Consider the following 144,179-nt stretch of genomic DNA (forward strand, 5'->3'; position numbering starts at 1 on the left):
CTGTTTTCTTCATCTGTACATAAGTCATGCCATAGGAACATCTGCTGGTTCTTTTTTCTTCTTCCCATTGACTTCAGTTTTGCATTTTTATGTTGTGGTTTTGTTTCCATATGAGGGTCAAAGTCAGCTTGCTTATTCAAAGGACAAGGGGAGACAATGTCACAGCACTACAGTTGTGCTGGGTTTCACTCCTGTTTACACAAGCAACCTGGAAGTCAGTAGCTCTTCCCCGTGCTGTCCCTCTTGCCCTTGCCACAATGCCCTGTCTTGGGCTGAAAATGTTTTTGTCCTCTACACTTAAAAAACTCCTTAGGTCCCTGTGCTGAGGTGGATGTAGGGAAGTCTGTCCCTGTATTGGGACTTTGCAACACAGTCTCTGTGCTCTGAAAATTAGGGCTGTCAGGTTTACTCCTCAGGGTGCATCTATGACCCACTGCACGATAGCAAATTTTACTTAGAATCTCATCAGCCAGTTAAATCTGATGTGAATCTCATGACAGAAAGCTGGAGAGATATTTTGAATCCTATGAGATATTTAATAATTGCTAGGATTTTGCCTATACTCTTTGTCTTTCTTGCTGTTCTGAATGGGAAAAAAAATATTATGATTTGAATACTACTGAAGTGGTGTGCTTGTGTGCATTTCAAAGGAAATAAACTGGCAAAAGTGGGGACAAAAAAAAAAAAAAAAAAAAAAAAAAAAAAAAAAAAAAAGGGGGGGGGGGGGGGGGGAATAAAAAAAAAGAGCAAACATGAGTAACAGCAGCTTAGTTTCTGGTCCCAACAGACTTAACTAGCAGAAGGGGAAGATCTGGGGCTGGCTAGCACAGAAACATTGCTGAATGTAAACACTACAAGGCATCTCAGTGCTTTTATCCTACGGAGCCTGAAAGTATTCATAATTTGTGACTCTACAGTCAGGAGCAGTCTTGCAAGCAAGGAGTGTTTATTGTGGATTTTCAGTACAGAGAAAACTACAGCCAAACTGACCAGAAAGACTGGAATTTCATCTATCTCTCTCCCCTCCCCCTCTCTGCTTTCTCTCTGTCGCTCACTCATTGGATTTCTTTCTCTGCCAGCCTTTTAAAACAGAAATTACTGGGTCAGTGACATACATTTTTCCTCTTTTTCTAGTATGATCTCATGTTCAGCCTCCAGCAGAAACACTGCTACCTGTAAGTATCTTATTCAAGTTTGTTGTACAAATGCTGTGGTGTTTGTGGTTATAGTAGTGCTTAACAGATTGCAGAGTTCAGTTTGTTGCTGAATGTTGCAGCAGAGCAGCCAGACAGTAATTTTTGAGCTCGAGATGGATGAAAGCTCAGTTCTAACTTGGAGGAAAGCAGGCACTGGGTTTTGCCAGTGGTTCAGTAGAAGTTAACTTGAAAGTCTGGATTCCAAACAGCTTACTTTATTCTAATCAAGTTGATATAAATTTCTCAACTATGCTGGGTTTTTTCATCAGATATAATAAAAATTAATTAAATAAAATTTATTTGCTTAGAGTTGTCTTATTAATGAGACACTAGAAGAAATGTGATAAAAAGCACTGAAATATATGCTAAAAACTTTTGATACTAGCAAGTCATTAAAAAGGTTATATTTCATTTAGTTGGGATAACTTATTTTTAAAATACATATTTTAAAATTGTGCACTTATTTTGCAATAGGTTTCTGTCAGCATTTTTACATTTTCATGTTCATTCAGACAGCTGATTCAACTGAACTAGGCTTATTAGAGGTTTATTAGTCATATGCATGCATTAGAGGTTTATTAGTCATATGCATACATAAAAGTTTATGTCGTCCCTTAACACATGTGTGCTTACAAAGGTTTTACATTTCCTGCTGATTTCTACGTATTTGTCTGGAATCATCACCTTTTAAAAATAAGTTGCTTTTACTGTGTTTTGCTGAGATTTTCCAACAAATTCTGCAGATAATTATACATTGTTTCTTCAAATGGCTATTAAAAGGGGATTTTTCAAGTTACATATTTTCTAGTCAGAGAATTCTATTAGTCATAATCTCAGCTAACTCAGGATTGCATGCTACTTTAGGCAAAATGCATCTCTGCTGTTGGCATGGGTCCAAGGTGTAACTACTTACAGGGTGTTATCTGCCATTCCTTAGCTCAGCAAATACCTTGCCAAATACTTAGCTTCTTGGTGACCTTCGATTCTTGTTTATAGTGCATGGAACAAAACCATTAGATAGCAAATAGTCCAAGGGGTACGTGTCCAAGCACCCAACAGCAAACAGTCCAAGTGCACATTCTGAAATGACAATCCCATGATTTAATAGCTCATAAGCTTGCCATTGCCTTGGGCTAGATTTTAATTGCAGTAATAATATTCATCTTATTTCGTAGAAATCATGGAAAGCCCTTACTTGTTTTCTTTAAATCTGTCCTCAAAAAATTTTGTATGTTCTTTCTGTTTCTTGCAAACTTTTTCTGGTATTCATTAAAACAAATCAATCCAACTTCCAACCCACAACAATCATTCTCCATTATCCCCTTCCAGGTTTGCAAAAGATTAGGGCAATTTTGAGCCATCTGCTCAAGGAAACATTCCAGGTAACCAGAGATTTTGTCACACACAGAGAAACTCTTGAAGTCTCATCCAAATCCCAATGAAGGCTTTGGGTGTCATTGAGACACGGGTCAAAGTCACTTGTGATTGCAGTTATTTTAGTTAAATTTTAGTTATTAAAGCTGAGACTTGCTGGTGCTGTTTCAAATTCTACTTTCAGTTGTTTTATGTTGGTAGATGGCTACCTAAATAATTTGTATTAATCTTTTACTTACATCAGTGTAGCTGTGCTCACAGGCAGACTCACTAGTTGTTATGTTTGTAATTAACCATTGCATCATTTCTCACATGTGCATCAGCAGCCCTGAGGGAAAACCAGTTCTGGCACTTGGAGGCAATTTTTAACAGAAACCATGCTCTGCATTGTCCCTGGTTTGGTGTGTCCCTCTGTCAGCTCTACAGACTCACATTCACTGCCTCTTCAGAGGCCCCTTCTCCCTCTCCCTCTGCCTTCCCCCAGGCTCATCTGCTGAGTGGGCAGGAGTTGCCAGCAGAGGAGTAGCTCCTTGGAGCTCCCCTTGCCAAGTGTGCCTTGTTCAATGCCTTGGGCTCATCTTTGGGATTTATCTTCTAGTTTTCCAAATCTCAGAGCCAGCTTGGCCAATTGCCTCTAATTATGGGAAAGGAGATCTCCTTGCTTGTTGCCACATTTTTTTATACCAGTATGGCTTTATATTGGATCTCAGGGGAATTATTGGACAGGTGGCAGAGTATAACGCTGTGCTTTGCAAAAATACACCAGGTTATTAATTTAGATCTTAGCAGTCAGATGGCTCTGCCTTTTCAGCTTAGAGTCAGCACATGATTTAGGGTGAAAACGACCTCTGCAGGTAACTGTGCCTACCTGTTTTTCCAGGAAAAGCTAGTTTCACGGCAAATTTGGCTTCAAAGTCACGTCAAGCAACTCGGGCCTTGATTAGTTGTCTATTATATAAACTTTGCTATTTTAGTGGGTTTGTATGTCTCTTCCTTGTGCTCCAGGCACTATTCTGTTAGAAGTCCAAAAATAAGCAATAAGGCTTCTCTTCTTCAGGCTGAACAAATCCAGCTGTGTCGGCCCCTCCTCATAAATCATAAGCTCTATCCCCACTGAGGAATAACAACTAGTTATATGATGTGTCATGGAACTCACATGATTGTTTTGCTTCTGGGACCAAAGCTGGTAGCTTTCTGTGAGCTTGTACTCACACAGTGCACCTGGAGTTGTTCAGTTGTTTCTGTTGTTTTGGCATATAGACAGACCCTTAGAAAGTTGATGAGAAAACAGATTAATTTCCTTCTCCGTTTTTTGTGAATACCATTATTTCATTAGGCCACTAAGTACATCTGAAATATTTTGGTGCATTTGGAATGAAACAGTCCCTTAGTTGTATGTCCATTCTGCAGACACAGGAGATGTAGAAATGAGTAGCAGAGGAGAATCAGGTTCAGCTGTGATATTAAGGGCAGAGAAGTAAGGAGATTGTAAGGAAGTTCAAAGCAGCCACAAAATGTGACAGTGGCATCACTAGCAGTTGTATATCTGCTGAAGAGCAGAACACTGTCAATCAGCATAAATACCATGTAGCACACACATGATTTCATTGAAGCAATGACCTTCTTCACAGATAGGGAGGATGTTAACACCTTGGCACTCACCCCAAAACGTTCTCATTTTTATTGTCATTATGTGCTGAAAGAATCTCTTGCCATTCATCTTGCTATGATTGTGTAAGTAATTGAGAAAGTGAGGTTGTACTTCCCAAGATCTTCACTTGGTTACCTCAGGAGACAGTCCTACAGCATCCAGGTAGAGGCCAGTAGCTGCAACATATGGGGCAAATACATAATGATACAGGAGCTCTATCTGCACCTTAAAGTAGTCAAAGCAAGACCGTAATACACAGTGAAAACAGGACCAAATTTGTAGCAGAGAATGTCTCATACATCCACCGTGAAATTGATCAAAATGCTTCTGATTCCTCTCGTACACTTTCTGTTCTGTTTTTGATGCAGGAAAGGGCAGCATAGAAACCACTGCCTGCACCCAAGGTTTACAGCTGTGTTCCATGCTGGGATTTATGGGGCAGGCACCAGAAACAGGCGTAGCAGAGCCAAGATGCAGATGTCTCTGCATGAGTGTCATTTTCAAACTGGTGATGAACCTATCTCTCAACTTTGGCATCGTTTTATGATAGCTATCCTCACTGGAGTGGAGAAAGTCAAAACTATCCAGGCTTTAATTTTAAAATTTCTTACTAAGTGCCATGTAAGAAAATGCCTGTGATTAAAGCTATTTTGCACCATATTTCCACGCCTCAGCCTGCTATTATGGAGCAGAGAGTTAGTGGCATTCTCATGAAATGTAAACCACCAGGTCTATGCGTCAGAGTCATTAACTGCCCCTTAGCACTGCCAGGTCCTAGTCTGAAACTAAAATTTCTGATTATTTTCTTATCTGAATTTTCTACCATGAATTTCATTCCTTTTCCACTGGCTAGAATTCTACATTTTCTCTCAGATTTTCTTCATACTGGTATGGTTTCAATATTTTAAACCAAAATGGAAAGACTTTCAGATAAATACGTAGAAAACTAGAGTAAAAATTTGCATTCCAGACTACATAGTCAACATCATCTTACTTTACATGTATGTGAGACTCATTATCTTTAATCTTAAACATGTGATGAAGTGAGTGGATCTGTCTGGTTTAACTTTTGGAAGTGAATAATTTTACAGAATTTCTGAACTGCCAGTTGTTTTTCAGTGAAGTTTAAGTCTGGGTGAATACATGCATTCAGTTACAGGCTGTTCAGAAAACCATTTTGCCAGAAACAGTGGTGTGAACACTTACCTATTAACAACAACATAGAAAATAAAGACATACAAGGATTTGATTTTTAATTCACTTTCAGAAAACTTCACTGTTGGTTGTAAGGTTGTTGCAAATAATTAGAGCATTAAAAATTTACAAAAACTAAAGGACTGTTGACAATTTACTGTCTTGGAATTCTTATGATCTTCTCAAATTTAATTAAATCAATATCACTTCCTATTCTTTGGGCTGTAACTTCAGTTACTTTGGAGGATTGTAGAAATTAGACTTTTAAAAGGATTTCAATAGTGCCTGTTTAATTCCAGAAAAAAAATTTATTTTCTTATGAGGTTATAAACATGAAAGATGAAGATTCACTGTATTAGGTGCATGAGAATTTATTTTCTATATTATCTTGTCTTCTTTATTTCTGTTGAATTTTTCTCAGACTTTGGGGTTGTCTGCTATTTTCCAACCATGTGTGCACTGAATGGTATTGAAATGAACTGCATTTATTAGAAATGGTGGAAAGTATTTTATATGTGTTGTTTTGTTTTTATCCCTATGCCTAATGCCTTATAGCAATTTTCTTTCTCTTGTTTTTTTTCAGGATTAACAAACCTTGAAAACACGTTCATCATTTTGTCAGGCTTGACCAATGAATTTTATAAAAACTTAAGGATATTTCCAAAATATCTGCCCAATAACTGCCCAAATTTCAGTCAAGGAGAACTTATTAATAGAAAACATGCCATACATTTTTTATCTGTGACTAATAATGCCTTCATTACATGGTGAAAATCTGCTAGTGGAGGAAGAAGACTCCTTTTGTTAAGAAATTTTTTCACTGGTGAAACCAGCTGGCACCCCTTTATAATATGAAGCCCTTTGAGAAAGGCTGGCTGTTTCTACTGCTGCCTCTCGTGTTAAGAGTTGTGTGCTCCTCCTTTATTAGTGTGAACCTTGGGGTGAAAGTGATGAAAGGACAGTCTGTCTTCCTGTCAAAAGAAGACCTCAACTTTTCCATCCCCAGAGAGAAAGATGTCTGCAAAGTAGAAGTGATCAACGAGCCAATAACACAGAGGGTTGGGAAACTTACTCCACAGGTATTTGAGTTTTGCTGCCTTGAGTGTTAGTGTGTGCAGGTCTGGGAGAAAAAAAAGGAGCTGCTTGATTGATTTTTATTCTTCTTTTGGGTAGTGACTAAAAGGCATGAAACTGAATGGTGTGTGAGACTCAACCTTTTGCTTAAGTAGACAGCTGGCAGAGAACTGCAACCCTGAAATCCAAAAGCTGAGCTCAGTAGCACAAGTGCACAGAAGTGAGTCTGGTCAGTCTCCTTTCACAAGTGAAGAATGGGTATTTCAAAACTTCCAGTTAGAAGATATCCTCCAGTCTCTCAGCTGTTTATTTTTCTCCCAGAAGGGTAACCAGTGCCCCTTGAATAATGCATAGCCCACTAGAGCATTTTGAGTTTTAGTCACAGAGCCACTACTTAAGGACCAATTAAGAAAAAAATAATCACATACAATAAGCACATTGTGTGCAGCATTGTTTGTTCTGCTCTGCAACAGCCAAATTGTTAGCAGATGGCAAATACATTAAAACTCCCCTGTTTTCTGTTCAAATGTTGAGCTTGTAGGAATAATGAAATATATTTCACATATTACCATTCTGCTACTCCTCTGCTTTACAATTTGCCCACATGAGTTATAGCAGGAAGGAGCTGAACACATTTGTCATGAAGATGTAATGTTATAGATGGAAGACAAATAGTTTTAATGGTTCATAACCAAGCAGGCTTTGGTGTTTGAAAAATTCTCGTTTGTGCCACAGCATACATTTTTGTGTGCTTGTGTATGAATATAGTTTTTAACCTCCTTTCCAGGGTTTTTAGTGGCTTCTGTGAAGATAGACGAAGGAGCACCAATCTCAATAGATTTTTCAAAACTTCTGGCTTGGTCATCTGTATTATTTTTGCAAACAACTGACAAGTACTTCAGCTGAATCAGCACTCCTAAGGAGTGGAGGCATACCAGGGAAAACGGGAGGTGATGGGCAGGACAATGTCTGATCTTCTCTAGAGACTGGCCTTAAGTAGTGTAGGGCATCTGCTGAAACCACCTTGTTTGCTTGTTTACTGCCAGCCCAGGGACGCTGACCACAGTACCCCACCTCTACTTCTTCAGTATAGGTTGGTCCCTGACTCATACAAACATAGAATTATTAAGGCTGGAAAGACCTCGAAGAACATTGAGTCCAGCCATTAACCCAGCACTGCCAGGTGCACTACAAACCATGTCCCTAAGACCTACCTATATATAATTTTTGAATGTTTCCAGGCATGGTGATTCCACCATTACCTTGGGGAACCTGTTTTAATACCTGACCAACCTTTCAAAAAGGAAATTTTTCATAATATACCAGCTAAAGGAGAGGAGGGAAAGAAGGACTTACATGTGAAACCTATGGTGAACCTCTTCTGTAGGCAATCTGTCTGGCTGAGGAGTAACTTTGCTTTTAATTTCTGCCTCAGCTTTTATGTGCAGTAGGACCCAAGTGTTTTTTGTCCTGTGTAACCCAACATGTTTCAAGCACATAGGTAGAGATCCTTTTCAAGAGATCCCAGGAAATGTGCATTCACTGCACCTTATTTTCCAAAAGACCTCCCCTGTCCCAGCCCCCCATCTGTTAAGCCCCTGTTCTTTCATTGCCCTGAACGTCTGCCCAGGGAGTTGAGTGTGGAAGTTGCAGGCATGCATGCAGAGGGAAGAGCTCTGCTGAGCAAGAGGCACCAGGCTGGACAAAGACTGTGCCTGCCAGTGGTGCCTGAGCTTTCACCATTCCTGAAAAAACGGTGCCAGAGTCCAGATCTCCTTGTGGCACTCATGATCTTTCTTACAGGAAACTCTGCAGTCAGACAATGTCTCTGGTATGGTCTGGTTTGCATCCATCAAATTGAGTAATGTTCTAGGAATGTAAGACAATTTAATTATAAATTGTAATTGAAAAGCAGTTGAAGTGGAAAAATCCAAAGCTCAACAGTAATTAGGAAAATATTTAGATTTCCTTTGTCTTACCCAGTGAATTTATAGACAATTAAAGTTCCTGTTCATACAAAAGGAAAACATATCAGGAAACATAAACCAGATGTTTCTTTTTGCAAAGCAGATTGTGTCTCAATACACATATAAACTGGTTGTCAATCAGTGGTAACAAATCTTTGTGGAAAGGTTCTAAATTTTCCAATCTTTTTTTACCAATTAAGATTTGGAACTTAATGATGTCTTAAAAATAAGGACATTAATTCTTTGATATAATTGGACCCAGTGAGATGCATCTCAGGGTCCTTAGGGAACTGGTTGATGCAGCTGTGAAGCCACATTCCACAATATTTGAAAAGTCATGGCAGTCAGGTGAGGATGGGCATGGTACCCGTCCTTTAAAAGGGTAGATCTTTCCTGGGAATTATTGACCTGTCAGCCTCTGCTCTGTGCCTAGGAAAATCATGGAACAGATCCTGCCAGAAGCTGTGCTAAGGCACACAGAGGACAAGGAGTTGATTCAGACAGCCAGCATGGCTTCAGCAAGGGCAGCCGGCATGGCTTTGCCGCCTGACCAACCCATTGGCTTTCTGTGATGCAGTGACTCCATCAGCGGGCTCATCAAGGGAAGGGCTCTTTTATCTGGACTTCTATAAAACCTTTGGCCTTGTCCCTCACAACACCCTTGTGTAACCAAAATCCAACTGACTTTGAGGGCTCTACACTGATTTACATCAGTAAAGAATCTTACTTGCAGTGTACAACATTAAGCTTCTGAAGCTACAATATGAATGGCTTTTGTATATAATATACTTTTTTTTTCTTTAAAATAGCATATAACATAACAGCTTAATTTTATTTTCCGTTTTTGTAGACTATCACATAAGACTATTCAATTTATTGCTTAAACATCATGTTCCTTTATGTTAGTTTTTACTAAGAAAGAAAGGACATTAAGTAAGAAAAAGATATATTTTTTGATTTTGTTTGAAAAAAAAGCAGAGAACATATTTCTATGGCATTTGAAAATAATGCATAACAGAACAGCCACAACATAGTCAAAACTTTAATCATATGAGAGTAATTTTGTTTTCCACATATTATTCTTGTCCTTGCTTTCTAAGCAGTCCCAACAAATAAACCCAAGCATACTTTTCATAACATCACAGATTATTCCATGAGGTTAATCCATGTATATATGTCTGAAAATCAACTACCTCACCACTTAAAAAAACCAAACACAAACAACCAAAAAAAAAAAAAAAAGAAAAGACTTTGTACAGTGCACATCTTGATGAAAGTTAAAAGCAGGCAATAAATTAATTTTAATATTGCTTGGAATATAGAAAAATTATCATGTTGCTTGAGCACCTGAAAATTACTTGAGTGGAAGTAGACCCTTCCACTAATAATGAAAGCTGAGAAACTCTAACTATTCTTCCATTACAGAAGTATGTAAGTTCTATTCTGTGTAATGGTTGAAAAGAAACAAAGCTCAATAATTCTTAAATCCTTTAATGTAAATTCACAAGGGGGTAATGAGGTACTTCAGTTAAAATGTATTAACAATTAATTTAGAATTAAATGATTACATAAATTTTACACTGAAAGTCAGAGCATCCAAAGTTTTTTTATATGAGCTACACTTTCAGTCAAAATTTTAGAATCTTATAAAATCCCTCAGGCGTTTCACCATCATCTAAAGTAGTTGGGGAAATGAAGACAATTCATGCAAGACATTCTATTTTCATGATTTTGTCATATTTTAAACAATTACTGTCATTAAGAAATTACGTCTTCTTTTTTGAAAAAAAGTGGCTAGTAAGTCAGCCATATACATATATTAACTGCTATTAGTTATGGCCTCATTATGTCTGTTAGTGAGTTTTGAACAGATTTAATTTCATTCTGTGGAAGTCCGTATAACCATTTGTGAATACCGCCCCTCAAAAAATGCAATGAAAACTACATTTAGATTCACAGTGAAATGCTTATGAAATGCAGTGATTTTGGTTTCTTGCTGGCTGGAATATGCCTTTTCCCTCTGTAGATATGAAATATGAGCATCTTCCATCCTCTGTGGACTGTAGGGATTCCCTGTTATCACAAGGTTAACAGTCTACCAATGCTAGGAGCTTTCAGCTGGTGTTTCGCTAAAGAAACAATACTGCACGGGAATTACAAATTGCCAGTCTTGCCAATTACAGTATTTGAGAACATGGAAATTGTATTCCTCAGAATTTTCCAAAGAATGGGTGTGTCAAAGCAATCTTTTTTCTATTTGTGTTAGGCATGTTTCCTCATTGCCTTGCTTTAACAAACCAACCAACCATTAAATAAATCAATCTGCCTGAAAGAAGTGTCTGTCTTAGATGGTTAGACTGTGGCCAGACAGACTCACAAATTTTGCCTGTATCAGGTATGTCGTAAGAATTAGTCTATTTTGAATTAGCTGGTAGGAAAACATGGGTATCTGCTTGCTTTTGTGCTGTGGATTACACTGATTTTGGGGCTGGATATTTGTATGGCACAGAGATGATGTCTGATATAGAAAAGAGCTACTGGTACAAAATCAGTATCACAAAAACTGGGAACAATCCTAAATTAGCGAAGTTTCTAACAGAAATTTCACTGGTTTCACTGGGTCATAGTTTTGTGGTATAGTTGTAGTGGAAATAAAGCAAGATTTACTATATAATCAACTATTGTCATAAGCAACTTTAAAAGTCAATGAATCTCAAGTTATAATGCTGGACCTGCTGGCTTTTCAGCACCACTGCAGTTGTATGTACTGCTGGGTGTATCTACACCCTTAACTCCGCAGGCTGCACTGGTAAAGAAGATGAGGTCAAATTATTTGTTGTGCTGGGAGGGACTTGGCAGCCTGAAACAATCACCTACGACCTTTGCCCTTCTGATTGTGGAGCACAAGCAGCTCCATGTTAAGTGGTTTCTCTGACTCTCACTGGGAGATTACAGTACAGGTGAATACCTGTTCATAAAAATGAACTACATATTAAACTTTTTCTCAGTCTGATGTATTCCAGGCACTCAGAGAGAAATGGAACAGGGGTTGTGAAGTTAACATCTTTGGCAGTGTGATGCCAGTCTATTCTTTCTCCTTTGTAGGTTTTTGACTGTCACTTCCTTCCTAATGAAGTCAAATATACCCACAATGGATGTCCGATTTTAGATGAAGACATGGTGATGCTTAGGCTGTACAGGTAAGCAGCAGATCACACTTCAGCAGCTCATTTTTTACAGTTAAGGCATGTTCTGCTGTACATGTTGTAACTACTTAGATCCAGTAGCTGCATCATTAGCCAACAAGTGACCATCTGTTTACAGAAACATTTCTCACCGTGTATTGCAGATACGCTCATTTAATGTGTATTATGTATTGCTGGCTTATTACACAAAGCCAGTGATTTTTCATTATGCTATGGAAAGTGGCAATAGCACTTTCAGAGTACTGCAGGTTCTCTGATGTCCTGCTGATAGGGACAGACACTCTCATACACACATGAGAGTAACCTCTTCCTTCACACACACACCCTTATAAATAGGGGGATTTGAGCAGTAGGATCTGGGTTGTGGTGATTCAAGACTTGAGCACACAAGAGAGAAATCAGTTCAAGTAATTCTGTTTTGAAGATGAGAACAATGCCCAAATCACAAAGCAACAGAAGATGGCATGAAGCGTACTAATTTTCTTCTGTCACTTGCAGGTTTACAGAAACGGAAACGTTTGTAGAAACATTCACCCTTCATGTGCAGTTACTTGAGCCAGACTGTAACATCATAAAAATGCGCTCCCATGCTTTGGAAGTCCCTGAATACTATGGTCTGTCTAGGGTGATTGACAAGAATGTCCTCACCTTTGATTATGACAGGAAGATAAACCTGGATTGCACCATTTCCGTAATCTCTTCGGAAACTCACCTGCCTGCTCATGGCCAGCTTATCACCGGGAAAGTGCAGCAAGGGCAGTTTCATGGAGATCAGCCATGGAGCTTCTTCCCTGGCACTAGTATGACGTGCTTTTGTTGTTTGCATTAGCACCTTCAAAGAGACGCAGCAGATTAAGTCTGGAGCAGTGGGTTGTTTCAGACATGCTGTGTAACGGTGGGTCGTGTGAAGTTTAATGAACAGCTTGAGCTACTGTGGGCATGAAAGGGACATGAAGTTTTTGTGAGGCACCATGCAGCTCACAAATCTGGGTCAGTAATTCCTTGACTGGAATCTGTTTCTGGCCCATAGATATGTGGACCAATGTGACAGCTTTGTGTGTGCCAAGACTCCGTAGAAACAGCACAGGTGGTTGCTGGAGGCAGCACCTAACCAAAATACCAAGGTAGGGTGGTGTTGGAAGACATCTGATGAAAACAAAATCCTGTAGGAGAAATTAAGGAAAAGAGCCCTACTTCTCATCACACTGTCTCTCTCAGAGTTACTTTATCTACATGGGCAGCTTCCCCATGGTGGTTTCTGCTCTGGTAACTTTCACTGTTGCTTTTGGGTTACAGAGCACAGCTTGGGCCAACGGTGCAGAAATGGGAGCTGTACACTGGGACTAGGACACATTAAAAACAAAAAGATGAGTTGTGAAGAATTTCTGAGGATGGGAATTCAGTATCGACACCTTGACCCCCCCTCGCCTGACACTGATTATATTCCTGTGAGGTTGGATCTCTCAGACAGCAGAAGCAAAACTCTGCACAAGGTAGGTTCTTATGCAAGTTTATAATGTCTGATTGTCATCCTGTGGTTTTTGTCATTGTTGTTTCCTTTTTTAATAATTTTTTTGCTCCTTGTAACATTTGAAGAGAGATAGGGAGCCTTCAAATTTTTTCAGTTCTTAGAAATTTGCCAGTTAAGCTAATGAAAGGCATTATTTCCATGCCTCTATGATTAGACCATTATGGCTACAGAGAAACACCTCTGATTGATTACTGCCAGACATAAGTAGTTTATCCTGAGAGAAAAATTTATTCTGGCATAATTCCACAATTTTTATATAGCATGATCTGCACTGACTTCAGCATACACAGTAATTATAAGTTAAGAGCTCTGTGGACATATTCAGTTAATAATAATTAATAGCTTGTGCATGTTTCTGTCAGATAAAATTATTCATTAAACTCACATCAAATTAAGTAAGTCATTTCAGCCCCAAATTAAGGACACAAATAAGACTAGTGAACCTGAAAGTCATATTCGTGATGTCTCAATATTTACTCTAGTCATTTTCCAATTAAAATATTTCAATTTTTCTTTTCAAAATAATTATTGCTTTAACATGTACCCTGATTTGCTGTGTGAAGCTAGAAGAAATTTGATTTATTTTTTCACTTTACTTTGCTTTTTCAGTTGTGTCATTTTTTTCCTGTTGTAGACGGAGTATGCATGGCTCCCTGTTCACATTAGAGGTGCTGTTCCCAACCAAATACCCAAAGCTGCCCCAATGGCAAAATTCATCCTGGAAGTAGATCAATTTATTTTAACCCCTATTACAACCACAACCATTGATGCTGAAGACAATGAAACTCCAAAGTCTCTGCTTATATTCAACATTACCAAGCCACCTCCACAAGGCTTTATCACTCACCTCTCTGACCACACAAAACCTATTGGCTCCTTCACGTGGAAGGATCTCAGTGATATGCTCATTGCTTATCAGCCTCCAAATAACAGCCACACAGAGAGGAGGAATTATGAGGTAACAGTGGGATGTGTGAACATTTGCTGGTTTTCACCTCCTTAAGATTAAGTAAAATGGAAATAAGTGTAATCCTATGTAATGTATATTTTTCAGGGAAAAATGTTTTTAAAGCCATATGCAATACAGGAGCAGAGGCAAAACCTTTTACTGCTTTCTCCTATGACACATCATCTTAACTAACAAAAAATAGATGTTTATTGCTCACTCCATAAGAATTTCTTTGTACTGAGAACCTTTTATCCCCTCTAACTGAGAAATACCTAGACAGGTGTTTTTTTTTTTTTAGTAAGAGGAATAGTGAAATAACAGTGCTTGTAAATCTACTCAAAAGTCTTTGGAAAGATCAATGGTACCTTTTCCACACAGCCTTTATCCCTGCATGATGTTACTGTTCTCTGTGACCTGTGCAGAGGTGACATATTTAAAGTCATGAAAGATAGACCAGTTAAGGGCCAGGGTTGCTCTTAGGCCTTACAGCCTACCTGCTGTGATAATGGTGGTTTAGGGATAACAAAAAGGGCTTCCCAACAGTTCCTGCTGGGAGTAGTAAAAGCAAGTCACTAACACAGAGAGCATGATGCAAATGATGAATAAGATCAGGCTTCTGTCTGCAGGTTCTTGAGTAAGTTATGAAATAACTGTCTGATAAGTTACTTAAGGTATTATCCAATCAAAGCAAAATAGTTGGTACTAAAGTAATAAAACTGAATAAACAGGAAATCAGAGCAAGGTAAGCTGAGGAAATGGTTACCTGGAAAGCAGAACAACAGCAACAGTAACTGGCAATTGATGATGACTTATCTCAATTTTTTTTTTTCTTGGCTGTCACAGGAAGCTCCTTTCTCTGTTTCCTTAAAGTGAGGACCAGACATCCTTCCAAAACATCTGCTCCTTAAGTGTCTCATCTCTGTTCTGCTTTCAGCATTGTCTGATTGCAAGTTCAAGAACTTGACAGTTCTGGAGTCTGAAAACAAGAGTTTGATTTTTTTTTTAAATTTTATTTTTTCTGTACTAGCACATATGTTTTCTGTCATATCTATTTCTGGTCCTACACATCTTAAAAGAGCAGGAAATGTCTCCTCCACTTTTTATTACTACTAGTTAAAAAAGCTCCATGTTAATTGATGATTTAACTGTACCCCAAATAAAATTAAAATTGCAGACACTACACACTAAGTTTCACAGAATTCTCTGCAAAGAGCAAAGAAGGCAGATACTCAGTGTTGTGCAGAACTTCTGTGGCTCTTTTTAGAAGCTAAATCAAGTTTTGTTTATTAACATATTATCAGACACCTGTAAGACCTCTCAGGAGAGAATGCACTATATGTGTTTTGGAGTACATTTGGTTTCCAGTTTTCAATAATTTGTTTTCACAACAGGTGGAGTTTGAGGTGCATGACTTCTACTTTGAGAGGAGTTTACCAATCACTGTGCATCTTTCTATCAGAACAACAGATACAAATGCCCCTCGAGTTTCGTGGAATACAGGTGAGATCTCTTACGCTAAGTTAATTTTGTTTCAGAATTAATAACATTTTGACACACATATTTGACAAAGCTCTAAAAATCAGATTTACACCTGAAGTCTAAGGATCATTAAACTGAAAGAGCAGAAATCTATTTTCCCCTATATCCATCCTAGAGGGCACATGTGACAACAAGTTGAAAAAGATCTAATGTCTTAACTGGAATGAAAAATAAAGAAAAAATGGAGTTACAGGAAAACTGTGATTTATTTATACAGCATTTTCTTGAAGAATGAACTGTACTTAGAAAAAGTATTAATATTAAGGGCAAGTATATGAGGGAATAGGAAGAGTGGGGTAGCATGTGGGAAAGACTGAGGCTTGCTGACATTGTTTAAAGTGGAAGTGTGCAAAAATTAACAACTAGGGAAAAGGGCATGATATACCACCAGCATTTAAAGCCTGGAAACCTTGCATGGTTAGGTCTAATTCAAACATATTTATAATGCCTGCACTGGAAAGGGAACAGAGTCTCTCATCTAGAGTGCATTGATATTTAATCATCAAAAAGAATATATATAAGATCAAACATGTCTAGAAATTAACACCAGGGAAAGTGCAGTTTTCCAGCAGTAGAAAAGGAAAGGAGTTGAGAAAAAGGTACGTCATGTCTTCTGGAGAAACCTCACCTGAAATTACTATCAAATTAAGAAGGAACACCGTCCTCTGTCAGGAAGATCAACATATGTTTTTAACTGCAAACTCACTAAAAAATCTAAATGCCAGTTTCAGACATTGTGAGATTTCAGGTGCAATGCTCCTGTCACTGCAAGTGTCCAGAAATACGCCTCATTAGATTATCAGATAATTAGAAACCAGATGTCAAGGAAATTTCCTGCCTTACCTTTCAGACACCCCTCTCTGTGAGCCACAATTGCACTATCCAAGACTTTCACTGGTGGGACTGAAGCCATTCACAGCAGGTGGCTCCAGTGACCTGATGGATGTCCTGCTTGACTTCCTACACTCACCACACACACACAAACAGAAAACTTTCTGTTACTGGCTTAGTCTGGGTTTCCCATATCAGAATCCTAGCTGTCTGTTTCCTTTATGTGGTTTAACTGTGGTCCAGCAGCACAAAATTAGCTCNNNGGGGGGGGGGAACGACCCTGCGACCCTGAACAAAGGAATCCCTGACTTTTATAACCCCACAATCTGTGTGTACTTGTTCCAGTGGTGATATTTGTTCTTTGTTGTAGTCTCTGGGTGACCAGCCGCACCCCGTGTCCTCTTTTAGACAAAGGGTCTGTGCCCATTGATGGTCCTTTGCCTGGGGCTCCAGATATTTCCCCCCACCCAGGACACAATGTGCAACTTGCATATGAAGCTACCTGCACTAGGTGCATTCTGCAACATCAGAATTGGTATTTCTCTGAAAATGATTCCTTAAAGACAATGAAAAAATTCAAGTATACCAGAAGTTATTATCAGACTTTTAGATGGCCTTAGAATCACAGCATTATAGAAGCATTAAGGTTGAAAAGAACCTCCAAAATGATCTTCATCTGAATATCACCATGCCCACTAAACTATATCATGAAGTGCCTTGTCTTCTTGTTTTTTGAACACTTACAGTGATGGTGACTCCACTGCTGTCCTGGGGAGCTTGTTGCAAAGCTAAATTACTCTTTCAGTGTAGAAATTTTTCCTAATTTCTAAACCTCCACTAGAATTGCTTTCACACATAGGTGGGCAGATAGAATTAAATATTCTTGATTTTTCCCCTGGTTGGAAACACATTTAGAAGCGTTAGATGCTGACAGTGACGTAACCCTCTGCTTTTTGCAGGCCTCAACCTCCTAGAGGGACAATCCCGACCCATCACATGGCAGCACTTCCAAATTGTAGACAATGATGACATCCAGAATGTTCGCTTGGTCACAGTTGATGGCTTACAGCATGGGCGGCTGTCAGTGAGAGGTAGGTAATCTCAACTGCAGAGGCTGGAAAAATCTCCTCTATGAAAAAACAACAGCTCTGCTCCCTCTGCTGACCACCTTCCCCTGCTACAACCAGGCTAGGCATGGGTATTAAAACAGGAATGTTAAAAAAATTCAGTATTTAAGCCTTTACTTTCCTAATCTATGTTTACACTCCAAAGGCAAAATTTTAAAGAAATCAGCTATGCTTTCATTGAGAAACATGATTTGGAAGAAACACAGTCAATACATTTTCTGTTCTTACATTTTTGCTTGCAGATGTTAAAGAACGCCAAGTGATTTTATTTTGTTGGCAAATACAGACAACATTTGGATATAGTTGTAAATGGCAGCTTTAAGGTTTATTTCAAAAAGTTGAAATTAAATTAGACTTCTAACTCATTAGCCTTCTGCATTATCAATATTACTAGTTTTGCTCTCCAGCATATCGGTCATCACAGTGCTTGGGAAAAAGGTTACGTAATGGAAACCACTCTGCTCTTGGCAGGGTGGAAACATGTTGCCACTATCAATGCTGAGTGTTTTTGATAGTATAATGTGTTCATGTAAAATGCATAACCTAAAGACATAAAAAAATTATTTAAAGAAAAAGAAAGGTGGTGTTTTGAATATAGCAGACATAGAAACTATTCAGAAGTAAACTTAACTCCAGGAAACTACTGACAAGCAGTCCAGTGTCTGCAAGATCATCCTCCTGCAAAGCTACAGACAGGAACTGTGTGTTGTCAGCAGTGCTAAGTGGGTTCAGCCCCAGAGATAGTATTCGGGAGACTGTGCAGCCTGTCAGGGCCCATCTCCTGGTGGCAGTCCTGCCCTTGCTACTGCATTTGAGGGTTTCTCAGGCTACCATGCACCAGCCAGAGGTGGGAATTTTATCTCCAGTGACAACACCTTATTCTCTTTTGTCTCTTCTCATGCCAAAGAAAACATCACCACAATTTCTGGCAATTGTCTTTTTTTTTGTAAAACCTTAGAGGAATGTTTGGCTTCTTTTCTTGGCGAGAAGGAAGAGATCATGGGGAGATCATGCTTTTTAGCGCCACTTGCAGTTCTTGAATCCTTTAGCTTGCCTTAATATTTGTCTGTATGCATAACATTTCTAGTGAAGCAGAGGTACAAAACTGTCTTATTACAGACCATAACCACAATATACCAAAATCTTTACATCATTATATTTTACTTGAAATAAAATCCTGATCTTTAATTACAAATATGTATTTTTTTGATATATTCTTTGATGCTTAAAATGCCTGTAAAATGCTCTGAAAGGAAAGTAGAGGTTGAAATTAAAGTGAAAACAATCACAGTTAAAATTCCTTGATGTTTCCAGTTACCTTTAGTGACATTTGGAGGATTTTCTCTGCTGTCACAGTTACAAATTTTGCATTCTTATTAACTATTCCAAGTCCTACAAACATTTTTTTTGTTATGCGAAGTTACATTTGATTTTTCTAGTTAGCAATCTGTTGCTCATCTCTCTCCCTCAATAATCTTCATATTAGTGGAAAGATACTTTTCTGGGCTGAACCACACATTTTTAATGTGTTTTCTTGCACTGATTTGACAGGAGGTAAAGGATTCATGTTCACCGTCTCTGACATTCAGGCCGGAGTTGTCTGCTACCATCATGATGACAGTGATTCTACCAAGGACTTTGTGGTATTTAGAATTTTTGATGGCTCCCAAAGTATTCGCCACAAGTTTCCAATAAATATTCTCCCTAAAGATGATAGCCCTCCGTTTCTGATCAGCAATGTGGTCATTGAAGTTCATGAGGGACAGACAATCCTGATTCAGCGCTCCATGCTTCATGCTTCGGACATGGATTCCAGTGATGACTACATACTATTCAATATTACCAAGCCATCACAAGCTGGAGAAGTCTTGAAGAAACCAGAACCAAACTTGATAGGTAATGAAGCACATCCATTAAAGTACACTTTTCTTTGTCCCCTCCTATTAAAAATACAGTAAATGTTCCAGTCAGACACCTTATTTTGGCTCAGGACAAATAATGGCAAATTTGGACTTATTTCACTGTAGTGTAAAACCCCATCACTAATTAATGTTGATCTCTGCACTAGCATAACTGTCCCTGTGTACACAATTTATCCTGTAATTTTTTAGTTTTGAGTCAATTTTCCTGCAGTTCTTTACTCTGGAAAAAGTATTGGGCTAATCAGGGGTTAGTTTACAGGCAAGGATCTGTGACAAACTCAGAGATAAGACATGATCCTAATTATGCTAAATGATGAGAAAACTCCTCTTCCATGCAAAAAGCTAGAAATTCCTGTGCTAGGCTGTAGAAGCTGCTAGTCCTGCAAATTCTCTACTGACTTTTGAACAGGGCGTTCAGCCTCTTTGCTTCATTTTTTTGAATGATCTTTAAGTGACACAGAAAAGAAGTTGATGGTGATCTTCAGAGAATGTGGAAGACAATGAGAGAACATTTCAAAGGACTTTCTCCAGTTAGGGTGAAAAAGAGGACATTATACTTCCCCAGTTACTTGGACAGCTAATGCATAACTTTAATGTAGTATTAAAATCATGGAGTGTTCAATAGAAGATGACTTCTTCATTTCAACAGGGTATTCTGTCAAGAGTTTTCTTCAGAAGGATCTATTCAATGGAATGATTTATTATCATCATTTGGGAGGAGAAGTATTTGAAGATTCCCTTGAGTTTGTGCTATGTGATAGCCATGACCCTCCAAATCTCTCAGAGCCACAGGTATGGAATGGAAGCATCTTTGCAGTCTCCTGAATATTTTTCTTCAAATGGCTGATATCTTTACAAGTTCTGACTGGCTTTCAAATAAAATTGGTATAGATTTTTTCTGATAACAGTGATTACCACAAACTGTGTTCTTCAGGGCTATTTCTTGTTCTTGCTTTCAATGGGGTAATTCTCTCCCTGAATAGAGTCAAGTTCATAGAAAAGACTTCTTCCTATACTATAAAACAAAATGTTGAAAACAAATCCTATTTGGGGACAGTACAAGCAAATTAAACGACCCTCCTGAAGTCATCTGAGAATAGACTAATTTTTTCACGCAAGAGCCCAACATACTGAATTGAAATTTGCATTTAAGTTAAAGGGAAACCTCTAAGATTCAAAAGCTTTGCTTTTAACTGTTATATACCTCCATTAATCATGTGCTGATGATATGGCATGACTGCCACATCCTGTATCTCACAGTCCAGTGATCCACCTCTATGTGCTTCTTGGTAAACAGCTAATTGGAATACTCTCTTACTGAGAGCAATGGCTGATGATTCTACTGTCTCCCCATTTGCAGGTGATGATGGTTCACATTATCCCTGTGGATGATCAGCTACCCAGAGAAGCTGCAGGAGTGACCCGTCACCTGGTTGTTAAGGAGACTGAGATTTCTTACCTAACCAAGAAACATCTCCACTTCATAGATGTGGAAGAGCAAGACCGGGAGCTCACATACACCATAACAACTTCCCCATTTTTCTCTTGCACCCATGGGTAGGTGCAACCTGACACACCTTTCAGATGGGACAGGGGAATAACCCATATAAGAGCAGCAGCCTCAGTGGCAGGCAGTAACAAACTTGTGGCTCAAGTTCTTCCTCTGTTTGTTGAAAGTGCAGATGACAATAGTCGGATGCAGCTCTCCTGTTGATGATTAAGGGTAAGCTAGAGCCTGAAGCAATAGAGTAATACACAGAGTAATAAAAAATAGGTAATTCATAACTGAGCAAGAAATAAGAAGTAAGTCTTGTGAAATATTTTCTTTCCTTTTGTTTGATATGAATTTTACACTGACTTTTGGGATCCTGTACAGCCTCAAGCACAAGTCATAACACCTCTTCTAACTGTTAGAATGGGGCTGACCTGTGCCTGCCTTAGACTGAGACCAGGAGGTGCTGCAGCTTTTTTAAGAATATGTATCAGACACTCCCGATTTTGGACTAGGAAGATGTGGAGCAGGAAACAAGCAAAACACGCTGTGGGAGCAAGGGAAGTATGGAATGAATGGATGCAATAGCAGTTTATATCATTGGTGCTGTAATCTCATTAGAACATCAGCAACAATTTGCTAAACAATAAGTTTTAAACACAGAAATGGCATGCTTTAAACTCAAGATTAACGCTTTCAATTTTGACCTCAAGCAGCAAAGGATCATTATGTAGCTGGGGGAGAAGGATGTTTTCCTCATCAGTCAAATAGCCACATGGTTATCCAGTTTTCTGGTTACTGCTTTTGGAAAGCTGGGTTGCTGGAAACGGATTAATTTCAGAGTTTATAAGATGCATGAAACTAGAAATAATTAATTTTTCCACTTAAATATAAATGCAGGTGTGCAAGTAATAATAATACTGTGATGGACTATACTTGCAGGTGGTGTAAATAGTATCTGGGGTGTGTAGAGACACACTTGCAGTAATTCCAAAGCTTGCTTATGAGGTGATTTTTCATGATCATCCTGAAAAGTAATTATTTTCATCAGTTTTTTGTGGTAATATTAAAATGGATAACAAGGATGGAAGAAAGGAAAATGTTTTTCCTTTCAATGCAGTTGGAATTGTGAAGCTAATTTGAAAGGCAAGATTGAGTTACATGGCTATTTTTCTTGCTCTTTGGGATTGCTAGCCAAAATGTGACACATGTTTTTGTGCAGCTACTCAGATGCTGGGAAGCTGTTTATGGTGGACACCATCCCCAAACTGGTCAAGGATCCTACTGCTCTTGCACTGCGGTCATTTACTCAGGTTTGTTATGTTACCTGATACCATAATGAGTTCTAAACAATTTTCAAATGTTACATGTGTACATTTGACAGGAAAACAAGAGGTGAAAACTGAGGAGCAGTACTATCTCAATCTCTGCTTAAGAAGCTCAAAATTCTGCTGTTCCAATACTAGATTTTAAAACAAATTTCTATTATGTTTCAGTTTTGCAATATATAAACACAAATGTCTTAAAACCGGTAGGGGCTACAGCTGCTTGAGTAGGCTGAATTTGGCTCCACATGATGAAAGAGGAATGAAAAACTATGCAAAATGTGGAAATGAGATATTGAACAGCTTCTTGCTTCATCTCAGTGGCTTCATCAGTAGATACCAGTAGTACAGGACAGAACAGGCTGGAACAGACTTTTTCAGGATTTTGTAATTCAGTTTTCATGCTTTTGTAGCTTGACAAATAAGTATTGCTGAAGTGTGCTGTTTTATATCCTGCTGTATGGTTAAAGTTGCATAATGATCATTGCAGAACCATAATGAGAGCTCTGACCCTAAAGACCCTAAACCGTGTGCCTAATGTGGGTATCTGGACACAAGATTTTGATGTTCCTATCACTGTCCTGTCCTCACCATGAAACACAGGGCATGCATTTATTATTCATACTAATGAGGGCAAATTCAGCTGCTATGGGAGATGTTAGCTTTCATGAATTTTCAATTTTAAAGTCACAGTTAGAAAAGGTCCTTGGACCAGCATTTTGAAAGGGATCCATAAAGAAGCCCAGGCCATCACCTCTGCTATCATTTCTAAACCATATCTATATTTTTTGCTACATGTTTCAGTACTTGAACCTGTACTCACCTAATTTGTATCTAAAGATGCCTTTAATCAAGGTATGGCTAGTAGCTAAAGTGTACATGCAAAATCTCTAAAATTTATTTTGATGGCTGGATGACACCTAAACAGGGGATGATAAAGATCCCTAATGTCATGGATTACGAATACCATCATCATCTTCTCTTACATGCACCCTTCTTCTCTTTTTGTAGCATGCTGTGAACTATATGAAAGTTGCTTACATGCCACCCTTGCAGGACATCGGACCCGAACCTCAGCAAGTCCAGTTTATTTTTTCTGTCAGTAACCAGCATGGAGGCACTTTGTATGGGATCTGCTTCAATATTACAATTCTTCCTGTGGACAATCAAGCCCCAGAGGTAGGGTGGTGGGTAGAGTAGGAAAGTGAGAGGGAAGGACTTGGAAATTGTTTTGGGTAGAAACAAAATGCAGAGAAATGTTCTGATTCTACTGAGATAAAAATGAATTTTCCATGGGATCAGGGTTTCAGAGCCTTGCATACAGCTTGCATTGGGATAGAAGTACCTGGCAAGTACTTCTCTGGTGAAGTCTGGCGAGTGCGCAATGTCATTCTTTGTGCTAAGCTGAGGACTACCTTTTGCATCTATATATTGGTACAAAAACATATATGTTGCATCTTGGTTAGCAAAACTGCATCCCTATATTTTGTGTTGCTTATTGCCTAAGGAGGTCAGAAGCCTCCAGAAATGCGATGAGAACTAGGATGCACACATTATAGCCCACTGTTGGTAATTTCCTTAGCTTTTCCTAACACAGCAGAAAAGAGATATCCTTTGGCATATTTTTTTTAATGTGTCACACATCCTTATAGCACAGCAAATGCATAACCCTGTTTGGTGTGTGTTTAGAGGTGCAGCAGCACAAGAAAGCTCACCATTTCTCCTCCCTGCAGGTTTTTACAACCCATTTGAGAGTGCGAGAGGGCGGCATGAGCCCTGTTACAGAGGGACACATTCTCATCTCTGATTCAGACACGAAACGAGAGCATCTCTTCCTGCTCCTGCAGAAGCAGCCGCAGCATGGGGTAGTGGAGCTGGATAACATTCCCATGAATGGAGGTGACAGGCTTTCCTGTGAGGACCTGCGTACCCTGGCAGTCAGGTTAGAAGAGTGGCGGCTGTCTTCTTTGGTAGCTGAGGCTCTCAGCTGAATGAGCTAAAGCCTGAAGTGGTGCAGGGCTCACCATAGCAATGTTCACCATAGCTCTGGCAGAGCTGCTCCAGGACAAGATTGCTGGCTGAATCTTGGGACTGCAATGTCACCATGAAATGAGCCGTTGAGTGGCCAGGAAATGAGAGTCAGCATGCCTGCTGTAAATAGATTTCTCTGTAAAAGTGCTGCTCCATGCAGGCGAGGAGACAAATTCTGTATTCAGCCATGCAGTTCCTGTGAAGAAGACAATGGCGCCAGCTTTTTTCTTTCAAAAAAAGTTGGATGTTTATTAAGCTCCGTTCATTTACAATAAAACTTTTGTTAACATTAATTAATGTAGAGAAGAAAATTTTGCTTCTTTATTTGTGGCAAGAACAAGACACATCACAAGCATGCAGAGTTAGAGCTCCCTGGCTCTATTTCCATCTGTTAGAAAGTAGGCACTTACCACCATGTTTGGTAAATACCTCACAAGCAGCCAGGACATAGATGACAAATTCTTAGGGAAACCTTTTTCTGACTGATGAATGGTTCACTTTGGGAGTTTTCTTCTTGTAAGAGACCCCAAAAACCCTTTGGAGAAACTCTGATTCAGAATCAGCAGCGTTAGGTGTACACCCTTACACAGGGAGCAGCTTTTTGTACCGGGAGGGATATCACATTGTAAGGCATGACCAGAAAGCATGGATTCTTTTTACCTGTGAAAAATTTGTGCAGCTGTGTAATCTTTTTTCCACAGATATCGTCATGACGGCTCTGAGACTCTCACTGACGATGTTTTCTTTGCAGCCACAGATGGCATCCATTTTGTAGAGTTCATCCTGCAGGTCAAGGTCAGTGTGTTGCGTGTTTCTGAGAGCAATTGTCAGTATGGAGGCAAATGGTTCAAAGTTTGACTTATGAAAGTCCTTGCATTACCTTGGAAACTGGAAGATAATGGATATATTAGGCTTCCATTTCAACCCTAGTTTTCTGGTTCATGTGGCTAATTTAAGAGGAGATTTGACTTGCACTTTGTACTAAACTATAATTATCTAGTTTGGTTTACTAATGCCTTTTATTCTTAATTCAACTGGTTCCTTTTACTTGTAGAGAAATCTCAGTGTACTCTGACAGTGGCATCAAACTGTTAGTTTGAGCTGCAAAGCAGTGTACTGAAACAACTGGCTTCAACTGAAATGAACAGCAAAAAAAGCTTAAATTATTTTTCTGATTAGGTGTTGCCTGTGAATGATGAGCTACCTGTTATGCAAACAGGCCTTGTTCCCGTTCTCCACTGCCTGGAGGGTGAAGAAGTAGTCCTCTCCTCGGAGTACATTTATGCCACAGATGTGGACAGCGATGACATGGAACTGATGTTCATGCTGGCCCACCAGCCCTACCACGGGGTGGTGAGGAAAGCTGGCATTGCCGTGGATCGTTTCTCCCAAGCTGATGTCATTGCTGGTTTAGTCACATACAAGCACACTAGTAAGTGAGCAAATGACAGAATTAGAATGAAAGATGGTCAGACAAGTATTAGTAAAAAAAAATCTTACCCTGAATCCATGGATTTGCAGAATTCCAGCAGGAGCTTCTTAGAAACCATGTGTTGTGACTAGGGAAAAAAATAAACTGGCTTTAAAAAAGAGTTGTCTGATAGACAACTACCAAATATTTTAATGTGTTCTCCAAATCCCTGCTTGAACTGAAAACTACATTTGAACAAGTATATGGAAGCACCATAATCCAGGAGGAGCTCTTTCACTGTTGCTGGCAAAATATCTTGGGCTTTTTTGGCAAAAGTATTATTAAGTACAAACTAGAGTATTTTGATTTGTTTTGTGACAGTAAAAAACCCTATTTTTACTTCTTGCTTGCCTCTCCAGTCTAGAAGGCTATCTACTTTGGACAGCTCATAGTCTTTCCATACCACAAGATAAAGGAAGTTCTGACTTTCCTAGTGAGAAAAGAAATGTTTAAAAGGCTTTATTTTGTGGTTTTATTGTTAGTACCTTTTTAAAAAAAAAAAAAAAATTACTGGCAGAAATCAAGGGTTGGTTAACTCTCTTTCCTACTTAAATTTATCCTTTCATTGGGATAAAAGAGGTTCTCTTCTACATCTCTGAATAACAGCTTTAGTGGTTTTTTCCTCCCTAAACATTCTGGTTTTCTGTTTAATTATTCTGTAATTCCGTGTTAGCATGGAGAATAGATGTGATATTTTCAAGCTTGGCACTGTCTAAAATGAACAGCTGGTGTTTGAAAAGGAAGTACTTAATTGTGGCCACCAACAGCAAATTTTTCTTCAGTGTTCTAAAGATACCACAAACTTGGTAAAACATTGTATTTCAATGACAATATTTTGCAGGGGCAAGGAAGTTTTATTTCAAGGGTGTACCACTTGTGGTTTTCATCTCCAAATTTCTAACATTAAATGTGCTGTCAGTAGGTATCACAAGAGAAGTCTGGGAGTCACTTTCCTTTCCAGGCTCCTTATTAATGGTATCTTGCAGCAATGCAAGACACAGCTGCCAGAAGTGCTGACAGCTGGAATACTCTGAGCCCACAGATGCTTCTTGCAAGGGGTGGCAGTTCCCCGTCCTGTATTAGCTCACATTTTAAATGTGATTGCATATAGGCATAATATACAGCACCGTAATAAAGTACAGCAATGAAGTACAGCCCTTGTTATAGTCCATTTTGTAAGGATAAGAAGCATATAGGAATACATGCATTACTTGCTATATTAAAAAGTTTTCTTTTGAAAGAACATGGATATTACCATTTGTCATAGAGGAACACATATATAAAATAAATATTTTCCTAAGTTCCTTGAGAAGGAGTGCAGAAAAAACACTTTTCCCCACAATATAAATTTTGTACATACATTAGTGCACAAAGAACAGATCTTGAGGACTATTAGCTGTTTTATTACAATGTAACATAATATCATAACATTACAATTATAACATTATAATTATTATAATAATACTAAGACTCTTTTTACACCGTCTTATTATATCATAGAAGTGAGCTGGTTAAAATTAATTATGAACAACAAACCAAATCTCTAACCAAGCAGCATCCCACCAGTCAGAATTCCAGTAATTTTACTGCTGCTTTCTTTTTCTTCTGACTTGATATAGAAGATTGTCCTTGCAGGATAAAAATTAGTCTTCATCAAATTTTGGTAAATAATTTCTTCTAAATATTTTTTCCCAGGTGGTGAGATTGGCCTGACTCCTTGCATTGAGACCTTAACTTTGATTGTCTCTGATGGTGAGGCTGGCCTAGATGTGAAAGACTGCTGTTACGAGGGACCTCCTTCTCCTCCAGTTTCACGTGATGATCCATTTCCTGTCTATGACCTCAACGTCACTGTACTTCCAGTGGACAACCAGCCTCCATCAATTGTAACCGGTGAAAGTTTCCTCTCACTATAGCAGTACAAAATGGGCTACCCAGTACTGTAATGGCTAAAGACTCAGAGTGGCTTTTTTTGTTATTTGATTTTTAGCATTAGAAATAGTTAGTTGAGATCGATCAGCATACCAAAGTTTTGTATCACAATTTTCGTCAATTTTATTTTCATTTGCTTGTGCAATGCAAACACCCAATCCAGCTCCCAGTGCAAGTATGAGCTTGCTGCTCTTCAGCTGCATGTTTAAAGCATGCAGTTAGAGATGAGAGTGCTCAGATCTGCTCCCCACCATGTCCACATGCTGATTGCTGCATAGGTAAGCTATGTCTAGGTAAAAGTGATCTATACCTTGTCCCTGAACTGAACTCATGGCCCAACAGGCATCAGGTTTATACAGGGCAAAAGCATAAACATAGATATTTATTTACCTTTGTGTGTAGAGCATAAAACAGAAACTTGGGCCTTACATGAAGGGACAGAATCATTATATTTAATTATTTTAGCAAATAAAGATAAAACCTACACATTAATAGTTGTGAAGCCACATTTTCACAAGTACTCTTCAGAATCTAAGAAATTTGGTTAAAATGGAAATAGCGTTCATAATGTACATGTAGTCCAACTGCAGCCCGTTATGTCTCATTTCCATCAATATCCTGGGCTTTTTAGCATGGTCTGTGGTATACATATTAAAAGAATGTTTTCTATATGCTTGTGTCTTTCAATGTAATTTGTTTGTAAGTATCAGGAATATGTTGTGTATCTCAGAGAATATTTAAGCATATGTATGAGTAGTTTCGTAATTTGCAGGCACTCACACAAGTAATGTTCTGGAAATGAAGCATTGTCCCAGCAGGGAAATTAAGCAGTGATGCATGAAAAATTGTTCATTATGAGCAATTCTTAACAGCTCTCATGTAATTAATGCTCTGACAAACAGAGGTAACAACTGTTTTTGAGCAGTATATAAACCTTAGCTAATAACTTAACCAGTAAAATAATTTCATGATCCCCTTCTTCTCTACTCCTGTGATGGCAAAAGCAGAGATGTCGGTGAAAGCAGAGAAGAAACATTAAAACAAAACCCCTCAGTAATTCAGTATTTATTGTATTTCCTCTCTTCGTTATTATTTCCATTCTTATTAACAAAAACAACAGTAAAATCTGCTTATGACCAATAATGCTTAACATGTTTTTTGTGCACAGGTGCAAGCTTTGTGGTGGAGGAGGGCTCCTCAGCAGCCCTTACTACCAAACATTTGTTTGCCACTGACCCGGACACCACTGCAGATGACTTAGAATTTGTGTTGGTTTCTCCTCCCCAGTTTGGTTTCATTGAAAACATACTGCCTTCTCCTGGGTTTGAGAAGAGCAACATCGGAATAAGCATAGGTAAGTCTTAACAATTTAGGATAATCAAGCAGATTAGATCTGGAGGGCTTGTGGAAAGTTCTGCAGTGGGCGCTGGTGGTGCAGCTGCAGGTGTGGCCATTAATTCGGGCTTATTAAGGAACGCAGGTGCTGACAAATGAAGAGCAGTGGGACTTTGTGGAGGAGTTCGAAGGGAGACTGGAGCAATGCAAATGTGAGGAATTGGCCCTTGAAGCAAACCAGGCAATCCTTGTTTTATGCATCCAGCTGATATCTATTAGAAGTCACGATACTTGATATTAATCCGCTCTCCCTGCCTTCCTCTTCAGTCCCCCATGAAAGGCTCCAGTGTCCCTTCACCTACACATCTATCAATTAAATGCAGTAGCCTGGGTCCCACATTAGTTTCCAAGGCAAAGTTACAAAGTGATAGAGGTGGTGTTTGACTTAGATGGTGACTTCCTTTGTCCACTTTCAAACTGTAAGGCAGTTTCACCCTCAGCAGAACAGACTGCGACATGCTTTGTAATGACACCAGCTTTTACCAGCATCTTCAGCTGGAAACCTGGAATCACTGAGTCTTTTTAAGTTCTCATTTTTGTGGTCTGTCAGTCAAAGTGTAATTAGAATAATATAATCACAGAATCGTTTAGCTTGGAAAAAGCATCAAGTCCAGCAATTAACCTAGCACTACCAAGGAATCTTGGACCTCAGATATTTTCCTATCTGTTATTTGATCTGGTTTTATGTGGCCTCAGTTTTACAGTCTGAACTGAAAAGTGAGAAGCTTCAGAGTCCCACCTGAAGCAAATGCAGTAACGTGGGCAATATAACTCTTACAGTCAAAAAATGACAAAGAAATTAAAATATTCAAGTCATTTATTCTTTGAAAAAAGACAGTTTCAATTTTTAAAATGATGGATAAGACTAGAAGGCATGAAAGTATTGTGCTAACTCATTTTCTCTTTAAAATCTGTAGGTTCATTTCAGCTGAAGCACCTGAAAGCCATGAATATAAACTATGTTCAAGCCAGACACGTGCAAATGGAGCCAACAGAAGACAAATTTGTACTTTATGTCACTGATGGGCTGCATCGCTCAGCAGAGACTCCATTTTTTGTGTTAATCAGCCCAACCAATGATGAAGTTCCAGAACTCATAGCCAGGAATATTACCGTAAGGCAATAAGCAAAATACCTGTAATAGAACAACTTTAACCAGAAACCACTCTTTAATATAAATAAGAACATTGTCCTGATACCTGTTCCTCTGCATACTTCCCTTTGTGTAGTTCAGCCAACTTCAGGAAACAGGACAGTGAAATCCCATGTAAACCTAAAAGACAGAACTTCAGTGGGATAAGAGCAGTGTGTAGCTCATGGAAATTTGCATTTAAATAAAAAGAAGGGATCAAATCTTTAAACAAATGTGTGATCTAGAAAGCAGAGAGATCTTTAGTCTTCTTCTGCATTCCTAAGAGCTTTCACATTTTTGATAGAGTATTTTTTTTAATATTTCTGGCATAGCTTCTCTCCTCTCTGTAGATTGTTTTTAACATAAATAACTCCATGACCAGAGTGTAATCTTACTCTTACTGTAAAGTAAAAAGTGGATGTATAAATTTATATGTATCCACATTTTTAGATACTTTATATATTGAAAGGCTTTCTCCTTTGTGCATTTCTGAGCAAAAGAAATTCAGCATTGATTTGGCATTGACTTAATTTGCTATTAATTTGGGCAAACATGAACTCCTTATCGCAACTTCTCTCTTCATCACTGTAACCACTTACTTCTTCTGTCTCTTAAACTGGTTGAAATCAGTAGCTGGTTAAAAAGCTACTGGGTAAGGGGTGGACAAATCAAGAGGTACACTTGTACACAAAAATACTCATGAAACATGCTAGAATTCTATTACTTCTTTTTGTGTAAAAGAATCGGATGTTTTTTCTTTCACGTTCAGGTTCAAGAAGGGGAGATGAAAGAGCTGGACCTGTCTGTTATCAATGCAGTTGATCTGGATGTGCCTCAAGACCCTCTGGTATTTGGGGTTGTGCAGAGACCCTCGTACGGGTTCCTTATTAATGGTGTTCATGGCAGTGATGTTCTACGCTATAAAGAGTTAATTAACCATGGTCTTCACAGCCATGGGTTGCTTGTTCATGGCTTTTCAATGGAGCTACTGAGGAATGGTAGGTGCAGCATTCTTCTTACAATGGTCTTTCATTATTTTGATGAGGCAAGTGGCACACCAAAGAAATCTTCATCATTTTTTATTCACTTGCCTTATGTTTATTTTCAAGACAATGTTTAGCAATGGAAGTTGTCCTATTTAATGCTATTCTTATCTATTGATTTTAGGAACTGTCTATAAAATCACCCTGAGAGACCTCTGTATCAAAAAGGGTAGTAATATGAGTAGGAAAATCATCTGTCCTGAAAATAAATAAAGGGAATAATGTGACATAATGTAACATCATCAAATAGATTTGCAAATGTTTTGCAGCACCTAGAATAGAGAACAACAAGACTGATTTTAAAACACTTTAACTGATCATGGGGTTAAGTATTTCTTCAAACGATCACAAAATTGTAAAACATTTTAGGTTGCAAGGGGCCTTTATGGGTCAACTAGTCCACCTCCCCTGTCATGGGCAGGCACAACTTGCACTGGACCAAGTTGCCTAAAGTCGCATTCAACCTGACCTTGAATGCTTGCAGTGTTCCACAACCCCTCTGGACAAACTGTTCCAGTGTCTCACCACTCTCACTGTAAAACATTTTGTCCTTATGTCCCACCTAAACCTACTCCTGCCCCTTGTAATGTCACTTCAGGCATTGGTAAAAAGTCTCTATCTCTCCTCTAAACCTTCTTTAGACACTGAAAGGCTGCAATATACCATATGTCTAGCAATAAACACACAAATTGGGACTCACAGTTTAGCATGAGCAGTGAGCCTGCTTTAAAGCAGCAAATCTGTTTCAAGTATACATAATGAAAAAGTGTATTTAACAGTGCAAGGAATATGGTGGATCCCTCCTGACTGTGGTTATTTAGTAAAACATGGAATCTAGTAGTATAAAGAGGAACATAAATTCAATACTGTCACTCAAATTTCAGTTCAGCTGAAATTTTTTCTTAAAAATCCGAGAAAAGACTTTTTTGTCTCTCTGCCTGTCTAATATGAACCTACAGAAATATCAGGGGTCCACCCCAAATCCTTCTGCCTTCCCAAGTTTTGGTTTTGACTTTCTTTTTTGGCTTTTCTCTGTTATCCACAATGGTGAAAGAGCCATCTTTGGCCTAGAACTTCTGATTGTCCATGATCATAGATAGAAGGCCAGCTATCCTTCCAAAGGCTTCTTCAAAGTCCTCTGGAAAAAAGCACAGGAAAGTATTGCCTGACAGTTTCATCCTCTCTATGGTTCCCAAGAAAGTGATTTGGAATAAGGAGAGGAGAAGAAATGTACTTTTTTCAGATTGACAGAGATTCCTTTTTTGGAAAGTCACTCCTTACTTGGGTCAGGTTGGTGACCTTGAGTCAACAGTATGTTGCTAGATCACTGATCAGCAGAGGCTCCTCAAACTCATCTTCTGACAGCTAAGGCAAGTTTATTGTTGCCCTAGCATATAGGGAGGGGAGATGGAAGAAAGGTGATTGAAGCAGAGTGAAATGATGAGAGGGATTTTGCTGGAGTCAGAATAATTTGTTCTTTCCATTTCTCTCACCCATTCCCCCTCTCTTTCTGACTTATTTTTTCCCCCTTCCTGCCTCACATAGGAATGAAGCTGATGTACATGCATGACAACTCTGAAAATCTCACTGACAGCTTTAAAATTCAGCTATCAGATGGAAAACATAAAGTCTTCAGGACCATTTCAGTAAAGGTCATTCCAGTTAATGATGAGAAACCAGTGCTGAGCAAGTAAGTCACATGTTCCTGACAGTGGGATGTGTTTAGACAAAGTGATGGAAAAGAGAACAAAACACCAAATCATAGAATCATACCATTGTTAAGGTTGGAAAAGGCCTTTAAGATAATCAAATCCAACCATCAGTCTAGTATCCCACCATGTTTACCATTAAACCATGTCTTTGGTGTCTGATGCAAAGAGGAAGCCATAACAAGCGACAGATTATTGTAAGTTAAAATGTTTCTATATAGGTCTCTTTCTGTCAGCCTGCTTGGCAAAAAATTTTTTACTGAAAGGAGAGCTTTAGTGTTGCTTAGTGTTGCTCTACATTAAGCAAATAGAGGAAAAATAAAAGTGTGTGGGGAAAAATTTTCGTTATTTCTTTCATAAGCTGCTTCAAGGCGTTTGCCAGCTGTTGTACCTCGGCTGAACACTGACCACCATGGTACTGCCTTTCTCCTCCCTAAGATAAAGACCTGCCTAAAACACCTCTCTGAAAGCAGCTCTGGATTTTGGAATGAGAGGATCCACAAGGCTGAAGCAGGGGAAGGGCTTTTCGATTATAATACTCTTCTTTTATATTCTAAAACACTTTTCTCTGGCATAATTCAACTGCTGAAAAAGTACACACTAACTTCCCTTGCCCTTCAAAGCTAGGAATCATAAATGAATTAGACATGATCAGAAATTGCCTGGCAGACCATTTATACATAGGCAGCTGGCTGCAAGACAGCCAGACCTCCTGGGCATTTTAAAAAAGGAGCTCATCCCTTGGGATCTTCAACTGATGACTTATCACAGAGCATCAGGACCTCCACATTTGTGACTGTTTTCCAGCCCCAGACCAACAGACAGGAAGTTAAGAGTCCAAAGGTTTTGTAGGTATAGCTCTGAACCTCTAAGGTTTGCATTTCAGACTCACAACCCATTAAGCAGACTGCCACTACGGAGGGAATTTCTGATCTATCAGGGTATTTGGCCTACTTTCAGATCAGAGTTATTATTATTTTTTTTTTTTTACCAGGTAGAGCTTCCTGCAATAAAAAATGTCAGTTTCTTAGTTAAAAGGTTTTCAAAGACCACATAATGCTAACATGAGAGAATGTCAATTTTCAGTTAGAATAAAGAGTATAATTTATGTATGCGTTTGTCATGTACAGATAATTACTGATAATTGCCTATTTGTTCCTCACATGCTATAGCTTGATCTGCCATTTTCCACCCCTTCTCTGCGAAAGAAGATGATGAAGTGCAAGAAGTCAAGTATTTTTAGCTTTGACAGCTAGATCCAGAAACTGTGGCTTCTTTGTCTGGCAATATTAGGTCTCACCACTTGCCATTCCTGTGGTGAACAATTTCATAGTTTTTCAGAGACATTTACTCCCAAAATAGCTATTCCTTTATAAGAAGTTATTGCTTCTTGCCTGTTACCCCACTTAGATGAGATGTGCTGCCAGTATTTAAGCAGTAGCGCTTTAAAAAATGTTCAGTTTGGCACTGAGGTGATTTAGCTGCCACATTCAGTCACTACATCTTCACTGTAGGGTACAGAGTTCCTTATGCTAGTGCAGTTTTACAGCTGAATATTGGGCAGTACTTGAAAGCTTTTCTTAACCTTTTGATCTTGGGGCACTTTCCACCCCAGGGATTTTTGGCTCTCATCTCCATTAGTTATGGTCAACAGACTGAAGAACGTGTGATGGGTGTTTTTGGCTGGCAAACAGTGCCTGTTTTCAGAGCAATTGCCAAAGCCTCAATCTGTCACCCCTTGGACTGCGTCCTGTAGCAGAGAGTGCCCTTGGGGAATGTAAAGCCTTCACACATTCCTCTTGAGAGCTTCTTCCCAAAATGAGATGTGGGTGCTAGAAGGAGCATAGAGAAGAAGCCAGTTAGACATGGTTGTGTCTCCTGCAGATAAAGGTGAGCCTTGAAGACTAGTTGCTTGAAAGACAGTCATTTCCTAAATAAACAACCAGTTTTTTAGAGCCAGTATTGCTGTGCTCTATATTAGCAGTAATAATGCAATCTGCTGGTTTACATTGTTTTCTTCCAATAACTGTAGGAAGGTAGCAGAATAGGGTACAGGGGAATAAGAGAGATGTGTTAAATCAGTTTGTTTCAGGTATTTTTGTTGTTTCTTACCAACATAAGGAGACGCTTGTCTGCACTGCTTGCTTTATTTACTCTTTTGAACTGATATAGGCACCCTTCTTCTATTCTCTCTGAAATTGTCATTTCTGTCAGTATTTGGTTAATCCATATTTCTGGCAGAGAAATTACATGTTGAAAAGGTTCCCTTATTGCATCAATACATGACTTTTAATTTTTTCAGGAAGAACGATATCGAGGTGAACATAGGTGAAACTCATGTAATTTCTAGTGCTGTTCTGTCAGCAGAAGATAAAGATACCCCCAGGGAGAGAATTTACTACTTGTTTGAAAGACTTCCAGAAAATGGTCAGCTTCAGCTCAAGGTTAGTCATTGTATTTCAACAAAAAACAGGCATGCAAAGAACTCTCTCTTTGTAGGGCAAAATGAAGTTCATTTCCCTTTTCTTCCAAATGCCTGTCATATTTTGAAGTAGACAGCTTGGCCAGTTTAATTGTTGAAGGAGCAACAACAATGGTGCTGTCCCAGAGGCTTTGGCACTAAAACCCAGATCCTGAACAGGAGAAGATGGAAGGTAAAAAACATGGCAGATCTCTAAGGTGAAAATTGAGAGAGATTCTGGGATAATAATCCCACAAAGGGGGAAGATCAAGCTGGGGGGAATGGGCGAAAGTCCTTGGTTAAAAAAACCCAACCTTTACTTCAGTTACTAAAGGGTTCAGAAAGCATGGAAGGGGTTGCATGTTAAAGAGTGAGTAATACCTCATCAACTAGAAGAAAAGCACAGGGGGAAAGAAGGGAAAAGGAAGATGATAGAAAGGATGGGGCAAGAGGAATCACAAAAATTAAGATTAGAAATGGAAGGCAAGATGATAATCTGTTGACCTAAAATAAGGCAAAGGAACAAAGATAGAAAGAAAATTGCCTCTTTTAAATAACCTGAACCTGTGATAGAAATAAAATTCTGTTTCTAAAACTTGTGAACTTGGAAAGCATTTTGATCTCAACATCAATCTGTGGATCACATGAGACTTGTGAATTAAGTCTGAGGCAAGAGACAGCTGTTGACGGGAGTCTTGTCAGTTTGAACACATACAGTACATATATATATATATATATATATATATATATATATATATCTTAGCTCTCTGTCCTCGATAACCTTTGATCTAAATCTAGTGATGCTCTTACTGCCGGTAAATGTCAACTCCATGGGCCAGTTCAATTTAGGGTACTAGGCTATCTTCAGAAAGGCAAGAAATTTTATGGTGTAAGTCAGAAGTTTTTTTGTTTTGGTTTGGTTTTGTGGGTTTGTTTGTTTGTTTGTTTGTTTGGGGTTTTGTTGGGTTTTTTTTTTTTTTTGTTTGTTTGTTTGGTTGATTTTTTTGGGTTTCTCTTTATGCAGCTGAGGACCTCTGGGGCTTAAAATTTCCACGCTTCCCTCAGGTTTTTTCTGATACTGTTTTAGCTATGATTTCAGATAGAACCAAGAGCAGATTTGTGAAATTAGGAAATAGAAAACATAAGCTGGGTCAGGAACTATTTAATTTTCATCTTGGTATCTGACTAAGAAGTGTGCAGAAAATTATGTCCTAGAGTAAAAGTGGCTAGACTCCATATTACTCTAGTTTATTAATGATCATTGTATCTTCTCCAGCCTTATATCTGCTGGAAAATAACTCCAGTTATTTGCTGCCCTTCAAAACATACTATGAGGAAAGAGCCTATAGAAGGAAAGCCAGGTAGCTGCCACTAACAGTCTATATAACTACAAAGAAACACAATTAACTGAGAAGGATGTGTGGGTGATTATCAGCTAATGAAGGATGCTTGTGCTTTCTAGGAAGGACAAGGGTGGATTACTCTCCTGGCTGGAATGAAGTGCACTCAGGAAGAGCTGGATATGAACCTGGTGAGATATGTCCACACAGGAAGTGTGGGGTCCAAGAAAAAAGACAGCTTCACATTTTACCTCTGGGATGGGTACAACAGATCCCCAGCTGTGGACTTCTACATAAATATCAAGGGCTTGGAAAAGGGTAAGGATCCACTAAACCTGATATCTTGCAGTGCTTGTTTCTGAAACCAAGATATCTGAGTACTTGTCCCGATCCTTTCCTTAGCAGTATGTAGGCCCTGACAAGTGTCCCTGCAGATCCTGTAAATTTAGCTGCTTGGATTTCACTGTTGGCCAGGTTCTGGGATGTGAAAAGGCTCTGCTGAATACAATGTGTTGCACCTTGCCTCCCAGGATTCCCAGCTGCTTTGCAAATAGAACTCAAAATATCTTTCTGAAACTAGCTTTATGTCTGAGTAAATCAGCACAGAAAAATTACAAGAATATAAAAAGGTAAGTGAAACACTGTCCAGAGACAGCTCTTCCAGGTTATTCTACAGTCTTACGGTCTCTCTTTTTTTATAACTTCTCTATTAGAAACATAAAAGTTTACCTCACACCACTAACACTGGAAGACATGTCGAAAGAGGCTGTGGTCTCTTCATCCTTGGCCCCAAAAGGGTAATAGTTTTCAGGTTCCAACAGGATAAAGCCCCAAGCAATGTGGCTATGGCTGATCTCACGGCTGACCCTGCTTTGAGCAGAAGGTCAGAATAAAGATATCTTGAAGTTCCTTCCATGCTGAATTTCTCTATAATCTTAAAGCCTTATGGTTTTTCTACCAGTGACGGCTTTCCTGTGGCTAAACAATGCAGCAGAGATCATCCAGTTCAATATGACTATTTTAGTGTTGTTTTGTCTATTCTGCAGAAGACATTGCTGTTTTTACAAACCTTCTTAGAGTGCCAAAAGGAGATCGCAACTACATTACAACTGATGTCCTCCTTGCATTGGATGGATCTGACAAGCCAGAGGAGCTCCTTTATGTGATAACCTCCCCACCCCAGTATGGACAAATAGAGTATGTCAGCTATCCTGGCATCCCCATTACGAGCTTCAGTCAAATGGATGTAGCACGACAGATTGTCTGCTACGTTCACAAAGCCAAGGCAGTTGTTCGTGAAGATACATTCAGGTGAGGCACAGTACCCCATCCCCCAAGCTCTTCCCCTTGAATTTTTGAGGTATTTAAAAAACCTGCACTACGCAACATCCAATTAAAAAAACACTCCAAAAACCCCAAAAGAATTTGTTAAAAGAGCTGGAGGCTCTGTGTGAATTCCCAATTGTTATATAGCACATCTATTTCTACTGCAATAAATATAGTTGGGAATGCTTTGGTAATAAATGCATTTTCTCATTGACTCTGAAAACATAATCAGAGACAGATTTACTCGATACTAGCTTCAACATTATTATAGAACCCAGACATACACAGCTGTTAAGATTTAAGTGAGAGAGAAGGACTGAGAACACACTTGGTGGAATTTTCTTTTGGTTTCTTGCTACAGCTGGATGTGATAAAGCTGGTCCATTGAGGTATTAAATAACAGCTTTCTTATCTGTTATAATTTATCATATTAATTTGATTATTTGAATCTCTAAGTATTCTGGAATATAATGAAAACCAGTCTACTTAATCTATTTTGACACTACCATTGACATGCTATTTTGACATACTCAGAAATTCATTTAGACACTTGAAATTTTGGGGTAAATCCATAGGTTTGCCTACAGGCCCAGTTCAGCAGACTAATGATAATTATTTTCACCTGTTTCTGAAATTTTCCACTTAGAACAGTTTATACTAGGTGCATTCATTTTGTTCTTAAATGAACCTTTCTTGGTTATAAAGTAGAAGGATGCAATGAATTATCATCAGATAAAGAGCAGATGTACTATGGACAGTTTTGTAAAAAAGGTCAAAATCAAGGAAAAGAAAAAGCCCAAAAATAAAGAAAATTTTTCTAAAAGAAGAATGCTTACTCTTTGCTAATATTGGTAATTTTCACTGAAAACAGCTTTTGACAGAAGATGGGCCTACTGTAAAATTCAAAATTAAGAGCTTATTATTTTTCATTTATGACTAAAAAAAAATTAAAGAGCTGGCTCCTAAGAGCTGGAATTCAGAAAAGACCCATTTTTACACTCTCCTAGAATAGACTTCTGATCAGAATGACTTTTTCTGTGAGGCACGATGAAGTTCAAGAACATGTTGCATCATACAGTTTGTGAACTTTTTTGCAGGCAAGTCAAGCAAGTGAGGCAAGAAGACATTAAATAAATTTCCATATAATACTGGATCAGGTAGCATTGTCCAGAGTTAACTCAAAAGTTGTTCTGAAGCTTTCCTCAGATGAAACATTTTTAACCATCCCTTCCACTACATTCAGTGTGGTGGAAATTCTAGTTAGGAAATTTGTCTGATTCATTTATGCTCACTACAGAAAAAGTGAGCAAATATTCCCTAGTTTTATGTTTTTTAATTGTGTAACATGTTCACCAAAACTAGAATTAGATATTTCAAGTAAGGTTGCAAGCCCTAGTTTGGGCAGTGTAGTATAGTGGCTTGTGTCAGTATGACTCCCATATCACACTATCAAAAGCAGATCAAACAAGGCTAGGCAAATTGCAAATGTGGATAAACTCAATGTTTTCTGTTTAGGTCAATGGCTAAGACCCAAACCAGAAAGTCAGTTTTATTAAAGTGAGGTTATGACGCTTAATAAATACTGATATTTTATAACTATTTTAATCCCAATAATTAAGTTCCTTGATGTTATAATTTGGAAAATAATTTGGTTTTGTGTAGACATATAAATATTCTGGCAGAACAGTATTATTATTTCAACAAGGAACTAATCATATGGGTAATTTCGGGAGGAGGAGGAGGAATTAACTAACCAGATTTTTACTTCGCACTAAAGTACTTCCTTCAGACATAAATTTACCTGTATTGTTTGGTGCTGTTGGCCTGGAAGAAAGATTTGGCAGTGCTTGTTTGGACAGATGACTTCAAGTGATTAGCAACCTGACATCAGATGCTGGCAGCAGAATGCTAAAAGAACATGCTAATGTCCTCCATTTTGACATGCTGGCTCGATTTTGTAATGAGTTGGCACTATTTATGATTCCATTTTTATCTTTTAAATGCCATGGCAGATGGTAGGTCCTGTAGCCAACTCCATTGCCATCAAACTGCAGAAAGCATGAAATGTTGATAGTTGTGAAATCAAACCATGCAACATGTCCTCCAAACTTTGCCTGGGAATTGTATCCTAAATTTTATCAGAGTGAGAATACTGGCTGCTCTCCATTCCTGAGGAAATTACAAAGTAGACATAAACTAGAAATAAGCAAAAATCAAAATCTCCAAAAGTGCAGAAGGACGTCTTGGACACAGGCAGTTTCATCACCTGTGAAACTGAGCAGTGAATGAAATTCATGGTAAATTTCAGTCTGACATATCCATGCAGGAGCTTTGTTCCTACCTGGCATTCTGGAGAAGGCTGGATGAATATTCAAATTAATGAACTGAATTTTTTAAGTCTTTCACTAAATATTGTTTGAGACATCATCCAAACGTTTTTACACCATCAAAAGAATGACAGAAAATTCACTTGTGCTGCAATCCTCCAGGTGTTTTGAGAGAAGGTTAAGGTCTTAACTGAAGGTGCTGTTCCCTTTTTTCTCCTAACACAGTATTTATCATCATTATTCTAGTTCTGTATTTGATTTCAGGTAGTTTACAAATAGCACAACCCTTTTACCATTGGCACAATAGCATTAGGTCAGTATAGGCAGATGTCTCTAGGTTCCCAGATGGGAATACCATCCTCAGTAAACATATTTCAAACTGCTACATAGTCCCTGGTCTGCCTATGCTCATTCCCATCTGTTTCATGGCACAGTGCCAGTTTACAAGTGATCAAGCTCTAATCATACAGTCTTGGTGAAGGCAATGAGGAGTTTTACATGGACAGTCTCTGTGACACAGTAAGATGTTCCATGACCTACTGAAAGTCACTCACATTCAAGTCATGCAGCAATACACTAGGTGTTGACCCTGTAATTTTAAAAGTACATCTTCAAGGTCTGCAGTCAAGAGACCAAGGAGAAACAGACAATCCAGTAAATGTCTGCCACTCCCCATTTCACTTAAGTATGGTAGAATAGTGCTACATGGAAAGCAGCCAGCTAGGCTGGCCCTCATACAGTCTGAAACAACTGTCCCACTCTAGTAGAGACAAATTTCTTTGCACACGAGACTCTGCTCTGACTCAGGCAGAACAAACCTGTGTGAAAACCACCTTACAAAACGTTTCTGCATGTAGTGTGTGGCATAATCGCTGAAATTTATGTAGAAAGACTGTTAACTCATACATGCTATAAGTTGATGGGACATGAAGGATCATGAAACATTTTCAGAGCAATTTTTAGTTTCATATACCCTCAAAAGTTTTTGTTGCACGCATGAAAATGTTCCATGTAATTCTTTTCAGAAGAAAATACATAAATAATGATCTTGCCCATGAAATCGAAGATTAATTTTAAAGGCTAAAAGATTGGTTTTCTCCTTATTTTTCTCCACAACTAAATTTAATAATAAATTTCTGCAGACCGTGCTGTCACTTGTATGGCAAAAGCCCATACCCAGCTGGTAGGCTTCTGTCATGGTTTAACTGCAGCTGGCAACTAAGCACCAGGCAGCTGCTTGCTCCCTCCCCACCTGGTAGGACTGGGGAGAGAACTGAAAAGGTGAAAGTGAAAAAACTCATGGTTGAGATACAGACAGTTTAATAGGTAAATTGAAAGCTGTGCACACAAGCAAAGCAAAACAAAGAATTCATTCAGTGCTTCCTGTGGGCAGGCAGGTGTTCAGCTATCCCCAGGAAAGCAGAGTTCCATCACGCACAACAGTGACTGGGAAGACAAATGTCACAACTCCAAACGTCTCCTCCTCCCTCCTTCTTCTTCCCGCAGCTCTATACACTGAGAATGCCACCAGATGGTCTGGGATATCCTTTGGGTCAGCTGGGGTCAGCTGTCTTGGCTGTGCCCCCTCCCAGCTCCTTATGCACACCCAGCCCAATCACTGGCTGTGCAGAGTGAGAGGCAGAAAAAGCCTTGATGCTGTATAAGCACTGCTCAGCAGTAACCAAATCATCCTTATATTATCAACACTATTTAGCTATATTTAGCACAAATAAATCACAAATCAAAACCTCAGCTCCATACAAGTGACTATGAAGAAAACTAATGGTATCTCAGTCAAAAAACAAGCAGAGCTTCCAACAGATTTTCCTCTACAGCCTTGGGCACCTTTCTCTTAGTTTTGAAAGGAAAACTATCTGCAGTGAATAATCAAACCTTTAGTGTATCTAAAGAAACATCACTATTTGAGAGAGAACTACAAGAAACTATGTGGCTATTGATAGAAATTCCCAGCATGGAAGAAGAACTGTGCAGATACGACCATTTGATAAATTTATGCTATGGATATCTGTTATTAATATTATCCTATCAATTTGTACAGTTCTGCCCAATAGCTTAGAATTTCAGTGAAACTTTACTTACTTTTGTAAAGAAACATAAATCATATTCTGCTGAATAGATGAAAATTTAAAGATACAGTTAGTGCCTAAAGAAACCCATGAAGGGAGATAAGGCTGAATGTTTCTCCAGTTTGGTTTTTAGTTTCGGGGGCATTGGGTAGAAAAGATTTGTAGCAGTGAACAGAAAGAAATCCAAACTAAAACAGAAAGAAAGCCAAACTAAACCAAACCAGGCAGGTCATGCAATTCACATACCTCTTTCTGTAAGCTGTAGGTGCTACTGCCAGGTAACCAAGTGAAGATAAATTTTAAGGATATGTAAAATATGTACACCGGAAGCTACAATAAGCCCCCCAGGCAGCCTTTCCTTTTAGATCTGTTCCACCTGTATCTCAGCTAGAAGCTGAGATCAACTCCATTACAACTGTTGATCTTTAAGGCCTCTAGCATCTGCTCAATCCCTGCCAGTGCATTGTAACTCCTGTCATATACCTGGCTGTCTGCTTTCATGTTTTTAAGTTTGACGTCCACTCCACTCAGTGTCTGGGTTTGTGCTCCACCCAGCTCTTCTACTTTTGCAGTATCAACACAGGCAAGTCCTGTAGTAAAGGTCTGCATTATCATTTCATTTCAGTACATGATGAATCAAGAACAGATGCTGAAGACTGCCTTGCCTCTCTTTGCCAGATTCATCATCAGCAACGGACTGAGGACTAAGCATGGGACATTCAAGATTGCCTTGGAGGCAGCTGACCAGGCTTTGCCCACTCTATCTAGGAACATGGGGTTAAGATTAACTGAAGGAGCTATGGCACTTCTTACTCCTGATGTACTGCAGCTTTCAGACCCAGATACTGCGAAAGAAAACCTTACCTTCCTTTTGGCTCAGCTCCCCCAGTACGGTCATCTCTATTATAATGGGGCAATGTTACTGCAGTACAATTTCACACAGCAAGATGTGGACAACAGGGATGTTGCATACAAGCACCAAGGTGGGAATTCCCAAACTGACAGATTTACATTTGTTGCCTCAGATAGGACTAACCAAGGCTTCATTGTGAATGGGAGCGTGCAGAGCGAACCAGTGACATTCACCATTCAGGCAAGTGTGACTACAGACCTACTTAAGAGAGATAAATAGTATGATAAGGTAAAAAATGTAGCAGTTTTGATGACAGGTGGTACTTGCTGCTGTCTCTGATTTAACTGTGCATCTAGTAAGTTTGCTTTCTGTGTTCCATGGATAATTAACTTGGGGAACTAACTACTTACCAAAATGCATAAAGATAAGCAAGTAAATACTTATATACTTAATACTCGCATGCTAAAAATTTTACATAGGAATCTCAACTATGGGAAGGATAGAACTTTTCTCCTGCTCTGCCTTCCTACTTGGTGCCTGACCCTGTGATTTGCACATATGGGGTTGTGAGTACGACTGCTGATCTTCATGTCACAGGAATCTTGAATTACAGCCACTTTGCTTCTCCACCTAGACACCCTGTTCTCTCTGAGAGTCTGTGTAAGATGCCTGCTCTGATTCTTTCTTTGCTAGAATCTTTTTGTTCACTTCCTATTTCCCCTGTTTTCAAGTCCTTCATACTTTGTCATAGGCTCAGATTTGTTTGCTATGATTTTTGGTATCTATCTGGCATGGTTCAGTACACAAAGTATGTCTGGTTGCACTGCATGTCAAAATTCTCTGTTTCAAAACCCTGATACTAATGAAGAGGATGTTAATATTTCCTGATGACAAAGTTTCAAGTTACATGATGATTGATGAATACTATTTCAGCAGAGGGGGAGATATGGGAACAGTAATGACCATTGTGGACTGCTAGAAGGTTCACCAGAATTTGTGAAAGATGGCATTGTTATTATAAAAAAAGAGGTGACTACTGCAGTTATCTTTTGCTGTGAAGAAAATGACATAAAAAATGAAGACTATGGGAAATGTGGGACATCAGGGCACAGGTATATAGCATTTGTGTTACACTCCCCAGAGTGTACATGTCCCTGCTACATGTGGCAAGTGATGGGTAATCTGGGCCTGGAAACTTTTCATGTGAAGTACAACTTAACTAGAACTCAGGGGTCTGCAGCTGACTGTGAGCCAAAGTGGCTATTGCCACCCTGATCTGGCTACTGCTCTTTTAGCAAAAGCAGGACAGAGAATACTCTGATGTTATAAAATGAATGTCTAACTTTGATTTAGGTGGATCATTTGGACAAAATGGCACCAAAAATTATTCATCTCCATTGTTTTTCTGATGTGGAACTGCTGAAGAATGGCAATTATGGGATCTATATTACTGCCAGGTTCCTGAGGGCATATGACCCCAATACAGAAGATGACAAAATAATTTTTAAGATTTTGCGAGGTCCTCATTATGGCTACCTGGAAAATACAACAACAGGTGATTTCTTTTATAATCTCTATTTTGGGCCATACCAGACGAGATTTCAAACCCTATCCTGTTAATGTTTGTTTGATAGACAGAATTAAAGTTTCTTAGCAACTTTTGGGCAAAGTTTGATTGTAATAATAAAACTTTTACAATGAAACCTGAGTCTTAAGTTTGTTGTGAATCCTCAAAGAGTTTGAAATAATTTTTAATAGCTGTTGTTGAGAAACCTTTTTATTTCTGTCAAGAAATAAAATATTAATATTGAACTTGGCCTTTTGATAAACAGATTACACATAAAGAAATTGGCAGGGGTTTATAATGAAGAGATATTGCTGCTTAGCTATAAACTTGCATTTCTCAAAGTTCAGATTCTCAACAAAAAGAAAAGTTGAAAAGAGTCTATATGACCTACATGGTTCTTATTAGCAGGCTTTTGGTTCACCTGCATATAACTTGTCTTTCCTAGGTGGATTCATTCAGGAAAGATTCAGCCAAAAGGATTTAAACAGCAAAATCATACTTTATGTCATCAACAAATCACGAGAAGTAAATTCAGACAACCTGGAGTTTCAAGTGACAGATGCCAGTGGAAACTCTGCAGCACCCCAAAGGTAGTGCCGCTCCTTGGTGACACGGGCTGTGCTGTACTGTTCTTGTCTCGCTTTGGGGCAAATGAACACGTGCTGGGCTTGAAGCCATGCAGACATGGACATAGCTACAACTCAACTTGCCATTGCTTTTGTTAGAGTAGAAAAGGTTTCTTCCCCTCAAGAAGGTGAAGCCTTCTTGAAGCCTTCTTGAAGCTCAGCAAGGGTTGAGCTCCAGGTTAGACTGTGTCACAGTTCTCAAGGGCCTTCAGGGCTTCACTGGAAAACAATGCATTTAGTGGGTTTGGGCATTTGGAGATCTGAGATGCTGCGTGCTGAAGTGGGGGACTACTGCTTCATGAACATGGTCCTGCAGCTGCAGGTCACTCTTGCCCTTAGCTGATGGCAGTGCATTTTTCACAAGCTTGAGATTACAGTGGAGGAGATGCTCTCAAATGACAAAGTTATGAGTCAAAAGAGCACTGAAAGAAGGTGGAGAGCACTCAGCACCTTCTTTGTCATCCACTGCACGTGTTAGACATACTATCCAATATCTCCTTGTGATATACCATAAGCTTCATGTAGAAAAATTAGAATATCATGCCAACTGGGCTTTGATGATAAAAGCCAGAAGTGTGAGTAGCTCTTCAGCAGAGGCAAAGCTTCTCTTTATTCCTGAAAACAGGGCTAAGTGTTCAACCAACTTATTTAATCAGAGGGGAAAAAAAAAAAAAACCAAAACCAAACCAAACCAAACCAAACAAAAAAAAAAAACCAAAAAAACCCCCCAAAAACCAAAAACAAAACAAAACAAAAAAAAAAAACCCACCAACTAAAACCAAAAAAACCCCCAAAAAACCAAAAACAAAACAAAAAAAAAAAAAAAAACCCACCAACTAAAACCAAAACCAACAACAACAACAACAACAAAACCCAAAAAAACCAAACCAAACAAACAAACAAAAAAAACCAAAAAAACACCCCAAAAAAGACAATATGTTGTTTCTGGGCTAAACTGGCTACTCACAAACCAGGACTCATGGTGAAGAAAGAGAAGCAGAGAGCTGTACCCAGGGGCAGAGCACTTCTCTGCACACTGGAGAGAGAACAGGGACTGGGCTGAGCTGGAGGCAGCATTTAGGCAGTTATATGCTGTGCCAAAAGATGTCCCCATACACAAACACATCTGAGCATGGACAGCTCAGCTGCTTGGTGCTGGCTTGCAGATGAAAAATCACCATTATGTGATGCCACTTCTCACAGGAAAATGCAACTCCTTGTAAATGAATGGCAATACATAGCACAGTTTTAGGAGAAGAGCAAAGAAAAAACTCTTGTCTTGCAGAAAATAGGTGCTCCACTGAAGTTATCTGCTAGTAGACCAAAGGGAAATTTTAGTGAAAAAATAGCATTTTAATATTGGATTGAAAAGCTTGTGAGGTATTTTTTCAATTTAAAGTATTTATCACCTAATGGTCACTGGTTCAAAATACACAATTTCTTTTTCATGTCCCAGCTTTTATTTGAATGCTGCTGGACTACATCTGGCACATCCATCTTCTTTAGCAAAAATAAAGCAAATCAGCTTCTAAATGGGTTTCCCACAAAATTAACATCAGAGGATAGAGGAGAACAGGAGGAAACTTCCACTGGTGATAGAGCTAGTCAGCTGTGAAAGGCCTAGAAGTTTGTTTTAGTAAAGTCCAAATTGTAAATAGCTCAGCTCATCCATCATTCTCTGACTCTCACTATTTTTTATTACAGCTTTAAAAAGGGAAAGATCTTTACTGGCGATCCTGTGCAGCACACACTCTTCTGAGGTTCAGATACTGCCCCCACCCTCCATAAAAAATTCTAAAATTCAGTGCATAAGACACCTGGAATGAGACAGGGGAAAGGCTGGAGAGTGAAGTGTGCAGAGTACTAAAGTAAGGGAAGGAGAGAAGGCCCTTGCACAGAGGCAGAAAAGTCCTAGAGCATACTCTGTGTGCTACAGGAGGAGAGATGGAGGATAGATGAAGGAAGACATGGGTGGAAAGAAGGATATTGCTAAGAAAAGACTGGGGAGTGAGAGTGTAATAAAACTGCAAGGCTAAAGGGAACCAGGATAAACAGTGATATCTTGTCTTGGCCTATTGTTGTTATGGACAAAATGCTCTTAAAATTACTGCAGAATCCCTCTGGCTGTAAAACAGACTCAAGTGTGGTTTAGGGTACATCAGAGCTGGTCTGGAAGATTTATTACTGCCTCTTTCTAATCAGTTAAATCACACAAATATGTTGATTTGGAGACAAAGACTCAGTATGTGTATTGGCTAAAACAGCAGTCAGGAGAGAAGGCTCCTCACACAGCCCCTGAGCAGCAGGGGCTGGGGGTGGCTGGCCAGGTGGCTTTGCTCTAAACTCACATTCCTTTCTCTCCCACAGGCTGGAGCTACGGTGGTCTCAAATTGAAATGCTACACACTGAATATGAGGTGTGTGAAAACAAGGGAGTGATGTCTCTGAAAATCACCAGGGCAGGATACCTGGGGGAGTCTGCCTTTATAACTGTGAAGGTAAAGCCAAAAGCCAACAACCTAACTTAATAAGTGCAGCCTGTTATTTTATTCCTCAGATGCAAATATAATTCAATAATCATCAAAGAGGCCATGTGATTTCATCCATACTTACTGGGACATTGTCCTTGCTCCTACAGATGGCTGAAACACTTCTGACAAAATTTCTTGAGTTTTAAGTAGACATGCTAATTAACCAAACCTGGAATATTTTGGAGCAGCGTTTCAGTTTTGATGAAAAAACAGAGCAGGCAGTTTCCTTTGGCACTGTGCTCAGAAGTTTGGTTTCCAGGATCTGCCACTTTAAAATCCAGGTTTTGGGCAATCTGGGGCCTTGGAGCTTTTGTTTTGCCTTCTCAGGCTGGAGGAGCCCAGGAAGTATAGGTACCGCAACTACGTCGCCATGGCAGCCTTCTCCATTTCACCTCCTACTGCCCACAGCCGAGGAAAACCCCTTATACCTTCAATGACTGCCTCTGTGTTATGTCAAAATGACTAGACGGAAAGCTGCACGCCATAATTTTGTAAAACAGGCTTTGTGCAACTTGCCTTCACAAATTTTATCTTTCCTCATAAAATGTAAATTCCAGTATTTAATCAGCTCCCCTTGCTAGAGAAATACCACTTCCCCCCCCCCCCCCCCAGCTTCTCAGGATTATAGCACTAATAAGAAACATAATTTTGATTTTTCTTCTATTGAAATTAGTGGGAATTTTGTTAAATGGCCCTCAGGGGCCATCTTATCCTACCCTTCACAGACGCTGGTGATGCTACTGCAGCTATTACTTGCAGAAAGAGACCAGTGAAATTGATTCCAGCATCAAGTGCGGAAACTGGTGTCCTCTGGTGCCTCCTATGAAAATTCAGGGAGTTGCTGGGATCCCTGTATTTACATGTGTAGGGTTCACATCTATCCTAATGGGTCTTTGGGAGTGACATAGGCTCTGCGTGAAAAAGCTTCTTTCAGGATATCACAAAGGGCCAGATGGGAAAATGTGGCCAAGTTGCTGCTGCTCTTCTGAGATGACAGGATGTGCTTTTCCAGGAGCCAGGTATGGCAGGGTCCCCAGGCATGGTGAACAGCAGTGTTACCTGGTGTTGTCAAATAGCAGTCTCAGAGGGGAATGAGCAATATTATAAGATAGGGCTGGTTTTTTTTTTTTTTTTTTTTTTTTTAATGATGCATTTTTTAAGCCATGAGCAAGAACAGAATGACAATTGCACATAAGAAGGTTTGTTCTTCAGGTCTTTATCCTTTTTTCCACCCTGAGTATATGTACAGGTTGTCCTGTCTATTTGAGATGTGCAAAGTACCTTCAGCATGCAGCAGAATGCAGTGGTTTGGTGAAATGTGTCACAGCATAGTATCTACTGTTTGATTTCTTCTCAGGTCAATGAAATATCTGCTAGGTTGGGAAAGGACTTCACTGTGACTCCCTCCAAGCTTGTTCAGTTTGATCCAGGTATGAAATAGTGCACTGAATAACTCTAAAATTAATTCTCTGATTTTAGAAGAGTAACCTCTTGACTTGGAGAGTGAAATCTGTTACATATCTGTAGCTAGAGAAGCTGAATAGTATTTAAGACTTGGGCTCATTTTATGGAAGTGCTGTAGGCTTCTTTAGTGAGTTGGAATTATTATTATTTAACATAAGATTGCCTACAGTCTTTTACTTTGGTTAAAATATCAACAGTGCTGAAATTGTCTCCTAATCTCCCAACAACTAGGCTGCATAGGACTCACCTGAGCTGATCTGTGGGATGCTTTAAAGACTTCAGTCATTATAGGTAAGGCCCAGGACACAGGTCAAATTTAGACAAAACTGAGAACAACTTAGGTTATTCAAGGTGTCCAAGGCCCTTTTTCATTCACATACAATTCTGAAATTACCCAGTAAAGACAAGGAAACAAGAAAAAACAATGGTAAAGTTTGCCTAAAAGGTTGCACTTCAATCTAACATGATTTTTGATCCATTTGCAGGTATTTTAAATAACTGTTCCATCTTTAAAGTTAAACTTTTCAGATACAAACTCTATGATACATTTTCTCTTGAAAATTGCTGTGGAAGTCCTAAATCTATGTATTGCAGAGCAATTTAGCACATCTACAGCAGCTTTTTGTTACAGTGTATGCACTTCAACTGAATCATCATTGCCCAGGAACAAATTCAAACTTAATGTTATTTGGAAGAACAGCAGGAGCCCAGTCAGTCAGTAGGAGCACAATAGCATACACAATCTACTCCACTCTAGCTGCAGACATGTTAATTAATCAATTTCTTTGACACCCTGATTGATTGAAATAGCACTTAAAGAGTAATTAAAATGTTTATTTCTGTTAGGAGTGTCAACCAAGATGTGGAATATAGCAATTACCTATGACGGATTAGAGGAAGATGATGAAGTCTTTGAAGTAGTTCTGAACTCCCCTGTGAATGCTGTTCTTGGCACACGGACAAAAGCTGTAGTGAAAATTTTGGACTCAAAAGGAGGTATTCTCTTTTGATCTTTGTGACTAAGAAGGTGGGACAATCTTGGCTGAGTAGCTACCTATTTTCAACCACGAGTTGCTCCTAACATTCACCATTAGATCAAACTGCCTAATTTATTTTTAGAGAAAACAGGCTTGACACTTGCAGGCCCTTTATTCTCTCACACAATCATATGCATCCTCTTAGGAAACACAGCATGAGGAAAGCAATGAGTACAAAATGAGAAAAGTGCCAGGAAAAAAACCACTTTTCATAACAACATGAGTTCAGTTCGCATTTATTAAAGTGGGAAAAACTGGTTTTAGATCCATTAGATGTTTTTTTCCAGTTATTATTTAGTTGCTGCACACTCTGTAAAAGAGATTTTCTTTCCTCTCAAAAAAGAAATGTAGCAAATTAACCCTTCTCTTAGCAATATATTTTCCAATGGTTAAAAAGCACAGTCCACAACTTCACAGCAAACAGTTTAGTCTTTGAAGACTGCATTATCATTGTGTTTTTCAGTGATCAAATGTGCAGTGTCTGAAATCATATCAAAAAGAAGGCAACTCTAGAAATAGAAACATAGGAAAACAGTAGAAAAACAGAAATAACTAGAAAAGCAGCTGCAGCCTCTGACCGCTGAAGAGTGTTTCTTCTGGTGTTTAGTGAAACAATATTTAAAATATCCACATTGCAGTGAATTAGGCTTCATGTTACAAAAAGACCCTTTAAAATTTCTGATTTATTTTCTCCTAAATATTCCTAGTGTAAATCAGGACTTAACTGACTCAGTGACTTCATTGAAACAGCAGTATCCTAGATTTCAGAGAAGAAGATTTTTGGGGGATGATGGAAGTATCATCAATGGTAGTTAAAGAGACCTGTATATTCATGGCCAAAAACCACAGCATTTCAAAGCCCAGTATAAGAATGAAAGCAAATGCTTGGTTGAAATTCTGACCTGTGGGTAGACAGGTGCATCACATATAAAATCTTACATAGATAGTAGCTGCAGTTATAGTCATAGATAACCCCAGAAACAAGGGTGACTGAACAAACAGCAAATCAACTACTTCAAGTGAAAGAATCATCCAGCTTTTAAGGACAAGCTGTTTATGTGCCCATGTCAACATGACCAGTTATTTTTGCTCATGCAGTTAGAGCTGACCATCTGCCATTTTCTATGCTTTCAGGTCAATGCAACTATTCTTCTGGCCAAAGCAAGCATGACTTCTGGGGGAGAGGCACACTGTTTCCAGCTTCCTCGGGCTCCTCATCACCTTCCAGGCCTGGCAATGTTTCCTTGGAAGGGATCCCACTGCTTCCTTCCAAAGGGAAGAGGGAGCATGGAGGGGATCTGTGGCAGGAGCACAGCTTGGCGAGTCGGTCAACGACCAGGCTGAGAGCAACTGGAAATGGCAGAATAGTAAGATACTTCTGTAGTTCAGTGATGAACTGATTTGTGAATTTATTGTGATGTGATATCTTCATTTAACTGTCATTTTTGTAGCAATTCTATCTGACCACACAATAACTATAAACTACATTAGTTTGCTCTGAGTCAGACCTGGGGGCTATTTAAAAAAAAACTGTAAGGAAAAAGCCAAAACCACACCAAACATTTTGAGGATCCCTGTATGCAAGAGAGGAATAAAATCAAGACTTGGGGGAGAAAACAGTCATGAAGCAACTTCAGCAATTATGAAACTTCCAATCTTATAAAAATTATGGGTGAGTTAGAAATTGGTGGAACCAGGCAAATGTACAGAAGCTGTGCATCTGGTACTGAAGTTATAAAGCTGAAAATACTGTTAGCTTACACACGGAATAGTTATTCAAACCTTGTCCACTGATTCTCCTGCTTAAGCTATATTGATTTAGCTAGGTATTTAGTAACTTTCTGCTATTGTGACCTTAAAAGTTCCTGGAATCTGGTTTTATGAACTGAGCATTACACTTGTAATTTGTGCTTTTTAATGGCTCCTTTCAGAAATTATATGTTTCTATACTAAAAGAGAAAGAACTGAACCAAGACATGCTCTGCATGATGTATAGCCTAGTAGTAGAGTGTTACATAAGGTCTTCTTGTTTTTATAATACATTAATATACCCATCTCATTATGCTGTTCTACATTTTTCAGGTTCATCCTTCATCTGTATTTAGAAATGAAACACATGTGATTTTCAAAGTAAGAGTATTATGGGTATTGGTTGGACATTTCCATGATTTCTTTCTGATTCTGCTCTTTCCAGGCTTTATCACTCCTAATAATTTTTTATGTCTAATACTTTATTTTTCTATCTTTCTTTTTCTTTGGTGTAATTTCCCTTGATTTATGATAATTTGTATAATAATTAATTTTTTATTATTTTAATTTAGTTTATTTAAGAGCTGCTTGTAACCCTCTCTTTTCTTCTCCGTTTCTTGTGTGATACTGTAAAATGAAGTATCATGGGATTGTATCACTCAAAATAGAGGATGACACCTCCTCAGCTGAAACCAACAAGAAGGCACAACCACAGATAAATGTAATCTCCTCTAGGAAAACAGAAATCCCACTGGCTGATAAGGCAGAACTTGCAGCTGAACCAAGATCAAGACATAAGGTATGAAACCTTTTTTTCCATGGGCATTTTCACCATCTGTTTTCAGTTGTGTTGTTTTCCAAAATGATTTAACACCTAGAAGAGTTTTCATGGCATACAATTTTGATATAAGACCTAATCAATCTGTTTCATTTCACTTGTTTTGTGTAATTATTTTCCTTCAAATTTTCAAATGACATTTTCTCTTCCAGGACTTTAACTCTTTTCAAAAGGCTTGTACATCAGATTTAAAGGGTCTCTTGCATTATGAAGAAAGCACACAGAAGTTATTTCAGTGTGATGGAATATCATGGAAATTCTGGAATTCCCAAAGCAAGGTAAAAATGTAGCTATTTGTAGGTATCTGTGTCAGAGCATGGAGTCTATGATTGGTGATACCTTAAAGCAGAGGACCTTCCTGCAACTGTTATTTACTTGAATAGGGCATAAATGTTATCCAGATTCAGGTTTGCTTTCAGCAGAGACAAAATTTTCCCACGAATATGATGAGGACTTGACTGCTGTGGTTGCCTTTTCTCTCTGTCCACAGGTGCTCCTGGACAAACCACATGAGCATTAGTGCTGTGGTGCTTGTGATGATGGGGGCATAACACAGTCAGTGAATGAAGTCTGTGGGACAATACGTGGAATTTAGTAAAATAAACTTACTTAGGTATTCTGTAAACATGTATTCCCCCCACCACTTAAGATGTCATGCTGAATTTTGTTGCACTGCTTTCCCTGTACAGATTACAGGAGACAGAAAATAGTGTCCAAACTAATATAAAATCTTTAGAGGATTTTGATCTTTTAAGCAATGCTGTAGCTTTATTTATAGACACCAAAGTTCATGGTTTAATTCTGGACACTAGAGCACAGACTATCTGTGCATAGACAGAAGTCTGTTTTACCTCTTCCTCTTTTATTTTAGGAGGTAACTATGAAGAGATGTCCCTCTGGATGGACTTATCATGAGGGCAGCTGCTACTTCCTGGTAGTGAATCATAAGGTCACCTGGAACACTGCTGCTCGGGCTTGCAGAGAACAGTAAGAGATCATCATCCATTTGCTGTGCACTGTTGTTGCCTTGAGCTGAATGCTGCTCTTGAGACCAAATTTATTTGAATAAGCCCAGCTTTCGCTGCCCTGCACAGCTCCCCTCAAAAATTGCACAAATCCTGAGATTCAAACACAGTGGATGATAGAAATATTAGTCTCATAATGCTTCAAGAGGCGATGCTATCTTAATCACAGCATGAATTCACAAAGCTGTCCATCTGCAGTGAGGATCTTTTCCTAATTTAGGGAGAGCTGTTTTGGGAGAAGAGAAACTTGGAGTCAGTAGAGACTCAGAATTTAATCCTCTCTTATCCACCACTTCCTTGGCACTACCTCCTCTTGATATAGCAATGGTAAAATATTGCCAGCTCCTGTGTGCCTCACTGTATTCTTCTGAAAACGTAGCTTTGAAGATTCTGTAACTATTTGAAAACTTTTATATTCAATTTAACAGTGCCTTTCTGACTTTTTAAGGATATACAACAACAACAACAACAACAACAACAACAACAACAATAATAATAATAATAATAATTGTTGTCTGAAAGTAGGAGATAAAAAACATGCCAGTCTTGTTTTCTGGATACATCCTTTGAGATTTTGGCTTTAGGGGTATTAGGTTAGCACTGGAAAAAATGTTAGCCATGGTATCTTGAAGCTTGTCCAAGGATAGGCACACTCTGTACCTTGTCCTGAATTATGAGCACTGAAAACTAGGAAAGGCTTAAACAGACCTCTCCATTACTCCAGACCTCTCCATTACTCCAAAGGAAAACTGAAAGAGGGAAGAGTGGGAAATGATAGAAACAGAGTATGTTCCATAAGTAGTGAAAGGACATGCTGAACAGTGAATCATGGCCAAGCATACATAACAAGCATTGATTCATTCCACTTAGTTATGCCAGATTATGTTGTCTTGGCAACATGCAAAAGAAAAATCTTGATACTACTACCTCCCAGCTGACAGAAGATATTCTTTACTAAAATGTAAATGTTATGTCCTCTTGTGAGCTGACCCTAAATATTGTGCTATTAATTGGTTCACTTACAATTTCAGCTCTTACAATTTTTCGTTATTATCTGCTTTTATTATGCTACTTGTTAACAAATATAGCTATAAACTGTGAATATTTTTATATTTTTTTCTGAAGGCTTCCACAGTGAATTGATCTCTTGGAACCATATGCCAATCTTCCGGGAAGTGTTTCCTATCTTCTAAAAGAGTGTGGTCTTTGTGACCCATATTTTTTGTAGGTGGTAGCTTCTTCATAGTGTGCAATGTAGACATTAAACTGAATAAAAGTAAATAAATGTAAACAACAGTAACTAAAGGACAGTGTTAAAAAAAAAAAAAAACTACAGAGAAAATCAAGGCATATCACTGAATCCACAAGGAAACGAATCCTAGGGCGGTGCTAATTCAATTAATGTCATACTAGCATAGACTAAGGAAGATTTATCCTGGTAAATGGAGTACTCCTTGCCTCCATCTGGAACTGATTTACAAAAGTACACCTCCAGGAACACGCTAAAATGTGGTAAAATAACATAACTTATTAAATATTATTTTGTGCTTTTCCCCAGCTCCTCTGGCAATCATCACCACCACTAATTGTGGTGTTTCTGTTATTAATACTGATTCTATTGACATTTAAATGTTTCCAATAGGGAAATAAAACTACCATGGAGGTCAGTCGTAAATTTTCAATAGATCAAACAAACTAGATATTAAATGAAAATATTAGAATTGACTTTCAGTAAATCAGCCAACTTCCATGAAAAAAAAAGAATAATTTTTTTGCTACTACAAAAATGGCATAAAAATTTTAAGCTCCTATTAATTTGCCTTGCTAGAATTTTTCTGTTATGCAGAATAGGGAAAAGAGCCCAAGCGCTGTTGAAGTTGATTCACTAACAGTCTCCTGCCCTACCCTTTTTGAGACAATCTTGCAATCTTTACATGATGGACTTGGGAACAGGCTATACAAAAAGTATACAGAAGTAGTCAGGCTGAAAAGTGTCTGGACAAGGGCCACAAAGTTGATCAAAGGAGAGTAAAGCCTGCCATGTGAAGAAAGAAGGCATAGGTGAGCCCTTATCACTATATTTTGATATTTAGAGAGTGGCTAAGAATAGGATGGAGACTCCCTTTTTACAAGGAGTCACATAGAAAAGATGAACAGCTACAGGAACAAGTTATTCCTGGGAAGATTCCAAGTACACACAAGGGAAATTTTTTTTCACGATGAGATCAGCCGTTAGAAGACTCTCCCCAGGGAGACAGTAGATTCCCCAACACTACATACTTTTGAGGTTTAGCTAGACAGAGTGCTGGCCCATCTTGTCTGGACTGTCCTTTTGCCCAGAAAGGTTGGAACCAGATGATCCTTGCAGCTCCTTCCATCATGGTAGTCTATGATTCTATTCCATCACAGTAATGCTATCAATTTATTGTGGAAGCAGTTGTTGTCTGGACATAACTACATATGCATGGGCTAATGCAGGCATATTTGAATTTCTATTGACATACATTGTATCCATCTGTTACAGGTGGTATACAACCCTATTCTTTAGTTTCCATGTTTGGGGTAGAAGCAGACAAAAACATGTGCTTGTCTTGACGCAAGTTTCTATATATCAGTGTTAAACTGGGGATGGGGGGAACAGGGAAATCTCAGTTAATTGCTGTGAAAATCTTGTGCTATTTCTAACCCTTCTCCAATTCATTGGAGAGAAAGGTGGTTTAAGAACTCATTTCTCTAGCTTTATTTGTATGCATGAAGAGACTCTTGGCAATGTGAAGAGAAGCATCTGGGGGATATTATGGCTGAGTGATCCCACAGCAGTCTGATTTAGAAGCAATTTTGATGATTTATGCCACAGCTCTTGTTTATCCAATAGGAACATGTCCTGCCCAAGGGTCAGTACAGCAGGGCTCATTTGTGTGTGAGATTGTTTCACTGCTGCCACTGAAGGGACAGAAGAACTGTATAGATAGAACCCACAGTTATGTCTTTTGCCTTGTTATATTATGCCTTTATATTTTTTGAAGTTGAACATTTAATTAAAGCTCAAATATTATTAGATTTCAGGTCCTTTACTGCTAGCTGTGTAAGGCAGGACATGGTATTTTGTTTGATGGTATTATATCAGCTACATGTGGCCCTAGTCCTTTGGAATTACAGGCAGAACCACATCTAAAGTAAGAGATTAGATCCTTCATGATGGGTCAGTGTTCTCTAGTGCAAAGCAGGACAGTAGCCCTCTTCTAGTACTGATTCTGTAAGAGACTGGTTTAACTCATGCTATTGTATGTGACTCCAGCAGAGGGATCCAAGTACCTAGAGTAATTTTAAAGGCCTTGTGTATGCTGTCTGGCTTTCAATTGCCAGTCTGGAAGTGCAGGGCTCCTGCAAGCTCTGCATCATGTCTGCCACTCTCATCTGAATGTTCCGAATGATAAGAGGTGTTGTAAGCAACACTAGACACCAATTTCAAGGCATCAGAATAACTCCCTAGGTGACCAAACAAAAGACTGAGATAAGCACAGTCTTTCAGTCACCCCCCACACCCTTCAACGTCAGTATACAACACAGATTTACTACAGCAGTTCAAATAAAATGTTGTGTCCCATGGAGACCTTCATACTCAGTCAAGTGTGCTTTTACTGATGTTAAATTTACCAAAATGGTACAAGACTTTCAAATGTATCAGACAATTTGATGGAAAATCAGTAAAGTCTTTCTGCTAAGTATTTTCCAAATAATATTTCAAGGTTAATAGCTACCCAAAATGTTTCCTTAATTTGTGCAACTGGATAAAGGATGCTCTTGACTCAATAACAAAAATTATAAAGCACACAGGAACAATTTTAAATTGATGGTTTAGCACAGAAAAAAGTGGCATGTCAGGGTTTGTTGTGGCTTCTTTTGCTTGGTGTTTGTTTGTTTTTGGTTTTGTTTGGGTTCTTTCCCTAATAGGGCATTATAACACCTTATCTTGACTAATTTACATTAGGAAGTGTTAGATGCACACTCCATAAATAACATTATCTTGTAAATTCCGGTGTCTGATCCTATGCCTCAAGATTCAGTGAGTAACATTATGGAAGTGGTATGTTCTTTCATTTCCCTAAAATATATAACACCCCTAAACAGGTATAACCATTAGAACAGTTGTTCTCTCTTCAGCAATGTGCTTGTGAAGCTGTACTTATAGAGAAAAGATTAGATTACATTATAATTATTGTAGTGCTTTCCTTTCACTGTGTGTGAGTGATGAATCTCTCCCTGGTACACGGATTGAAGTCTGAAACTGTTATTGCTCAGACTACACCTGTATGTCATAAATGGTAGAGCAGTTACTGACACATATTGATGCTTTTTGGTGCATGATGCTTTATGATCACCTAAAGTAAATTACTTAGTTCCTGGGTTTTGAGTGTCCTTAAGCAGAAGTCAGATAAAAAGCTCTATTTTTGTTCTGGTTCACCTAGTAGCGATACCACAGAAACTGCTGTGCAAAGCTCTTCTCAGGTCCATTTGGTCAGTGCAACCACAGTCACTGGGAAGCAGAATGGAATCCTGCTGCTGAAGCACTTAGCCTGGGAGGACACCCTGAATTAACTACGCCTACTCTCCTGGACTCTGCCTGTAGAAGGAGATGGAGTATGAAAATTCCCAACAGTGTTTGTCAGTGTAACAGCTTTGTTCCTAGCTCACTGGAGATTCTGTGCCTGGCAGATTGGCCCAGAAGGGTGGAAACCTGTCACTCTTGGGACATACAGGCACGTCTCACCCTGATGAGAGGCACAGCTGAAGCTTGGCTGACACCTTCACTGGGTGCAGTTTTGGGGGACTCTGCCACAGTGGGTGCACAATCCTGACCCCTACCAGACAGTTCTGAGGCTGTTCTGCCACACCTCTAGGTGAGGAGAGTGTACACAGTTGTCAGTGTGAACCTTTACATGCTGTTCTCTGGTGGCCTGGGAACTCAGAGTGCCCCTGACGGGCCTGCTGTTACTGCACAGTGCCTGCCCCAGGACAGCTGTGACTGCACAGGCAAGGGCTAACACCCAGCTGACCTGCTGGCCTTGGCAGATCCACCGTGCAGCACGGAGCAGAGGGCAACTCCATCCCCTGACGCTTTGGTTGCCCTGCAGGGATAACGGAGGAGGACTTTGCAGCAGGAGCATCCCCCCCTCAGAAACACAGTGAATTTATTTCATATCCCATCCCTGTGGGCCCAGATTAAGGAATGGTCCAGATTCTGTGCAGTAGGGACTGTGCAGAATATTGTGGACTACTACTTTGTATTATTCTCATGTAAATTTTTCGTGCTTCCCTAATTTGTATGGCATCATATGGAATCCATGGGATCAGTACTCTTAGAAGACATACAGGTCAATTATGGGGTTCCAGGCATGGATCTCTAACTAGGCAGCATGCTTAATGATGAGCTTTCACTCTAACATCTGCTCATGGTCTCCATAGTGAGCTCAAGTCTGCCATACCATCCTTCAGGCATGGTTGCTGCCCCAGCTCTTAAAGAAGACAGTCATCACTTCATCTGGAGCAATAGTGATCTTCTGTCTCTGTTATCTGGCAAAAGTAATGAAAATCTTTACAATACCATTTACTTATTCTGATGTTAGAAAAGTTTTTTTTGCTCTCTTAAAATGTTTTTATGAACAGTGTTTTTTGCTCTGGCCCTATTAACTGTCACCCAGGGTATTCTGGGAGGCTGAAGGGGTTGGCATCACTTTTAGACTGAGCAGCAGTCAGAAAAATGGGACAAAAGAAGTGCCAGCACCAGAGGTTCAGCACCAGAAGGACAGCAACATTAGGTGTGACATGTAAAAAAAGGTGATATATCAATGCAGACACAAAGAGGGATAAATAAGAAAGTGGAGCCACTGATGGCTAACAGTTCCCAGCAAATGTGAAGGATGACATTTGTCTCTTAATGCCTAAAGATTTAGCCTGATCTCTAAATGGCTTAAGAGTAGCCTGCTGGTGCTTGTAAGTTTGGTACTGGTTGGAAGATTTTTCAGTGGCAAGGCCACTCAGTGGCTAGGGTTTGCAAATCCTCCTTTGGAGCTGGCGTACTATAAGTACAAATAGAGAGCAGAGCTTATGCATTGACTTAATTCAGAAATAGTCTGCTTAATACAAACCACAACTTCTCTCCAATCTGAACTAAATGTGTAGTCACTGCAGACAACCCTCTGAAGAATGCGCTGCTTTTCAGATACCAAATTTCTTGTGATGAACAACTGGGGGAAATCATGAGATGCCTGCATTTACTGAGTGCAGGTTCACAGGAGGATGGAGAACCAGAACATCTCAGCTGAAACTCAAAACTGAAAAGGATGAAAATGCAAAAAATAAAGGGTTGGGATAGAGGGCTAGGAAGGAAATGGAGGGGGCGAATGATGTAACAACCCAAACATTGATTTTAGAAGATGTGTGTGTAACTGTGATGGGGGAGATTTCGATTAGATATTGTGAGAAGGTTGTTCACTCAGAGGGTGGTGGTTGGGCACTGGAACAGCCTCCCCAGGGTGGTAGTCACAGCACCAACCTGACAGAGTTCAAAAAGTGTTGGGACAATGCTCTCAGGCTGATTTTGTGGTTCTTGGGGCTGTCATGTGCAGGGCCAATAGTTAGATTTTGATGGTCTTTGTCAGTCTCTTCCTACTCAGGACATTCTATGATTTTGTGATTCTATGATTACTTCTCAGAACAACATTACCACTTAAATTTATTATTCAAAGCTTCAGTATTGTCAAAACACAGTTTTAAAAATATATCTCCTGCTCTGCTATCAAATAGATGAAGTTGTATCTTTCAGTGGCTTGGATTTCAGTGTAGAAAGTTCATTATTTTATGGAAAATAAGGTATCAATAATTGTGCCAAGGTTAAAACACAGTTTGTGAGTATGAGGCACATATTTCCTGTATGCATTTCCTTCAGTTGCCAAGCTGATTTAATTTTTCTGTTAGAAAAACCAGACTAGGGCTTTGGTTCCTCCCCAGGTAATCCACAATTTTAAGACTTCATCTTTATGTCATTATTCCTTCAAGCCAGTAAGTTGTGGTTTTCCTGTGACTCATTATTTATATGCTCTATACTAGAATCAACACCCGTTGTTGATAAGTTGATGGGAGCTGTCTGTCACTCTGTGGAATGCTAATTACTCTGCCCTCTCTCCTTGAGCTTAGGTACCTGGGGAGTCTAACAAGTGTAGCTAATGAACAACACATGCAGTGGCTGTGGGACTTCAGTGGGAAGATGCCCTTTTGGATAGGCAAGTATATTGGCTGCAAATCCCCTCTGCAGACTGCAGTTTCTGTACACACTGAAAAGCAGAAACTGCTGTAGCAGTTCAAGCCCAGTTTTCAAACACTGTATTGTTCTCAAATTTCTCCTGCTTTTATTATTTCACTGCAAGGCATAAACCAAAAAGCCATAATTGACCCAGCTACTTTTATAAGTCTTTATCAAAAAGATGTGTTTATCATTATGTCTGTTGCTGGACTGTTTTTGTCTTGAAACCTTTCCTATTTTGACACAATCTAAAATAAAAATAGTTGTGGTGCAGCTCCTACAATTTTGTTTATCTCATCTTTCTTTCAACTGTTACTTTATTTATCCCTAATTTAGCTTTTTATTTTGTTTTAACTTAGATAATTATCTGTGTTACTCCTAATTTAATGGTGTTGTCTTGTGTTAGAAATCTTAATAATTAATTAGATGATAAGCTAAAGAACATTTCGTCATATCATTTCAGATTTAGCTACTTCTTACTAGACAACATTTAATGAGAAATGGAAAGAATTTCAATAGGTCTTCTTAGTACCTCCTTTCTGTGAATGACTGTCTTAGCTCATATACTAGTGCTACTGCTTTTTTCTAATCCTTCTTGTTTCTGCTATACTGTCCTCAGGATTGTTCTTTCTCTCTGATTCTGAACTGCAATTATCACCTCTTAGTAATTTCCTGAGATGGATCTACTAACTTAGAAAAATACAGTTAGTTTTGGATGATGTTTAATGGTATCATAATTCTGTTAACTTGAAAGAAATAAACTTATTTGATAAAGACTAAAAGATTGTTATGCCAATTTTCTTGCTTTTTTAGTCTCTCATAAGAAGACAGGTCATGTCTGAAATTATGCCATGCCTATTGGTCTTAGCAACTCAGAGGCTAGGGGAAAAGATATATTTTATATTGTACTAATTAACCCAAACCAGTTTTACAACTGTAAATTTAAACAATGTAAATCAGGTCCACAAAGATCTGCAAATTTTTTATTCAGCAGAAATCTGAAGGCATCTGATGCTGCCCAGACTCCTTGATATTTCAAGTATGAAAAGACAAAACTATGAGGCCATAGACATGTAATAGATGAAAGGAGAAAAAAACATTTTAGAAATGCACTGCTGCAGAGAAGTGTACTTTCCTTTATTCATATGGCACTAACTGTGATTCAAGTGGACTAACTAAATCCTAAATGGTGTTTTGCATGTGTTCTATCAGATGTTTTCTCTCAGCATGCAACTGTATGCATTTTTAAATGAAGAACAACTTATAGAACAACTTGACTCTCTTGTCATCTGGCTCCAGTGACAATAAACACCACTGATTTGGTCCTACTAAATTTACACAGGTTTGAATGACCAAGTCAATCCTGGACACTGGGAGTGGAATGGAGGAGAGCCTGTAACCTACATAAACTGGAGAAGAGGCTCCTACCACTTTCCAGTGAGAGGAAGAAATTGTGTATTTGTGCAGAAGCGAGGAAAATGGCAAGCAACTGACTGCAAGAAGGTCAAACCAAACAGCTATATATGTTCAAGAAAGTTGTAATGGATGGAGGATGCCTCTGAAAGAATATGGACATTCATGCTATTTCAGTATGTTAGCTGTGTTAGAAAATCATTCTAATTATCAGCAAGGTTTATTTTATATGCTGCCAGAGGTGAAGATGCACTGGCCTCTAACCAAGTGATAGAGATCAGCTGCAAAAACTAAGCCCAGGTTAAAGTTTTGAAATCTCCCCAAAGACTTTGATCTGTCACTTACTCATAGCATTTTTATACCAAAGAGCTGGGTCTCAAGGCTTTCATCACACTTCTGTGTAAAAGTACTTTTTCTTTAAAGAAAGTACCACATCAGTTGATTTGCTTTTCTCCTAAAGGAAGGGTTGTGAGCTGCAGTTTTACCCTGTAGTCACAAAAAGAGGAAGGCTGCTGGGGTTGGAAATGAGGTTAGACAGTTGTCTAAAACCAGATAATTTGGGTGATGATGTGAGTGATATCACGTAAGCACTGGAGTTTGTTTGGTGGATACCCTACTACATCTTACAAAAATACCAATGCCTGGACATTGCCTGGTCACAGAGTACCATCAGGAGCAAAGCCTTGTATTTCTTCTACCTCCCAAAGCCAGCTTCAGAACCTAATGGATCTGCCCACACAGAGTTGCATCTGTTTCACATTCCTAAGCAAAAAATTTCTTTTTTTTTTTTTTTTTTTTTTCTGCAACTGCAGGATGGTGCTGTAATTTTTACTGTAATTAAATAATGGGACATCTCTAAATCAAATGTTATAGCAAATAATGATTTATTAAAAAAAATGTTAACTTAATCTTAGGATATTATCTGGGGATACTCACTGATATATGAACATCAATAGGATTTATATGTGTGTATAAACCAATGTAATCATGTGACATATTTTGTAGTACAGCAGCTATGGCTTTTGAAAAGTATTAATCTAAGTCCTTATTAGGGATTTGAGGCTTTTAAAAATAATTTTTAAAAATCCAGATTTATTTTTAAGAAAGGCTTAAAACTCAGCAATTAATATGAAAAACCAGCTGGCCAGAACTTATTATTTCAGAAAAATACAGTTGCACTATAACCATTTTGTAACATTATAGTAGACTTATATTTGACCTGTCAAAATCTTGCTTTTGGAAATTTTTACTGCCAGCCTTAAAATTACAAAAAAAAAAAAAAAAAATCCCAACCAACCAACCAACCAAAAACCCCCAAACAAACAAATAAAAACATAAAACAAAACAACAACAAAACAAACAAAAACAACAACAACAACAACAACAAAAAAAAACAAACAAAAATGAAATGAGGATCCAAGCATAGGCTTCCTAAAAAAAAAAATAAAATTAAAACTCCTCACAATAGGAGCCTCTGTGTGGCAGTTGGTTTGGAAGTGAGTAGGGCGAATTTGCCCTGCACCTACGAGCTCTCATCCTTCCCATCTGCCCGCCTGCTGCCAGGAATTGATTCCCAACTTGCTCATCTGTTCAGCCAGCCTCTGGACCCATTTTGCAACAGAGCTGCAAAACCTCCTTCTTGGGTTCCTTGTCACAATTTCTCAGTCCTGCAAGGGACAGGCAGAGCAGAATCACCTCTCCTCTCTGAGCTGAAGAACACTGTTTCAGGGGTTATATTTTCCTCTTCTTTGCCTTTGTCACGCATGGGTTACTAATCCTTCCTCCTTGTCTGTGACAAGTTATATCAACACGTGAGTAGCTGAAGAGTCTTTGTATATAGGAAAGAACCTCCCTGAAAGGACTGTTGCCAATAAATACGGGTGCACTGCAGAATGAGAAAAAGCATACTAGGGACAGAATCTCCTCACCTTTTTTATTGCTATCAACAGATGCAATAAAAAAGGTGAGATGCAGACAAAAAATATTTCCAGGATTTATCCCAGATTTTTGATTTTTTTTAAAGGTAATAATTATGAGATGTTTCTAGACACTTTTGCTAGACAGAAACCCCTTTGTTTAAGGAGTTTTCTAGGTCAACATAGATTTGCTACTTGTCTCCAAACCAAGTACTCCTGAATATCTGGTGTTAGACCTGATTTTATTCCTGAAAGTTTTCATTACAGAAAAAAAACCAAAAAAAACCCAGCTAAAAAAAAGCACTCTCAGTATCTTTTAGTGGTGTGCTCTGGAATGCCATGGAAAATTGACTGAGACATAAACTTTTATTTCTTTAGGGTCTTTTTTAAATAAAAGATGTAGAATTTATTGGTGCTAATTTGATAAAGCCTATTGAGATTATTCAAATACCTCTACCAAATATTTAATAAATTAATGATATCAACAGAGTGGGGATTTTGACAAAGGTGCTTGTTACTTGATCAGTAACTCATAAATGATTCATGCCATCTGACACAACAGTGACCTCAGGTTTGCTTTTGTGAGAGTAGGGGAAATTTTCCCTTTTCTGTACTTCACTTGAACTACTTTAAAGTGATTTCAGCGTATGAAGATTTCACTACATAACAGATTTTTAGTTGTGCAAACTGCATGAGTTTACTGGCTTAGTTATATCTAACACAATACACTAATTAAACTAAAATTCTTATATTGCAGAGCAAGTATATTTCTGCCCTGATAGGCTGCTGAATTTTTTTCCAATACACTTAACTGTTCCAAACATTTAACTAATAAATTTTATTTTTCCTGTCCTTAAATAGGTATTTTTTCACAGATCTTTATACCTTTTATTTTTATTATTAGATACTGGTGTTTGAAGAATGAAACATACTCAAATCAGAAAAAGCACAAATATATTTTTTTTCTGTTAACATAGCAAATTATGGCTTCTAAGAAGTTTAGGAATGGATGGGCCTACAGTCCTGAGGAGCTTAGCGGATTTTTTCACCTTCAGTATTTTTGAATTAGACGCTGAGTAAACTGAGGAAAAATCAGTATTTAGGGGATCAGCACTACAAGGAGCATTTCAAATGGCTGAAAGTAAGAAAAAGGAGCATGTAAATTCTGGTGTTCACATATGGATGCCACACTTTCTTGTTAAACAAAGGATTTACTTCACCAGAACTATCCATAAATTCATGCCCAAGAGCAAAAGAATCAAGATGCTAAGTGAAAAGAACCTAGCAGTTGCCTTAGATTCTACACAGGGATGGGCTGTGTGAGCACTATATGTGCTTGTCACTTTTAACCACTTTCACTCCCTGTCAAATATCTTTTAAATATGTCAATATTTCAAATAAATTTGACAGGGAGGTAGTTAACACAAAGCCAATGATTGTGAAAAAAATGGATAGGCAACAAGTTGCAGGAGCACTTGAGTTTTTACTAACTTAATATATATCAAGTATTTAGTCTGAAAAATATCAGAAAAGTTTTCCAGACCTTCTTCCTACACAAGGATACTTTAGTGAATGTCTTCAAGTCTTTATTCACTCAAATTATAAAAATAACTTTGAGAGTATTATGCATAAGATTCAGTGAATACTGGTGATTCTGCATTACTTACATCAAAAAGATTGGTGCTACAGTAATTCTTCTATTCAAAACACTATATATATTGTCATGTTTAACTCTGTAATGTGTGTTAATAAAAACCTCAAAATATACCTGGGTGAATATAAATTTCTTAATTTCAAAATCGCACAAAAACTTATTTTCTAGTGATAATAACTTTAGTTACTGATATAAATAATATGCATGTATACATAGATAATAAATATAGATATATTTTATATTTTATATTTTATATTTTATATTTTATATTTATATTTGATTATTTTATATTTATTTATTATAAATAAATATAAAACACATACAGATAATAATATCTTATATACAATATTTAATATTATATTATTTATATTTATTTATTGTTATTTATAGGTATATATTTATACATTATATATAAATATAAATAAATAATTTATATTTATATATATTATCTATCTTATATTTATAAAATAAATAATATAAATTTATAATATAAATGCGCTTAGAGTTAAGCACAATGTACCTCCTGTTTACTCTAATCAGCTTCTAAATTCAATTTTTTCTTCTGTTTGGGCCTATCCTTGACTGAATACTGTGAAGACATTTGTACCATGAGTTAACCACATATAACAGAGAAAATTCTGTATATTTTGAGAAATAAATATAAGAAAAGGTATAGGTCTGCAAGCAGATATACAAGAAGAAGAAGAAGAATGAATTCAAGTAAGACTGCCAATATATAAAAATGAATTGTAATATGATTCTTGATTTAAAGAAGGATGTGAAAAAGTCCTTGTCCCTCAGAAACTTCATTCTTGAGAAGAAGTTTTTCTCCCTTGTTACCCTTTAAGAAGCTATGCTGACTGTAGTATGGATAACTCTCTATTCTGTGTTACTTAAATATTGTTCTCGGTATCAGTACACTTAAGTGATATCAACAAAATAGCTCTTGTTTCCAAGGCTTTTTTATGTTGGCATTGAGGTACTGTATAGTTTTCAATCAGAAGTAGTCCTAATCAACAGGACCTAATAGAAGGATTCCCATGGTTTAGAGTTACAAGGGAATCTGGGAGAGCTGGTCAGTATTCAGCATTCCTCCCAACTCAAGAGACAAATGTATTGCCAGGAGCAAGAAATCAAACAACGGTGGCAGTAGACCTACAGGGATGAGCAGAAAGCTTTTAGCAAATCTCAAACAGAAGAAATTTATGGAACGTGTTAAAAGAGAGAGGCTGTATGGGAAACCCATAGGAATATTGTGGGCATCCTGGTGATAGAAGATACAGAGAAGGCAGAGTAACTGAATTACTTCTTTGTCCCAGACTTCACTACTGAGGCCATCCTTCAGGAATCCCAGACCCTGGAGGCAAGAGAGGAAGGCTGGAGAAAAGAAGACTTGCCCTTGGCCATTGAGGGTTTGGTTAGAGATCGGCTAGGCAGACAAAACCATAAATCCATGGGCCCTGATGGGATGCACACACAGGTGCTGAGGGAACTGGCAGATGTTGGTTGATTGCATATAATCAGAGTGAGCAAAAGAATATAATTTTATGCACATAGAAGAAATTTTAAGTTAAGTTTATATCTATTTTTATTTTAACTAAAGAAATTTTGTGTGCATCTTCCTTGAATTATATTAGAAAAATTTTTTTGGTGGTGTCAAATTCTTCAGTAATAAACTCTCTCAAATTATTCACAACAATCTAGGAAGATGTATCTTCCCAAATTGTGTCTTTGCCCAGCCTCCTTTTTCCTGTCCCACAGGTTTTCCCAGTGTCTTTCTCCCTGTGCCACGCCTTAGCAATCTGCTGCAATCAATTACATAACCAGGAGAACTCCACGGGCTGGGTCTGGAATTGGGTACACTGTCAATTAGGCAGTACATATGTGCCAGTACCATTCAGAGACAGAACCACTCACTGTGTCCTCTGTATGTACATACAGCCAGGAGAACATGGTCCAATAGATGTGAAAGGATGCTCATCCATGCCCCACTGAAGACATAAAAAAATGTTCTAAAGTGTGAGCACCTTCATTTTGGCTGACACATGAAACTTAATGCTGTTCTTAGTTCTGTTGCCAGAACACAGAAAAGAAACAGAAATGTTAACAGGAAAACATAAATGAGTGGAGAAAGAAACAGTGCAACAGATGACTTGAAACATAGGGGAGTTCAAAGGTACTAAATTTGAGGTACATGCCTGTTCTTTCATCTCATACCTTGTTAAGAGACTCTTGGTTTCATAATTAAAAATTTCCCATGAGGCCTATATGTGATCTGCTTCCCTAAAACTCAGTAAAACAAAGACCACAGATGGCCTTCTTTGATAAGAACAATTATTGGAGAATAAACTGCATAGTGATAATTCATTAGTTCTGAGGTCTTCATATGGGGTCTGTGAAAGATATATCTGGATACAAGTTTGTCTACATCAGATGTGTTTCGAAAATTACAAGATACTGAATTGGACTGTATATATAAAATCAATTTTAATGATTTTATTATCAGTCATGGTATGATGAGACTATTTAGCTCAACAGAAGGCAAATAATTCAAGCACTGCCCAAGAATTATTTTTAGGCATCAACTGGCAGTGTAGATAATGTCCATTAATGACTGAATAAACTCCAGCTTTGAAACAAATGAATAATTTTGCATTTGCATAGCACTTGTCATCTATAGACCTGACAGTTTTAAAAGGATGGGCAAACATTCACAGTGACTATTTCTAGTGAAAACAGAATGTCCTGAATAAATTGCTATTATGAAGGCAAACTAAAGCCTGCTTGAAAGACACTGCTGCATATAGCTGTAAGATTTAATAACTAGAAAACATTGAAAACATGTTATATGAAAGGGTAATCAGGCAGGAAAACAAGTTTTTAGAAAAGAAGCAGCATTGGGGTTTTTTGTAGAAAGCTGAGATTAGGTCTATTTGGAACATAATGATTATGTGCCCAATCCAATGCCAGTTGTCAATTATTAGTCTATGCAGTCAATGTCACCACAAAGAGACTTGCAAATGCTTGCTATTTTTAACTTCAGAATGATTATCTGACCTTGCTGTCTGAGCTGGGATGCCTTCTTGTAATGCAGGCAGGCTCTCGCCTAAGCAGAGAGGTTGAGGAGAGACCTGCTACCTCTACACAGTTATATAGGCAGCCGATTTCAAAACAGATTATAGTAGTATTTAGAAATTGAACAAACCATGCACAGATGTACCACGTCCCATATCTTACCACCTTGGCCTCTTGGAAAGCAGACATTATAGGCATGAAGGAACAGTGTTATACTTTCTTAGCAGAACCAGAGCTGGCATGCTGCTTTTTGGTCTCACCAGATCTTAGGTAACACCATCCTGACCCCAGGAACTAGAACTAGAACTAGAACAGTGCAACTAGAAGTGAAGAGAGCTCTTTTACCAGCCTTTGGGTTTCAGAGCAGCTTGCAGAGTGACTTGCTGACACCACTTTGCTTCAGTCTTCTTCCCTATCCTTCTGTAAATAATAATTTGTGCATTTACATCTGAAGGTCTCAAAGATCTCTCTTCTTGCTGTATGTTACAGGACAGAATGGTATGTAGTAGGAGGTGATTCTGATCTCGAAGAGGTTTTTTTTTCATTGCCATTGCACTACAATGTAACATTAGCAGCAAAACATCTCTACATATATGTAAATACTAAGATTTTTATACATTTATTGTTAACAGTTACAGTGCAGCAATAACCCAGGCCAGTTTAGTTTAGATAGTCTGGGAAGCCAAATCATTCCTGTTCTACAATTTACTTTTTATCTATGCATTATTAGAGACACCCTTAGATGACCTGCAAATATGTATCTTGCTTCAAAAATCCAAATTTCATGTTTGAAAGGCATTGGCAGATTCTCTGTATCAACCTAACACAACATAACACAACATAATATAATATAATACAACATAATACAACATAATACAGTATAATACATAGGTCTGAATATCAGCCCAGTCTTTGGGCTCTTCAGCAACTAAAACAGAGAGAAAAAGAAGGAAAACTCAAAATTTAATGTTCTTGTCATTGCTGAATAGTTTTGAGTGACTGTTACCAGTACATATCAAATACAAGTTATTTTAGCTACAAAAGTCAACTGCTTCAGTTCAAATTGTTGAACACAATTATGGTGTGGATTCAAAGTGCAGTTCTAAGCAAGAAATTAATTCCCTGAAAATTAAAGCCAAGTAACCTCATGCATCTATACAATTTTTCAAGAATAATACAAACTTTAGAGTATATTGATAGAGTTTTGTAGAAACAGGAGTGTGTGAAGATTAGTGTACCTAAATGGCAAATTATCTGAAACAGAGTTTCTTTTTCGTATTTTAAGATTAGGATTACTTTTGCAATGTTTATTGAAAACAACTTTTCCCTCTCCCAAAACTTTTCTTTATATGCTGTTCTAGAAGATTATTTTTTCTTACATGTTGCATAACATGGTAATTACGCAAAGATGCCTCCATTTTAAAGTCTAGTAGTCTTTAGGTATTTCTGTTGAGACTTTGATAGCTAGAATCATAAATATCTATTTTTAACAAGTTTTATTTAAATATTCATTTATCATTATTACTTTATAGGACGTCTGGAATGGCTTTGGTGCCTGAACAGGATGTGGCACTGTAAGATAGGCTTTGAAAACCCAGGAAGCAGAGTTTCTTCACCTTGAGACCTTCTACTCTGTGCTGGTGACATGTCTGTACTCCAGCAGCTGCCAACCTGCTGTGAGGAAGATGAAGTGAGGACTAGTGCTTCCTGACAGATTCCTCTGACTGTCTGAGCAGCAGTCTGTCAGTCGTGCAGACCTAGGGTCATATCCCAAACCTGAAAGTCCAAAGTTAGACTTAAATTTTAAAAACGCAGTCTCCAGATTGAGCTTGCTCTTTCAGCATACTTTAATCAGCTTGCCTTTTCCTATTGTAAAGAAATAACACTCCCTGTTTTGATAGTCTCTGGTTGTATGGAATGGAAAGTAAAAATAAACAATGGAGACCACACTGAACATTCTAATACACAACCTCAAATGTTTACTTAATTCCTCAGCCTAAACTAGACACCTTATCCAAACATTTCCTCCTGTTGATTCCTTCTGTCCTCCACAACATCCTGGGTTACTAGATTTTAGATAGGAGCTTCTAATACACATAACTCAGATTGAAAGCAGAATTTCATTAGCACAAACTTCCCTATCATAATTGTAATCTACAGTAAATGAATGCAATTAGCCCATCAGGGTCTCCCCTGAGCCCTCCTCTCCTCTGCCATAATCTCTTCTTGTATAAAGGTAGCACACTACATTCACTGCAATAGCAGCAGATCTACAGGGTTGCCCTTTCCAGGACCATGTCACTGCTTCTCCTTCAGATGTTAGTGCTCTCATGTCTTGGAGCCACAGAGCTACAGAGAAATTCACAGCAAAGGAGAAGCAGAGGGCCATTTCAGCACTTTCTCAACCTGGACAAAAATCTGTTTGAAAGTCAAAATTCTCCTGAGCGGATAAGCGAGAACCCAGTAGGAATTGAAGAGACCCTGAAAGTACCAAGCTTTTTTGTATCAATTCCACAGACAGCATCTGGAAATGAGAAGAAAGAGGAGAAAAAAATGTCCAGATTCATACTTCCCAGTGCAGGACTCCATGCAGACCACAACCCAAGAACCTGGGTTGCAACCAGAGAGACCTCTCCTGTGGAAAACCTCTCTCCACCCCACTATTCCAGCAAGAGAGAGTCTGAAGTTCCCTACAGAAAAGATGCCAAGAAATTCTGGGACCATTTCATGTTAAAGAAAAATTCAGCATCTGAAGAGGTTGTCCTGCCAATCAAGACCAATGAAATGCACCAAGAAAACTGCAGAACCCTGCCTTTTGCCCAGGTAAGAACAAGTATCCAAGATCAACAAACACGCCTTTCCCCCGTCTCTTGTAATCAGCAACTAAAGGGACATGGGTGATTTAAGTGGCTTAGTCAAAGGGCTTCAGAACACTTGCTCAAAAGTGGCTGAAAGACTGTGATGAAAAAGTTTAGTCTGATGAGGCAAATTGCTAAACTGCAACACTGGAAAGCTGCAGACTCAATTTTTATAGAGTTATTTATTATTTTTATGCACAGATATTGGGACATGGTGTAAGCAGGCAGGAAATGGATGAGCAGTTATCCATTCAATAAATATACATCTTGACTGTTTGTACATCTGAATTGTGATCTGTCTCTCTCACTTTATATATATATATATATGTATAGATATACATATGTATGTGTATACACACACGTGTGTGTGTGTGTGTGTGTGTGTGTGTGTGTGTGCATATACAGATTCTCAGAACAAATATTTACAGGAAAAGCTGGTGGTTCTCTTACACCTAAACAAGGATTGTTTTCTTCTGTATTTAGAAAACTGATGCTTATGTCTAATTCTATGCTAAGAATTTCGGAGAACTGGTAAATTGCCCCATGCATAGATGAAGCCATTCTGTAACATTAAGACAAGCAAACAGCATAGGTAAAAGTGCTGTAATTATTGTAAATCACCATCAATTCTCAGTGTTTCTGTAATCATGATCTGTCAAAGACCATGTATTTTCACATCCAAAACGAAATTTATTTCACACAGACATACATACTTACAGATGTTGTCTAGAAAACTGTACTATTTGTTTTGAGAAGAAAAAAGTGCAGTAGCTTTTTTTTTTCTTTTTTTTTTTTTTCCTTATGCCTTCTAGCAAAGTCCATGGGCCATTTCTGCATCAGAAACATTAAACTGCTTTTCTGTTTCAGGGTGTTACTCATAACAGCTGTGAGAAGGTGACAGTACAGAATAATCTGTGTTTTGGAAAATGTAGTTCTTTCCATGTTCCTAGTTCAGAAGATCATCTTTATACCTTTTGCTCTCGTTGCCTGCCCAGCAAGTTCTCCATGAAACGCCTGGAGCTCAACTGCACTGATTCTGTTCCAGTGGTCAAAGAAATCATGATTGTAGAAGAGTGTAAATGTGAAAGTCGGAACATTAAAGACCCCGTGGTTGGATCTCTACTGTCAGACTTGTACGAAAATGTACATGAGCACAATTAATTTGCGTAAAGTACCTCTTAACTTGATCATAAGAATTTGCCAACAAAAAAATTCAAAGAAGTTGTCATCACTCTACTACAAAAAGACATTAAAAATATAGACTTTCTACATGATCTCTGTTTCAACAATAACTTTACCTAAAGTGCAACAAATGTTTCCTTGCAGCTGTTAAGGAAAATGAGGTGAAATTACTGGGCTTATGTGTAAAGGTCTTTAACAAGGGAAGACTTTAAAAATTTTCCAACTTTCCTATCATTGTTTCTAGGATATTGATAAACAAATACTGAATTAACATTATTTATCTGTGTAAAAGCCAAATGTTGACTTGTTTTCCTTGCCTTTCCTTGTGAGAAGTGCCAATATAGCTCTATTGGCAACAAAGATGAGATTTTAGTCTGTTCCCTACAAAAACAGGTCTACTTTTACAGCAAGATAATGGCTGGAGAGTGTAAAACATAAATGGACGTGAGGTACTTAGAAAGCTGTGACTAGTAAATGTCATACCGATCGATCTCAGTTGGAGTTCACTTTTCATTGAAAACTAATATACCACACAATTTACACCAATGAATAACGGTAAGGGGTATTTTACCATAGAAACCACTTGCTCTCTTTCCCACATGCCTGCATTCACTCTGCATCTTTATTTTTACTTAAAGTGTTCAACTGCAGATGGAGAAGAAAAAATAAAAGATGCCATACTCCTACAGAAAACATCCCAGATAAATACACTGTTGTTATTATTTAAATTCACTGTGGAAAGACAATACACATTTTCCAGCCCGATGAATTTTCACATTGCCACTGAATCTAAGATAAAATTTAAATAATGTTCTCAACACTTAAACTAAAGAAGAAAAGGCATTTGTGTGACAGAAAATCTGTGAAGGACTTTATCATTATAGCAATACCTTAACAAATTTACAGGAAGAGCTTAGAGAGCCCTGATAGGAAGTATTGGAGTCTACTGCTAGGAAACACAGCACTAGTGATTACTAGCTGAATGCTGGCTTTTTGCTCTCTCCAGCTGCTTCTCCCTCAACTTCTCTTGCAGATCTGGCACACCAGACAGAGATCAGCTTCCAGCAGAAGAGTTCAGCATATTTGTATGCCAGTTTTTTCAGTCCTCTGGAAATCTGTTCTCAGATCTGGGCCACTGTTGTTAAACTGTCCAAGTTCTTTTTTAGGGTATTGGAAATCACTATTGACTTAACCCGTTCAAGGTCAAATTCAAGGGCTGGGATAGATGACTCCTTGTTTTCAAATGATGCATTTGAACTGCAGTGGAATTAGAAATAGCTTAATGTTCTTTCAGAAAACATGTGCAGCATGGCTTTGGAATCCAAGGCCCATGTTGAATATTTACTAAAAATTCCATTTGAATTATATTCTGATACTGGATGTGAAGCTGTTTGCTTTTGCAGGTCACTTGCAGCGAACAAACTAAAAATTAGTATATAGATAGTTACCTTTCATTACATATAAACCTGTTTGTAAATAATAAAAATTGTGTACTAAAACTCAAGCAAGTCTTCTCTCTATTCTTTTATATGAAGAACTGATGTGAAAACTATACTTGGCTGTTTATATGCTATATATGATGCCATTCCAAGTAACTAGAAATCAAGGTCTTATAACCCCTGTATTGTGTGTGAAAATTGGTATATATTTTGAATCAAGCCTAAGGAAGAAAAGCACATACAGCATGAAAGTTCTCAACCTTTTTTTCTTTATTGATGATTTTTTCTGCAAAAATCTGAATTTGGCAATCTGAATAAGCCAATAGTTTTCTGAGATGTTTCACTCAGAATTTTTAACACGTGACACAGTTTTAAAGCTGTCTGAATATATAGGAATGTTCATCCTTTTTGTTGTTGTTGTTGTTGTTGTTGTTGCTGTTGTTTTCTGAAATGCAAGTATGTTTTTAGGTTTGCAGGCAACCACTTGAAGGTAGGACCTACATACACTCCCAGTAAAATCACATGTCAATTAAAAAGAAAAATCTTCCTATCTTGTAATTTTGACAAAACTGACGGATACAGTATGAGTTTATCATGACGATGTCTGAATAGAAGCTATATTGTGGACTGCAAAGTATTCAGCCTAATTTTTAAAGCTTCTCTGTGCTGAAGCATTCCTGCAGTCAAAGAAAGCTATTCATGTAAGGAGTTTGCAGGAAGAGATTCTTGGTGTGAATTTGCACAGCTTAAAAGTAGGTGAAAAGAGGTAATGACAGCTGTAGTAATTGCTAATTAGATTAGTGCTGTAGGTTTTTTGGATGCATGTTTAATTAACCCAGCAATGACTGGTTGCATGTAATTAGCACAGTATTTTGCAAAATCAATCAATGTGTTAATTGGATCAGATTTCTCAGCGTTTAAAAAATCCAAATTAGGAATATGTTTTATCTAGGGCTTAAAGGAAATTTGCTCTCTGGGCATCTACAAGCAGAACACTGTGGATTAGAAAGGTGAGGGGTGTGATCCATATCACTATATGGATGCTTTCAGTAGTAACATTATAGCAACAAACCCTAGTAGTGTCTGCTCAGAGCTTGCATGTGTTCTGTAATGAAAGCTTTTCCAGTGCAGCTATTCTGACAATATAAGTGCTGCTAATGCAACCTATTTTAGAGCACTCCTTGAGCAAACCTACTTACAGAACAAGACTGTAGTTGCAAAGCTCTCTGAAAATTCTAATCAATTCCAAGTAGAATTTCTACACTTCTGCCCTTTTATTTGTCCCACTGTCTATTTTTCAAATGGGTGTGCTTTGTGTAGAAAATAACTGAAGTGCTTTTTTTTCCCACTGCTTTAGCAAAATAAATCTTCAGACCAGGCAGCTATTCCTTGAAGTGTGGATTTAATGCAACCTTATTGCTTATTTAAATACAAGCTTTAATGCCTGTAAAACATCAAATACCTGGTTGATATCAAACTCTTATTGAATTCTGCACAACCATATATTCCAGGGTAAAGTCTCTGAAGCTGCACTTCATGCTGTGCTTGGTACTTTTTTCACCGCCTGTGAAACATTCACAACTAACCCGGCTCTCAGCTGACTAGCTTTTACTGGCAGGTGGTGAAATCGCTTGCAGTGCTTTCTCCTAATTGTACTCACTCGCTCCTTGCTGCAACAGCAAAACAAGACTTCTTACTCAGACAGAAGCTCTCTGCCAGCTGCATAGTCATGTCTGGAATCACAATATGCTGAGTTGGAAGGGACCCCCAAGGATCATTGTGTCTAACTTCTGAGCCGGCACAGGATATCCCCAAGAGCCACACAAAGTGCCTTAGAGTGTTGTCCAAATACTTCTGGAACAGTCAGGCTGGTGCTGTGACCACTTCCCTGGGGAGCTGTTCCAGTGCCCAAACACCCTCTGGGGGAAGAAACTTTTCCTAATATCCAACTTCAACCTCCCCTCATACAGCTTCAGGCCATTCCCTTGGGTCCTGTCAAGGGTCACCACAGAGAAGAGATGAGTGTCTTCCCCTCCCCTTTCCTTCACAAGGAAGTTGTCTTCCAAAATGAGGTCTCCCGTCAGTCTCCTCAGTCAGGCTGAAGAGACAAGTGACCTCAGTTTTTTCTCATAAGGGCTCCTTCCCTCCAAGACCCTTCACCATCTTCACTGGCTTCTTTAGGATGCTCTCTAATAACTTAGTATCTTTCTTATATTGAGGCAACCAAAACTGCTCCCAGCACTGGAGGTGAGGCTACCCCAGCTCAGAGCAGAGCAGGACAATCCCCTCCCTTGCCTGGCTGGCAATACTGGGCATGGTGCCACCCAGGACAGGGCTGGCCCTCCTGGCTGCCAGGGCACTGCTGACTCACGTTCAGCTTTTCACTGACCAGGACCCCCCGGCACCTTCCATGGCACTGCTTTCTCTCATTGAACTTCATACGGTTGGTGATTGCCCAGACCCCTGATTTGTTAAGGCCTCTCTGCAGGGCCTCCCTGCCTTCAAGGGCATCAACTCCTCTCGGTTTTGTATCACCTGGGAACTTGCTTAGTATCTTCAACATTATGAAGATGTTGAAGAGTAAAGGACCAAGGATGGAATGCCACTAGTGGCAGGTCCCCAGTCTGATGTCATCCCATTCACTGTAACCCCTTGTGCCTTGAGCCAGCTTCTCGTCCATTACATGATGTCTGTATCTGGCTGTGTGCTGGACATTTTGTCCAGCAGGATCCTGGGAGAGATAGCATCAAAAGCTTTGCTGAAGCCTAAAAAGAATACAGCAACTGTCCCTCCTTGTCACCTGGGTGTGTTACCTTGTCATAGGAAATCAGCTTTGATAAGCAGGACTGTCTCCTCATGAAGCCATGCTGGCTGTGACTAATAACCATGTTGTCCTTCAGGTGTTTTTCAATACCTCCCAGAAAAATCACCATAACTTTACCAGGCACTGAAGTGAGACTGACAGGATGCTGCAGTTTATGTCTTCTGGAAAATAAGTTCTTTTCTTGCCCTTCTTAAAAACCAGACAATGTTTTCCAGCTTCCAGTCAGCTGGAACTGCTCTGGATTCCCAAGACCACTCAAAAATCATTGAGAAAGGCTTTGCAATGACATCAGCTAGCTCTGTGAGGATTTTCAGATGAATCCCATCCCACAGATTTGCAGGGATCAGTCTGGAGCAGCAGATCCTGTGCAATGTACCCAGAAGTGTGTGCTGTGACAGATGGTGCATTTTTAAGAGGTGAGGAACTTGGGCTACTTTGGGTCCTCCATCAGACAGTTTACCAGCAGAAACAGGAAACACTGGTAAAGAACTATAAATATTTTGCATTTTCTGTTGTGCTAAACCTAACTCCTTGAATATCTGGTATGTAACCACCAACTTCAGCTCACCTGGAATCATTCCCTGACAGCTGTGCACACACCTTCTGCTCAAGTGAGAAAGAATGGGGATGAAAAGACTCTGTAGCTGGCCCTAATGCAAGAATATTGATAAAAGGTTAACTGTCCTCATTGAGAACAAAATTGTCCTGTTTAGAGCATCGCAGGCTCCATGGCATCAGCAAACTGCATTTTCACTTGAAAATTAAAAAAATAACCAGAAGCTAAATACTACTACTACTACTAATTTCATAATGATAATGGAAATGATAATAACAATAACTATTAATAATTATAGTTACAACAATAATAAATTAAAAACGGCAAGCCTGATGTTTCTCTAAGGGCCTTTCTGAGGCATTTTAATTTTTCCTGGTTTAACTGCTCCTTTTACCAGTCATTTAATCTGACATTCTGCTGGTGGCTGCAGCCCACAGTCAGGGTGTTCAAACTGAGCAGGCATGTCCCTAAGCTGCCTTCTGAACAAGGCTGTATCTGCTGAAGCTTTTCCAAACTCACCTCACTGCAAAGATGTGGAAGATTCAAGCAGTCTGTTGCCCTGCCTGGTGTAAAGACAGCAACCCTTGGAGGAAGAGAGGCATTATAAGAACTAAGACATTTGCATCTGGATATTATCTGAGCAGAACTCCTCACATCACTGAAGTGCCTAATGAAAACTGACTCCCTAAATTAGACTACTGCCTGGTCTACCTTAGTACCCCACTTAATCTATCTGGGATGCAGGACCAGGAGATTTCACCATGTCTACATTTCACCATACTGAGGCAGGCAGATTAGAAAACACACCTTGCCTTTGATTTTTCTGGCTATTAACTAAGAGAGAAAATGGAGCCTAAGACATATTTTCCTTTAATACCTACAGCCTCAATATCTCACATACTGACTTGTGAGCCACAACAGGCTTTGTTTCAGCATGCTGTTTCATTGACACAGACTTTTTTCTTCATGATGTAGATCTTCATGACATCAAGAATTCTGTTCCCATTCTAGAGATGAGAACTGTCTTCTATGTACGTCACCAAAGTTTGCATGAAAGTGAGCAATGCAGCGCTGCTGCAGAAATGTGGTAGCAACAAATTTTAGAAGGACCCAGGAAACTGAGTACTGCTGAGAAGGCTGACTTCGCAGCTCAGTATGTATCTGTGCACAGAAAATGTCCCTTCTGCATGTTGGTCAAGGGGCACAGTTGGGCTAAAAATGAATCCTGGAAAATAGCCTCAAGAAGCAAGGGCTTGTAAGCTGTAAGAATCGTGGGAGTCACAGTGCACACCTCTTTCTTGCACGTGTTTCCCCATAACAGAGCCTCAGCTGTTACTGCACATGGCTTGATTTTAGTAGGCTGATTTAATATTTACAGAGTGCCAATAAAATTTATAGGATGACAGCTGGTGGCTCCTGTGATAATTTATAAACAGCAACAACAACACAACACAGACATCAGAAAATCCAAGAGGAATTCTACGCCATTGTGCAATATTCAGCATTGAAGAAGGTGAATAATTTTGCAGACTTCTAATGATCTTTCTGTAATACATCCATATTGGATTTTATTTAAATCCATATTATGCAAAGTTAGGACTCCCATAGGTATGTTTATCCACACAGAATGTAGTTCATCACAAAGACTCATTATCTATCTATCTTTTGATATTCTGGCAAAAGAGTCAGGTAATATCTCTAGGTCAAGACTTTTCAGCTGGGAAGTCCAGCACACAACTGCCTGCATTTCCTCCTGCAATGTGCTTTCTCAAAAAAAAAAAAAAAAAAAAAAAAAAGACCACTGCCCTTGTTCCACAACCTACGTTTACATAACATTCCTGAATAGAAAAAATATAACCTGCCTGGCAGGACTACAGGGCTAAAGACTGGTCATTAAATGTGTACCACTGCAGAAATGCAAATGCTTGGTACTCAAATGGAAGACAATATTACTGACTGATTCTTCTTCATTCCATATGAAACCTTCATTGATCACACTATTATTCTTTTCTAATACTTCCATTTTACTTACCAAGAACATGGTTTCCTTTAAATTTCTTGTTTTGTTTTGGTTTTTTTTTTTTCCCCACTGAAATTAATTCTTCAAATCAGTAAAAAGTTGTCACAGCTTATTAGGTCTTTTACACATAGACATAAATATATATATGAAATTTGTCATGGAATAGAGCCAGAGGCTGATTTTTGTTATTTTTAAATATTTATAAAACAACAAGTTCTCCACTTTTTCTTTTCCCCTTAATAGACATATTAACAGTCCAATTAACAAGTCCATTATTTTCAGTGTTACCTGCTCCTATTGACATATAGATTGTTTTCAAAGATCTGATCTTCTCTGATTTACCTGGAACATGTTTCTTTCTCCTTCCAGACAACACCCAGTTTCTGCTACAAATATCTCTATTCAGGTTAGAGCAACTTTAGGTTGAAATGTTAACAATTGCCCTGTGTAATAGTTTCTTTTTTGATTTTTTTTTTGGTGGTTGTTGTTGTTGTGTTTTGATTTTTGTTTTCCCTCAGAATAATCATGTTATGATTAAGTTTTAGGAAGAATTTGATCAGTAATGAAGGTGAGTTTTCGGCATTGGTAATCTTCACAACATTACTCTTCATCTATTTCATCCATCATTGTGAAGGAAAACTGCTCCAGGGTAAGAGCACATCAATTTATAGTGGGAACGATGCCATTCACACAGATGGAGTACCTTTAGGTAGCCAAAAGATCATATATGTTCATCAGCAATGGGTGCTCGAGGCATGATTCCCAGCTGGGAACACTGAAAATTTTTTCTGTTACAAGCTGTCTGTGGCTCTTACCCAAAGGTCTGAATTATCTTTTTAAAATGAAGATTGGCTTATGTGGACAGGTAAGGGTTATATGTGAGCAAGGGGCACAGCACAGCAAGTGACCTGAACGTCATAAAAATGTTCCAACTGGTCTGAGCTGATTGAGGAGAGAGGCAAGGATGCAAAGTACAGAATTACAAGAGTAGTTCTTCATTCATGAGCATGAAGTGTCGCATTCAAATCAGGGCACACAGTGTTTAACAAATGGCTCTTATCCCTTTCATGCATTTATATACAACATCATTCCACCACTCACCACATAACCCACATTCATGCTGCTATTCTGGAAAACAGCAACAAATCTATGGTGTCACCATCCAGCTGATTCTTTCTCGATTTAGGTGTCCCGGAGCTGGTCTTGCTACAGCCACCTATACCAGATAATGGCAGGGTTTTGCCAGAGGTGTTGAAAGTACCAGGATTCTGATGTTATCTTCATAGTCCAGAGGCATTTTTCTTCTTCCTGGGTGGCTTTAACACTGAGAGACGAGACAGAGGGTAAGAGGTCCTTATCTGCAAGGCGGGGGGTATCCTCCTCCTTGCAGCGAGCTGGGGCCTTTCACTTACCATGAAACCATGGTTATGTGGTATACAAGGTAAAACAAGGCTCTCCTAAGGAAGACAGTGTTAGCTTATACTATTAAGTTAATACAGCTTCAAGCTATGAGGCCTAGCTGGGGCATCTGCCAGATTCTCCTAGGAGCAGCCTGGAGACTGAGGCAGAAGCCTTGCCCGCAGGGCTCATTTTTTTCACAGGAGTGCAAAGGGGCGCCGCAAAAATGAAGAACGGAAAAGGGCTCATGCTGACTGAAGTCTGTGCTCGGGGACGAGCGAGCGACAGCGAGGTCCAGCCCTGGGGAAACGCGGCTGATCGGTCACACCGGCTTCCCACCGGGCAGGGTAGACCACCCCTCCAGGGCGGCTCCTCCGGCGCTGCATACACTCGGTATACAGACCCCTGCCGTGCCCGCTGTGGCTGCGCCTCTGCCACACGAGGCGAAACGCCCACGCCCCGCAGCCGTGAGGGGCAGCCGGGTCGGCTCGGGCGGGTTCGAAGGGCGGCTCTGCCTCCGCCGCTTCCTCCCTGAGGGGCGCGGTCCCGCCCGCCGGGGCGCTCGGAGCGCGCACGCGCGGCTGGAGCGGCGGAAGCCCACGGTTGGTTCCGCCGCGTGCCCGGGCGGGGGGCGGCGAGCGCGACCCCCGTTGGCCCGGGAGCGGCGTCGCGGGCGGGACGGCGGGAGGGGCGGGGAGCACCGGCACCGGCACCGGCACCGGCACCGGCACCGGCACCGGCACCGGCACCTCCTCGGGCATGGGCACGGCCACGGCCCCGCAGCGGCGCGCGGGCTCCTGCGGGGCTTCCTCCATCCCTGCGCTTCCTCTGCAGCGGTGCTGTTGTCTGTTGCAGGGAGCTGGGTAGGGAAACCCTGGGCAGAATTGCCGGGTATCTCCTCAGCTGTGAAATAAGGAAATGGTGCTGTCGCTTTCAGGCAGGTGCGGGGTGCTGGTTGCCCTGTAGAGGAGGAGGGTGTTTGCGGGTATTGAGGTGGTAGTAGGAGAGGCACCAGGTTTTGATTACCTGTGTGTTCCAGCAGCGCGGCACAAGGAGGTGCGATGGCCTTGGCGTCCCTTGGTTTCACACTTTCATTTCCCAGCTCTAGTAGTTAGTCAGATGAAATAGCAGGTCTTCTTTCGCCTCAGACTGATGATCCAAGCGGTAGTGTTCTTAAAGTAACATACTTTATCTGTGTACAAGTGGCTGTTTGGTCAGCAGTAGGTGAAGATCGTTTTGATGGACTTGTGATAAGGAGGGTAAGGTGTGCCTATGTTAATGGCAAGCCACATCCCTCTCCAAGCCCAAGTCACATTTTTTATAAATGCAGTAGGTGTTTACAGGTATGCTTTGCTAGATCCTATCAATGAACAGTAACTGGGTGGGAATGTCTTGCCTACCTCAACAAACCTGTCAACAGCCACCTAACAGCTGCTTTGTGCCAAGGTCTGTGCTGCAACAATCCCTTGTATAAACACGAGAAATGCCAGGTGTGTGGGGGTTTGTCATGGCACAAATATGCTGTTGCTCATTTTGCTTATCTGGCTATTCAGATACCTATTCTGTTTTGTTAAACAGAAGTGTTGCAAAAAGCTTAATGACAATTCTGTTCTGACACTTGATAACGTGACTTCCTTAAAATCTCGTTTGTAAAAGAAGTTTAGTTGATTGCTTGAAGTCCACCTTGTTTTTTTTTCCATTGAAGTATATTTTTTGTTTTAGTATCAGTAATCTTTGGCAGTAATTCTTCAGATTTCAGGAAGGTCACCGGTGTAAAAATGCAGCTGGATCCAGAAATTGGGGAAGGCTGTTGATTGTTGCTGCCTTGCCCTAGTTATCACAAATTTTATGAGAAGTGTGGCTCTCTTGTGTTTCTACTCTCTGTTCTTTTTTCTGACTTGCTTAGGATACAGCCTTTTTAGAAAGTGGTGTTTTTTCCACTCTCAGAATGTGTATTATGGAGCATGTTCAATTTGTGTGGAGTCTTAAAATTGTCTTTCATAGCAAGCAATACAATAAGTTACTGATCTGTGGTGTTCTGCACTTGTTTAAGGACTTGTGAAATAAGTTCTGCAAGTCAGATTTCAGAAGTCATACTTTTCTTAAGGAGCAGGGCTACAGTGAGGCACAGTTTCTAGTTGTCTATCACTGCAACACCCATGAATGTGCAAGAAACATGATGTCCCCAGAACTCACTGTTGTGCTTTTTAGGGTGAGAAATTGAGTACTGCTCACGTTGGGTGTATTTATGGAATACAGTTCTCTAAGTATGTTTTGGGACATTCTTGATGCAAAATGGTGTACTTTTAATTTTTCTAAAGGTGCATTCAAATGAGTCTGTTAAAGCAATTTATATTTCTCCTTAACATTTCTGGTTAGCCCAGAGTTTTCTCATTTCTTGGAACTGACTTTCCGCCTGCCTGACTCATTCTGTGGTCTCATTATTCTGTGGATGTCACACGAAGTGTCATATTTCAGGTGGTTGTAGTGAACAAAATACTGAGTTTATGATACCATTGATGGAACTGGGCAGAAAGAAAAGGGTTAGGAAAAAATGCTGTCCAGGCATCGTGTAATAAAGGTATATTTTGGAAAGGCAAGAACAATTCCCAATAACATAGGAGAGACTCAGTCGTGTTCTGGTGCAGCTGAAACTTTCCATAGGCACAGCTACTGTTGGCTTTCAAGTGATTTGAGTTATTTATTTAGAATAAATAGCTATAAATTAGGGCACAAGAGAAGAAAACCACAAAAGCTCTGACATTAGTGCTCTGTATTTTCTTCTAAATTATTTAATTGGAAAATTACTTTGCTTGGAGAATTTTATTGCTTGTATGAATCCTGAGTGTATACAGATATAAATCACTTAATTGTTTCTCTCTGTTTATTTGTTGTAAACATTTTCATAGAGTTTTTTCTTTGCGTATTGTAGTTTTTCTGATCAGAAATTATGATTTTTGAAGAACAAAATTATATGAGATCAGTTGTCTCTTTTTTTTTTTTTGGCACTGTGTTTGAAAGAGTAATACATTCACTTTGTTTGTGACTTAAACTTTAATCTAGTACTTCCTTGCTAGTTATAAGATTTTTAAGCTCTTCCTTTTTCTTTATTCCTCACACTTTATATATTTATGCATGGTACATAAACCAAGAGAAAGAGGGGAAAAAATCCCTTTGCCAGAGTAAGTCAATATATTGACATCATTTATTTGCTATTGCTGCTGAAGTAGAATGAAAAATATAAAACTTAATTTACCATTATGGAAAGCAGGAAGTAAATGTGTGTAACTGAAATACACTGGCAGTACTGCAGTTTTACATAGACCTTTCTCTGAACTCTTCCATCCTTTTAAATATATATTAAAACTGTGAAGTGGCCTAGAACTGAGATTTGAGAAATGCTAGTTAGAATTAACGTGTTGGTTTGGAGACAGCTCTACTCAGTAAGGTGGGGTTTGGAAAGCAGAATAGAAAGTAACCTGTTATATGCTACCTTTCAAACAAGTGATAATGCTTGTTTGTGTATCACACTATTTTTTGTCTCTTTCAGGAGATGCAGAAGACAGATGAAAAATCACCCTGTCTTGAGAGTGAGGCCTGTATTTGTGTAGTTCTCGCTTAATTCTGGATTTTGCCATCCAAGGTATGGTTTTGAGCATGGCTGATACTTGTTTTGGTTTTCTAGTTATAAAAGTGAATATGGTCATGCAGGCAAAAGTAAGTTACTGAGGAATAAAAATTTAGACTGTATTTTCTTGATAGATGTTTTCTCCTGAATCCCTCTCACTGCTTATTGCTCACACATTGTACAAGTAGGTCACTCAGGAGCAAGTATTTCAGTAATTAAATCTCTCTGTTTTTCAGTAATTAAATGTCTGTTTTGTTTGTTGAGCTGTTATTTCCCGTTCTGAGGAAGTGCTGTGAAGTCATGGAATCTCTTTTGCTCTGTTAAGATGGAAAACAGATGGATTCCTCAGTGGTCAGCAGTGTTTGTAGCTACATTTGTGGTTTTTTTGCCTCTATATTTCTATTAGTGTGCATGATTTTCCCTTTGTAAATTCATGGTGATTACTCCCAATCCCTTTCTTGTCCTTCATGTGTTTGATAGTAGTTTCCAGGATTGTTTCCTTCACCTTCCCAGGACCAGGACCAGGGTGGAGCTAATAGGCCTGTAGTTGCCTGGCTCCTTCTTCTTGTCCTTGAAAACAGGATTTTCATTTACGCTTGTTTTCTTGAGTCCTCTGGAATGTCATCCATCAGCATAAAACTTCCAAACATAGTTGAGAATGACAAAGCCAGCTCTCTCAGCACTCAGGCTGGCATCTCAGCAGGTCACATGGAAGTATTAGGTCTAGTTCACTTAAAAATTTGTTAATCTGATCCTTCCTTGCTCAGAGTAAGTCTTTGCTCCTCAACACTTTCCCATGGGTCTCAGGGACCTGGAATTCCAGAAGGCAGGTCTTACCCATGAAAGAGCAAGATAAACAAGGTGCTTTGACATTTTTGTATGATTTTGATACTTCCAGCAGCAGGCTGATGTTTCCTCTGTAGCCATCCTTATGCTGCTCATGTACTTGTACAAATCTCTCTTGGAATTTCATATCCCTGACCAAATTCAACTCTAGGAGAACCTTGGTTTTCCTAACTCTATCCTAGTGCACCTAAGTGGTGTTCCTGTGTCAGTTGTGTGCACACACGGTGCAGCCACACTTCACCTTGCTTTGGTTGATTATAAGATCTCTGTTTTCCACATCATCCTGCATCTTTTGCTTGCAAGCCGTGACCACCACTTCCTTGCTCATTCAGAGGTCACCACCTTTCTTGATCATCATTCCTTGTTAAAGCATTCTCCAAGCCGATTAACTAGCCTCTTGCAAAGATGCTTTTACCCATATAATTTCAGGTGGATCTTGTTCCCCTTCACCCTCAGTTTTTGAGCCTCATAGAAGATTCTATGGATGTAAATGTTACACAACCGCTTGCACATTTACAGGATCTGTCTGCTTCTCCTCAAGTTCTCCCCCTTCATCAGCAGCATAAACGAGACACCATTTGGCTACTAGACTTTGGCCAACACCCTGTTAACTCTGTAGTCATGCTTGGTAAACTCCTGGTCTCCCCTGGCTGTGTCCATGGGGCCTGAATGGAAGACTAGCTGAGGGTAATAGTCTAAGGGCCAGACTACTACCAGCCTCAGTAATAGTCAGTCCATGGTATCCAGGACCCAGGAGCCTGGCAAGCAGCATACTTTGCTGGGTGACAGGTTGGGCCGGCAGAGGTGTCTTTGTCCCAGAAGCAGGGACCCACCACTGCTCCTTACCCCCCATGCTGTTTCTCACCCCAGTATGGGTACTGCCGCAGGACTCGGGCGCAGATGGCTCAGAGGCTTTCTTTGACAGAGCTTCCTTTCCATGTGTGCTGCCAGGGCTCAGAACCTGCTCTGTAGATCAGAGCTGCAGGCAGAGCAGGAGCTGTCCTCTTGGTGCTGGAGCTCAGAGGCTTGGCATGTCTGACTTGACAAGCTGAGGCTCTGTCTGCTTCTCTTCTTGTGATGGGGGTTTCTGTAGCTGCAAGAACTTGGTGGGGATATGAGCGGTACTTGGTGGGGATCTGAATAGGAATGCTCCTATGTTACATAAGAAAATAACAAGCAAAGGGTGATTATATATAACACAAAGGAGAAGTGTGGCAAAATGACAGCTTGTTTGGGTGTGATTTTGATTAAACATCTAACAGAAGAAGAAAAGAAGACAATGAAATTTGTGAATAATATTAAGTAAATTTTGAATGCAATTGAGGACAGTAAAACATGAAATAAGTAAGCAAAATCCTTGGAAACAGAGATGTTTGATAAACAAAATTTCAGTGCAACAAGTAGAAGCTGAAAGGAATGGAAACCAGCAAAAATGGAACAAGATTCCTGAAGCCCAGAAATTGGGGAAACTAATGGGTAAGAGAGTAGATTGGGATTTGTGTGTGCATTACAGTAATAAAATATGTGTATGAAAGTAGTCTGACAAAAAAATAACAGCAATAATCCCTTCCGTGATGGTTGTGCTGAATGGTGGTTAGGACTTAAGTGCTGAGTTGTTATGGAGGTCGGTTTATGAAGCTCGGAAGTTCACATTGTAGGACTTGGTGAGGTTTCTTCAGTCTAAAACCAAAAGGAACCCAGCCCCACTAAAGTGTAAGGATGGAAACCTTGATGTTTTAAATGTGATTAATAGAAAATGTTCTATTGTGTGATACTTTTAATAATCTATGTGAAAAATGTCAGGGTAATGACTCCTTTCTCCATTGGTTTGCTATTAATGTCATGAAGGACATTTTAAGCAAGGAAACACCGAATTCTTAGTGATACTCTTGACTTAGCATAAAAGCTATAAGAAAACAACCATGAAATACAGGGGGAGACTATAATAGATAGGTGGGGTGAATCTTTGTGGAAATAAATAATTCGTTATATTTCTTATTTGCTTTACAACCCTTTTACTTTGATGGAAGAGTTTTCTTTGCTGCTGCCACCTGACTGACAGTTGCTGTATTACCTATTGCTTAATAGTTTTCATAGGTAGTGGTTTTACTTGCATTTTGGTGATAAATGTTACTTTTTAGCCAGATATAACTAATTAATGAATTCATAAAATGTTTTGCTACCTGGTGCTTAAAAAATGTATGTGAAATGTTTAGAAGTTTTTATGTAATTTCTTAAACCAACAGCTGACAGGGTTTTCTCTTTCTTACTTGAATGTATGAACCCTGTAGACTGCACTATACTAGTAAATTTACTCTTTAAAAAAAAAATTCTTTTATTTGTCTCTTTAGGATTATCTTCCTCGGTCGTGGCAATTTATTATCTGTTTGTGTTCAATGGGGCAACGAATTCACTTTGTGGTTGACCCTCAGGGTTGGTGCTGCATGGGCCTAATTATCTTCGTCTGGCTGTACAATACAATCTTCATTCCAAAGGTCATCCTTTTTCCTCATTATGAAGAGGGAAATATTTCAGTTGTGGCAGTTTTTTGTAAGTAATTTTGCCTTTTTTTCTACTAATAAAACAATGTCTTTACTTAATGTACATTTAAAAAAATCCTATCAGAAAATAGAAACTAGGGTGAAAGTGAAGACAAAAGGTAAGATAAAGGGTAAGAGTAGTGGACGCATCCTGTGTTTGTGTGTTCTGGGAAGCTGTGGCACTTCATTTTGGAGGTGTTACTGTAGAACTTGTTTTTGTGGAAACTGGTGGAAAGCCTTAACGTAGCTTTCAGGTCCTGTGGTTAGAACTTGTTGACAGGATTTCAGGTTCACATCTGTGATTGGCAACAACTAAATTTTGTTAGTTTTGTCATATGTTCCTGTATGGATTAGCTCATACAAGTTTTGCTGATAGGTTTGCTGAGGAAAAGTCTTGAATTATGGCTGGAACAAACTTCAAGGTGAAGATGCACTATTGGGAATATCTTTCAAATGGAGGCTTTGAGGTGTGGTATGATTGGTGCTTGTGTGGTAAGATGGTGGAGAAACTTCTTAAAAACTGTAGTATGGTCACAGTAGCTCCTGCTAGTGCTATCAGAACTGTTTACTACTTTTTTCACTCTATTTATTGGGGAGTACTTAATGTTGTGTACTTAATATCAAAAATATATCTGGAATTGAATGAGAAGGCTGAGTATTTCAAGCTCAGTTCTGGAGCATCTGTATTTTTTGATATAGTGTACTTTGCACATATGAAAAAGTCTAACAAATGCTTATTTATTTTTTTAGGTTATTACTTCTGCTCATTGTTTTGTGTAGCTTCATTATTTAGAGCCTCAGTAGCAGATCCAGGAAAACTACCTGAAAATCCAAAGATACCAATTACAGGTACATTAACTTGTTTCTATATAATTGAATGAAAGCTATTTTAATATCTTTAAAATAATTAGGAATAAATTTGTCTTTGTGAGATTTAATGGAAACCATGAGCTGTCCTTGCTGAATAAAGTTAGTATGTCACTGTTTTAAAGTTGTAAATTTCCTCATTTCCTAGTTTCAAAACTTCTTTTTCTTAAACTTGTATTCTGCCAGAAAGTTCAGTTATGTAGGACCTTCTACTGGGAAATTTTTCCACAGAAATTTTTTTTTTTGCATTCTAGACTTTCAAACATAATGCATATGTTACTAACTTGATAATATTTAATGAAAAATGTTTATAGATGGCTAGTTATTTTAATTCTATATCTTTTGTCTTAGTTAATTTATACAATGTTAAAAATGGTGGTGGAAGGTAGTCCTATGCTGGTTTTTACCAGTGTATTTTTTGCTCTTTTTTTCCAGAGTCTTATGATTGTATGGGCTGTTAACAAAAAACCCCAAACCATGGTGCTAGTTACACTGCATTTCTATAAAGTGGCAACTTAATGGAGCAAGTCCTTTCTGTCCTTGCAAATTTATCCCACAATATCCAGTGCTCCAGAAGCTGAAGGAATTTTAAAACCTTAATGATTCTCCACAGAGAATGACAGTATTTTTATGAACTGTTGGGAGCTCTTATCTAACATAGACCTTTTACTTAGGAGTTTAGAATGGAGTAGGGCTGTTAAATAGCATGAGCTTTGTCATATTAAAAGGTAACACTTCATGAATGAAGAAAATGTATCCCATCCAGTGAGGGTGAATGCTTCAGTCTTGTCTTCAGATGTGGTGAATGCCCAGAATAAAATTTTGCTCTCTCTTCCCAGCGTTACTGGAAGTCTAGGATGATGTGTTTGGAAACATGATCTTTTTAGCCTTAGTGCTGATGGTATGAGGTGCATGAAGTAGACAGCCTATTGTAGAAAGGGGTGTATCTCCCTGGGATTCAGATGTGTTACCACTAATGGCAGAAAATCTCATGCCACTGTTCTTTCTGCTTCTGGCAACTGATCCTTTGATCCAGTAAAATGTCAGGTGTTTCAGACTTGGGTTCTGGAGTCAGAGGTTTTGCTGCAGGAAGAGCAACATGGATTTTGCAACCTGAGCTGGATAATGAAGACACTTGCTAGTTACAGACAGTTACATTTATATTGGAGTTTTCATTTGCTTTCAAAATACCAGGGGCAGTGCAAATTCCCTTTGTGCACAAATGTTTTTTTTAAATTTAAGGTATCTCTTCGCATAGCTCTCCAACCTTTGTGTGCTCTATTGAGTCCATATGGCAGTCATACTTAATAAATACTTCCAAAGGTGAAATATTTAGGCTAGGTCATGACTTGGATATTTTGATTTGGTGTGTTATATATCAGGGGTATTTTATGTTTGGAGGTAGCACTTCCAATTGTCTGGTATGCACTAGGCTGACAGGAGGATACATTTTTGCATAGTATAAATTGTGTTAAAAATGAGTTGGGGTATTTCTGAACTCTGCTGGTAGCTACCCTATTAGTGAGTGACACCTTTGTGACCTCGGATTTATGCGAACAGATTGTGAATCAGTTTCCATCTGTCATTATTACTAGTTTAATGATCTCAGATACTGGGTTTCTTTACTTCCCGCGTCCAAATGTTATTTTGCAGTAAGAAAGACCAGATTAGAGCTGCCTGCAGGTGGCTCAGAAGTGCTAAATATAACTTTATTTTGTTTACACTGGGACAGTGTTTTACAGTATAAAATTTCAGATTGTCCTAGTGTAAATATTAAGCTTTTTTTCCCTTTTTTCCCCTCTGTCCCTGAGATATGAGAAATTTTTGTGCCTCAGAAAAGATTATTTAGGTAGAAACAGTTTGAACAGTCAAAGTAATTTTCAGCTGTCCACCTGTTTTCCTTAAAGACAGAAAATATATGCTTTTGTGACTGGAATTATTTCAGTGTTAATCTTATTGCTTCCCATGTGAAGATGAAATTTTTGAACATATAATTTGAATTTTCATTTTCAAAGAATTCCTCTAATTTGGGTGGGGCATTGTGTTATAAATAATAGCCAAGCTGAGCAATAGTACTCCTGATATTTCAGCTACTCAGTGTCTCTGGAGATAAGCATTTAAAGAATCTCACATTAGTAATTTAAAAATAGTATATATTCGTAAATACAAGCCTATCTTCTATCTCTTGCTTTGATTATCTTATATCTAAAATTGCATGTGGTGATATGCATGTCATTAAAATGCTTTGACATGGAAGATGCTCCTGAAGTGTTCACTGTGTGTCATATTTTAGTTAGCTAGCAGGAGCAGTATTTCTTCAGGAGATTCTGGAGTAGCAGTGAGGTTGTATCCTGATTCTGTCTAGCAGATAATTTTTCACAGTAGAAATGTAAGGAAATAATTGAATTACAGTCTTCCTTGTCTGAGTCACAGCTTGTGGTTTGTAATAATTACTGTGTAGAAATTTATAGGAAGAGAAGGCATTTTGGAGATGGAAACTGGCATGGAGTAGCAGTAATATCTTCCAGTTTAATTAAGGTCACAGTGGGAAAAAGCTTTTTATGTGGTGCTTACCCTTCTCAGATCATAGTAAGATATGTTTTTTTAATTAGAGTTACAAGCATACAGATTTATTATGAGTACACATTACTGAGTTTAAATCTCTCTGACATGTCTTTACATTTTCACCTAGAACGAGAACACTGGGAGTTATGTAACAAATGCAATATGATGAGACCAAAGCGTTCACACCATTGCAGTCGCTGTGGACATTGTGTGAGGAGGATGGATCACCACTGTCCATGGTAAAACCAGGACATTTCTTCTAATTATCTACTGTTGTTTTAGTGAATCATTCTGAAAAATTTGTGGTCTTGACTGCTGCTCATTTTTCCTGTTTCTTTCCCAGTGGTACTTAATCATTTAGGCATTTAAAGCAAGGAAGTAATAAATTTGAGCTTTCCTGTATTTACCAGTAAGTGAAAATAAACATTTCTGAAAGCAGTTCTGAGGTATAATTTTTAGAAGACAAACTGTAGAGGACAGGATTCCCTTATGTTGGTTTAGTCATTTTTCAAACTACCTTTTTTTGTCAAGTTTTTCTACTTCAGAGAATAGTACTAGTATAGTGCTTTTGTCACGCTGGCTTAGCTTGTTGTCTGTGCCAATGCTTGTATGAAATTGTATCCATGTAACTTTTGATCTTGTACTTAATACAGATGGAATCCTTGTGTTTCCTTTACTCTTTTCATGTTGGAGTATGCAGAAGGAGTTGCTGAATAGGGATGCCTGTATTGTCTTCTGTGCCTTTGGTTCATTTTTAAGTCATATTTCTTTGTTACTGGGGTAGCCTGTGATCACATTTATTTTAAAACATTTGTTTGCGTTTCCAGTTTTTGCACTCTTGTAGTTCACAACCTGTGAAATGTATTGAGTAGCAGAAGATATTATTGTGAAGTTTTGCATACTTTCAAAAAACAATTTCATTACTAGAGTTGTACTTAAAGTTGCAGCAGTATCTTTGCTATATAAAAATACAGAGAAGTGTGTCTCCTGTTCTAAGCGATGATCTCAGTAGCGCAGCCTATACTTTGAGTTGTGGTGCAAGGGATCCAGTAGTTTGCTCTTTGAGCAATCATAAAGTCTTCTATTCACAGTATCATAACTTTAGTATTTGTATTTCTGTTTTTATACATGCACACGTTGTTTCTCTACAGGATTAATAATTGTGTTGGTGAAGACAATCACTGGCTGTTTTTACAGCTGTGTTTCTACACCCAGATCCTTAGTTCCTATACGCTGATACTTGACTTCTGCCATTACTACTACTTTTTGCCTCTGAAAAAAGACAACTGGGTAAGAACCTGTTTTCTCTGTGAAGCAAACAAAGAGTGTTGCAATGTAATTTGTTTTGGCTTCTAGTTAATGCACACTTTTGGTGGCTCAGCTTCACTCTTAGTGAAGAGAGTTCAACTAGCTGTATGTTATTAAGTAGGCAAACTGATTCATGGTAAGTAACAAAATATTTTTATGAAAGGACATATGATTTCTTTGTGTGTTAAAAACACAACACTAGTTCTCTTAGGAATATAGGAAAGGGAGGGAAGAGCCAGTTAGCTTTCTTTGGAAGTGATTATCAGTACTGGAAAGAATTAAGGTAACTACTTTAGATGTATTCAAATTTCCTTTTACTTTTTCCAGAGTAGATTTATGCAAAATATATAGCTATCCTAATATAATGTTTTAAAAAGTTGATATTGCTCTTTTAAGAAAGGAGAAAAACACATGATAATTCTGCAAGGAGAAAAATATACATTGGTTTTGTAGCAGTGTTTTCTGTTGCTTTGAAAAGGTTATGTGGGTTAAGAGAGAATTAACTTTGGTTTGTTTCATGTGGACTATAGTTACAGTATTTCCATGTCTTGTCATCAGAAAAAGCAGTTGTATACACAGAGGAAGTGGACTTAGGGACTGGAGTAGGGTAAAAAATCAAGGACTTCCTTCTACTGTGAAACTTATATTGTAAAGCTGCTATGTGGTGCTCATTTATGCCTATTATCTGTAATATTCAGAATATTGAAGAAGGTTGCTTGAAAGTTGCTCAGTGCTTGAAAGTGCCAGAACAACAAAGTTAGAACTCTTTCTTTATAAGAAAATTGTTATGCTATCTTGCTTATGGAGAACCATAAGAACTTACAGATTAAATCTGAAATGAACTTTGTATTTGTACTGGACTATAACAAATACAAGTACACTAAAGGCAAAAACCTAGAAAACAAGTTTAAAGCATTTTCAAAATTAGGTAACATTCCAAATGTCATAAGAGAAAATATCATCTCAAATACCGCACTCTAAATTTTGTTGAGATTCTTTCCAAATACTGAGGTGCAGAAGATTTTTTAATTCTGTGTTGATGTGACACCCCAGCATGCTCCCTGCTGGTGATGTCATACTCATCTTTCCAGGCTACTAGAAACCTGACCCTTCATTGTGGGTAAGGCAAGTCCCTTGCAAATGGAAAAAAAAAAATTCAATTTTTTGGAACAACTAAAGTTGGTCATATGATTTTGTATCCTACATTATATAAGAATTTCACTTTGTGAAAAATTCTGATTCTGGAAAAGGAGGGGGCATAGTCTTCCAAGTGTCTTATTTGTTCCTGTGTCAATCTGAAGTGGGTGTGAAGTTCCCATAAAAGTGTATGTGAAGGTGATATGGCAAAGGAGAGCTGAAAGTGTAGGAAGACTCTATTACTTGGTTAATTGAAAACTGATGAAAGTGCTATATTCAAATTTATAGATACCAAGTTTTTATTATATAGAATGTTCCAAATTTGACAATTTTTTTAACTCGTTCTTGAAAAAAATTGTATTCTACAGGAATTTAATTATTTTTTCCATCTGCATCAATACTTCCATTTAAATCATACAAGGGATTTTAGAAATATGGAAAAGCAAATTGCTGTCTGCTTGGACCATCTTTCCGTAGGCACTGAAACAGACATGTTGGTCTCTAATAGTATAATGTCATGGTAGGGTCCTTTTTATTGTGAATATTCCCTGAATATATTGCTTCATGTAATTACACTGTATTAGGTAACATGCCAAAGTTCTGTCTGTTAGCCTTGCTTTTTAAAAGTAGTATGAGAAGTAACCAAATTACTTGGTTGAGGGCAGTCTGTGCAAGAGAGGGAAATGGAAATCATGTTTACTTCAGATATTTTACAATACCTAAAGAGGTGATGATAATTAGTAATAACGACAGTTCAAAAAACAAGTACAATATGTATGAATATGTATAAAACTTGTTCTTGTGAGTATAACTGGATTAATTTGAAGTTGTTTGGAGAGAGGCCTAGTTTTAATACATACTGCTTTGACAGGTGACAGGTTAGAAGGCAGAATACACGTGCAGCAATTATTTTAACCCATTTTAATGTGTTTGCCTGAAGAGGGGATCATGTTCCTGTTTTTGGCTGCCTAAGTTTACAGAGAACTGTGGAAGAAATCACTTTGCTCTGTTTGGTTTTGTTTAGTTTTATCTGTGGTTTTTTTTTTTGGCTTTATCAATTTCCATATGTGAACACTTCAAATGACACACTTCCTTTTACAAAGTGGATCTGTGTTATAGTATACTCTGTGCCCCAGAGACGAAAAATATGTTTACACAATATAGAAAAACAGTAGACACAGCAGGTCTGGGCTGTTCAGACTTTTATTAAGTACAGTGTAACACTAAATAGTGTTTAGCTTTCTCAGTTTTTCAGCTGCAGAATAGGAGAGCACACAGTGAAGTAGAGAAAACTAAAATAGTTGGCATGCCTAGTCAACATATTTGCTTGGAAGATGACAGCAGTGTTCCATGAAGCTGGTTTTTTAAAGAGTTGCTAAGGATGTGATGCTGTATAGATTTGTGCCACAGAATAATTTGTCAGAACTATGTCTTTTTGGCATCAAATGAACAGGACTGGTGAAAAGATTGGCTTAGTAATAGTTAGGGTTTTAGTCTAGCATACTGCAAGATTCTTTTTATCTCCTTTATATCAATTAAAGCTGAGGTACCACAGGATTCCAGAGAGTGCAGTACCTTCAGCCTTTGACAAAAAACACTGTTCTTTGTTGAAATTTTGGCTGTAACTGAGAGCTTACATTTTCTGAGTTGACAGGGGCTAGTGTTTAGAACAGATTCAAAGAACTGGATGATTTTTTTCCAAACAGCCATCTGGAGTAAGCTTATTCTTGCTCATTAAAAGACTTGTGAATTTTTTGGCGGTATGCCTTCATCTCAATTTTTATTCTTCAGATTTAAAATAATACAAACCACAGAGGCTGTAGAATTAAAATTGCTTTTAGTGCTATTGTGAAATAATAATTTTATTACATTACTGATTAATGGATTATGCAAATTTGACCAGCATGTTAGTATCTCTTTCCAAATTAAAACTTGTGTTTTTATTTTTAAAGGCTCAAGAAAGAAAACCCCAAACATTTTTAATTAACTATTCTGAGTTAAGCGTGATAGCTCTAAAGGTAAGGGAGGAAGCTGTTTCTGTAGAGATGCAGTCTTTCATCTTCACCTCTTCCTACAGAAAATTGCTTCACAATAGTCTTGGTTCTTGTAACTGATACACTGCCAGAAATTTAGGTTATGGTTGTTACCTCTGTTTGTCCAGCAGGAGGAGTGCAATTACTGCTAGAAATAAAGGAGATGGTAATTAAATTGATTATGTGGGATGATAGCACAAGATAAAATACATTGTTTGAATAAAATCAGCATGTTAGTTCTTCTGCAAGCTTTGGTGATTTACAGAGGTCAACACAGGAATATTCTTAATTTTACGTCTTCATGAAAAAATATCAGGAAGCCTGTATATTTTAGGAAGTAGTCAGTCTTCTGAATGGTGAGATGAGAAGAATAGATACTAGAATTATCACTACGTAGTTGCTCTCTCCATGGCTGGGCTGGCACAGATTCTAGATACAGCTGGTCAAATTGCAAAAGTAAACGCTTTGGCAGTATGTTTTACCTTATCTATAGAAGGCTTTTAATCTTTTAAGTGAAAGGAATTCTGCTGATACATTCTGTTTGCTAGAGATGTTGCTGCAATAATTGTCATAGCTAAACCTCCGGACATACAAAAACCTAGGCCCCTTTGCTCTGACTTAGTTTTATTTTATTCCTGTTCCTGCAATTACAAATCATTGTCTTTGACTTTGGAAAATTATTTTTTTAAATAATATTAATATTATGCATTGACTAATATTAATGAAAATCTGGAAATATATATCATCCAAAGTCCATTTGTACTGTAAAGAGAGTCTACAGGAAACTTTTTCTCTTAGAATCACAAAATTATGTACCAGACAGGAAAGGTTTTTAAAATGAAAAGCATCAACATTTTTCTTCTCAGCATTCTGCAAAACCAACCCAACCCTGCTGTCCTACAGTAGTTATAAGGACAGTACATGAATATTAAGTCCTTCCTCTTTCTTCCTACAAAGCCTGCAGTCTGTGTTTTTTAGTTTGCTTTCTGAAAAGCTTGGCTTTCTTTTGTATTATACACTATTTTTGTGATACCCAAGTAGATAGACTGACTTCATCAGCGGTCTGAGGCAGACATCCCAGGCATTTACAGCTGAGCACAGATAACCAGGTTATCATGTGTTACACAAAATATCATTCCTCAAAAAAAAAAAAAAAAGAGGTCTTTTAATGTATTTTCTTGTATATTAATCTCTCTGTGTGTCATATTTCAGTAAAGAATAAAGACTGAATAAATTAATTTTCCATTGTAAATCAAAAATTATGAAGATGGTCTCTTCTGGAGCAGATACAATACTCCTGTGTTTCTTGCCAAAAGCTCTGTCCTCAATACAGTGTGCTGCTGTAAAGGAATACTATAAGTCCTTGAAAACAATAAGACAATAATGCATATGGCATGTTTTTGAGCTCTTTTTTTTTGTTGTTATTGTTGGTAGGGTACAAAGAGAGTTGAATTTGGAAGCATTGGTCTTACAATGGACTACAGTCTAGAGCCGGACCCATTGTGGTTTTTGACCTCTCTCCTGTATGATAACATAAAGCCTTGGTAGCTGTTGTCCTAGTCAGTGGTGGCATTCATTCTAGGAGTCATCTATAGTGGTTGATGCTCACAAATGAAGATGAGGCATGTGTTCTGCTGTGGGGTTGAGGAGGTCGCTTGTTTATCTGTCCCACAGACTTCTTTCTGTAGAATGTTTCAGTATTGCCTGTTGAGATAAAGATACCACATCTCATGGTTTGTAGTCCATTTTTCAACATAATCCTCTAGACCTGCACATGTTTTGTGACAAGTTCTTATTGTTCACATTTCTGTGCATTTTTGTGGGTAACTAAGAATCCTTGCAGTTTGACTGCAATGGATGGATAGAAGTAGCAGCTAAATGGAATTTAGAAACCTGTAGAAAAGGCAGCAGCCAAAGGGGAGTGCTGTGCGGTGTGGTGTAGGAAATGCTAAGTAGAAAGGCAGTGGCAGCTGCCTATGTGAACATGCAGTTTTGGCAGACTGGTTAGGCTGTAGAGCTGACATAAAGAAGATTAGAAAGAGGCTACCTGAAGGAGAGCTCTCATGTTGTTAAGAATATGCATTCAACATCTGTGCCAAGGCCGTATATGACAGCCTGGCGCAATATAAAAAAAAAAAGCTGCTGTGGAACAAAACCCTGTTGTGCTATGACAGCTGAGTGTTCATGTGCTGGTGAGGTCAGCTAATCTGTGTGTATGTTGGTGTTCATTTAAATAATGAACAACATTTAAATCTGTACAGTCCTTTCTGTTAGCAGAAGTAGCCTGTACCCCAGACTCCAAAATCACACTAACTCAATACTCATATTGCACTGAGACTGGTGAATACTATTGAACAAGAGGATCTGTTCAAAACACATTGAAAGAGGGATTGGTTAATTATTGACTAGTTTTGATTGATTATAGTTTTGATTGGTTTTCTCAGCTGAAAAAAATGTTATTGTCAGTTCTAAAGAGGAATAATAAAACCTACTTGCACTGAGCTTTTATGCAAAGCTGCAGCATCCTAGATACATTATTATGATTATGATTATTATTATTGTTGTTGTTATTGTTGTTATTGTTATTATTGTTATTATTATTACTTTTTAAAATGGTCTTTTCTTCTGTTTTCATGGAGCTAAATATTTATATTCCCGTGTAGAATTGTGTAATTCATTCTATTATTAAAGTTTGATTAGCAAAAAACTCAGTTACTGCATATACTTTGGTTTTCTATAGAAAAATGTTGTTCTGTCTGTACAGATTTGAGGGCCCAGTATTGATTTCCAGCACATAATTGCTTTGGAATTAATTTGCTAGGGATGTGGAGAAAGAGAGGCCATATGGAACTATGGACAGGGAAGGCAGAGATACAACAAGGAAAGGCAAGGCCTGTTGGAATTAAGTCTGTTGAGGGATATCAACAACCACAAGAAAGGCATCTACAAGTATATCAGCAACAAAACAAGGATTAGAAAGTTCCCCACCAATATGGGGATGCTGCTGAATTTAGATGGGTAACCTGGGGACAGAAGACACAGAAAGGGCAGAGTGAATTACTGCATAGCTTCAGGTTTCACTGCTGAGGCCATCCTTCAGGAATCCCAGACCCTGGAGGCAAGAGAGGAAGGCTGGAGAAAAGAAGACTTGCCCTTGGCCATTGAGGGTTTGGTTAGAGATCGGCTAGGCAGACAAAACCATAAATCCATGGGCCCTGATGGCATGCACACACAGGTGCTGAGGGAACTGGCAGATGTTGTTGCTAAGCCCACTCTGCATCTTGTTTGAAAAATAATGGAGGAGAGGTGCCTGATGACTGGAGGAACGCCAGTGTCACTGTCATCTTCAGAAAGGGCAACAAAGAGGATGTGGGAAGCTACTGGCCAGTCAGCTCCATCTCCATCCCTGGAAAGGTGTTGGCACAGATAACTCTGGAGGCCGTGGCCAAGCACATAAAGGAAGAGAAGGTCATCTGGAGTAGTCAGGGTGGACTCACCAAAGGCAAATCATGTTTGAGCAATGCGATGGCCTTCTGTGACGGCATGGCCATCACGAAGGACGGGTCGATGAGGGGAGAGCAGTGGATGTTGTCTACCTGAGCTTCAGCAAGGCTTTTGACACTGTCTCCCATAACATCCTCACAGGTAAGCTCAGGAAATGTGGATGGGAGGAATGGACAGTGAGATGGAGCAAGAACTGTCTGAAGGCAGAGCTCAGAGGGTCATGATCAGTGCAGCAGAGTCCAGCAGGAGGCCTGCAGTCAGTGGCATTCCCAAGGGATCAATATTGGGACCAATCTTATTCAGCTTGTCAATGACCTGGAGAGACTGAGAGGGGATCTCACCAATACATAGAAATATCTCAAAGGTGGGTGGCAGCAGGATGGATGGTGCCAGAATCTTTTCAGTGGTGCTCAACAGCATGATGAGGTCCAATGACCATAAACTAAAGCACAAGACATTCCACCTCAGGCAGAACTTTACACTGAGGGTGGCAGAGCACTGGAACAGCTGCCTGGGGAGGTTGTGGAGTCTCCCTCTCTGGTGACACTCAAAATCCACCTGGATGCATTCTTGTGTCACCTGCTCTAGGTGACACTGCTTTGGCAGGGGGCTTTTCAGGGGGCTTTGGCAGGATGATTTTCCACCTTGTTGATTCTGGGATTCTGTGAATTGGGTTTGTTCACCCTGGAAAAGAGAAGGCTTCCTTTGTCTGAGGGGATCCCACAAGAAAGATAATGTGCTTCTATTTACAGGAGCATGTAGTGGCAGGACAAGGGCGGATGGCCTCAAACTGACAGAGTAGGTTTAGATTACATATTAAGATATTCTTTACTCTGAGACTGAGGAGGCACTGGAAGAAGTTGCCTAGAGAATTTTTGGTTGTCTTGTCCCTGGAAGTGTTTAAGGCCGGATGTGATAGAGGTCTGAGCAACCTGCTGTAGTGAAGTGTCCCTTCCACAGCAGGGGAGCTGGGACTAGGGGATCATTAAGGTCCTTTCTAATGCAGACCATTCTGTGATTCTATGATTCTGTGTTCCTTACTGTTAAATGGTCTATCTATCTAGTTTATCTCTAGTTTAACGGTGTCTTTAAAGGTATCTCTAGTTTAATGTGGTTTAAAAGAGTCAGATGAAATTGCAACTTCTCTTCTGCATGCTAGGACTTTCTTTTATCATGTGTTTGGTGATGTATTTTTTTCATGCTGAAAATGGTGTTCAAGAGAAGGAACTCTTCTAAATTCAAGTTGCAGGAGGTGCTAATGAGGGAGTGTCATGCTAGATTCAGAATATAACTTTGCTGTTGGCACTCTTATATTTTATTGTTTTCTGTGAAGTTGAGCTTGAATACATCAAAACATTTCTAATATAATAAAACATAACAATGAAGTTATGAAGAAATATTTTACAACTAGTAGAAGTTGTGTCTTGCCTTGCTTTTCTTTAAAGCTTTCATTAGCTCATGGAAAGGGAAATAAAGAATAGTATGACTGCTTTTATTTTGAGTTGATTTATCTTTGAATTAACCCATTTAAATGAGTAAGAAGCATTAAAATAAATGGAAATTAATCTATTTTCTACAGCAGCAAGAAAGGCCGGTATAAACAAGTGAGAGGAGAGGAAATGGACCGTTAAAATAGTTCAGAAAAGACTGTTGGGGATTGATTTTGCTTTTAGCTGCTTAACTAGTGGTTTCTACTTGTTCTTTAAATACTGGCTTTCCTCATAGCTTTAGTAGGCAGTTTTTTCCTGGGTTTATATTTTGAATCTTCATGGAAATTATTTAAATGAAAAATCAGATTTTTTTTTTTTTTTTTTTTTGCTAAACAATTTGCATTAACTATTCTCTGTTTAATTAAAACCTGGTATCCTTCTTCCTCAGGTTCTAGTGGTTGAACATAAGAATTGTTGTGGGGATGGGTTGTTGCTGGGGTTTTATTTGTTGTTTTGTTGGTTGGTTGGGGGTTTTTTGTTTTGTTTTTTCATTCAATATAAAGTTTACTTGAAAGGTTTTAAAATTTTCCTGCCATGATCTAGCTTTTGTAAGTAGAAAAACAGATGTGTATATTCAAAAGACAGCCTTGAGAACATAATTGTGACTTAAAATTATGAAAATGGGGTCTGAACTCACACCTAATGTAACTGCCACATAAAGATGTTCTTCTAGGGTAAAAATAAGGTGCTCTGTCCTTTGTAGACATTACATAACATTCTGAAATGCTTTTCATATTTTCTGCTGGTTGAGAACAGACTTTCCAATGCAGTTGATCAAATACATCCATATTTCTGTGTGCCCTGAAGCATTTTTTACTGTTCACCCTTATCCAAAGTGGCAGTAATCTACCTCAAGGCCAAAATTTAAAAGTTGGAGATAAGTTTATATTGGATAATAGACAGCACTAAATAAGAACAATCCAGTACAGGTACTTGGAGTTTGTAGGTGTCAGTCTCTGTAGGTGTCAATCTTCAGGTGTCAGTCTTGGAATGCTTGTTGGCTTTCAGGAGAGGTGATGTAAAAATGAAATGTGCTGTGCCTGGTAGCCGAGGTATAATAAATCAGACCATTTAACAGAGTAGTTGTCCTATATTATATAGCTTGTGTGTAGTAGTCCGGCACAGTTTGAGATGGAAGATTGAGAAATAATCTGTTTGAGTTTGATCTATTCCCAAAACCTTAACTAGTTGAAGGAGTTTTTTTAACAGTCTGCTATAATAAACCCCCAACTGTTAACATGTATGAAAAAAATAGTACTGGTTTCTGCTTTTAAAACATAAATAAATATACCAATTTTGTGCAACGTAGCTCAGAATCCAATATCCAATATCCTCAGATTTTTTGAGAACACCTATTATAGGTCTTATCTACTATTTCCACTTGGTTCAAAGACTTAAATTAATTTGTAACTGCTAAAGTCTCTCTCTTCTTCTTGTCATGTTCTAGGATGTGTTTGTATTTAGACACGAACTTGCTCTCCTAAGAATATCTGCCTTCATGGGTCTAATAATATTTGGTGGAATAAGTCGACTCTTTTACACTCAGCTAATGGGTATTTTCACTGTAAGTATCTAATTTTTGAAGTACATATTAGTTTTATTTTCAGTACAATTAGTCAGAGCAGAAAAGCAGATTGCATTCAAGGGAAGACTAGAAAAATACTTGCACTATGCGGCACTTTTTTGATGCATGGTCTGTCAAGCCTCTTGACACCAGTGAAATCTAAGAAGCTTTCTGACAAACAAGTGTCTAGTAATTCCACTTTCAAGTCAGTTTCCTGATTTGTTTTAGTAAAATAAACTCATTAGTAAAATAAACTTGGCCTGGAATTGCACAGTGTACAAGATATGTAGTTGATTCCTGTTTTTATTTTAAACTCTTGTGCAGCCTGGTCAAAATTTATGTGACGGTGAGGCTAACTGATAAATCAAATGTTGAGAATACAGCATCTTTGTTAAGTATTTTGATGAATATGCTTATGTTCATCTCTTTATTTGCTAAACTGTTGAATGTAATTGTACCATTTACAGTCCAGGTGGGTATTCTGCATTTAGATATACAGAAAAAAATATCCTCTGCATAGAAACATTTTTCAGTTAAGTGAATTTGATAATGTAATAAATACTTTCAAGAAACAACCTTTTTTTAGTGTTGGGATTCTAAGGTACAGAAAATTCTGTTCTGTACCTTAGAAGTTAATAGCTGCCAGCAAATTTTTGAAGTTATCTTGAGAATCCGTACAAATGTTCATTGTTCAGCATGACAGAGAGAATACATTAGTTGGCTATATACATGTTGAAAGAGTCTGTGATAAGGCCTGCTGAACTTTTTTTTAAAGGCAGTAATGTACAGGATGGCAGCATATTTTTGGCTACAACTGTTGGATATCTCCCTCAGATTTTTCTTTGGAATTATGAAGGTTTGCACAGTATTAACTTTTGCAGGTACATAATGGAAAACCTCCCAATGTATTGTGTAATTCTTTTGTATTGGATAAAGGAAAAAAAATTAGAGTGTAATTTTAAATTATGTTAGATAAAGCAATAATACTGCTTTCTGGTTTTATTGTATTACCTTTACATATTTACTGCCTTTTGCTTTTCCTGTCATGGTAGTTATACTATCTATTATTATTACCATTATTACTGTCTATTATTATTACCATTCTTCAGGTACTCTACCACAATGTGTTCTACATGTACTCTCAACCCCCAGGTCAACAGATTTACCTCTGTGCACCTTTACTGTGTGCCTGATTTCTCTACCAGGGTCTTGCTGACAGGTTTTGTCTTCCCTGTTTAAATGTTGCCTTTATGTCTGCGTCATCTAGAGCTGGGCTGTTTTTTTCTATACCACCACTGTGGTGGCTGTCTAGCTGACGTGGTGAATTCTGCTCACCAGTAACAGGTGAGGCAGAGACAGATACTTCATGAGCCTAATTGTTCAGGTACTGAAATATGAATGTCATTTTTGTTTCTGTTAAATGGATATATATATGAGAAGGATCAGAAAACCCATCTGATCAGTACTGCAGTAAACTACAGATAGGGTACAGAAGAAAACAAGGAAACCAGACCCTAAGTTTATAATTTTGTTCTGTGTGCTGCCAGAAGCTAGACTAAATTTTAGCAGTGTCTGTCAGCATCCATTCAGATACTATTACTGGATGTGAAATAAGACCTTTCAGACTGAACCTGTTTCTGTCAGATATACCTGAAAACTGGACTGTTTCTGTTCTGATACAGGATACCAACTGTGCTGCCACTGTAACCGGCATGAATGCCCAGTTGTAACTTTGCTGTCCTGAGCTTTAACAATTTCAGGCTGCTGCACTCTATTTATAAACTGCTGTAAAGTATTTTTTTCTCTGTCGGTTGTATGTATTGTTAAGTACATCCTATTCACTTACAAAGCCGGCAACTACACTGGAACAGGTGTGAGGTAATAGCATTTTTAACTCCAGCTTTTCTACTGAAATCATAATTGCTGAGCTGCAGTATGCCTGGACACTTTTTTCTGTTGTCTTTGCCAAGTTTTGTGAAACAAACATGCTACAGTAATTGTGGATGTGGATGGTCTATGAGAGGCAGATGCTAAAAAGTACAGATCTTCATTAGGGCCTCTCACTGCACCCTACCTATCCCCCCAAAAGCAGAGGGGCTATTGTAACATGGGCAAGTTTTTAGGCTTGATGGGATTGCTGCGGAAGTAGAAATCCGTTACTGGTGTATCTCCAATGTTAATTCATTCACACCATGTGGATGCTGCTGCATTGACTCACTGAAAAATGTAGGTCATGTAGTCCATCTCCCACTCAAAGCATTTCATACCAGCAGCACAATTCTCTTCTCCCTTTTCATTCCTTTCTTTGCAAATACAGAATTAGGAAGAATAAATAATACAGTCATTTTGAGGAAATCTGCTTGGCAACAATCAGTCAGACTCTCAAACAAAGCAAGTCTGTTTGGTGCAGTTGTGCTTAGTCTACAAGTGGTGTCAGAAACTTTTTTTGTACAAATGGTTTTTGATTGCCAGCACTGTAGTGTGGAGACTTGCTTCCTACATAAGCACTGACAGCTTTGCCTAGCAACCGGAAAAGGCAAAGGAGAGGGCAGCAGGTGAGTTAGTATTTAATGTGCAGGCTCCAAAAATACATGCCTGTGGTGGTAAAGCAGGGAAACAACAAAACTAGTATACCCACCCAGAAGCTGAGCACACTGAGTATGCAAGACGTTCAAGCCCTGTAGAAGCAATGAACCATGAACAGTAAGAAGCAGTGATGTTTCTGCTGTGTGCTGTGCTGGAGTTACCATTCAGCATCTAGCCTTTCTGTGTAAATTAAGCAAATGGTATCTGAAATGAGCTCTATATTAAATATGGAATTAGTGATTAAATTAACTTAGTATAAAGTATAGATTAAAACTTGATAACAGAACACAATCATTAAAATGTAATATGAAGAAAAGGACCTTGAAACAAACTTAAGACGCTTGGAGGCATGGATATGCAATTAAAGCATTCGCGTCATATGAATTGCTCCATGGCTATTCTTGAAAGCATTAATCTCAGTGACTGCTGAAGCTGCCTAGAAATGTGTGTAAGGGACAAGAGCATGGGCCTTTTGATAGAGGCAAAGCAACTCTTGTGTTTGTATGGGAGAACAGGTAATACACATTTTTGTAGTTCATGCTGTTGTGCCTCTTTTTGCAGTTTAACATATACCAAGATTAATTCCACAGCTCCTTGAAAAAAAAGCTGATTTTAAATAGTAGAGACAGTAAGTGATGTAAACTTTTAGTCTGTGATCTAAACTTCTGTGGGTGCAAACTGCTGCTGAATGAGTCCAGCAGGTTAAGGTTCATTGGTGTTTAACATTAGAAGTGCTGCAAAAATTTTTGAAAAGAAAGATAAATCTAAGATTAATCAAACTTTAACCCTTTTGTAACAAGACTGCCTGATTTTCTGTAAGGTAAACTTGCTAGACCATTATTACATAATTTTCCAGAAATGAAGCCTTGTTTTTGTTTCATTTTAGTAACATAAAGCTAAGGCCCATTTTTTCGAGGAATACTGGATATGCTTATTAAAAAATTCCAGATTCTTGGTTTATATTTATATTTACAGAGGTTTATCCTTTTGCCACAGCACCAAGATTGATAAAGTTTAATGTGTAGAATAAATTTACATGTGATCTTTGTGTACATTTTTAGAAGCAGAATTACACTCTGCTAGAATTGAACAATCTAATTGCTAGATTGACAAACCATAAAAATGAGCCAAAGTTTTTCATAGGTTTTCATAGGATTGGCATTTTCTTCTCTTTGATACATATTTACGGAAGTCGTAAAATGTCTGGCTGAATGCATAATGGGAAGAATATATCTCATATCCTCCATCATGTTTTTCTGGAATGGGGCAGTAGCTAGAAACTAAGCAAAAAGAAAAGCAAAGCAGCACAGTCTGAAGGGCAGGTGAAGTATTCTGCACGTGTGCTGGCACTTTGCAAAATTCAGGTTTGTTGCACAGTTGACTGATCTGTGCCTGTTTTTATGTGACTGTCATTGGTTATGACAGTAGATCAATTTTTTAAAAAGGTGTTTAAGAAAAATATGCATGTATTCTCCATATGTGTGTATTCTGCTGTTATCCTGCTTAATGTGTGTTCAGTATCTGTTCTATTGGTATTGATATCTATTCCAAGGTGCTTGGAAAAAATGTGCTCTCTGGTGAAAATGAAAACTTTGTAAAGCTGTATACTAAAATTTGTCTCTTACAGAGAGAATGTTCCTAAGGCTGTAGTGCTTGATAAGGTGATTAATAGACCTACCACACAGTAATTTCTCTGAGTACATTTGGCACCACTGTGATTGTGGTATCACTATTAGGGTATCATTAGCACAAGTCTATTCATAACTCATTTGGAGGTCCAGGAAGCCAAAGAGCAAAGGAGGTGACTTCCTACAATGAGAGGAGAACAGCTGGTTGGCAAAAACTGTCCTTAGAGGAACTTTTGACATGAATTGTTCTGATGAAGAGGGGAGCAGCTGAGGTGGCCTCTGTATACAGGATTAGTGCTTTCTCCCTAGAAACTAGCATATGTGAAACACACTTCTATCAGAAGGGGCACATGGCTCTTTTTGTCCTTCTTCTCCAGTTGCTTTCTCAAGCTTTATTTGTCTCTAATTTTGTTATCATCCTGAACTTTGATACTTTTTCTGGCAAGTATTTTACATTACTCTTGAGGAAGTTTTATTTGGATACTCTGGAAATAGAAGTATCTAGGTTCTCTCTAATTCATAAGCCTCTGAAATAGGGAGAAATGTAAAATCTTAATTTAGGAACTCTAGGACTCTTAAGAAGATACTCCTTTTAAAATCTCATCAACAATTAGTATTCTTATTTAAAATATTCAAGTTTTTAGAGAACTGGATGGAAAAAATTGGTTTCACCCATGAATTAAAACACGGTCAAAGGTAATTTCCAAAATGATTATGCATTTATGTTGGAAGACCTGCGTGTCTCTAGTGCTTGTTACTTTCTTTACCACTCCTCTATTCCCTGTCATTTCTTGTAGAGCAATTTAGAATTTTTTATTCCTTAACTGGAGCCTGTGTTGCTACATTCTCAGATGGCCTGATTTTTAAATGACGTTGTTTGAAAAATAGAAGGAAACTTTTAAGACAGGAACATACCAGAAAGAATTTTGTGAGTTACGCCTTACAAGGGTGCAACTCTTTTACTCTCCTACTGAAAGTAACAATTTTGAAGATTATTGTTACTCTTCAGACCTCCTCTAGCTGCTTGTACTCCACAAGTAGTCTTTCACCTGAATTACTACAGGTAACAAGATAGCTCCACTGTAGACACTTAAAATTCCGTGAAGGTAGAAGTGTGTGTTTTTATTGGTGTTTTGTCATAAGTCATAGAAGTATGATTTATAGGTAAATTATCACTTGGTCCATTTCAGACAGTTTTAAAATCTTCTGGGGGAAAAAAAAAATACAGTCTGTCTTGTGCAACAGTTGCTTGCACGTAATAATAACATTATATTGAAGTGACAAAACCAAAGTTTATCTAGAAAAGAGTATTTTGCATTTAAGCTAGAAGAAAGTATTGAGAAGGATATATCTGTGTTACTAATTTTTATTTCCATTTGCTTTTTTGGATGTTATATGAAATAATAAAATTTATTGGGAAGCTAAATCAAATAGTATCCAGAAACTTGCATGCTTTCTCAAAACGTATTTTTTTGACATGTGTTTTTGAAGGATTTTTCTCTCATTTCTATATGTAACAGATGTTTGTTTTCCTCAAAACCTCCATAACTTGCCTATTTATTCATTTATTCATAGAAAAAGGCATAAATTCACCAAGGGAAAAATGTCTGTTTTATCAACCCCAAATTGTTTCTGATGTATGATTGTTGAAGGCACAGAGCTCTTTTAAAAAGAGTGCTTTTATTTAGTCTTTTTAAAAAAGGTGGAACGCCCAGGATGCTCATGTGTATATTAATACAAGATTACTCCTGGCTTTTGCATTTCTCTCACTCATATTCCATTTTAGTTTTAAGAAATTATTTCTCTTTGTCTTTCACATTAAGAGTTAAATGATGATAAGCCCAGTTCTGTCTATACTGCAGGATTCTTCTGTTGGTTATGTTTGATCTACAAGGCATTTCTACAAAACATATAAAAAATGACATGACTGTTTTTTAAATGATGGCTTTTCTGATTATTTTGATATTTGTTTATATCTAGTGAGTTTTTAAATTGTACCAGATATTGCTAAGAAGTATTCAGTTTGTTGACCATTTTTTAAAAGCTGGTACCTTTTGCATATATAAGATTTTCTTCCTCTCAAGATCTGTGGTATTCTTTATTTTGTTGGTTGCCACCTGTCTGAAGCAATCAGCCACTTCTTTCTCTTTCTCTGTACAAAAGGAAAATCCGGTCTTCCCATGGATAGTGGAAGGTAACAGGATAATCAGTTCAACAGTGATCCTCTGATGTCATTGTGGGAGCCCTGTAAAAGCGGATTATCTGTGACCCAGATAAAATAATTAGAAATTACTTGGACACTTACAAATAACTGATCTACTAATCTCATTTCCAAAGTTAAAAAAGGCCTGTCTCTCAACGTAACACTACCAGATGTTTCAGTTAAACAGCATCCTTTGCAGAGACTAATCTGAACCCTAATTTTAAAGGATTACCTTTGATTGTTTTTATCTCAAACACTGAACAGTGTTTTCGTTTTCCATATGTTGCAACAAACTATTTCTATGGAAGAAAAGAAATTTTCTTAATTCTTCCATTATGGTCCATTAAATATGATTTAATGTGATTTATGCTAGTATTGCAGAGGAAAACTTTGCATTGAAATTATTTAGTAATTAACTTGTTTCTCTGGGGCAGAACTATTTAATGGATAGGCTTTTATAAATTTAATAGATACCATGTGGCCTTTGTGCAAGGTAGTGGATGTATTATCATAAACTAAGTGGACAGTGACTTTATTAATTTAATTAATGCTACCAGGGTTTCCTGTTAATTAACTGTTTGAATGGTGTACAGTGATATGCCAGTATCCTATTGCATCAGTACTTTCTGGATGTGGAAAAGAGAAATTTCACTTTATTTTCTGTAGGAAGGATAGAGGGGAAAATAGTGTTCAACAGCCTGCCTGGTGCACAATATGAGAAGCTTTTAAAAGTGTTGATGCTTGCTTTTTATTGTTGCAGTGTTTCTCCTTTTCACTTTAAATTAGCAAGTGTATTTTATGAGGTAGCTTTCCAATCTTTTTACAAAGATTGTGTTTAAAAATAATGAAAATGTAGCTGCAGTTATTCTATTAGTAAAATCAAGAGCTTTTTAATTCTTTGTATATTGTATAGTATTGATCCATTGCTTATTTAATATGCAGAGTGAAAAGTGATCTAGTTATGCTGAAATGCTTTCTGTCTTTAATAATAAGTAACTTGTAATTAAAAATATTTGCAATCATATCTTTAATCAGATAATCTATTAAATACTATTTTGATTAGTGAATACTAAGGGCTTTCCTGTTTTTTCAAACATGGCAGAAGTGTAATCAAGGAACTATTAATCCTCATAATTAAGTTTAGCATATTAAAAATTAGGACTGGTAGGGGAAATCAGGATTTCCAGGCAATTGTGTTCTTTATGTGGCTACAATATAGAATGAGATATAAAATAATTACAGAGGGAAAGCAAAGTATATATAAACTATAACCCTGAAAGAATAACTGGAAATTATTAACAGAAAATAAACTAATGTTAACATTATCTGTCTTCCTCTTCCTCATTATTATTATCCCTTCCCCTTTTCCTGTCTTTACCTTAAATGCACCTATAGCTAGATCTCCTATTAGAAGACTGCATGAAGTTCTATAAATTAAATTGTCAGGAATTAGTAATGTCCTGGTCTTTGAATACGAGTTTGTTAACTGTGTAAATTCTTTTGTATCTTTGCCTTATTTCTCTTAAATAGGTTTGCACTTTGTTTAGCATTTTTAATGAATGTATTCTGACATCTCTAAATACATATTTACCATAAAAATAAAATACTCGTTTATTTAAAAAACCCTCTTTTATGAGCTATTTAAAATGTAGGAATAAGTAGAAATGTAAGACATTCTAGGTAGCAAAAGATCTCATCACTTTTAATTAGGTCACTGCATGGTCTTACATAGATATTAATATTTTTATTGAAATTAATAATTTATAATATTTTACTGAAAAGTGCAAGTTAGAAAATGTAATCAGATTTTATATTGTGCAAAGAGTATAAAATATCATCAGATATCATGTCAGAATTATCCCTGGTTCACCACTCAAAGAGGAAGTCCTATAATTAATATATTTTCCTAATAGTAAAGGTAGTACATTTAACCACTTGAAGATAAGTAACTATAAAAATAATATTTGAGTGTGCCAGGGGCTGAGTATATTTTGTCTACATGTTGCTTGTCAGGTTTAGACATCAGACTATTAAAATTACTTCTCTGTGAAGAAAATCAACAGCTATTTCTTAAATATTTTTCCCTTGCATTTTTTGTCATATGGTATTTGTAAGGATCAATAAATATGTTTTGTTGTGTCTCTCGTTAAGCAGCTGTCTGCAGCAAACATGCCATGTATTTGAAATAGCCTGAAGTTAAGAGATCTGCTTGTAGTGCCTCTGTTTTAGATGGTTTCTTTTCATTGAGTCAGTATCTAATAACCAATAAATAAATTGGAGATCTAGTTAACTAAATTAATCAGAACACAGAGGAGTGCAGAACTGTTCCCCAGAAGTAAAAGAGTTTAGCTTTATTTTTCATTTAGCACATGAGTCTGAAATAGGGGTTTAACCTTTAAATAGAACTAATAGTTTTCAGACTGAACATAATTGTAATTAATAAAATTACCATCATATATGAAAAGTCTAGATTAAGGAAAGAATGCTAAGAAGTGGCCAGAAGTAAACTCAATATGTATTTAATGCCAAAAGAAAAGAAAATTTCTCAAATACTATGTATTCTTTCTGTGTTTAGTATTTTATATTCTTGAGTTGCTCATCTGTCACTTCCATGCACACTATGAAATGATGTTAGATAGAAGACAAAAAACTCCTTTATATAAAGGATGTGTTGTCTTGAACTTTTAGATAAAAGCAAAGGCTGCAAATCCAGGAAGGCTTGCAAGTTTTGTTTTCTGTTTTCTCTTTTTCTGCTTTGTCATACTTTTCTGCTGATTCACCTACAGTGCACATTTGAAAATACTAAAAGCATGGCATAATGCTTACCTTCTATTACTGTAAGGATTTAATAGAGCTGTAATGATTGCTTTAAGCAAACACAAAAGAAAAACTGAACAGGAATTGTAGCTGCATACTTTGTAGTTAGTCCGATAAATTACAAATTACAGCTTTTCCTTTGGAAAACATGAATCATTAAGCAAAAAATATCTGAAAACATGGATCAGGAAGCGAAAAATATCCTTTGCATGTGCTTTTTTCATGATGAATTAGTACATGATGAAACCCATCCTACAGGACATTATGAAACAGTGCATGTGATCTTTCTAATTTTTTTTTGGCAGTTGGTTATGCTAAATGGAAGCGTAGATGTGAAAGGTGCAGTTCTCTTTGGAGCTAATGTGGATGCATTCATTTGTGAGTGAATCTGAGGTTGGTTTGCAGGACTCTGTCAATGCTTTGACATACATCTCTTTCCATTCTTTTCCTTCCTCTTATAGCAGTCTTAGCTGTGGCAGTAGCTTACTTCATTTAGAGTATGTAAACTGCTCTTATGGATTTGTAGTATATCCTTAGAGTGAAAAAAATCCATATTTTTTCTCCCCTCAACAGAATCCGAACACCTTGCCCTTTTCCTATTCCTATTCCTGTGTTTATTTCCTCTAATTTCTTTTTCCTGTCTCACTAAGGTGTGATTTTTTTTTCCTGTAGTTGCTTAAGATGCTTATTGTTGGGTATGTGTCTCTGAATAACCAGGTGCAGGAGCAATTTTTATTTCCAGTCTGGATGATGACTTTGGGAATCTAGGTGATCCATCATGTCAAATTAATCAGTTGTGTTTGTCAATTTCATCTTGTATTCAATTGCAAATTTCAAGGTATTTTTAGAGATTACTAGGACTCCATAGATACGTGATATTTGCTCATACCAAGTTATTTTAAACTTTTGGATGAGTGCCAGTGCTCAGAAAAAGGTTTTAACATTAGCTTTGAGTCTAGAAAAAAAATCTTAGCACAATTCTATTTGTATTAATAGTAATCCAAGCTGATAGTAGATGCAGACAGCCAAAGCCTCTTAGGCTGAACACAGTAATTCTGATGTAGCAAAACCGTGGTGTACATCAAATGCATAAGAGAGATGATACTCTGATTGGAAGACATTTATGAGATGTGTTCATGAGTAGACCACATTTTCATTCAGAAGAATAGTGGTTATTCTGGTCCTTTGTCTTCAAAAGAAAAAAAATGCATGTCTTAGAAGGAAGCCTTAAATAACAGGTCAAAACTCAGCTGTGGTACTCTCCTTTTCCTTCATCTCCTGTCTCCAGAGGTGACTTTCCTGGGGTGCTGTGAAGTTTCACTTTCATGTGAAAAGGTAAATTGGTTCACTCTCAAATGAAAGTACATTTCAAATTAGCCTGTTTGGCAGTAGTGTTGGGGGAGGGAAGGTATGAGGGGCAGGGAAGGTCTTTTGTTTCATAAGTTCAGTCACAGTGCTTGTTAAGCAGGTAAACTTCAGAGCAATGTTTCTTTGCTAGTTTGCAGCTTTTAAAATGTGGCTCTAAATTTTTTTTAATGTTGAAAAAGTATCCAAGAAGGAAAGGACTCGCAGCTCAGCCCCAGTTTCTTTACTGTAAAGCAAAAGTAATCTGAAGTATATGTTGGCATTTTAAGGTAAGGGGAGGGAGGAAGGAAACAGGCAGGCAATGAAGGAAGGGAAGGGTTGGAGGAAGGAAGGGAGGAAAGGGAAGGGAGGAAAGGAAGGAAGTTAGTTCCTGGTTTGGTACTTTAACTTAGTTAATTTACCAGGTTACAGTTTGGAGGGCAGCAGACCCTGAGAACCCTTTCAGGTCTTGATAACATGCCATTACAATACTTAAAATGAAATACAATCTCCCGTTTCCAATCTGTGATTTCCCCCCAAAAATCTCAAAACCAGTATTTTAGGGAGCAGTACAAGTGTATTAATGAATAAGCAATGTGCAGAAACACAGCAGAAAGCCATGTTTAAGGTATTTGGTGATGTTACTTCTTCACCTGAAGCTGGTTTAAAGGCCCCTCTTTTGAAATGGGAGAATAAATATTCCATAGCTACATGTCCATTTGGAGTCTGGAGTAGCATGTTATTGTTTTTGCCATTATTGCTTTCAAATATACTAATATTATTTTGTACTCTTTGATAAACAGCTTTGGGTTGACCAGAGAATAACTCCTAGAACTGAGATGTTTTTGCAGTTACAAAAGGAGCTAAGGAGCATCTCATGAAAATTACCACCTTGCTGAAATGCCATGGATGTAATCTGCTGTTCACTTAGTCCTTCTTATTCAAAAAGCCAGATCTGAATTTTTGTGGTAGGCGAATTTGGTGTTTTCTCTGACAAGCTGAATAAAAAGCCAGTCCAGGTAAGCAGAGTATTCCTTGGCTGTGAAGTCAGGTCCTGCCCTAACAAGGAGAATGACTTGTGTAATGCCACGCTTGTGGCAGGAGAGGGAAGACAGGCCCGTAATGTGAGAGGAGCAGCAGTTTATCTGTGGGAATCAAAACACCAAGGCAGTGTTTACAGTTTGCTGCCTCCAGTCCTTTCCTCCCTCACTGCTGAGTGGATGTTAAAGCCCACCTAACAATGGGGCCAGCATGGTTTGTGTAACCTTGACTGGGAATGCCTTCTCTACACAAACTTCTGGGCCAGAACTTGTGCATCCTGGTGAATTGACATGAGAGAAGGGGACTTCTCTCCTTTGCTGTAGTGCATCTGGGATTCAGCTGGATATGTCATGGACAGAATTAAGGTTTTTGCTGTTTAGTGTGTGGTAAGGGATCGTGTTCCAAAACACTTCAGAGCTGGGAAGCAGAATAGAAAAAATTGGCAAGGGAGTTGGGGCCACCCATGTCTGGTGGAGCAGGAAATCAGTTTCCTGTATGCTATTTCCCACTCACATTGCCCCCTTCGCCCTTAAAACTGCCTGAAAGATGGGGGTGGAGTCCCAGCAATGCCTGCACTGAATTGCATGCAGGAACAATCAAGGAGCACAGTGTGGTTTTTAGTGCTACGTAGTAGTGTTTCCAGATGATGATGAAGTTGCAGCCTAATTAAACCACAGTCCTTCTGTCAGTATGTGGTTGGGACGACTGAGATTAGCTCTTGGTCTTATTCAAATTCTACTATAATTTGACAGGTGTGTTATGTGCATGCCTGAATCAGTGAAAAGTAAAGGGAAACACCAAACTACCAATGAAAAGGAGTTGAAATAATGAACACTATTTCCATTGATTGTGTTTTGAACTTCACAAGTGGTTCTGGGATGTAATGAACTATAAATGTGTATTGAAACCCCCTATATGATACTCACAAAGGAAGCTTTTTTGTGAAATCCGTAGTGAAAACTGAGAAAAAAAGCACTATTGGTAATGTAAAAACTTTTATTTGGGGGGTATCTAAGCTAAACAGATCTGTTACTTTCCTTAACATTTTATAATTAAGGTATGAATTTAAGTTGCTCTTAGTTGCAGGATTGCCTTCACTCTGAACATTATTAGCTTTTCTGTTTTAAAAGAGCAATTTTTATATTTGTATTTAATGATAGGAACTATAGAAACTCATGGTATATTTTCAGTTGTGCTGTTTGCATTATAATACTCATGAAGCTAATATTTTTAAAACTTCTGACTAGTTACTGCTTTTCAATATGTTGCATCTGTTAATACCTGCATTTTAGTAGCTTTGTAGTTATCTCAGTGGGATACTCCAAGTCTGGAGTGTGTGCTTGTGGAGAGTATGGCAAGAGTGGACTGTATACACATTGCTTCTAAATGTCCCATGCATTAATTGTAATATCTGAATTACTTTTAGCTGTAATAATGCTGTAATTTTTTGCTGGCATTCTTTGGTATTGTAGTCAAACTACACAGTATAGTTTCATATCATGCCTGTAAAAATAATTTAACAGACTGAGTTAAAATTTATATGTGTAATCTCACATTCATTTAAAACTAATATGGCATATGTGTAATGTGCTACCTACTGAACTAATGTCAAAACAGTGTACATTAATAATTAATTCCCTACTATGGTTACTTGCTTTCATAATGACATTTTAAAAGTTTGGAATGTAAAGAAATACTTTTTCATTGGGTTTTTTTTTCCTCTTTAATAGGACACTACAAGTATAGAAAAAATGTCTAACTGTTGTGAAGACATGTAAGTTCTGTAAAATTCCTACATTGCTGAAATGCTAAGGGAGTAGCTGTTTGTTAAGTTGATTTTGCATGGTACTGTATTCTGTACTTCCTATCTGTAGCAGCACCTCACTAATCTTTTAATAATGGTTGTACACAAAATAGCTGCATGTTGTTCCCTTTCTTTCCCTACTCTAATCCAGTGGAACTATATTTTCTTTTCAAAAGTACAGATCAAAAGATACTTTCTATGGTGTTTTGACATACATTTCATTAATGTTGAGGTCTCCTGTGCTTCAAAAGGTGCCTTTGTTTGATTGATGACACAGATAGAAGTTTCTCTTCTCCAAAGTTAAGTCTCAGCTGTGTGACATAATGAAATAAAAGTTGTATTTGTGATGCTTGGACACAGTTCATCAGGGTCCAGTATTGGATGCCCAGCCAGCCTACATTGTTGTAGCTGACTGAAGTGCACCGTGGGCATGCTGTCTTTCACTAATAATGCTGTCTTCTGTAGATCGAGGCCCCGAAAGCCATGGCAGCAGACCTTCTCAGAAGTTTTTGGCACTCACTGGAAGATCCTGTGGTTTATTCCTTTCAGGCAGCGGCAGCCACTGCGAGTTCCCTACCACTTTGCCAATCATGTCTAAACAGATGGATGGTGGGCACAGATGGGTCCTCCATGCTGGAAGTGCATTACAGGTTTTATGATAATAGGACTATGACAGTCTTCAAGTCAATTAAAATCCAGTCGTAGGCATCACAGTGTGCCCTGGGCATTATTTTAGTTATGGTCTTGATTTTATTCTGAAATTGAGGCAAGTTAAACAATCAACTTCAGGCTTATTTACTTTCAAACTAGCTTTCCAAAGAGTTTCCTTTTGTCTTCGAAGTTAATACCAAAAGCAAACAATTGGAATGTAGTCTTCATGCAGTTTAATACTGGCTCTTCTTTTTTTCTTCCCTTTTTTTTTCCTTTTTTTTTTTTTTTTCTTTTTCGTTCTATTTTATTTTTTGTGTAGAAAGCACTGAAGTTTACATAGATGGTTAGATTTCTCACTAAGTGTCTTATTGTGCCATGAAATTTTTTCGGGGGTTTTTATCAGTAGGTCTATCTGGATAATAATAATAATGTCTTTTTTTTCTGCTGCATATGTTTAAAATTCCGTGATTCTGCCAGTTATTTATGATATGCAAAAGTAATCCTGCAGCACTGCACTATAAAAGGTAACATTGAAAGCTGGAGCAGAGTACTTCCTAAACCTTTCTCAGAGAGGTTCTGTAGAGACACACAAATGTGTGTGTTTACATAGAGAACAGCTTACAGTTATCTTCTGGCTTAAATATGATGTTAGTGAAAAGTGTTCATGTCTTTATGTCAGTGAGAGGGATTAAATATTTCAGGGTAAACTATGCAGATACAAAGCATGTTTTCCCTAAATCCCAAGGATTTGAATCAGCAATAATCAACAAAGTAGTTGCATGATTACTTTGCAATAATAATTTACTAATTAGAATGATTACTTTTGAAAAATATAGATGTAGTTAGTATAATGTGTCATAAAGAAGAGTATATTGTCAATAAAGTTAAAAATTTTATATTTAATTTTCTTTAGTCTTGATTGACTGGAATTGGTCTGTTTGTATATTTGAAATAAAAGTAATTAAAATATTTATACATAAATATAGATTTGCTATTAACATGAACAATGAAGTGTATAAACATATTTAATAGGGTACTATGTTGATAGCTTGTTTTCCCTTTTAAGTGTGGAAGTTGTTAACCAAAGAAAGCGTCTTTTAGATCTGGTAAAATGATAATTATTTCCAAAGTACCAGCTGAGTCTTCCTGTATCTGAAGAAGTTTTGTATTTCCTTTAGCCCTCTCTATCTGTACAAATATTAACTTCAGATGATTGTGAAAACTACTGTGGATTTCTAGGAGAAATTCACAGCTCCGAGTTTCCAGCTTACTGTGTTTTTTGAATGGTCTAACAGGACTAGGATTCCCCCTTAAATAACAGCCGTGCAGCAGGACACAATAAAAGACACAAAGTCAGGATTTTACACATGTAGGTTGTGCATAAAGTAATAGTTACTTCAAAAAAACAAGGTGTCATGGATTGATTTTGGTATAGTGTTAGTGTTTTTATGAAAGGTGTATCTTTTAAAATGGTTGCTGTGAGATGTGACTCGGGAACAGAACAAAGTAGGCTCTAACTTGGGAATGGAGGGAAAAGGCAACACTTTATTAATTTACACAGACACAAAAAGGGGAAAACTACACACACACAACAATTTACAATAGAACACTTTTGAAACACTCTTCCTCCTCCCCCCAGTCCCTTAATATTCAAATCCCCTCTAACACATTAATTCTCACTCGAATACCGTCCTTTCACACAAGCACCCCCCAGTCCATCAGGAGAGAGGAGCCTCCCTCCTGCACTATGGGCCTTCCCAGGAAACACAGTAGAACTTCTGTGCTTCCATGTCACACACGGCAGCTGCTCGAAGAGAGATTTGCTATGGTGACCATTTTTTTTCTATGTTTTCTCTCACTACTGTCTATGGATTTAAACTACTCTTTGGGTTTTTTTTTAAGAATGCTTTTTGCTTAGTTTTAAGATGTGGCCGCCTCTTACTATTTGGGACACCTGTGCCCTCCATATTCACTTTTCTGGGGCTTGGGGCTCAGGAACGGAGATTTTTCGCTGAAGGTTGAGGGTTCCACCACATCCTCTTTCTCAGTCTCTGTTTTTTTGGCTTTTTTTTTGCGGCTTTATCATTCTTGGTGTCTGGCCAGCCGCTTCTCCCAAGGTGCAGTCTCTGCATTAACGGAAGAACCTGGCTTCGCCTGTGGCTATGTTAGAGGAAAAGTTTGGTTTAAAGCTACTCTAATTATCTCTTCTATTTTGGGTGCTTTATTTGCTGGCATTTCTTTACTTACTCAAACTTTTTCATCTTTTCCCTCCTCTATCTTTTCTCAATTTTTAGCTGAGGAGGATCAGTGTTTTTACAGCTTCTATTGTTTCAACATTAAAAGGGTTAAAAGCACAGCTTGTCCTGGCAGCGGCTGGGCACCTTGCCCACCCTTTCTCTTCCCGACCGCTTTATCTTTCTTTTTGGGGGGCTGCCTAAACTATCTCAGGAACTCCTCTACCCCTGCATTTGGCAAGCGGCTCCGGCTTTTTTTCTCTCAGGCTGCATGGGCCCCCACCCCTTCCACTCAGACACAGCTGGGGGGGGGAGAGGTCTGATCTGCTCACCTGCTGGACTCTAAAGAGGAAGTCTCTCTGGGAGTGCTCTGCTTTTAACCCCTGTGTGCTCTCAGAGGCGTATCCGAGTCCCCAGTGGCCACACCAGGTGCCAATCTGAAATTTGGCTACTGATTGGTTTGACTATAACTTCTCAAAACCTTACTTCCGGGTCAAACCATGACACAAGGGTAAGATTTTTCATGACTGCTGTTTGCAAAAAATTTTTAGATCAACTTTCTTAAAATCTTAGTACAGTTAGTGCCAGTGTTAGGTGTCCCTTTATTGAATTAACAGATTTTGATCTGCTGAAAGTTCCAAAAATTGCATCTTAAAAATCACTTGAACTTTTAACTTTTGTAAACGTCTAACATTTGATTCAACTTTACTTTTCTTGTCCTATTAAAAATAGATGCAGTGTTTTGTTAATTTAAATTTCACGCCTAAAGTTCAGCTATTTTCCTTTTCTTTTTTTTCTCATGCCTCATATAGTGAGATTAGACTTTCTTTCAAGTGGTATTGGCATATTGGCAGCAATACTTAAGCAAAAAGAAGCTTGAGGAAATTGGTGAAAAGACTGAAGCAGTGCTTGAAATTGAAAGGAATCCATACATAATAAAGCAATGGCTCTATTATTTTCTTTTCCTTCCCCCCAGTATTTTGGTCTCTGGAATATACAGGGAAATAATATTTCATTTTCCATGCCAATATTTAAATGTTTCATGAGCAAAACATTGTTTGAAGTTTTTCATGCTAATCAGTTTTCAGAGCAGATTGTACAGTTCTGAACCTTATTCAGAAAGAGAACCAAGAATTTAACTATTTTTGGTATGTTTATCATGGGGCATATAATTGTATGTTTGCTTCCCAGTATTGCTGTTTCAGGCTGGAGTATTAGTTGTACCTTCCAGCAAGCGATGAGCGTGAAAATCTTGCCTGATTCTCAAACAAAAGTCCTAATTCCACAAATTCATGTTCTCAGATGTTTCCATGTTGTTTGATTTCTTTTTAAATCTACTTTTTCTCGGTCTCCTGCTCATCATAACTAATAGTATTCATCATAATTGATGATACCATAATTGATAGGCATCAATTGGCAACATGATTAAGACTGCTAGTTCATTTTTGTCCCTTTTCTAAGTATTTGGGGAACAAAGGGGAGAATTCGGAGAGTCTTGACATTTTAGAAGGTACTAAACTTTACTCTTTGAATAAGAGGCATCTAAAATGGTAAAAGTAATAATTTTTTTTTCTTAATTCAGTTGAAGGACCCTATCATGTTATTCGTTTCTTCAAGTAATGTTTCTGAAACTAGTTTCCAGAATGAGTTGTTCCATCAGGAAAAATCAGACTTTTATCAAGCAATTTTAAAATCCTCGAGACCTTGAAATTCTTGAATCCTTTGAACCATTGCTTTCTTTCCCTCCTTAGAGAAAGAAAATCTTCCTTAGGATTCTTTCTTTTAGTAGAAACTGCATTTTTAAGGTTGATTAGTGTTTGTCATTTTTATGCATTTAAAAAAAATCTTACAGACAGTGTTACTATGCTTCATCCTAATATGATATCAGAACAACATGTACTTTATTGAGAAAAGTGAATATTATCTTCTGACTTGACAATATTTGATTTTCTGAAAGGCAACTTGAAGAGAACTTGAAGAACCAATGAACTCCTCCCTGAAAAAATTTGAAAGTAGCTGGTTTATTTGTAGTGTGGGATAACTTCTGGTAGGACCAAAAAATGTTAACTTGCTGTCTTCTCATAGTCAGAGATTTGAGATGCCATTTGAAGAATGCTGATGTCTAAAATAAAATATAATGTCTTAAATAATATCTGTGAATCTGTCCTCTGGTCTGTGGCTTTGAAGGAGAGGTTTCATCACACAGCTGGTCTAGTAGTTCAAGGACACAATAATTTTCAGTCTTGAGGAGAAGTTATGAGGCTTGAATTTTCATATACATGGAATTTTAAGAATAGATTTTCTATGCATTTTCTTTATTAATATACTTAACTTTTAAAATATGTTCTGAGCTGTCCTTCAGATATTCCTGATAATTATTTTGATTAATTGGTTTATAAATACATGGTTAATAAAACACCAAGTGGAATGTCATGTATCTTGGTTTAACATCAGCCAGCAATTAAGTACCACAGAGCCACTCAGTCGTTTCCCCCCCAGCAGGATGAGGGGAAGAATTGGAAGAGTAAAAATGTGAAACTCTTGGGTTAAGATAAAGACAATCTATAGGTTTAATAGCCAAAAAAAAAAAAAGAAAAAAAAAAGCCATACAAGCAAGCAAAGCAAAATAAAGAATTAATTTACTGCTTCCCATGGTCAGACAGGTGTTCAGCCAGCTGTGGGAAAGCAGGGCTGCACTGCACGTGACAGTGGCTGGGGAAGACAAACCGTCAATCCAAACATTCATGTGTTCCTCCTTCCCCCCGCTCTGTTTGATGAGCATGACACCATGTGCTGTGGAATATCGCTGGAGTCAGTGGGGTCAACTGTCCCCTCCCAACTCCTTGTGCACCCCCAGCCTCCTTGATGGCTAAGGAGCAAAAAAGGCCCTGTCACTGTGTTTCCTTCTGGCTCAGCTGTAAGGAAAGCATTCCTGTGCTATCAACACTCTTCCCAGCACAAATCCAAAACACAGCCCTGCATTAGCTACCCTGAAGAAAATTATCTCATCCCAAACCAGCCGATCATGACAAATCACATTGTTGTTTGCATTCAGAATCCAGGATATTTCATTGTTCATGTTACCATGTTTACTTGATGAGAAGCTCCACATGACCTGGTAATGTGTGCTTTCAGCACAGCAAACCACCCGTTCCCTGCACTGCATCATAGGAGGTGCAGCGAAGAGGTTGAGGGAGGTAATTTTCTCCCACTGAGGAGTTAATCTAATTCTAAATTTGAAGTGACCTGTTCTAAGTTAATTGAAGTATTAGAATCTCAAAAGTAACAGTGTGATGCTGAATGGTGCTAGGAACTGCTTTTGGGAAGAACAGGTACTTCTCAATACACTGTCCATACTTAGGTATCATACTACATGACTGGATACTTCAGAAAACATTCCTCAGAAGATTTTTGTACTACTTTCTCAGTGGCTGAGTATTTGTCCTTAGGAGGCGTTGAAATACTTGTATCTGTGGACTGCATAAGGCCAGGGATTTCAGTTCTGCTGAAATTATCCAGTGGCATGTTGTGTCTTGGCCAGGCTGTGGCAGAGTGGTTAAAGCCTCTTGTAGCAATAAGGGCCATCTAAGTATCAACTGTATAACTGTAAGAATAACTTATATTTACACAGGTTTTCAAGTTAGAAAATAGAAACTTCTAATTTCTGTGCACTTCTGGGTATTTGAATGCACATTACCAGGACTCATATCTGTATATCACAGTAGTCTGCAGACAGAAAGTTATCACTCTATCTCTTTAATAGGCAGAAAAATAGTACTGATTTTTGTAAACTAGCATTCTGAATTTTGTAGCTGAAACGTGGGCATGTGATTGAGTTTTATTCATTTGTTCTTATATCTCTATTTATTCATTTGTTCAAGTTTGTTCTTGACTGTTTTCAAATAATACTGAATGAAGTTCCTTCTGGAGTTGAAAATTATGAGGTCTAACACTGGTTATGCCTGAATGATAATGTACAAGGTGAATGACTGAATAATATCAGAACAGGATGGCTTACTCTGGTATTCTTTTAATCAAATCTGAAAATGGATGAGTATGTTCAGCTGATAAGCAATGTACTTTTTTAAAATTTATCTTTGTCAATTTCATTCATGTAATGTTTCTGTGAGATTTTTTTAAATCTATTGAAATTATGGTTTATTTTTTCATTCCTACTGAGAATTTTTGTCCTGTATTTTTATGAAATCTTATTTTTAAATAAAAAAAATAAAAGTTTTTTCTTTTCACTGGATTTCATTTACATTGATTTAAAACTGTGTATATTGTTTACTAATATTTTTCAGATCTGTTTGTATATTTTTCTAATTATATATAAATTACTCTCACTGCTGTATATTTTTTATTGTAACAAGTAAAAAAGCTACAATCCCAAATGACTGTTTTGAAAAAATGAACTGTGAAAAGTTGCTGAGTAGTTAGTGAGGTACTTACTATCTGAGCTTTACTGTTTGCTTTTAAGAGAAAGAATGTTGGTTGAAATATTGAAAACTTTCTCTGTTAGGAATAGTCTACCAACTAATGTTGGTATACAACACTAGTTACAGCATTGGTTAATTTTCTTGCCTATAGTTACAGCCGGAGTCGGAACCTCTGATGTAGTTACCAACTAAGATTTATATAAATTGCAGTTTTTCAAATTACAGAAATAGAGTTTGGGATTTTTTAATCTTCGGCTTATTTCTTGGTTTGTTTGGGTTTTTTTTTTTATGTATTAGAGCAGTTTTTGAGAGAGCCAAATGAATCTGAATCAGCAGCTCTTCTGCTTTGTGTACATGGGAATTTGTGTCAGATTTTGATGCAGAAAAAATTCACACGCTTTAGTCTATTTCAGATGAGATACTGGCTTTAAAGATGTAAAGAGAAGTGCAGCACTGACCACAGGAAAAAATTTAGAGAGCAATAAAACAAAAGCTGCTGGGTGTGGTACAACCAGTAGTCTCAGCTTTAGAGGTACAGGGAAGATTTTAGACACCTGGGAAGATCACTGCAAGACTAGTAAACCCACGGAAAAACAAACAGTGGTTATGTCTGCAAGGAAATGATTAGCATAGCTGAACTGTGTCACTTCATGAATCAGGAGGCACAAACTACTTGGTGATGGTTTGTGGTACAGGCCTTGCATCTTCTGTTTCAACCCAAGAACCAGATTCTGCTAATAACAGTAAGAAAAATCACTTCCGTAGCAATCTTTCCAGGCTTGTATGAGTGCATGCTATCTTTCCAATATGTGGAAACTGGGATCTATTCCCAGTTGCCCATAAAAGTAATTTTAAAATACACACTCCAGTATTTTTAGTGCCTAAGGTTCTTGAAAATACTTTTTGATGTGTTGCTCCTGAATATATTTCTTGATATGTTTTGTCAGTTTATAAACTGAATGAAACGGTATTTTTGAGTCTATAAATTTAAGAGGTGACCAGCTAGTACAGATGAACAAATACATGCAAACATTCCTGTAGTCTGATTTATTACCCATATGAGCCAAAATAATACTGATGTGGAAGGGCAGTTGAAGGGAAAATTTGACCTCTTGTATTTCAAGCTGAATGAATAGGCTCGAGGAAGGAAGGAGGATGTGTTAGTCTGAATAAAAAGACGCTAAGCTGAAAAAAAAAAAAAACCTGGCCATAATTTGTATCAGTAAAAGCACATTTTTTGTATGTCTTCTAGTTTCACAATATTTTTCTCATTAGACTTCCCGTCTCAAAAACATTCCCTTTGCTGAAGGATTAGTGTGAGAACAGACATGTGCAGCAAAGGCTTTGTATGGATTAAGCCAAAAAGCTGTATTTCAGTTGCACAGAGATAAACATAAAAAAATGGATGGGTGCTGCTGAAAAGTAACAACTCTTTCAAGCCCAAGTTATAATTTATTCCCAAATACAGCATGATTTTGCTGTTTAGGATATGTTTTCTGACCTTACGTTTATTGCATGAAGCTTGAACTTTCCTGTAGCTGGGGCCCAAACCCCCAAAATCCAGTCTGTTGGCTGCTGTAACGGGCTCCTCTTTTTTGGTGTATATAGTGTAAAGTGTAGGATATGTAAGTGTGGACAGTACAGAGGTTTGAGCCCTGTAGATGTGGAAGGTGATCATTTGTTTTGATAGCTGATGGATGCTAGCTCACTGGGTTAGACTGTAACTCTGGGGCTCAGAATATCTGCCTTCAGTTCTCTGTGTGACCTCTGGTTCTCTTAGCAAAGACACCTGGGCTTCCGACGAGGGAGCTGTACAAAGCTGCAGTGCTGAAGGTGTGCTGCCCACGTCAGAGAAATCTGGATAATCCACTTCAGAAGAAATAGCCATATCCCACATGTCACACAAGGAAGGAATTTGGGCTGCCTAACATCCTAGCAGTGCATAGGTGACTGGAATTTGAAGCAGATGTGTTTTTCAGCTCATTCCCATGAACTTCTTGGATACACCAAGAAGAGAGATCACATAAGAAACTTTATTTAGTTTTCTACTTCAAATTTGGATTAAATTTAAGAATAACAGATATGCATGTCATAGGAAATCAGTTGAGATAAATTTGTTTTGCTTTCAAATATTGAAGCTTTGTGTATATGGCTTTTTTATAGAAAGTACTTTTAAGGAAATTGAAAATACCTTTTCCAATCTAATTTGGCTCTTTTCTACACAGTTACATATTCAGAGCATATTCCTACAAAAACATACATGCAGCATGTGTATGGATGAAGAATAATTCTGTTTATTTATCACTAACAGCAAGGACTGAAAATTTTTATTGTAAGTATCTTCATTCACCAGCAGTACATCTTCAGCATCATCAGTTGTTCAGCTTTATGTCAAGGTTTTTTAATCTGGCGCTGAAAAATCAGTATTTGGTTTCCCTGTTCTGCCTCAATACTCCCAGAACAAAAAAGCTAAGAGGTTTTTTTCCTTACACTAGTTAAATGATCTCATAACCTCATAAATCTGAAAAAATATTGCTACAGAGTCAAATGCAACAGGTACTACCTCCATATCCTTCATTAGTGAAAAGCCACAGCAACATGTATGAACAAGGAAAGGAGCTGCAATGCCTTTTCCATTTGTGCAAGTGTGTTCTTTTATTGAATTTTTTTTTTCTGCATATTGGAGAGTCAGGAACCTTCTTTGATGAATAAAGCATATATTTTTAACCTAATGTTGTTTTAAGATAGAGGAAATAACAGCACTGCAGCCACAGCACGCCGGGCAGCGATGAGGCTGCAATGTGAGTAGCAATGTGGCTCTGTGACCCTTCTTTCTTGCTTGTTTTTGCAGATGAACAGAGAGATGTAGCACCATCCTCCATATCTCAGAGTAGCATCTACCTATGGGTGGGAAATAAAATTTTTGTCACTAAGTTTCTATTAATTTTCAAGTAATAGCAGTGAAAAAGTCTTATTTGGTCTCTTTATCCTTTCTGTTGCCATCAGTTCAGCTGCTTTTGTTCTGTTAAGCACAACTCCTTGAAGCTTTCCTGTGGAATAGCTGAGTTATGAATGGGTGCGTCTGGACAGGAGATAGAGTGCGCCCTTCCTGAGTCTTCCTGCAAATTCCCTAGAGATCTTTTCAAAAACTAGACATTTCAACTGTGTCAAAACTGCAGATACTTGGACTATGGAGCACTGATGGAATGGTTGAAGTTCAGCCACAGTCATGTCCAATTGATCAGATTTCTCACCTGCATGTATTTTTCAATGCAACAAAATTATTCCTTTCTGAATGTACTAGCCAGCCAAACTGATATCTATGTACCTCAGAGAGTATTCTCATTAAAATAGAAGTACTGTTTTGTAAAAACTGTCTAAGACAGTTGAAAAGCCAGAGGTTAATGTTACACTTCAGATGTATCACTCCCTACATATCTTATCTGCTTAGAAAGAAGGAAAAAGAGAAAAATTGACTTCAATTCTTTTTCAGTAAATTGAAAAATTGAGAAAAATTGTCACAGTTGGAATCAGTGTGCACGTATGATTCATAGGAACAATTTTCCAGTTTTGGAGAAGTCTGAATTAAACCATTATTCTTACAAATAGATCTTGAATTAATAAACACAGATGATGCAGAGCAGCATTTAGTTGAAACAATTATCTCAATTGCATCTCTTTTGTTTGAGAAAGTCAACAATGGCAAATTTTCTGAGTTGTTTGCAGCTGACTCTGACAAAAGATTAAACTTTTTTTTTTTAGCACATTGTTTCTGTTTATCAAATTTTGGGAAAAAAAGATCTGTGAATGAGAGAAAGAGCAGTTTGTTTTCTCATAAAAGATAAGCAGTAAATAACATTAACATATTGCTTAAAAGGGGTTGGAGAGAAAGATATTGTGTCTCCATCTAGGAGAATACCAATGAAGCTCCATATGTCCACTTACCATTACTAGGCCTAATAATGGTTTTGGCAAACCTACCTTAAATGCACTTTCAGTTATAGTGCCTAAAGTCTTTGAATGTGAAAGTCTGTATTGTCTTACAGTGTGGTTGTATACAAAACCAATGCTATGGATGCTGAGCTGTATTTATTTATCATGTAAAATGGATAGCAATATGCACTGTGTAATTAGTTTGTGTGGAGGATGGCAACTCCAGGTTTAGTGAGCTCTTTGCAGGGTGTTACCTCAATTGAATTGAACTACATTATTATATAAAGCCCTTTCAGAAACAAGCTTTAAAAAACAGACCCTGCTGACACCCTGGAGCAGTTTTCAGACAGGTAGTAATTTTCCCAGATGTGAACTGAGTTAAATGTTACAATTCTTTCTATTTATACACAATTTGTTCTTCTCTGTTGTAGCTTGCTGTTCTGTGCTTCATTGGGGTGTAGAAAGATGATGAACTGAAAGAAATGGATCTAGCTTCTTACAGTGCTGCACCACTGAGCTCCCTGTGAACTTCTAATTACCCATGTTGGCTCTTCCCTGCAGGTTTGTGATGTCTAATGGGGAAGCAGAGGATTTATTGATTTGTTGTGTTACTTCATCCTCTGCCCACAGTGTTCTAACCTTTATATGGTAAAACTGGACAAAAGAAGATGCAGAAACACATGAAAATGAAAGAAAACACCTAAACAACAAGGCATGTCAAAACGTGTATCAAGTCACAATAGTGTTGTGCACAATAGCAATAGTCACAGTAGCAGGCATTGATAACTACCAGCATATATGGATAGGTAGCTAAATCGCACATCTGTAGTCACAGGGATACTGATAACTATTCAGTTAAAAAGCTTTTGTTGGGAAAACTAAATCCTCCCCTCTGGCATCAGACAGACACCTGTGTGAGGTCCAGTGATGTGGCACCAAAACTCAAGGCAAAATACATCTGCATAGACCCTTCACACATCTGGCTTGCCTACCACAGGCTGCAAACTGAGGAATAGCCTGAAGTGTTGTTTGCTGGAACAGTACCAACCTTCCAGAACTGAGCAGGACAGAATGTAGAAGAGAAGATCATGGCAAATGCAAGTCTTTTAACAACAGGACACTCCAGCAGAAAGAGACTTGCTGAGAAATCACATTAACATCTTACATCTGTAGGGATTGCTTCTATACCCCCTGTGTAGGACTCATCGTGGTGATCTCTTGGAGGACCAAATAGAAATCCACCTTATGCCAAGGGAGGCATATGCTCAGTTGTGAGATAGCACAGCGTCTGTGACTGTCTGCAGCAGTAAAGACTCTCACTGTGTTGAGTGTGCAGCTGAACACTGTTTTAAAACCTCCTGTGCTTCCTGCCTTCCTTTATATAGGCACTCATACAGGTAGTGCATTAGCATTCATCACAGAATGGTGCTGGGCCTTACCCAGCCTAGTACTCAGTGAAGCCAGAATTCTTCCTTAGGATCTGAAGAAGATTATGGTTACTATCAACGTATAAGGAAGTCTCCTTTTGCTGGCAGATGCTGTCAAAAACATTGATTGGCCCAGTGGAGTTAATAGGAAATAGTTTCTAGACGTTTTAAGTAGGAACTTTTCTTTTAGTCCTGGCCTGTTCTCCCCCTTTTCTCACTTCAGTTGAAAATCACTCAGGTGAAATCAATTGCAGCTGTGCTAGAATGCCTCACCCTACATAAAGCTTAACCATACCTCTGTAGTTTTCTCTTTACAAGCAAAATGGGCTTTCAGACTGTGAACTGCATGAGGATATGAAAGAGCCTGAAAATGCTCATCATGGGGAAATCATTAACTGTTATTACCTGGGCAGCCAGGTGGAATGAAGCCTTATTCAGAGATAAGCCAGTTAGCTACACTGGTACCATTGGATTATTCTCAGCAGATACAATGATGCCCCCCCAAACCAAGGAGACTTCCCTATCTGTGCCTCATGTCTAATAACAAGCCCCTTTTACATAATTCTGCCAAAAACATCAAAATGAAATAAAGGATCTAAATATAAATATTCTTGGAAGAAATTAGCTGGAACAGGGCCTTCCCCTTCACTTCCCCTCTCAGGAGTTTTGTTTCATTAAAGAAAACTGGTGGAGACCATATTTCCTGCCCCAGCTGTGCCATCTCTGGTTTGACCAGCATTCAAACCAAGGCACCTGCCATGCCCAGTCCGTCTGCCCTGGGAGAATTTGCTGTAAGGGCCTGGAGCTGCTATTTAACCACATGGGTAAATCCCTGTCCTTCAGCCAGTTATCCATCACATTCTTGCCATCCCAAGTATGGTCTGCCATACCAAGAGGTTACCTGGACCATCTCTAGCTATGGAGCAATGATTGCCACTCATAATTCAACTCCCACATCTCCTCACCCACACTGAGGTAAGCAGTCCTCACAGCTAACCAGCTGATAGGAGACAGGCAGAATACTCAATATATGTGGTGGCCATGGACTCGGTGTCAGACCTGCTTGCCTTAGGCAAAGTGACCCCAGAAGCCCTATTGTGGGTTGACCCTGGCTGGATGCCAGATGTCTACCAAAGCTGCTCTGTCTCTCGCCTCCTCAGCTGCAGAGAAAATATTAAAAGCCAGCTGAGATAGGGACAGGGAGAAATCACTGACTGATTACTGTCGTGGGCAAACAGATCCAGCTTGGGGAAATTAGTTGAATTCTCCTCTTCCTCCCCACCAATAATGTAGGGAGAATGGGTGTTGTGGTCTGTTCATCGCGTGTTGCTTCTGCTTCTGTTCAAGTAGGGGAGCCGTTCCCCAGTGTGAAAGCCCTCCCACAGGAGATAGTCCTCCATGAACTTTTGCACGCTCAGTCCATCCTGTCAGCTGCAGTTCTTCATAAACTGCTCCAGCATTGGTCACTTTCCACATAGTGCAGTCCTTCAGGAACAGGTTTCTCCCGCATGGGTCCCAGAGGTCACAAGCCCTGTCAGCAAACCTGATCTAGCATGGGCTTCTCTCTCCACAGGGCCATAGATCCTGCAAAAAGTGGGCTCTCCATGGAATCACAGCCACCTTTTGGGCATCTGCCTGCTCCTGCATCCTCCGTTGGCTGAAAGTGGATCTCTGCTCCAACATGGGACTCCATGAACTGCAGGGACAGAGCTGCTTTGTAGCTGCAGGGGAATCTCACATCCCATGGTTGGAGCACCTTCTTCCCTTGCTTCTGCACTGACCTTGGAGTCTGCAGGGCTGTTTCTTCTGTGGCTGCAATTACTTCTGTGCAAGAACTATTGTTTTCTTCTTTAATATGTTATTACAGAGGTGTTACTGCCATTGCTGATAGGCTCAGCCTAGGCTCTGCTGGACATGGGGGAAGCTTCCAACAACTTCTCACAGAACCCACCCCTGTAGCCTCCCGCTACCAAAACCTTGCTGCACAAACACAACACAAACCATACAGAACTGCAAAATCACTAGCAAAGGTTTTAAGTCTATCAAATTAGGAGAAGAAGTTGCCACTTCTGATGGGTTACAAGCAAAGGAAATACCTGAGTTAAAAGGGAAGACAAAGCAGAAAATGTCTTGGAGCTAGCCTCCTCTCACATAAAACTAACATTAATGCTAAACATAGAAAGATATATTGGGAACAACTAAAGTTGTGAAAATGAATGTAAAATGGAACTGAAATAGAGTAGGAATGTGTTGCAGCAAGAAAATATGCCAACCTACTTTTGTTTAGAAATAATTTATTTCCATATCATATTAAATAAGGGAAATCCATCTGGACTTTTTTATGCATTTAATGTATCCAATAATAACTGAGTTAACCTGGAGATGTGAAGAACTGATTAGAAATTGTGAAGTGTGAAAAGGATGGTATAGAGCCTGAGAGAAGAGCAGCAGTTGTGAACCGATGTATATGTGGCATACGTGGTTTCTCAACAGTGTAAGTTATATGTTTGCTCCAGAGGCAGGTGCTGGCTTTGAGCACTAACAGTATCCCCACCACTCCTGCCCACCCTGAGTGCACTCAGCATGGCTGTGAGGGAACAGTGTGACACTGCAGTCTTTGGGGCACTGTTGTGCAAAAGGAACAGCATTTCATGGCAGTGAAATTGCAAGAGTCACTGCTAAGGGGTGGGTTTGGCTTCCAAACCTTTACTGCTTACAGTGTCCTAGGAGCGGGGAGCAATCATCTTTGGTGTTTTTAGTACCTAGGCCACCCCCTCAGATTTGCAATGCTCTGGGATAAGGGCACTGCTTTCCCTAGAACCCTCTGCCTTTACTGTTGTCCTCGCCAGCTCACAGTGAACACGATGTGAGTGTTTTGGGCTTGGCTGATAGAGATGTTTTGGCAGCCACTGAACTGGAGATGGGATGTAAGTAAAGTGCCTGCTCCACATCCAGTTACAAAAGTGCACTGTATTTGATAAAGCCTATCAGTATGCCCCTCTCTTCAAAGAGAAGGTGAAAAGAATCCATCCCTTCTTCTAAGGAGATTGTGAGCAGGCAGCATAATGACCTCCATTTATTACTGGGCTTCTTAGCACTGCATCTCAGGGGATACAGTTCAGATTTGTATGATTCTCACATTGCTCACAGGGATGAAATCCAATCCACAAATGAGATGGATGGAGTATTATCCTGTACTGAACATTAAAGGCTGCCCTCCTCATGAAACAGGTACTTACTGAATAAAGAATGCTTGTGTGAGACACAATTCTTAAATGTCAAACTTTTTTTTTTTTAATGGTGAGTGTAACTCCACCTTCACATTTGAATAATGGTTTTCCTTTGGGAAAAGTATTTTTAGACATGAAAAAAGTTACGTACTGCATTTTATAAACTGTTTTAAAGAAATAAATGTAAAAGAATGCTAGAAGTTTAGTGTGTTGATTTATTTTGCATTGGATTTATTATTACCCATGGATTATTTTGATGGAAATAATGCAAATGAATAATTTTCTTACATTTTTCTAGTACAATTGAATGCACAATTGAATATTCCAGTTCTGGGCATCATTGACTATCTGACTGTCTTCTCCCCAATTTGCAATCTATCATATCCCACAAGCATATATACATATATACACAAACTGCATCAGTTCTTTTGACATAACGAAATTGTATCATTATTCCTTTTTCAACTTAAACCATTATATTTGCCTCTCAGTTGGACTGATGTGTACTTTTGAATATAACATCAGTTTTCACTTCTTTGCCTTGCTAGTCAGCACTTCACATCTATTACTTCAAAAAGCTATTTGAAACAAATATTTTAGCATTACTTTTGTTTGTGAGTGTCACAGACCGGGAACTGAGTCTCTAGCCTTTTGGAAGCCAGCTTGTCCACCCCAGATGGTACCTTCCTCTATTTTCTGCCTGTCCCAAAAAAGTGCTGTGCTAGGACTGGAAGACTAGCAGGCACTTGTGACAGGAGAAGAAGTATAAGTGTTGGAAGAATATTATTAGATGGCGTTCCTGTCAGCCTTCACTTTTACTTTCAGTGGAACTGCTGTGGCTTCTGCTGGAGCCTCTGCCAGGAATCTTTGTGACCTAACTGTGGAACTCTTTGCATTCCTGGAAGTATCTTGCCATGTCTTGGACACCCTAGAACTTCACAAAAGAAGAGGTATTTCTACCCATAAGAAAGAGAATGCTTAGGGGAAGTGTCTGCTTGTAAGACGCCCAGAAAATGGCTTAATAAGAATGATGACTTTTCATCACTCTGGAAGTCAGCAAAGATGTTTCTTAGGCAAATACTGCCATAGTTTAATTAATTTTTTTTAAGCTTTATTTGTCTCTTCACTAATGTCAAATGAGGAAAAATAGAAAGGCTAAGCAAAGTTAATAGCAGTTATACCCCCCCCTGCTTTACTCCACATTATAAAGGAATAATCCAATTTATATTTTCCAGGGTACGTAACTCAGTCAAAGGCAGCAGATTGTCAGGCTTCTATAGTCACGTACTGCTCCCTTAGTAGAAATGAAAAGGCCTAATGCCATTAAGGATGTTTCTGTGTGAGTTTATTTCAATGGGTTTTGCAGCTGCCAATGATGTTGAATATTTACCAGAAAACAGCAAGAGAAACAGGAAAGGTACATGGTGAGGAGGAATGTGGGGAAGTCTCCCTAGGTTCTAGAGATCAGCAGTCCTTCTGGATTCCCATGAAGCTCTGAGGCAGGGCTGTATGCACACCTGGCTAAAGAAAGGAACACCAAACGGGCTTTCCGAACACCTATCTAAAACCTGTAAAATCTGTCACTGGAAATAGCTGGGATTGATCTCCCAGCTGCAGCCCATCACCAAGGAGCGTGTACAAGCGTGGATGAGTTTGTTGTCTACAATTACTTAAACCTACAATACTATTTTGGGTCTCTGTCCAGCACTGTCTATCCTCCAGTACTGTGAATTCTTTCTTTGAGCCTATTAGTCGGTGTTGGGACCTTATAGAAATACATTAAAGCATTCCTAAAGGTTCCTTCTGGCTATGAAATGGAACTGTTCCCTGGATCAGAATCAAAAGCTAAGTCAGCCTAGAGAAAACAAACCTTTCAAAAACCTAAACCTTTGGGGAAAAGCCAGATTGGCAATTATTAATGTGTTAGGAAGACAGGTATTAGAAGTGGGTGAACTTGCTTGCATTTAATTTATTTTAAATATTAAACAGATTTTAGGTCTGCCAAATTTTATATTTTCATAGATGTCTTTCTTCCTTTGAAATGTTTAAAAAATGTTTAGACAAAAGAAATTTGTGTCAAATTCACTTGAAAAATTAATTTAAATAATCCAGCTCACTTGAAAATTAAAATTATTCCATTAAAAAAACCTCCAAACTTATATCAATATGGAAGGCTGAATTACCTTGAAATTCATTGCTAATATGTTACAAACATATTGTACCATGTTTTCTTCATAAATCTGTCTTTTTCTGACAGAAAAAAGAGGTCATCTGAAAAATTTTGTCCAATAACATATGTGTCTATGTTGGTTATGACTGTATCTTCAAGCTGCAAAGGAGATGTGGTCTCTCCACATATTACAGCATTTTAAAAAGTCCATCTGCAAAACAGGCATGGCTGGGAGAAAGGCAGACCTCCCAGCAGGCAGGAGGAGGCATGGGAGCAGGCTGTGTAGGGGAAGCACACACTGACCAGCACTGCAGGCATTGTTTTCCTGGGTGCCAGAAATCCCCATTCTGCCTTCAGCTAATGCCAGAAGGCAACATGCAGCAGCAGAAGGGAGGCTTATCATTAACTCTATCTTTCCTGGATGTACAAAAGCAAATATTCATGCTTCTTCTCCTATAGCTTGCGGCTATAGGAGATGCATAGTCTTCCTGAAACTTCAGGAGCTTTCTAGGATGGAGAATCTCCATTGCTGACTGACTTAGTAAAAGAAGTTGCTGCAAGATTGGATTTGCTGTAGTCTGGGCATCTGAGAGCAGCTTGAGACCTCTCAGCTAGCTACCGTGTGATAAAACTTTTATCCTCTTTTAAGCACAGTGAACTGGCTCATGATTACCTAAAGTGTGGGCTCACACTCCCAGCCGTCACAGTGCTGCTGGGGATTTGCGAATTGCCCTAGTAAGGCAGATTAGTGGCTGAAGCAATTGGTCTCTTCACCTGTGATCAGACTTCAGTGGATGGGAAATTGCAGAGAATCTCCCTCTTCAACATCAGTCCCATTTTGCGTTGTGTTGGCAAATATGCTTGTTAGCATGTTTGAAGTTAGGGGTTATGCGTGTCCAGGTTTTACGTCGCACCCACAGCTGACTGCTTTCTGCAGTCCCACCATGATGAGCCTGTTAGTGAAGGCCACATGAAAGATTCAGCCTCAGGACATCTGCCTGTGCACTGCTTGCCAAAAACTGGATAAAACTCTGCTGCTGCTGCTCTCCATACCTTGTAATGTTTATCACAAAGCCAGGCTGTTTGAGCAGGATGTAGGGTACGGAGCTGGAATTAATCCTCCTGTGCACTCTAAATGTGCTGAGCAATCTCACAGCACCTGATCATAGGCAGATTTTACAGTATTCAAAAATTTTCTCATGTCCCAATTGATGACTGTGACCTAAATGAAATTAAAAAGGAAACATCTTCATCTGTTATACAGAAACTCTTCTAGAAAGAGAGCTATGCAAATTTAGGAGATTGAGATGGCCAAAATCCCGGTTAATTTTTGGTCTGACTTTTTCATCAGTGTATTTAAAACAACTGAGAAACTGAGGCTGCAAGCCAGCCTCAATAGCACACAGGGAGAAGGGAAAACAGCTCTTATCTTTTGATGTACTGAGTGCTGCTACAGAGCTGTTCAGCTTTCAGCATTCTGGACTGGCTCAGGGAGTCATTTGTCAGTGTTTCAGGACCTCAATAAATGGGCCCTTAACTCAGGAGTTGATCTTGTTGAAACAAGAAAGAAAAAAAAAAAAGAAAATAGTAGCAATAATAATATTTTTAAAATTGAAACAATTTTTGCTCTTGCTTTGTTGTTATTGCTGTTGTTATTGTTACTATGCTAAAGTATTCATTTTAAGATAAAATTTTGGAGATGTGGAGAGGGGGATTGCTTCGATTTGGTTTTTGCTAAAGAAAGATTTATTGCTAAAGTACATATAGAATCTGCAATACATCAGTAAAACTGATGCTGATCACTTCATCCAGGGCTGGCAAATCCCAGTTCTTCTTTATATAGCTTTTAAATGTAAGCCAGGGTGTATGGATTTCCTCTGTGTGCTTATGCATTTTTCTTTTCTGCACCTTAAAACAAAGTCAGAATTATTTGTTCTTCTAAGCTAGTCCTTCCTTCAGGGAATGACAAATTTTCCATTAGGGAAAAAGCCCTGCAAGGAAAACTTTGCAGGAAGAATGCCTTCTCACCCTGGTGGCAGTATGTAGAAGAGTCAAATTACCTGAAGCTGTGGGGCAGAAAGAAGCCATGATTAAAATAGTTCCCTGCCCACTCACTTCCCCCTTCCCAGCTAGATCATCCAGAGCAGAGAAAATCAAGAGCATCCATGAGAAAGGGAGGAGGAAAAGCCTGCATCACTGAAATTCTAACTGCACCTCCCATCTCCTCCTGAGGACTTACAGCCTTCGTATTTCTTGCTAAAGCTGATTGCAAAGAGTTAAACTCTTTCCATATGTCCAGTTCCAGAGTTTGTAGCCTTTGGCAGCCCCTGCTGCACCCAGCTGCAGCTGCTACCTGTGTGTTCCCGGGGCGCCCGCCCGTGCACGCGTGTGCGAGCGCCCAGATGCACGTGTGCACACACGTGTGCTCTGACCTCTGGGCCAGGGCCCCACCGTGATGCTGAACCCGTCTGTCCTTCTTGGGGAAGATCCTAACTCAGAGTAATTTCTTCCCCCTCCTCTCTTACACTCAGAACTGACCATGGATCATGTCAAACAATATACAACTGAGAAGAATGCAAATAAACTTAAGTCCGTGTAGCCCAGCAATGCAGCCAGCCGCCCACTTGTGAGATACTACACTGGTGTACACATGATACACAAAGAATGCTGGCTGGTTTCACCAATCCCTTCAGACAAAAAGAAAAAAAAAAAAAAGAAAAGACCTGATCCTTGTCTTTATATCAGTGAGGTTGGAGTTCTTGCTAATAAAGGAGCTTTTCCCATGATGCAGTGTGATAAGGATTGGCCTACATGTAGCCCAGCAAGCCACTGCTGATGTTTTCTTGATTAGGTGTCTTATCTTCCATTGAGCTGCATCTGATGAAGGTTGCTGACAGCGTAATGGCAGGAAAAGCATCGGACAGCTCCATAAAATGGCAGCTTTGCTATGACATGTCAGCCAGGACCTGGTGGATGGTAAGTTGGTGTGATAACTTTTTTTTCCTCTCCCTGGAAGCATTTTTTTTTTCTTTTCTGAACTCCTCCTTCACTGTTGCAATGCACGTGCTGCAAAGTTCAGAGCGCGCAGTTTGCAGCTCCAGCTCAGTGACTCTTCAGAGTTCCTAACGTCACAGTGAGATAGATAAGGTTTCTCTGCTGCTGTAGGGGCATGGGCCTTCTCATTAAAACAGCAGCAAGTACAGCATGGAATTTTTATTTTACTTTCTCAATTTTATTTCGTCTCCTGCTCAGCTCTCTCTCCTCTTTTTTTTCTTTTTTCCTTTTTTTTTTATTCCCCCCACCCTTGCACCCTGTGAAATGCAAATTTTTCAGTTTGCCAGGCTAGTTGGTATGAGAATGTGGAGCTGGAAACAGTCACGGAAAAAAAGAAAGCAGCCTTGTCATCGTGCTCTTGGCTAATTGTTCTTGAGTTGGTCTTAAAAATAGAGCAATCTGCCTCTTTATTCTGTTTCCTCTGAATAATTATTTAGAAAGTGTATTGTATCATGTTGTGAGCAGCCTCCTAATCACTATGCGATTGTCCCCCACGCTTCTCTTTAATTTGGAGTCCTCCTCCCTACCAATGAATGCAGTAACTGGAGCAACTACTGATTAATATGCTGCTTGTCATAATTAAATTTAGTTAATGAGGATATGCATATTCAGTCCATTTTTTCTTTGTTTGGATGAGCATGGCTTTTTTGTTCATATTTATACAGCTGCAAATGAAAGCGGAGAGCTGGAAAAAAATAAAACCTTACTGAGCTCAGGGAAGGGTGGACCCTGAGAGACAACTTTTTTTAATGTTACCAGGCAAAGAAGCCCAAAACTTTACTTAATGAAAACAGTGGGACCAGGAGAAAATATTTTGGGAATGAAAAGCTATTCTCCTCAGCAGAACTACATGAAATTTTCTCCACATATGGATTTTTTTCACTTGTGGACAATGGTCTCTTGTATGCAATAGCCATGCCGTGAAAGGGACATTTGGCTGGCTTGCATTCCATTATGAATATTAATTTCATTCTTGGGTTGCTTTGTCTGGTGGTGTATTTTTATCCTTTTCATTTCTTCATTGATTGCCTTTGCTTGTTTGTCTGGATAATTATAGTGCTTGCTGCATGCGTTGCGTTTTTACAATTAGTACAGTGCTGGGACAATAGGCACTTTATTCTTGGGCAGTGGGACTGGGGAGCACCAGTGGAGAGCACATCCCAGTGCCTGGACAGAAGGCAGGTTTCTGATTATAACTGCCTTCCTGCACTGCTTTGCAAGGACTTCGCTATCTTTCCAAAGGTGGATGTTGATACGTGCCTTCAGTGAGGGTATCAAACCTGAAGGGAGTATTTAATTTAAATTATGGTTATTACTTGTGATTGTTTATGTAGTTTCTGAGTCTTCTTCAAGGAAGAAGAATTATTCTGTCTTTGCTACTTGTTGAACTACTGGGGTAACTTTAAAAAGAACAGTAGAATGTAGACGATTAAAAAGCTGTTTTAACTTGCTATTTTGCTGGGGATTACACTGTTTAGTAGCACCTTTTGATTCAGGTTTAGATCTTTAATCAGATTTTCTTCTTGTAATTTTGTACATTATTGAGTAGAGTTGTTGAAGTGACTGGCAGTTTAGACATGGACATTCTGAAATGTTTGCATAGTGTATTTCCTTAATATTGCATGTATGAAGGTTTGCTTGTATTAAGGAGCACATGTTAAGTTTAATATAGTGCTCTCTAAGGATACCTTTCAGTGAGATGGCACTGCTTCCAAAGGGAAAAGAAAATCAATACTTTCACTGCAGCATTTTATCCTGAATGGTAATCTGTAAAATACATGTAATATAAATGTTCATTGTCTTGAGTGTGTATTTCATGCACACTTTGGAAAGGGAGTTTAAGAATGCTTGACTGTTCTGTATGGGTAAAAAGCCAATTATATTTTAGCTCTGCATTCTATTTTGCATCATATTTCTAACTTAAAAATTCACACCTGTAAAATCTAAAGTAAACCCGTGTGTGCACTACTAATACAAATTATTTTCTCTCAGAAAAGAAAAACCTCATGCTGCAATGTCTTAATGTGCAAAATATTATGACAAAGTTTATTGTGTAATTATTTACAGTACATTCCTATTTAAAATATGTAGTGTAAGTAAAACATTAAGACTTCTGAGTGAAACAATAAGGAAGACAGACTTTATCTTTCTGCTTCTGCTTTTCTTGAATGCTTGTAAACACAGAATTGTAAATGCCTTATGGGGAACAGGAAATATTGTATAAGATGGTTACACATAGTTATAAAAAAGTTTATTAACAAATGTTATTATGACAGACGTCATTATTAACTTAGTGGGATTCTATTATACATAAACTGTCTATAACTATTTTGCACCATGTAAATATTAGCATCGAATTCCATTTGAATAAACCTAGAATATTGGGTTTTTGATAACTTTAAAGTAATTACATTGAACTAGTCTCATCAAGAAAGACAAAATACTGTTTTTCTTTTTCAATTAAGTGAAATGACTGTTAAGTTTTTAGAGTGCTTTTTCTTTCCTATCTTGCTGTTTATTTCCTGCATATTCTTTTAATTGGCTACAATAAAAACATGTGGTTTGTCAGGGAACAACCAAACAAACATAAATTACACACTCTCCCTCTGTGTTCTCCTAAACACAGACGTATTTACTGAAACATAAGAGGGCATAAGTTTTACTGAGAATGCAATAAGCAACCAAATGCAAACAAAAGTAAAATTTTAATATACTAAAATACTGAATATATAGAAATCTGTTAATTGATTCTCTCTTTCTTTTGTAATTGTGTAAATATATGTTAGTTGTAAATTGTGTAAATATCTTAGTTGTGCATCATATTTTTGCATTAAACCTTGTGATGAGGGAAAGGACATGAAATGAAGAGACAGAACCTGTCTCTGTAAAAAGTGCTGTTCAGTGCAGTTGGGAAATAATTAGAAACTTTTTTTGGTGTAAAATCTCCACTTACAAGTGGGGAGGAATGCTAATGAGGGTGGTTGAGAGAATGATACCCACAGAAAAACTAGATATTTTTTCATTGTCCCTTCATTAATGACAAATGGCTAGTTTGGGATTATAGTCAAAATCAGGTTTTGTGATTGAATTCACAGATTTAATAGTTCATTGTTTTACAGGTCTCAAAATTAAAATCTAAGTAGCTATTTATGAAACTTTATGGCATTGCTAATAGGCTGTTGGGTTTTTCTTGTGGGAAAAGATTCCAAATATTTACATCTAACACATTTCTTGAAAGCTATTTTTTTAAATCTGTGCCTAAATCTGAATCTGTCTCTGGTTTGCAGATTTTCATGCAATTGTATAGCAGGAAAAATGTATATTCTAAAGAAAAATCTCTTCATCCCAATATCAAAATCCTATATTTGTGCACAAATTTACATCCATCTGCAGTAGAGATAATGAAAAACTGTCCTTTTAAACTCTTGGGAAAAAGTATTGAAATCACATATTTTATTAAGAACAAACCAGAGACAATGAAAACTTCTGATCTGTTGTAAATACTGCACATTTTATTATGCTTAATGGCTTGATCAGATGATCAAAAACATCATAACAAAATTTTGGAATAAAAAAAAATCTGTCAATACAAAGTTTATCACATTGTATTAAGGCGTAGTAATAGGGTAAATAATCCCAAGTGGAGGTTAAAATAATAACTATTTAGATGCTATATTTCAGCATTAAAAGGAATTATTCCAATCCTAAATTTTGTTAGTAAATCCAGGTTTTAATGTACTTTTTGGTTTAACACAAATGTTAATCACATTCCAGGGGAGTTGCAGTATGTCAATATTTTGCAGCAGCACATCTGTGCTGTTTTCTAATTTGGATTAAAATGATATTCATAACACAACAACTCCATCAGTTGTTCAGATGTACAGCTTGTTAATGAATCCTTTGTTCTCAATAATGACTTTTAATTAAATGATTTAGAAACAAATGTCAGTATAACTGTGGACATATTGAGCATGCTGTGCTTATTCGTGGACCTAGAACACCAGATCTTAATTCTGTAAGTTTCAGGGGAAGGAGTAGGTAGAAGGATATAAGTTTATATCCATAAGCAGTTGTTTAGTTTTCTTTACGTAAAAGGCAGCAGCATATATAACATACTGCAAGATCATTTACTGACTATCTAATGGTTATTCTGAATGATGAGCCAAAAGATATCTTTTTGAAGATATGTTTGTTAGGCTTATGAGACACTATAAATATACAGTTTTTAGTTCTTGTTCAGAACCATTGCATTTCTGTCTATAAAAATATTTGGCTCAGGTAGTCTGTATAAGTGGACAACTCAGAATAAATTTGTTTAAAATCAGAAAGGTTTGTATGGAGAACTGTAAGTACTGAATGAAAATAGAGCTGCATGTTCAGCTCTATTTTTTAATGCTTTTTATTAGGGAATAATCTTCCTTCATCAAAAAAAAAAAAAAAAAAAAAAAACCAAAAAAAAACCAAAAAAAACCCCCAAAAACCAACACAGTAGCAGTACACTTACATTACACACATACTAACAGCATGTACTAATGTAGAACTAAGGTGTTTTTGATCAGTTTCAATACTCCTTCATTGCTGATTTTAGAAAAAAAAAAAAAGTGTTCCTTTGAAATATGTCCCAAGAAAAATATATTTGTGCTTACTGACAAGCACATACCTCTCTAACTCCTCTCCGTCTTTAGACACTTGTTATGACTGTGTTTCCAGTTAGATTTGCTACTGTGGGGTGTTTAGCAGCTGCAGCACCTTCTCAGCAAAGTTACCTTTTCTGCCTGTGCTTCATAATTTTCTCAGGACTCTACTCTGGGAGTCTGATAGTGCCTCAGTTTGTCTGCTCACTCTGGCAATGTTAATAGTTTTCTTATGGTGAAAACTGTATGTCAACAGTACTATGAAATTAGTTTGTGTGAAGGTGTGCTTGTGACTGTGTATATAAACGTGCGTGCACTGTGCTGGCTTAAGGCACCATCCAAAGTTCACTAATATCAGGAGAAAGCAACTATGTAATTCTAAAGCATCTCTCTGCAGCATGCAAAATGCAATTGTACTTTCAATAATGTGCTTGAGATTTACACAACTGTAGTATTCAAGATGTAATTAACATTGGTGTTATGTGTACCTATTCAATTATACTTTTCCTTTGTAACTTCTCTGAACATGTATTATGACTGAGGAAATATGTGTTCCGTCTAGGCTATGGCACCTTGCTGTATCTGCAGAAATTCTGTGCAACTCAAAATAAAGTTGCTTTTTCTGTTCTGAAGTTATCACTTGACTCTTTCACTTCTTTTTTCCCCCAGATATTTGATTTCTTTGCTCCATTAAAAAAAACATATGTGAAAAAGGTTGTTTTCTAGCTGGAATTTATGGCCCCTAATGTTATTTGATGATGACTGAATCCAAATTATGAAGAAATAAAGCTGATTTTTCTATGCTTGGATACTAATAGACCGAAAATTCTGTCAAAACACATTTACTCTTTAAGATATATTTTCAGGATTCTAGTGTAAGACAATAGAATTGCAATCTTGAATGAAGCAAAAATCAGGAGAAAAATGGAAAAGCTGAATTAAAGACAGGTGAAGCTTTCTTCACTTTCTTTTTGCAATTTAATTTAGAAACAGAAGTTACTCAGAAAAAAACTGAGTAGGTCATTACTAAAGGTCACTCCTTTAGTAATTTGAAATAAGAGATGGCTAGGTGTTAGCTACAACTGGCATTGAGATTATAGCATCAAGGCAAAGATAGTTTGCAGAAGAAAGAGCTTCACTGAGAACAAATAAAATCAGTTCTTTCAAATCTTTAAGCCCAATAGGGCTAGAAATTAGCTTTGGTTTTATTTTTGAACTGCTAATAGTAACTTTAACACTTTGTGCTGCGATGCAGTGGTGCAATTAACTGTCTTAAAATTTTACAAAACAAAGCAAAGCCACACTTTCAATATTTTAACAGATCCTGTTCTTTGCAATGTCATCAAAATGTTCCTCTGAATGTTCAATGTAATTCAAAAATTTTTCTGTCCTTGCAGTAGAATGCAGTGATAGATCTACGGTGTTAAACATAGGTTAAATGTCAAATGTCATATCTCAGATCATCATTGTAGCATGTCAGTTTCTCAAAGATATTCAGTGCTAATGGAGAGATTTTCTATGTAGCATCATTTTAAATGATGCC

The 144,179-nt window shown here is 38.2% G+C and overlaps 3 protein-coding genes across 4 annotated transcripts; all 3 read left to right on the forward strand.

Moving 5' to 3' along the window:
• Positions 1-6,266: 6,266 nt before the first annotated feature.
• Positions 6,267-63,194, forward strand: FREM1 (FRAS1 related extracellular matrix 1). Its single transcript, XM_041485563.1, has 36 exons — positions 6,267-6,494; positions 11,562-11,656; positions 12,161-12,462; positions 12,959-13,155; positions 13,828-14,151; positions 15,534-15,642; positions 17,472-17,603; positions 19,191-19,535; positions 20,211-20,353; positions 20,922-21,118; positions 22,276-22,366; positions 23,390-23,557; positions 24,112-24,320; positions 25,111-25,204; positions 25,589-25,841; positions 27,576-27,773; positions 28,981-29,166; positions 30,125-30,321; positions 31,109-31,337; positions 32,928-33,072; positions 35,394-35,535; positions 37,015-37,210; positions 37,939-38,203; positions 43,311-43,725; positions 44,839-45,040; positions 45,498-45,642; positions 48,046-48,175; positions 49,566-49,638; positions 50,519-50,668; positions 51,844-52,076; positions 52,792-52,839; positions 53,099-53,257; positions 53,449-53,574; positions 54,168-54,283; positions 61,519-61,604; positions 62,967-63,194. The coding sequence occupies exons 1-36, from the start codon at positions 6,267-6,269 to the stop codon at positions 63,164-63,166; spliced, it is 6,528 nt and encodes a 2,175-aa protein (XP_041341497.1). The 3' UTR covers positions 63,167-63,194.
• An 8,783-nt stretch (positions 63,195-71,977) lies between these two features.
• On the forward strand, positions 71,978-73,701 carry CER1 (cerberus 1, DAN family BMP antagonist). The gene is made up of 2 exons (XM_041485588.1): positions 71,978-72,505; positions 73,408-73,701. The coding sequence occupies exons 1-2, from the start codon at positions 71,978-71,980 to the stop codon at positions 73,699-73,701; spliced, it is 822 nt and encodes a 273-aa protein (XP_041341522.1).
• Positions 73,702-82,527: 8,826 nt separating this feature from the next.
• ZDHHC21 (zinc finger DHHC-type palmitoyltransferase 21) lies at positions 82,528-118,427 on the forward strand. Of its 2 annotated transcripts, none has more exons than XM_041485608.1 (9): positions 82,528-82,561; positions 85,510-85,602; positions 88,785-88,983; positions 89,724-89,822; positions 92,533-92,644; positions 93,557-93,695; positions 103,325-103,441; positions 116,791-116,834; positions 117,330-118,427. In XM_041485608.1, exons 3-9 carry the CDS (start codon positions 88,830-88,832, stop codon positions 117,460-117,462), a joined length of 798 nt encoding a protein of 265 aa, XP_041341542.1. In that variant the 5' UTR covers positions 82,528-82,561; positions 85,510-85,602; positions 88,785-88,829; the 3' UTR covers positions 117,463-118,427. The 2 variants fall into 2 exon arrangements, with proteins under 2 accessions (XP_041341542.1, XP_041341544.1); XM_041485610.1 differs by lacking the exon at positions 82,528-82,561 and adding an exon at positions 82,838-82,900.
• The last annotated feature ends 25,752 nt before the right edge of the window (positions 118,428-144,179 follow it).

This window comes from Pyrgilauda ruficollis, unplaced genomic scaffold (genome assembly GCF_017590135.1).
Source record: "Pyrgilauda ruficollis isolate IOZ18807 unplaced genomic scaffold, ASM1759013v1 scaffold71, whole genome shotgun sequence".
Taxonomy (NCBI): Eukaryota; Metazoa; Chordata; class Aves; order Passeriformes; family Passeridae; genus Pyrgilauda; species Pyrgilauda ruficollis.

Excerpts from the sequence above, each read along its gene's own strand:
- FREM1 (XM_041485563.1), top strand. The coding sequence starts at position 6,267 with ATGAAGCCCTTTGAGAAAGGCTGGCTGTTTCTACTGCTGCCTCTCGTG. Across the intron at positions 21,119-22,275 it reads TTTTTCTCTTGCACCCATGG|CTACTCAGATGCTGGGAAGC; the intron begins GTAGGTGCAACC and ends GTTTTTGTGCAG. Across the intron at positions 54,284-61,518 it reads GCTCGGGCTTGCAGAGAACA|GTACCTGGGGAGTCTAACAA; the intron begins GTAAGAGATCAT and ends CCTTGAGCTTAG.
- CER1 (XM_041485588.1), top strand. The coding sequence starts at position 71,978 with ATGTCACTGCTTCTCCTTCAGATGTTAGTGCTCTCATGTCTTGGAGCC. Across the intron at positions 72,506-73,407 it reads GAACCCTGCCTTTTGCCCAG|GGTGTTACTCATAACAGCTG; the intron begins GTAAGAACAAGT and ends TTTCTGTTTCAG.
- ZDHHC21 (XM_041485608.1), top strand. The coding sequence starts at position 88,830 with ATGGGGCAACGAATTCACTTTGTGGTTGACCCTCAGGGTTGGTGCTGC. Across the intron at positions 93,696-103,324 it reads CTCTGAAAAAAGACAACTGG|GATGTGTTTGTATTTAGACA; the intron begins GTAAGAACCTGT and ends GTCATGTTCTAG. Across the intron at positions 103,442-116,790 it reads AGCTAATGGGTATTTTCACT|GACACTACAAGTATAGAAAA; the intron begins GTAAGTATCTAA and ends CCTCTTTAATAG.